We start from the raw sequence: 123,297 nt of genomic DNA on the forward strand, positions 1-123,297 counted from the left end.
GTATAAACCCAGAACATTTCAGTGTTTGCCAGGCTTTCATATCTTTTCCAAATGCAACAGCAGAAAATAATATATTTGATTTCACTCACTTCTCTGAATGGGAATTTCTATTTTTCAAAAGAAATGCTCGTCTATACCCTAGGAAATGATCATCAATGCCTTGAATATTCAAACCCACAGACGTTGCAGTAATCTCCACTTGCCTCTCAAACCAGTGATTTTTTTCCTAGATCCTTAAACAGACTAAGTTCAGAGGCATCAACCTTTGCTACTGATACTAAGATTTCTCTCTCAGCTGCCATGAACTGCCACTCCAACCACTTACCCTAGTGCTCAGACCTCACCTCTGTGCACTGTGCTGTTGGTTTCCAACCAGGCTCCGTGCATTGCAGCTAATTCAGCCTACTGTCAGCATCAGGCTTGCATAGTCTATCTTATGCCAGCATTTGGGATTCTCTGACTTCTGCTGAAGACTACAGAAACCAGAGATGCAGTAAAGCAGCTCCGATATCTCCCTCTAACAATGTCATAGCATGACAATGGCTAAATTTGAATATTCATTTCAAAGTGGGGTTGCCAGTAAAAGTTCAGCTTCCCAGCTACTGCCTTAACACCTAGCCTACAGACCAGTGAAGGCAGTACAAAACTGCTCGACATTCTCACTCCTCCGATTCAAAGTCACTTCCCATAACTACCACTTAGTCTGTCACTGTTCGTGCACTGACGATGCACTGATTACCATGAAAGGGACAAGTACACTGCAGCACATCTCCTCTGTATATTTAAATTCCATCTGTAAATTGTCTGTGAACAAACTTGCTTCCCCAAATTCATTCTTCAACATTCTTCATTGACTGTTTTCATGGTCATTGTCTTAACCTATAGGTAGCTGTTGTTTGTGCCTTTGTCTGGCAGTTCCCATTAAAATTTCAGACAGTTTTGGTTTAATAGATAGTCCATATTCACTTATGTAATAATAATAATAACAACAATAATAATAATAACAACCAATATACCATATCTAAGTGCAAATCATCGTGATTATGAATCTGAAATTTATTCCCTCTGAATGTTCTCAATAATCCCTTAATATTTAATGCTTTCGTGAGTATTTCTATGTATAAGTTTACTTGCTCGAACATTCATGGAAAGTAGATAGAAAAGGGATATAATGAAGCACACAGTAACAATTTGAAAGATTATCTATGAACATTTTTTGTCGTTGTTGCTTTATTGATTGAACTCTATGTATATTCAAATGTGTATTTGATCTAAATTTCCACCTAATCTACTCATGGAATAATGTCATCTTTTATTTTTTTAACAAGTCACTAATATAAATCATTAGTTGTGAATATCAAGGAAATATATCAATGACAATATATTTATTTCATTTCATGTGTGATTTCCTGTTCTCACAACATTTACCTTGTCCCATTCCCAGATCACAATTGACTTTTGAGCATATGGAGAGGCAGATGTGTCAGAAGTATTCCAGGGTACACTAAAAGAGAGGGAAAAAAATTATGCAGTCCTGTGAGGTTTAATAAGGTTGATGTGAACACGAATATCCACTGGCTTAATAGCTTTAACTAAAAGCTGAGCATCATAGTTTCTTTTGTCTCCTGTGCTGACTTGCCCTTTTGCATAGATTTACTGAAGTTGCACTAAGTTTTGTATTTCAGCACATTCCCACTGTGTATTAAATAAAGTGGAGATGTGCCATGTGAAGATATCTGATATACAGATAGATCTGGGCAAAACTTTTTGGCTAAAATGTTATTCCTGTATGACAGTGATTTAATTATGTTCATTTTCATGAGCTGCTTAAGGAGAAAATAAAGTCTTAACACTGGAAAAATGTCAACTTTATAGTGCTGAGATACTTTGATTTTTAGTTCAAAGCATTTGGAAATCAACTTTAGTTTTATGAAAGAATGAATAAGCAAACAAACAGCCCCTCCCAAACCTTGTTCTCAATTAAAAAAATATATATATACATATATTACTTTTCCTGCTCTTTATTTGGCTGAATACTTCATTCCAGCTTGATGCAAAATGAATTCTTATGATCTGCCAGTGAGCCCCCCAAACCAATTATTTACCCAGCTCTGGATACAAAAGTCCGCTTAGAAGCTATTCTTTGGCAAGAGTGCCAACAGTAATTTTTGTGTGAGTGTTGAACTCCTAGGTTATTTACAGATAAATGAATGGTATGCTTTCAAGTCACTATTCTTCCAAACATTCTCTGTTTGTTTGTACTTATTATGCATCAGTAGTTTTGCTTTCACATTGACAATGCACAAAGATACCACTTATGGTCATGAAGTTGTGCAAGAAAGATGCTAACATAGAGCCAGAAAAGACTTTGGATATCAGGTTTTGAATTGACAGCAATGCAAGTATGAAGGCCTTGGTGTCTTAAAGGGGATGACAGAACTTTCCACTTCTACTTTGTTGTTTTGGATTCTGGTTGTGGCTCCTCACAACAGAAGGGCGAATGGAGCATGTGTCATATGAGGAGAGGCTGAGAGAGCTGGGCCTGTTTAGCTTGGAGAAGAGAAGACCGAGGGGAGACCTCAACAATGTGTATAAATATCTGAGGGGAGGGTGTTGAGAGGATGGGGCCAGATTCTTTTCAGTGGTGCCCAGTGACAGGACAAGAGGCAACGGGCACAAACTGAAGCACAGGAGGTTCCGGCTGAATATGAGAGGGCACTTCTGTGCTGTGAGGGCGACAGAGCACTGGCACAGGGAGGCTGTGGAGTCTCCTTCTCTGGAGATACTCAAAACCCGCCTGGATGCGACCCTGTACAACGTGCTCTGGCTGACCCTGCCTGGCATGGAGGTTGGACCAGATGATCTCCAGAGGTCCCTTCCAACCTCAGCCATCCTGTGACTGAGTGATTCTGTGAACTGAAGAATTTGTAAATAAAAGTTGTGGAGACTACCATTATAATATCAGTTGAAATAAAAATCACAGACAGTTAGGTGCCTGAAGCAAGATATGTACTAACATCTCAGTTACATAAAATCCTTGTTCTCCTGACAGATGTCAGCAGCAGATATGAGTGCACTTCCCTCTGAAAATCAGGACCAATCCTTGTGCACCGATAGCGATCCAGCATGCCATGGCCCTACACAAAACCCTTCCAGTTTTCCAGGACAGTGCCTGTTGTTCATTAATAGTGAAGGGGGAAATGCCACCTATCTGTACAGCCAGAAAGTCAGTATGTGTGAGAGGTGAGTCACTTTGTGAAAGGTAAGTGTGAGCATTTGTGAGACATAACAAGGGCCTGGACAATTTCCAAAGATACCTTTTCATGGAAGAGCGTTGCCAATAATGTTTCGAGTATTACTCACTCTATGGAAGTGCAGTACTAATTCTCCTCCTCTCTGCCCAGCTGGAGAATGTGGCAGAACCCAGCGAGATTCTCGGGGTGGAAGAAAAGAGATGAAAAGAAGTTCAGATGCAGGTTCTGCTATTCATTGCAAAGGATGGCAAAAGTCCAGTCCCGCTGAATTCAAAGCCAAATGATTTCCCCATTGCAACAGAAAGTAAAGCACTGCACACAGACCTGGACTATAATGCAAAACTCTGGACAAAATTATCTTCGTGTTCCCAAAATACACTACTCTTTTGCCAAGCACAGAACAATCACTTAATCATTTGTAATGAAAGCTGTAGAAAATACTTCTTGCTGCATAGTTTCTCACCCATACAGAGTAAGTAAAGTGCAGCCAAATAGAATTAACGAACAACAGCGAGTATCATGCATGCCTTTCTGGGACCTCCCTGAGTCCTCTTTCAAAGGATGAAGAGAGTGCTGAAGTTATTTACAGAATAACTTTCCTGTGTCAATCTCAGGAGGAGAAAGATTAAATTGATTGTTTCTAGCAATGGGGCTGACTTTGTCAAAGCTATAAAGGTGCCAAGATTACCCATTAATTGTATTTGACCCATTGTTTGAAGCTACTAGTACAATTTTTTATTTATTTTTTAATTCTCCTAAGTCCAGACAACACCTGCCAGGTAATGAAATAAACTAGCTGCCCATTTTCATCTCTTCTTCAGAGGGAGATGAATTCTTCCCAATCCTTGCCCCCCAACCCTTAATAAATAAATAAATAAATAAATAAGTTTGTGAGAGTAATTATAACAAGATGTACAAAAAACATGAACCCCATTTTGTAAACAGCTGTAGCTTCAAAACCTCATAAAGGTAGCTCAAATGGCTATTGCCCCCATGGGATGCAATACAGTAGAAAATCCACTGCAAGATCTGAGCTCTGACATCATCTATCCACCTAAAGAAAAGAGCAGTTTTGCCACCAGGATATTTCATTTGAAGGGCACCTGCCTATCTTTCAGTGTCCTCAATGGGATATGCAAGTTTTCGTACAAGAATCTTAAAATTCTCCTGTGTTCATGTTGCCCACAGAAGCTGTGGACTCCCCATCCCTGGAATTGCTCAAGGCCAGGCTGGATGGGGCTTTGGGTAACCTCGTCTGGTGGGAGGTGTCCTTGCCCATGGCAGGGGGGTGGGAACTGGGTGATTTCAAAGGTCCCTTCCAACCCAAACCTTTCTGTGGTTCTGTGATTTTATGTCTGAGGGAGGAGAGGGGAAGACAGAAGCTTTGTAGTTTTAGCTTCACAATTCCGTATTTTTGGTGTGCATGAAATAAAATGAGCAGGATACCAAATAATACATGAAATGTCAATAAACTGAGACTGAAGTGCCAGGTGCCATTTACATGGTGTGCATGCTTGCTGTGTGCTCCCTTTTATAGGAAAAGTTCATGGCTACATGATGTATCCCTGTGCCAGAGAAGCACCAGCATAATGGCAGTAATTGAAAGAGAAGCACTTGTAGTAATTATTAGAGGGCTAAAAGCGATGACGTGTGAGGTGAGCTGAGAACAACTGGATGTGGATATGTCAAACAACTGACAGCTTAGTGCCTTAGGAGACTGCAGGCCAGAGCAGCCCATGCTTCATGGTGGGAAAAGGTTAAACGTGCTCTTCCCAGCCAGCCCAGCTTTGCTGCCCAGTGCTTGGATCTTTCCCCAAGCCCAGGAGGAGCACAGAGGCAGAGTCTGAGCTCGGATCTTGCCTTGCTCTTGTACCATGTAAACTCTGTGAATTTGTGCACATGGTGACCATTGAAAGGATCCTCATCTTTTGGACCTCATGCACAGGGCTGAGCAGAGCAATAAGTGTCCAATGCCTCATGTACCAGCCACAGGCACCCTACACTGCAATACATAATTCTGGTCCCTTTTCTGATTAATGACTTGGAGAAACTGCATGATGATTCTTTTTTCCCTTATCTTCCTACCATTTATGTCTGCTTTTCGTTTTGTGAATTAATGGTAGATTTATTGCCTTGGGTGAGATTTTCAAAGCATTCACAGTTGGCCTAATCCTGTTGCTGTTGAAGCCACTGGGACTTTTGCCAATGCATTTAATGAGAACAGAGTCAGGCCAGTGCTGTGAGCTTTGAAGCCCCCGCTTTGTGTGTACTCGTATGAAGGTGGGGAACAGTGTGCAGATAAAATGAGAACCAGTCTAAACTTGGATCCAGCAAGGGAAAATAATGCAAACAAAACCTTTCTTGTGGTTCGAAGGAATCTCTTCTGCCATTCCTTGTTCCATTCCCCAAAAGCATCAACCTGATCCTGTAATCAGCGCCCTGTTCTGTGGGGATGCTCCCTTCTGTGGGGCCATACCTTGGTTTAACACTGATTTCGTTCACTTTTCAAGGCTAGCTGTTTTTCACCAGGAGCAGAAACCACCTTTTTTCTTCAAGTGCACCAGTGAACAGTTTGCTAGCAATTAGTCAGGAATTTTAAAACCAGAATGGACCATCATAGTCATATAGCTAGATCTTCAGCATAATACAGTTTATAGAGTTACAGTCAGTAATTTCAATATTCACCCACAACTTCTGTTTGAGTTATAATAGCATATAGAATATTTTGCTCTGTGTGTGTGTTTTCAGTGCTATAAATAGGCAAATAAACATGTAATCTACCTGGGTTGGGTGTGCCACAAAGAGAGAAAGTATTACCTAGTTTGAAACAGGCAAGCGGTTATATTAAAAGACAAATTTAAACAAAACAGGGTGTGTTGTTTTTTTTTGTTGTTACTTCTGAATTGCAGCAATATTTTCTTGTTGATTTTGAATACACAAAATTTATTGATTTTGATTGGCATTACCTTCTAACATTGCTAGATAGAGCAAAGATTATACCCAGTAGCACAAAATGCTTCCATAAGTTATATTTCTTCATCTGTATATGAGATTAATACTAAAAACAACATTTATCCAGAATACGTTGCTATACTGTGCAAATTTAGGCATTGCCAAGAGAGATGATAAACAGGCTTCAACTTGCTTCAAATACTCTTACCAGTATTAGCATTGCACTCAAGAAAGCAATGACAGATTTCATAGATTATAGTATTTTTCATAAGCTATCAAAAGCAGTTAGTTATGAGATACTGTTTTAAAAATCCTCAAGCCCTAGAGAATCTTTGCTAAGAAAAAAAAAAAAAAATAGAAACTAGTGAAAAAAGTATGGTGCTGTAATAAGAAAACTCTGAATTCAAACCCTGTCCCTATGGTCAGATGCTCTGTGGCCTGCTCAGCATGTCCAATTTTCATGATAGCTCAGTTAACTTCCTACAGCCTTTGCTTCTAGAGCCAAGTGATTGCATGAGAAATACAGCTTTCAGGTCAAAAAAATAAAAAGCCCTGGCTGTCATGGCAGTACAGAATATCTTCAAAATAAAACCTTAAGGCTCAACGGTGTATGAGGAGTTAAATCTTCTCTCATTTTTTAAATTTCTTTTTCAAATTCCATTAACAGTGCAGAGTAGAACTGGAATGTCTTTTGCACGTTATTTAGGCAAATCACAGCTCACGCTCAGTTTCTCATATGTATAGACAAGTATTCATGCTGCAGAGGCTATTGAAGAGAAGAAAACAATCTCTGCCTCAGAAAATCCTTGGGCACAAAGTGTTAGGGTATAAGAAGGAAGATAGTGCTCTCTGTTTGATCAGTTTTCTTATTCTTATACTCCTGCTCCTATGCTCTCAGCCTAAGAAGTTGGGTATAGTGGTGCTGGTGGATAAATACTGGGCTGTGTGGAACTTCACCTGATGCAGCTGGTGTGTCTGTGCAACTAAACACGGGGAGCTCTGGGAACAATGACACAGTCTCTGGAAAGAGGGCCTGTGACTGATTAAAGTAATGCAAAGAAAATGCAGTGCCAGAGTGGATATTTATAGGCTGAAATTCGTGGTAATTGCTGCATGCCCTGGAGTGTACAAAGGAGGTATGAGAAAACATCAGAGGATACAAAGGCTGATGGGACTGCATTCGAGGACCATGTGCTGTGGAGGGAATGAGCTCTGATCTAATGCCTCTACACTGATGTTTTGGGGGAACAGTCCCTCAAGGCAGCTGACCCTAGAAACATGAGTAGCTTTGCCTTGGACAGTGCTAGTCAGAATAGCTCAAACAGAGCAGAGTGAACCAATTTGTGTGAGCAATCATGAGTACAACACTCTTGCTTACTTCCTTGGACCCTATTTATTTAGCAGAGCAAATGTAGCCAATGTGGTTCTTCTTACAAGTGTGGGGAAGAACACTTAACTAGGAATTATATTGTGCTTTAGCACTGTAAAGAATTACTTAGTGTTATGCAAAATTAGAAAAGAAAGAAAGAAAAAAAATTTCTAAAAATGGCTCTTAAAGATATTCTTACAATGTTTGATTGTATTATTTTCAAGACCACTCTCTGCTCTAACTTGCAGATATCTTCCCTAGCTTCATTCAAGAGCCTAGAAGGGTGTCTCTTTGGAATGTGTTTTCTAGTCTATTTTAAACCATGTTTTCATTTCTGCTTTAAATGTAATATTTGGCTGTGTTTCTTTAAAGATTTTTTTTTAATGTACTCTTACTGTAAGGGCTTTGAATGCGCCTCTGAAAACCACGAAACAACAAAGTTGTTGTTGCCATTGCTGCTTGATCTTTCTGGGAGGCCAGTCCCACACAAACCTCCTTCTCTCTCCAGAATACTGCATATTGTAAATACAACAACAACTTTCAGTTTAGTCAGAGGAGAAAAATGTAGTAGCTTTCTCCTCTTTCGTATTATGAATCATTTTTTTGTTTCATGAATATCAGTTTCAATAGCTGCACAGCCATTTACGTTAACCAAAAGACCCCAGATAACAAAAAGCATGAGTGGTGTTGTGAGATGCTTTTTCAAATTCACTGTTCAGGGCCTGAACAAAGCATTATATTTAGACATGCTCTCAGATTCTCATTTCTTTTGACACTTTCAGAGCTCTTCATGTGTTCTAAATGCAATGACAGGTATTGAAGAGAAATGTTCGAGAAATTACATAAATAGCTTATTCTCATCATATAGCCAGAATAGTTTTGCTTTCTGTCTGTGTGAGTCAGTGAACTCTGACACTTCATGCTGTGACAGCTCTAGCCATACTCATGTGACCAAAGAGAAACTAAGGGAAAGGCAAACTAAAATAAGAGTCAAGAATAATATTTTTTTTTTATATCTGATTTGGATAAATGCAGATAGAAAATTATTCTCCCATTCCATAAGAGTTTCTGACATTTTGCAGCTTTTCTCCAATGCTAAATGGAAGGAGGAATTGAAAAGTAGGAAAATGTCATAGACTAATACACTAATATATATATATATATATATATAAAAGGATCACATGAACTGTATCATTTTATTTTGTCATGTTAAAAATCTTTCATCTTGACTGTGGCCTTTCATATTCAATTATGTATTATTATAAACTAGTTCAAAGTTTTTAGGGAAAATGTAAAATGAAGGGGCAAGTAGAAAGTTGTGTGTGCTTGAAATGTCTGAGAAAGGTGTTAATCACTTCCAATAGATTTGGAAATTCAGGGTAGTTTTTGAATCAGAAAACTTGTTGAAACAGCTCCCTTCTCCCTCGCAGCTTCATTTTAACTAGTTGACATGAAAAGTCTTAGGAAGCTCTTCACCATCTCTACCAACATCTTCTTTCTGTCCACTTTTCTGCTATTTGCCACCTCTGGTCATTTTCCTTAAATAAAAGGTGATTAGTTTAAAAACTGTGCTAAGCCTTACAGCTATGCTGCCCCTTTTCACATCACTCTGCTTGTTGTTCCTCTGCTTTAGGCATATGCAACGCTTCCTGACAGCCAGGGAGAGGAAACACTGGCATGCAGCTGAGATCCGGACAAGCACAATTTTGAAAAAGGCCAGTAGCTGAACATGGAGAGAGTGCAAGGAGAGAGCTGCAGGAAACGTGTCTTCTGTTTCACTGATGGATGTTTAGATGTTGCATTCAAGTACTGATGAGGGAATTGAGAGCACAGGAGGAAACTAGAGAAGGTTCGAGATGGGTGGCAAGTCACCTGGCACCCCAAACAAAAGTTCAGGAAGCTGGATCAGAAGTTTGAAGCTTCAGAAGAAGACAGTTAAGAACTAATCCAGATCTGGAAATAAAAAGGGCAGACAACTCCAGTTGTATCTCGTCTCCCACATTTCTGCTCAGCTAACTGTTGCTGCATGTCCCAATGTAGGTTTAAGAGCTAACAATTTTTTTAGGATGGAAGATGGATAACAGAACTATTGGTGCTGTTATTTCAGGCTTTTTAGCTTCAGTTCAACTAGACAATTAAGCATGTTTTCATTATGTTAACGTTATCTGTACAAGCCAGAAGGGACTGCAAAACTCAGACCAGAACTACCCAATGGATTTGACTGAACAATGCAAGTAAAAATGCCTTGCTGTGACGGGAAGGAAGGAAGGAAGGGAGGAAGGGAGGAAGGGAGGAGAGAGAAGGGAAGGGAGGGAGGGAGGGAGGGAGGGAGGGAGGGAGGGAGGGAGGAAGGAAGGAAGGAAGGAAGGAAGGAAGGAAGGAAGGAAGGAAGGAAGGAAGGAAGGAAGGAAGGAAGGAAGGAAGGAAGGAAGGAAGGAAGGAAGGAAGGAAGGAAGGAAGGAAGGAAGGAAGGAAGGAAGGAAAATCTAGAAGAGTTCCCTGGTTTGTGTAATGCGCTGTTGCCTTTGGCTGCACTTGAGGGACTCTAATGTCCTTCCAGTCTCCAGTCAAGTGGAGAACTATCTTGAGAATTATATCATTGTCAGAAAAGGTCTCAAGATAAAAACTCCAAAAAGTCAGATTTTCTAAGAATCTCCTTCCAGCTCATTCAGTCAGATACTGAAGGCCTGTGCTGCTGTTGACAGTAGAGTGTACCGTGCCCATTGCAGTGTGCCTGCGGACAGAAGCTCCAGGGCAGACAGGCAGCCCTGCCGTGGAGCTGCCTTGGGATCAGCAACCTCAGGGCCTAGGGTTTCTGACACAGAGCCAAACATTTAGAAATTCAGGGCTTCTAGGGTCAGCAGCTGTAGGGCAGCTCAACTGTTTGGACTGTGCACATGTCCAGCACTTCTCGAGTCTGGATTGGATCCATCCTGAACACTGCCCCATTCATCACTGTTGGAAGGGTTCTTTGTTCTTTTGGACTACAATCGATTCAAATGGCTTTTAAAACAAGGAAAAGGAGTGAGATCACCTGAATTAAACCACATTTTTTACCTCCCAAAAATGGCCATTCGTGAGAACATTTTCAGTATCTTTTCCTTCATGAATGAGAGATAGTTTTTCCTTACTGTAGGAAAATCTCTATACATGTTGCCTTTCTTTCACTTTAAAGAAAGATTTCTAAACTTGTTAGGTTTGTCAGCTACTGTGCTTCCAATTTTAGCTATTTTCTGAAAGCTGAGTATTGAATACCCTATCAGCACTGATCAAATTCATGTAATATAAATATGTTTTGTCATCTGATTATTCCACTAGTTTTGACTTGGAGTAAGAACGAGGTGGAAAAGTGTATTTGCTATTACAGAGGATATACAAAACAGTTCTTGGCTTACTGGGAAGTAGAATATATTGTAGAGCAAAGGGAATCATGGTGCAAATCAGTACCTCCCAGTCCTGTCAGGCAATATGTAAATATGATTGCTAACAACTGCCCAAAGGAAATTTTACTTTCTCGCAAGAAAATGTTTATCCTCCAGTCTGGGCAAAGAATGAAATCTTAGGGGAAAAAATATCTTGAACGTTTCAGAGTAAGATGAAATTCCAATTCAGACTAGGAAAAATGTTAATTGATAAAGTAGAATTTCCCACAAGAAACAGATTACACTGGAGAAAAAAAAAAGAAAAAAAAAAAAGATCTTGATTCTCAGTTTGGTTTCCACAGCAGGGCATGCTGGATTTGACCTCCAAAGTGCTAAAGCTCAGACTTCCACTACTGCATGCACTGTGGCATACTGTTACTCCCAGAATTTAACAGATCACCAGTTTAAAGATTGCTTAGGTGTTTTGCTCCATTGCTTTTGTTGAAAGAATCTCTTAATTTAATGGCTAGGAACCATCTACTTCTGATTGTGCCGATGTCATACTTATTAGATATAACACCTCTTCGTCACTGGTACGTTTAGAAAATTATCATATTCCTTCATAGTCTGCATTTTACTACATGACACCAACTAGGCTCTTCCAGTGTCCTATAGCTTCCTTTAATATCCCCTCTCCCCTCCATCTCTCCCTCATTATAATTTGAACTAATCTTTCTCAAATATGGCAAACCAACTTTGAATGTTCTTGTATAGATGAGGCTTCACGAGTTCTTGGTACACTGATTGTAAGAGTATTCCATACCTGTTGGAAGTATTTCTCCTGATCTAGTATCATGTTTGCCTTTTTTTTCTGATTGCATTGCATTGGCAGTTTACAGATGTTATTTAATCAACTTCATACTAAACTCTTATTATTCAGAAGTCATTTCCAACTGCTGCTTTTGCTATGAGTCACTACAGGGTCAAATTCTGAGATGTCTTCATAATCCAACTTCAAATAATTTCCATAGGGAAAAAAATATTTTTTCTCCTAAAAATGTGGAGTGGTTTCATTGCAGTGTTCATGACAATATGATGTGCTAAGAAGTTATAGCTTGGATTGATTTACAGTGTTCCAAAAAGTGCTCTGAGACTTTGCCATGCACAAAAAATGCCTAACAGTTGTGTCAATAAAAGGTTGATAGCATATCAGATCTTTGCTATTACAAATTGTATATCATTCTTTAGATTTTTTCACATTTGAGTCAGCACCAAAAATACAAAAGATATTTTGAAAAACACCCAGCTTAAACTAACAATGAATTTAAGGAATTTCGTAAAACTCTCTTAAAGTTTAGTTCTCTAAATGTAATAACCTGAAGAAAGTATTGAAAATTAAAATCACCAAATCACTTCTTTGCCCTTATTGTTGGTCCTTCATCTTATCATGCTAGCACCTGCACTATGACCTTATCAATAAGTTTTGCAAATTTTTAACTGTAGTACAGAGAATGTATGGTGTATTACTTCTTCCACATTAAGGATCAACCTCGTAGAAGAAACCTGCTATTGTCTGTTTGGTACCATAGCACTGACACTCCATTTTGCCAAAGGAGAGTGACTGCAGTATTTGTATGGTTTTCAGAATTGCCCATGGTAAAAAACTTTACATTAAACTAAAAATCCTATGCCAGTGGAAATAACAGAACCTGATATCATACGTAAAAGAACATTTCAAACATCGATGTATTTTGTAAACAGAAATTGAAATTTGCATATTGTATTTTTTTGCATTCATCTTGGAAATAACAGATTGTTCCTAAGTATGTTTTATATCTTCTGTTGCAGGTATGTGCATCCTTATATATATATATAAAACAAAAATAACACTTGGTAAGCAGCAAAATGCTTACAGTTCTAGAAATACGCTTATGCAAGTTATATGGGCATCTAAATCTTAGTACTGGATGACATTTTTCACTGATAAATCTAGAGATCTGGAATGTCTTTAGAGTTCCTTGCCATGGAACAAGTGATGAGTTTGCCATCCTTTTCAAAAACAAAAACAAAAATAAGAAAAAAGAAGAAAAAGATGGGTGGTGCAGTTGATATGATAGAAGGAAGGGATGCCAAATAGACCTGGATGGGCTGGAGAAGTGGGCCCATGTGAACCTAATGAGGTTCAACAAGTCCAAGTGCAAGGTGCTGTACCTGGGCTGGGACAATCCCAGACATGGGCACAGACTGGGAGAAGAACTCATTGAGACCAGCCCTGCAGAGAAGGACTTGGGAGTTCTGGTGGAGAAACAGCTCAGCATGAGCCAGCAGTGCGTGCCTGCAGCCCAGAAGGCCAACTGCGTCCTGGGCTGCATCAACAGAGGGGTGGCCAGCAGGTGGATGGAGGGGATTGTGCCCTGCTGCTCTGCCCTTGTGATGTCCCACCTGGAGTGCTGCATCCAGGTCTGGGGCCCCCAGCACAAGGAGAATGTTGGGCTGTTAGAGTGGGTCCAGAGGAGGGCCTCAAAGATGATCAGAGGGCTGGAGCACCTCTCCTATGAAGAAAGGCTGAGAGAGCTGGGGCTGTTCATACTGGAGATGAGCAGGCTCCAGGGAGATCTCCTTCTGGCCTTTCAATACTTCAAGGTGTCTTATAAAAAAGGATGGAGGAGGACTCTACTCGGGCAGATAATGATAGGACATGGAGGAATAGTTTTAAACTAAAAGAGGGGAGATTTAGATTAGAAGTTAGAAGGAAATTCTCCACTCAGTGGGTGGTGAGACACTGGCACAGGTTGCCCAGAGAAGCTATGGATGCCCCATCCCTGGAGGTGTTCAAGGCCAGGTTGGACTAGGCACTGGGCAATCTGATCTATTGGGTGGCATCCCTGCCTATGGCAGGGGGGTTGGAGCTAGGTGATCATTGAGGTCCCTTCCAACTCAAGCCATTCTATGACTATGATTCTGATCTACTTCACAAAATGCTCAAGATAATGCTTTTAAAATAATAAGATTTTAAATAAAAATGCATGCTTCTTTACCGAAATACATTTGAACCTGCAATGTTCCTTTGTAAGGTTTTGTTCAAAAGGCCAGTTTTGTGGACTGTTACTTATATATTTATATATTTTGTTTGTTTGTTTGTTTGTTTAGCAAGAGCTGAGATTCTTATGTAGTTCTTAGCTCCTTAAAAGAGATGTTAAACTGAATGATGTCAGAATGGTGTGTAAGTCTCATTGATTTGAGAATATTTTATCCAGTCTTGGGACACTTGTGTTATTTAGAGAAGGTTTTTGAAAGTACAGTAACAACTGTCTGTGCTTCTTGTCATGTCAGAATTAGGACAGGTACACAAATATACCCACTAAGTAGCACACCGACATTGCTGTGGAATGCAAGGTTACTAGAGAATTATGCACATGGTGGCTTATATGATGCTGGGATTTTATTTGTGATAATAGTATGGGTCTATGGGTAACTGGCTTGGCATTAGAACAGATGATCTCAGCTACTGACACAGAAGAATTAGTTACGGAAAGCAGTAATCGGAAAGCATGCCCTTTAAGAAAGCAGAGTCTCTGAAACAGAGTAGTCCAAGACGATCCAAGGTTATGAATCTTGCTGACAGAAAAGCTCATCAGCAGAACTGTTACCAGCAGCAGCGATGGAATGCAAAAGGAAAATATTGAAGTTTGGCTGCTTCCTGATGTCCAGGTAGTTATTTGTCAAGAATGTCTTGCATTATTTGTGGTAGGCAATGAGTCTGCCTGTTTACCCCTGAAATGCTGGTCTTTTCACACCTTGGCATACATTTGTCACCTGGATTTGGATCCTGAATGCTGGCTAATGGGCTTGCAAGAGGCTCACAAGCACCAGGTCAAAGTCCTGGGAGACTCCAGGAAATCATACTAGGTGCTGGAAGCTACCAGAAGGTACTTTTGCTAATAATGCTGATTGTAACTCTACGGAGCATGAGCCATGTTAGCCCGCTAATTTTAAGCAGTTATTTAAGGTATTAATTTGGTGCATACAGCCGTAAATTATTTATATACTTGCTATACAAGAAGTTCCTCCTGTAGTTGAATTCATGTGATTTTATAGCCTGCTTGCCTGACAGTTTTGTTTAGTTTCATCTTCTACCCCTCTCTTTCCATATTGTAATTTGACAATTTTGAAATGCAAAACAGTTTTAAACCAAACCACTGGTTTTAAACCACTTTCTTTTAACCTTATTCTGAAAAGAGAGGATGTTTTGACCAATTTTTGAATTGGGAGATTTTTAAAAAACAGTTCTACTATCAGTTTTCCTTTGAATGAATGTGTATTTTGACATATGAGCACCAAGGATTTCTCAAATAGTTATTTTCTGAGATTTGTATTTTTATATCTGAAGCTACTGCTCTGCAATGTTGGCATAAAAGTAGATAAACTGTACTAAGTGACCAGTTATAACCAATCAGCACTAATCAGTCATGAAGTGATTTTAGAAGTAGCCTGCTTGTAAGACTCACAAAACTGCTCAAAGAGAGACATGGTTTGCATTTTTATTATACTGGACACTGATGCAATAAGGCGTACGCAAATCTCTGGGCATGTTTTATCAATACAAGGCAGTAAAGAGGAAGCCAGTGTTGAGCTTTTTTCTTCTACAGCAGCATGGTTTGGTAAAGCCAAAATGTATTTCAAGAGATTCAGAGGCACACCAAGAAATGAGAATGACTGCCTTCCTGAGTAATGGCAATTCATTCTGAAAATGCTAGGTAAATTACAGTCAGCTGGATCTACTCTGCTGCTTGGAACATGGGCATCTTAGATTCAAAACTTCATATTGTGCCGAGAACTACTTACATCAGCAGTTAGACTGCTCGCAGACAAGCCATTGCATACTGTTGATAGCCTGGGATCTCCAAACCACCCCGGGTACTGGTGCTTTGCCAACACAGTAATTATGTCAGCTGCACACACAAGTGCACATAAGTTGTGCGTGTTGTATACAGCCAATTTTATAGGTGGTTACATTAGTCCCACATGCAAAATACTCACAAATAAAAAAAGATTCACTGCCTGTGTTTCTCTGAACCCTGCCTTAGGGACAGAACAAGGAGTGGCACCCAGGCAAGCCACTTTCAGCCCCCACTCCCAAGCAAATTGACACTAATCAAGGAAGGGCACCAAGGAGGTAGATGATGAAAGCTGTTCCCAGGCTCTTTTGAGCTGATTTGGTTCAGCAGCCACTTCAAAGGATGTGGTCATGTGCATGCCTCTTGGTTTACATCTCGGGAGCTATACCTGCGAGGACTCCTCTCCTCCTCACGCTGTCCTAGGCTGCCAGGGCACGCTGTCACCTGGCTGCACAGCTTTTCACATGGAAAGACACAACTATACCCTACCTTTCTTCCAAGCATACCATTTTAGGAATATTTTAACCTGCATTACATACAACAGCCAAAATCCTGAGCCAGCCAACCAGAGCAAATCCTCTGAAACCTGCAGTGCTAGTCTTTTAAAAGGAAATTCCCAACTGTTGCAACTCGTGGATGGGAACTATGTTACAGTCTTTCGATAGCTCAGTGGGCTGTATCTGGCTCTACTTGACAAACTCCAAATTTCCGTAAACTTCTATTTGTTCACACTTATCTTCTGCACTTGGAATAAAATAAGAATTAAAAAAAAAAAAAAAGAGAAAAAAAAAACCACAAGTGTTAACCTGAACATGTTAGGCAAGCCTTCAGGATACATAAGAGAGACTAAGTCGCCTGTTGCAATTTCCCTCTGTCTACATGGTCTGTGTTGCACACACTTTGATTTTTCAAAGTCTCTGACAGACCTGGAGACTTCGGGGTTGCTACTATTTCCAATTCAACTGGAGCCTGATATAGCTCTGCAGTTAAATGCTAAGAATTTTTGTCAGTCTATGGGAAGGGTAAGTCTGAGAATATTGACAGAGACGAGAAAGGATAAAATGTGGGTTCATTTAAATAATTCTATTTAAATGGAAGGCTTTAAGGACCCCAGATTTCACCTTGTTCAGATTAGTTCATTTCCAGGACATGACAAATAAAAAATAAGGCCTGAGTACCTGGGATCATGCTCCACTTCCAGCTGCTGAGAGTTTTGCCTGAGTAACAGCACGGCATGGTTCACGGTAACAAGAGATGCGTCTGTGAGAATTGGCTATTTCACTGAACACATAGACATTAACCAAAATTATACACGCTTTTAACTGTTTTTAACTGTTGCTTTGCTGCATGCCAGCAGCTGATACCACTCAGACCTTCCCCTCTCCTTTTGGGAAATTTCCCTCGAGTGCACAGTGCCTAACGCAATAGCCAAATATGGTTTAACTGTGTCTAACTCTGGTGTTGGTTGGTGACAGTAATATTCAAGATATAAATATCCTAATTCTGGCTTAACCTTGGGCCACCAGACAGCATGACAAATATGCAGAGGACCAAATATGTCCTCAGAGGACTATAACTTATAGCTGCCACAGTTGACAGGCATTCCTGTTCAGATGGACCCTCAAGATTCACACAACGCTAACATGCTGCCCCCTGAAATATTTTTGGCAATGACTTGCTTGGTTTTAGAACCACTGATCTTTTTCAGGCCACTTGCATGTCTGTCTTTTTCTTCCCACCAGTAATTGTCTTTTTTATTGCATGGTCCTTAAAAGTGTCAGTATCGATAACCAGTTAAAACTCACGTATGATTTGTAGCTGAACAGAGGATTTTTGCACGGGATTAATGAATTGAAAACTGTTAATCAATCTCATTAATAATTATGTGGAAAGTAACCCTGATATCACTGATTACTTGCTGAAGAAAGGAGAAATGATGCTTTGCTTTTCAGGAAGCCAGTTAAAACTAGCAAGGAAATTACTTAACTCCTTAAATATGTATGTTTTCCTATAAAGGGAAATATTAGAAGCACCCAGTTATCTATGGGGGAACCTAAGGTGTTGGAGCAGTGATTTAGAAAATGGATTACTTCTTCTGGATTACTTGGAACTAACTAACTAACTCCCACTACATTTGCAGCTAAAAAGCAGCAAGTGGGACTAAAATCCTGTGAGTGCTGGAGAGCAGGAGCTGCTTTAGCACTAGGAAAAAAAGCTGCTGGGATGCACTGCACGAATATGCCTAAAATATGAAAACCAAACATTACAAATCAGACTAAATTTAAATGGTGCTTATGAAATGACACACACACAGAGACTCTTCACAAGTATTTCCCTAACACTGGAAACTCCTCAAGGACTTGCACAAAACACACACACTGAATGATTAATAAGAAAAACTCATCTGTCAATGGATTTATTTGCAAACATCATACTTCATTGTCTCTGTCTTACAAATCTACACATTACTTCATCCCACTAATATCATTATAAGGTTGCATGGTATTGACCAAGGTTAAACATCACTCATTTTATTTCAATCTATAAACTGAAGCCAATCAACGTGCCTTGATATCACTACTCAAAATTCTCAATAGGATTGAATAATAGAGAAGAGGTAAATCAAAGCTAACTACTTTAGCTCCAGCCAGTCTGTCTCCACTCAAAGCATCCATTCAGCTGGGAAGCACATCAAAATTTATAGCATAGACATTTACTGTGAAAGGCTTTAACACTATGAGGAATCCTACACTCGTGCCTTGAAAGCCAATAACATGACACAGAGCCTATATTTGCACTGTTCTACAGGAGTGCTCAGTGGATGACAGCAACAGCAAACAAAAGCATTTATTAGCCTGTGAATCGTATTTCATCTATGTACAGTGACACTGAATTTGAAGCTGAAAACAACAAAAGATTAGAAGTCATAACAACTCCCAACCTTTTTTCTTGTACTTCTAACTGAAAGTCCAGAATCACAGAAGATTGGTTCGATCCTCCATCACAAGCCTGGGCAACACAGCCCTGTTTTTCCAGCATCATAACTAAGCAGTAAAGAACATTAAAATTCTTCCACAGTGAATAGAGTAAATCTATTTTCCTAGAGTGCAAAATTAATCTTCTTTCAGGCTCATGAAAAAAACCAAGATTACAGAATCACAGAATCATTGACACAGAATGGCTGCAAATACTTCAGTTGCCAGCAACTTCATGCCTTCATTCTTGATATTACTAGTGATGGTAGAAAAGAGATGAGCATCTAAATTACCATCTCACTGTGGAACAGCATTCATCTTGTTTGGACAAAATCTCACATCTTTTAAGGAAGACTGCTAAATGGATCTGAGATAGCAGGGAGACACCCTTATTTTCTCTTTTGACCATAAGTTTAATTTTGTTGCATGTTCCTCATGAGAAACATATATGGCTAAAGAAATGCATAGGATATGTCTGTTCCACTGGGTTTCCCTTTATGTTTGGTCAAAATTGAATTAGGTGAATTAGTCCAACACAATTTTTCCAGACCAGGTCCTAATCAGATGTAAAAAGTAATTGCACATTGAAGTGAAGTGAATGCCCTTTGCAACATCTGTATTGCTTACAGTCTGTTTGACAAAGCCTGAATATTAGTAGAAGAGATTACTCTTTCCTTTGTGAATGTAACACAGTACAGTTTGGCAAACAGGAAGGACAGGAGACAGGCTGACTTTGAAAGTCTCTTGATTTAATTGCTGTCCTAGGTTTTCTTTTTACTTTGAAAAAGAAGAATTTATTTTAGAACCCATAACCTTCAGCCCATGCTTCTAACATTCTTTACAGCCAAAAACGATGAAAAGCCATCACAGCTGTGATCTACATTTTGTACAGCAGTGAAATGCATTGCTGCTTGTAGAACATCCATTGCTGAATATTGCATTACAATAGGAATTAAAATTGCAATATTGCAGAAGCAATAGAAGAAAGAAGAAGATCTTTGCTGTCACTCTTTTATTTATCACTAAGTAATAATTGTATCAGATTTGTCAAGTCAGAAGTCTAACCTACCAGAGAGTTGCTCAAAGAACAGGGATGTTCCCAGACCTTCAGTGGACATACAAACAGGAAAATAACCTTGCTTTAATGAAGGAGAAACCTCCATACATTCACAACTAATCAGCTCACAACGTGTTATGATATGGACTGTATGATTTTGCCATAAAGAACTACTAGAGTTTGCAAAAGTTTCTGCTTTTCTAACTAAAATAGGACCATGTAATTGGTTATGTAAACAATTCAGGGGGAAGCTGCCAACTGTAACTATGTTCACTTAGCATTTTACATTTCAATTGCTTTGTTTCCATATTTAAAGGGTCAGTATTTAAATCTGTGAGATTCTTCTGTTTGTTGTTGTTCTTGTAGTTATTATTTTTTTAATCTGATTTAGTACTATTAAGTTCTTTTCTCATCCTCACTTCCCATCCAGAAAAATTCAGTCATTGAACCCCCCCTTACCTTTTGTTCTCTAAATCTCCATAAACAAATCTAGGAAAAGAAGTTGTGCTTGAAACTTAAAAATACACTATCTGTTAATGGGTGAAAGATTTAAGTGGGTTAAACCATAAAAGCATACTTTCAAAAGCAACTTTTCTTCCTGGCCTAAGTTTATCCTGAAAATTCACATTTTTCCTATTCTGATGTCTTTGTCTTTTCTTGTGTTTACTAATTGCTTGCCAATGGCTGTGCGTTCACTTCTCAGGAAGGTTTTAAATCTGACTTTACCAATGCATATTAAGTAAAAAAAATAAAGTGAAAAGTGGAAACAAAGTGTTACAATACAATACAAGCAAGCTATGTGAAGTCAAGCATGGCCTGTAGTGCTAACCGTGCCATGCTGATTTTCTGATATAACTCCATTTTGTTGCTAAAGACAGTGAAAGAGCAGTGGCAGTTCTGTTACAGAAGTGCTAGAGCTGATGAAAGAATTTGCTTTCTATTGAATATCACAAAATTCAGAGCGAAAGATGTACTACCTTGCTCCAAAGTGTCTTCAGAAATTCCAAAGCTTTTTGAAAAGGGGAAATTTCCATGACATTTTATTTTGAAATCATGTCAAGCATTTCATTTCAGATATCTCTAATCCACCTAGCAAGTCTGAAACCCCTCGGCCTGCTGCTCATGAGGGCAGCACACAGGATGGGCACTTCCAGGGGTGCCAACCCCTTTATACTTAGGTCATGAAGCTAAGGCTGCATTACAGATGGGCGGCCAAGCATACAGTGAGGAAACTGTCAATCTTCTGAGAGAAATCAGGCAACTTTTACAGCCTACCTTGTAGGAAAAGTTCGCAGATTCCCAGACCAGTACTTTCCTCTGAGCTGATTTCATGCTCTTAATTTAATGTTTTTAAATTACATAAGAAGGTCATGTTGGAAATTTCTGAGAAGTTCTAGAAAAAAATGGTTACATAAAACCATACATTATTCTCATTTCTTTTTATCTCAGATTACCTTGTGCTTTTTTTGGGGTGATTTCATTTTCATTTCAGACAACCAATTAGATGCTATTACCTCTCACATGCCTTAGCTAGTATCTCTTATTGATCTTGAGTTCTGAGACCAGTTCTTCATTTCTTATCTGTTTGCTCAGTCTTTAATGACCAATACTCTTTTCCTCACTAATCTCTCAAATTAACTCTGCTGTTTCCTAAAAATACTAACCTCCTTTACTGTTGTGAGGTTGTTAATATTTTCTAGAAGAGAAACACCTACCTCACAGTCGTATGTTAGAACAGTTTGTTCTATACACATCTTGTTCAAGCAGTGCTGAAAAATATTCAGAGATATCAAACTGGGGAAGATCCAGCTCCTAGCTGACTACAGTGCACTGTGCTATGTAGGACCATGGTCTGAGCTGGCTAGCACTACTAAAAGACTGAGGTCCCTTTGAAGTCCTGATAAACCATTTCTGGTTATCAATAGATTGTCCATGAATGACGATGGTGTGTGCTGGTTTTCTGTGTTAATGCAGCTTTTCTGTTAATCCTCATCTTATATCAGCAATTTTACCACATGTGAGTGAAATTTTCTAGCTGTCTCTCAAAGCACCTGTGGTGGTTTTACCCTTCTGAGCAGCCACACTCCGCCACAACCACCCTCCCACTGCCCCTCCTCAGAAGAAGAGGGGGAGAAGAAAGTATGATGAAAAGAAAAAAAGAAAAAAAAAAAAAAGGCTCATGGGTTGAGATAAGGACACTGGTGTGATACCAGTGCTCTTCTAGCTACAGGTGCAGAGCACAGCACTGTATGGCCCGCTGCAGGGAAAGTTAACTCCATCCCAGCCAGAGCCAGTATAATATCTCATACTGCATAAATGTTAAACAGCAAACATATATTGCTGTCAGATACGTAGTTTGTCACATGATGAATATTTTGAGGTGAAAACTTTACCTCATGCTTGTTGAAACTCCTTTCTACTCTGAATATGTTTAGGGCCACATGTGCACAGCTCCTATCATTTGTCATGGATGACCTCTGAAAGGCAGTAAGATTTGCTCAGACATATGCTTCCCCAGAGGGTCCAACATTTACACCACTTCTGTTTTCTGAAAATATTAACTGGAAATACTTTTTTGATTGTGTTATTCTAGACATAGTACTTTCACTTAAGAAATGTGTTAGCCTTCACTCTGATTGAAGGAAGCTGGCTGGCCATATGTACTCTTAACATATACGCATCACAGGTCAAACACCTGTAACTCAGATACTTCAGGGTTTTGTATAATCCCTTAATGAATTTGATTTCATAGGAAAAACTCGAGCTACATGTAGTCTAACTTCCATATGCTGTCTGACTGCGTTACCTAAAGAGAAACTCTTCTCACATGTTTCAGATCAACATTTGATAAGCAGCTCCATGGGAATCCGTAAGATCAGAAGAATAATTTGGTGTCACCTTGAGAGCTGTCAAGCACAAAGGATGACCAAAATAGATACAGCTCTCTTCCAGCACATTATGGTTACCATATGTGTTATAGGAAGTATATCATAATATTCCATGACAATGTCTAGTGTAGCACAAACAACAGGAACCTTTATCATCAATGTATTATTATAACTCGTACACTAATTTCTCAGCTGCATTCGCAACCATTGCATGTTCTCACTCCGTGTGTAATCAAACTCTTGCCTTTAGGAACAAAGATATTAATTAAAAGTGAATCTGTGGCTCATTTGCTCCAAGTCTGTTGGTGGTGGTCTTTTTAATGCTGTTATCTAATAACAGGATTTCAAATATGGTGCAGGATGGATGAGCTAAGTTCTGTTGCCATGGCATGACCAGGGTGAAAGCTCTTAGGGCTACAGACTGAAGGGGCAAAGTTCAGCTAGGAAGGGTCACAATCACCTGGTGCTCATTAGCTTCCTAGGAAGCAGCCTGCGACATCAGAAAATGAGAGAAAGGGGAAAGCTGCTCCTTGTGAAATTCAGAGGTTATGGTTTGATCTTACACTATAATGACAGAGTCTCTATAGATTTTTGTGTTTCCTATTTTTTCCTGCAACAAAAATATCCATAAAGAGTGTTCCTATCTTGCTGTGACTTTCTGCTAACTCAGTAGGAAGGAACATGGACAACAGTTTTTTTCTGTATGGATGGAAAAAAATATGGGATGTTACAGTTTTTTTTGTCACTCAAGAATATTACTACTCTTACCAAAGTGGATGGAGGAGAATACAAGGATATTTAGTTTTATGATTGAGCAAATAGGGGAGGTAGCATATAGCAATCATCTGTTCAACACAAGATTGTTACAGAGAAGATCCCGTAAGAAAGTCAGAACAAACTATCAGTTTTTGTGATGAACTAGTCCTGCAGAAGCAGACTGCTAATTTCCCACAAAGACCAAAGATACTCGTGGTCTGTAACTAGACTGCTGTGTAGGATGTCTTCTGGGGGTGATTTCTTAAGAGGAGAATGGGTGAAGACATTTCCTAAGAACAGTAGAAGAATGTTCGCTCTTCTACTCACGCACTGGGTAAAATGCACAAGTAGGTTTCTTCTACTACTCATGGGTAAGATAAACAAAGATCAGAGATCACAGAGTCACAGAATGATTGAGGTTGGAAAGAATTTGACTTCTCAGCTGCAACTGGCTCTTAGTTGGTGTGCAGCACTGGTCCACAGCAAGTCACATCATGCTAGAGTTGCAAGCAACAGCCTGATAAACTCCTTAGGATGATGGTTCTGTTACATCCAGCAACTTGACAGCCTGCTTCAGCTAGCTTTGTACCCAGCTGTAGAAGAGGTATGTCATGTTTTTCACCCAACCGTGTCATGCCACAAAGCAGATTAGAAAGCAAATGCTAACATTGATAGATGCCACAGGCTGGCATCTACCAGGAGCATAGCATAACTCCTGCCAGAGGTATATTGTAAGAGCTGGAATGGGAAGGAGAGAAGTTGTGCTCATCACAGTCTGTGTTTGGCCTTGATATGGGGCTCATACAAGGCTCAGAGGCATGGAACAGGAGTTATTCACAGCAGAGTGGATGCAGTTGCAAAAAATATCTGTAATTATTCCTGCAAAATTTATCATAATACTGCTGGCATTTTGATTTTATTGCAGTTCTGCCTGGAATAATTACAGCAGGACTAGTGTGCAACCTCCCAATAAAAAAATAAAGTTCTGCATGTGTGGCCTGCTCCCACCTCCACAAATTAGGGTCCTTCTTATTCACCCCCTTTGGGACCTAGACTGTCTTTCTGGATTCAAATACACTGTGGCTGAACAAACACTTCAGCAAAAGCTTCAGTGGCCACCATGAGTCCTCAGCAAGTGCTTCTGCTGGCACGTGAAACAAGATCAGAGCCTACCCATTCAGCAAGCTGGGGAATGTAGGCAAAAGATGAAAAGTAAAAACCAAAACTTTTTTATTATCTCGCTAGGAGGCTAGGAAGGGTCATGAATTGCATGAGGCTGGGCTGCCAGCCCTCAGCCTATGGCGCAAACCATATGGGTATCTGCCTGCATACTGTGGTCCTGGACAGAAGGGTGGTACAGAAAGACTCCGGTGATTTATGTGAAAGGCAAATTTTACTCAAGTGAGAAATCTGATCTTCACAACTGCCTTTAAAGACATTAAAGGTTTCTTATTTAAAGACCAGATTGTTTGGGGAACTAATTACACTTCCTTATAGGACAGAGAGAAATACATCTAATCCTACAGAAAGCTTTCAAAGAACAAGCCCAGCAGAGGAAAAGGATCAAGCAACAATTCCTATTAGTGTGGAACAAGAGCAAAGAGCAGGAGAAGATGGATGATCCAGAAGGTGGGTGCCAGGATCCAGTGCGGATGCCTGGGGAAGCAGCAGAAAACATGGAAAGCAGGATGGAGCTCTAGGCTGGGGTTCACAACATTTCAGGAACAATTGCCTTGTCATGTGCCGCAGCTACCACAGGGATTAAAAAAAAAAAAAAAAAAAAAAGGCAGCATTTGCAGCATCTCCCAGCCATTAACTGCCATATTCACGATTATAATACCTGATCAACGACCTGTTTGATTGCAGCTGGATTGGGAAACCAGCTGCCGTTGCAGCCAGTTGAGATAAGCAGCAGTACTCGAGTGGAGCCGCGTGGCTGCCTGCTGCTGAGGTGTGCTCCGAGGCCAGTGGGCAGCTGCTGGTTCTCGATAGGAAACCCACAAAATGAGAAGTGTTACAGCTTGGATATCGTCACAGCTGGCACACGAGGAGAACAGAACATCAAAACGCCTTGGGGAGGAGGGCATTGCTTTTGGCTCTGCGCAGTATGCTGCCAAATAGCAAAATGAAATTTAGCAGAAATGATTAAATCCAGAATTGCCTTATCTTGATGCACGTGAGGCCAATTCCACTTGGGAGCTCTCTGTAGAAATTTTCATCCTCCGTGTCCAAGTACCTGATGAAGGAACTTTGTGTAATTTATCCACTCACGAGTTGTAGAGCAGGGAGGGACTGCCTGAAACCATTCAATGGAGACTGACTCCTAGGTTTTTAGGTCCCAGCTCAAGTTGTCTGCTAAACTACACTGTTTGTAATAAACACTATCACTTCCACAGCAGCAAGAAAAATTCCAGATAAAGTAAGGCACTGATCTAAACAAAACCAGTGACTTGAGCATGGAAGGAAGTTGCTAGTACATGGCAAAAGCACTCACTGTGCAATATCAGTTGGTTTTGATACCTTGTTTTGCAAGTACTGCTGGGCACACTGCTGGTATGAAAAGCCTCACCCTGCAGCAGGCTTCTGCTCAACCACGTGGACCTGTCACTTGGGTGGTGAAGGAATTGATAGCCTTACGAGGTTAGGACTGTTTTTTTTGTTTGTTTGTTTGTTTGTTTTTGGGGGGGAGGGGAAGGGCATGGGAGAGGAGAGAATAGAGTGTAAAGGGAAGAAAGAGAAGGGAAGGTTACTTTATTATTCAGCTGAAAGTTCAGGATTAGGGCATGTTTTGTACTTTCTGAATTGTGTTCTGAGTTGGGTGCTGGAGTCAACATTATGCAACACAGAATAGATCTGAGAACTTGGGTCATTCTACAAATGAGGGAAATTCACTGTACCTGCAATCAACTGCTGGCACAATCCCATTTTAACAGCTAAGACCCTTACTATAGACTGCATGAAAGGAAAGCATTAGAAAAATATAATATCATTCTTCTTGCATTAACAGGAGATGACTGAGAGAAAGAGAAATTTTTAGAAATGTTAATAATTTATGTGTGACATGAAGTGAGGAGGAACACTTTGTATTCCATCCATTTCTGCCTGAACAATTCTCACATCGTTATTCTGCTCCCTGCTAAAATGAATGCTAAGCACTTCTAATGGGTAATAAACCTCATTGCATTGTTCTGTGCATTTCCAAAATCCATTTTGCTCTTGTACCAAGAAGCAATGGATGAAATTCTTCACTCAGAGGGAGGTGAGGCACAGGCACAGGGTGCCCAGAGAAGCTGTGGATGTCCCATCCCTGGAAGTGTTCAAGGCCAGGCTGGATGGGGCTCTGGGCAACCTGGTCTGGTGGGAGGTGTCCACACCCATGGCAGGGGTTGGAACTGGGTGGTCTTTAAGGTCCTTTCCAACACAAACCATTCTGTGATATTATGATGAACCCTTTTACAGAAAATAACCCAATGATTTTCAAAGAGAAAACCCCAAATCCTGTGTAACTACTATTATTACAAAAACAAACAAACAAATAAATAAATAAATAAGAAACATATGATGCTGATAAACTATATTAATAAGTCACCAAGAAATTATATGACTGGCTGAGGCAATGCATTATTCATGCTGTTTTTGCAATTCTGCATTGAGAAGTACATTAAGCAGACAGGGAATGGTGAGAAGCTGACAATATTGGGTTACTAGAATTTTTTTAACATCTTCAAAATAAATAAAAATGAGTGAAATATTTGGAAGAAGGTAGGAAGAGCTATGTTGGTTTAGAAGTATGATAAGCAAATTGTATTTCGTTTTGGGGGTTATTTTGTAATCAAAGATCTACTTAAAAATGCCATCATATGAAAAATAAAGCCACTAAAAGTTTCAGGTATACTTTTATTAGTCAGCTTTCAGAAGTTTCTTGAACAAAAGATGGGTTAATGACATTTGCCCAAATATCATTTAAATTACAGATGGTAAGAAGAGCATGTGAAAGCAATATAGATAGAAAACTTTCAGTTAGGTCTTCTTTTGGTCAATATCTTTGGGCTTAAAAACCATAAAATATTCTTCTGGCAATAAGCAACTTGATTTGTTGTCTCTAGTGGAAGATCTGAAGTAGTTTCAAAGTACTGTGAAGAAGTAACATACTGGCTTAGAATATTAAACTAAAAATACTCACTTGATCTCAAGCCAATCACAGTTACAGTTAAATAATAATAATTAAAAAAAAAATAGAAACGCTAATGTCTGCTCTGGGGTAAAGGACAAAGGTCTAAAAGAAAACATGCTATGGATCTTATACCTGGATCTCAAAGTTATTCTGGTGCTCAACTGCCGTTGCTTCTAACCACTGACAAAGCAGTTAATGTGGATTTGACATGTGTTAACAAAGTAATTCATAAGTGATGCAGCTGGATGGATTCAGTTATCTCCATGCAGATTAAAAAGGGTGTCTCTTCTGGTTTTGGTCAGGGTAGAGAAGGTATGCAAATACTAAAGTCAGCCATACAAAGGATGCAAACTGAAATAACCTATTTGGCATAGGCTTTGTGCCTTACTCACATACAGGGATTTTGCTGCAACTCCCAGTTCAGTTGATTTAGGCCCAGAAACCCAGACCTGTAAGTAACTAAGTAATTTATGTAAGTATCTGTGATCTGGGATTTGTGTCAAGATGTATACATACATTCATCCACTTAGCCATGTAGGTCCTGTAGATTCAATCCTCAAAGTGTCATTCATGGAGACTGAATTTGATGTAGCGGTTCCTTAATTATCTATGGACTAGGTTGAGGAGCAAGCTAATTTGGGACATTACCTCAGAACTGACTAAGCTAGGGACTCAAGCCATTCATTGTTATTCATTCAGCTGGGAAAGTTAATAAGATACAAAGTGTACTGGATGATGTCTAGCTGTACTGCCTCCAACAGCAATGGGATGCTCACCAATGACTTCAGTGGGTGGGGACTGGACCCTGAACCTCCATTCTCCAGCTCCAACTTCTGTAGTTGCACTTAGGAGCTCTGCCTGCAAACAAACGAGTCAGGTTCTCATTGACTGCTTACACTTTCTGTCCACCATTCTGATTAATTGCAAAGGGAAGACACACGTCACACCTTGCAGATAATGGGCGTTCTCTTGCCATTACAAATAGGGTTTTAGGCACTGGAAACATCCACACTGCAGGGAGAGAGAGACTTATTTGTTGTAGAACATCTTAACCGTTCTGTAAGAAACTAATTCTGATAACTGGTGCTACTCAGGGCAAGTACACCATTACAAAAATCATTGCGGTTGGGAAGCCTGGTGTTTGGTATTGCTGAGGGAACGTCTCTCCTTCTGCACCAATTTGCTGTGGTGTCAGTGATACCCGTAACAGTGAAGTGATGGATGAGCTTCTAAATGCCTCTACAGTTTGACTTTAAAAAGTTACTCTGGCTAAGGTAGTAATCAATTTATAAAATGAAGTGAAGGAATTTCTGCTTTTGGAGCTTGTTATTTACAGATGCAAGCACTTGCAAGTACTCTGATCCAGACAAAAAAAAAAAAAAAAAAAAAAAGATGTTAAACAGCAGGCAAATTTATGCCTCTGGCTTTTAGGATGCATAAGACAAAAATGACTACCAGTACAGTGGTTATTACAGAAGATACGAAACCTCTTCATGGATTTATTTTCTACCAAAACATGCTAACTCAATAAAAGCAAAAGCAAAAGCATTTGGAATTCATTATGTTTCTATAGTTTTCTATTGTAACAACTGGATTTCTTATTAAAAAAATCCTATTTTACATTTAGGAAAAAAAAAATCCAAATTGCAATTAAGTATTTTGATAACACTGAAACTAACACAGTGATAAAAACAGCCCTTTGGGGTTTAAGAATTCATTCCACAAGAAATTCTGCATGTTTTGTCTCATTTCATTCTAAAGTCTGATTCCCACCCTTTTGATTAGCTGTGCTGCCGGCCTCTGGCCATTGTATTTATATTGGGAACGCTTTCAAACTCAATCGGAAAGTAAGCATATAAAAAGTCATCTTCTACTTGGTTGTTTAGTACATCTCACATTGCCATATGTGTCTCTAGTGGAGAAAACTCCATAAACTTACAGTTGCTCTGTTGCAAAAAGGAAGAAGCATTGGTCTGCTTCACTTTGAAATTCTAATTCTATACTAATTTTATTTTTTAGTGCCAATAAAGCATAGATATTTTTCAAATAAAATTTTAAAATCCGAGCAACTTTTTTTATAAGTAGTATTTCTAGCATCTGTATAAACCTATCAAAGCCCCATTCTTCCACCTGACAAGTTTGATGGATTCACACATTCTACGTGTCCTGAAAGCTGAACGTGTTTTGAGGCAGCCTTCTGCTACGGACTGAAAATGGAAACTCCTAAAGATGGGATCAAAGCCAAAGTAAAAAAATAAAAAAATCTTAACACAGAAGTGTCTGCTTATGAAACAGTAGCAAATCTGAGTCAGAAACACTGGCAGCAGTGGATTGAGCTGTAGGATGCCCTGCAGTGGGAGCTAAGATTCAGTTTCATTCCATTGTTTGAAAGTGCAATGAGGTGTACTGACCAATTCAGATTAGAGAAAAATCTATTTCTAGTAAAAATGAGTCCCTCTGTGCACAAAGGCTGGGTAAACAGGATTTACATCTTCCTGTACCCTGAAACCTGCCTGGCAGCACAGCTTGTACATGTGTCCAGCCCACCACACTCCCAGATCCAGTGGCTTACCTATGCCCTGCAACAGGATCTTGAAGACTTTATAAGGTAGAATCTATGATCATGCTCAGAAAAGCAAAGCAAATCAAGTAAATGGGTTGTTTGGCTTTTCTAGATGAAAATCGTTTGTCTGATTATTTTTAAAAGGCTTTGGTACAAATTTAGAACCAAAAAGTGGTCCTATAAGAAAGAGGCTTTCTCTTTATTCAACCTGTAGGACACTAAAAATCCTGCTTACCATTCAGTGATTATTACATATGCAACTTGGCCTCTTTTTTCTATTTCCAAAGCCATAAACTCTCTTACAATGCTGAAATAGTTGTGGAATGGCAATTCACAGCTAAGGAGTAGCAGACCTGTTCCACTATCTGAAAACATGTAGATTTAGGTGATAATGCTCAATAGGAATTGGATACGCGCATTTCTTTTATTTCTCTTTTACTGAAATACATTTAAAGCTCGACATAGGCAGTGAAAGTAACATGCACCAGAAAGCTCTGTGGGAAAAACTGAAGTCCACTGTAAGCATTTTCTCACCTGTGTGGCTCCAGGCAGCAACTACAAATTGGATAAATATTTACTAAAATGCAGAACAACGAGTGCTGTGAGCAGAGAAAGTTTTACAGCAGCAGCTTAGACTACAGGGGAGAAGAAGAAGAAGTGTTTAAAGAAGCCAGTGTCATAAAGAGATGGTAAGTGGTATATAACTGCATGCCTACAGTTAGTGTTGGCAAACATTAAGTCCTTCTAAGTATTTCAGATGAGAGTATTTTAATTTATTTATAAACCTCACATACTCTGAAATTTTATTAGTCTGCATTCCACTCCCAGGAACAAGTTCCAAAGAGCTGCAGGAGTACAGAAAAGGAGACTGATGTTTTTGGAGTGAACACAGTGACTATAAAGTAATGCCACTGAATGAGGGGTGGTATCTTCTTAAAGAGGAGATGGTATCAGATGCAGGACAGAACTGTTTGCCTTTCAGTTAGGGGCATAATGCAGCAAAATGTACATGAGAGGACACAGGCCTACACAAATGTTAAAACTAGGGTCTGAATATGAACAATGCACATCAGGGTAATCAGGTAATAAAAATCAATACTAAAAATATAAGAAGTGGCATTTGTGGTTGCTCTTAGTATAGGCTGAGGCTGATCCCAATTGAAACATAAATGTTCTCTTTTTTCCTCTCTCACCACTATGCTGAAATCCACCTAATACTTCAAGAACAAAATGTGATGTTTTTCCTGTACCTTCAAGTCACAGAGGAAATATTTTAAATTATTATCTACAGTCTCTCCCCTTCCACGTTTCTATGTGTGAGTTTCTCACAGGACTAACTATAAAATTTCCATACCTGTATTTATGCCCCAGTGTGCAGTGCAGGGAGTGGAGTGGTGAAACTCCTTACCCAACAAGGAAAAATTAACCAGTGCTCATTTTACTCAGCTCAAATTTTAGGCTGCAGCATTATTTTCTTCTTCATATTTAGAGAGTGGTGATAAGGAAGTTATAACTGTTGTGTATAACAGCCTATAGATCCTCACCTACCTTTCTTTGGGAGTTACATCACATTTACCTCAGAATGTCATTCTTCCACACCTTACTACAAACGATTCATCCTGATACCCTCCTGAAGCCTTTAATAGCTAACTGTGAGTCAAGGAACTTGAATTCAAGAAATCTGGATTTCAAGATGAATTCATGTTAGTTTGTTGTCCCTTCTGAATAGCTGTCAGTTCTTGCATACAGTTCCATTTTTCTGTAGAGACTTCACAAGAGGATGCCCAAATTCAGTAAGTGAAAGGTGGACTAAAAAAAAAAAAATGAAATTAATCTCTTATCTTGGAAATTAAATGCCCAGCACAGAATTAAGGCCTGCCACAGAGTTCCACGTAATAACAGAATCTGATTTTGAATTTACTTAGCTGCAAATATAAGTCAATTATTAATTCATCAGTCATTTATCACTGGCATGGTAGAGCAAAAGACACCTAAACTAGGATTTGCACTGGAGAAAGACAAAGCAACATATTCACATCATGCAATAATTTTAATTATTTTTTTTCCTCAAGGGTATTATATTGATCCAAGCAGAGACAGGGACCATTTTCTTTCCAACTGTGTTTTTCTTTCTTGCTAGTGAATTTCTGAATGACAATTAAATAGGACTTTAATTCTAATTAAGTGTAATTTTACTTTTCCATCATTCAAACTGTGATTACCACGACACTGCCTGCAATAATCCAACGAAAATGGGATAGGGAAGGGATATCAAGAGATTATCTAGTCCACTATTTTGTTTCAAAGCAGGAGAAACATGCCGTCACTGTTCATGTCAGATGCTTGTCTTCCATGGTCAGTAATAGGCACAGCGAGATAAGACTTTAGGGAGAACAGCAGAAAGAAATGTTACTCACAGGTGCTGCCTGAGAACTGAATTGCACCCCACAACAAATTCGACTTTCTGGAGAGGACGATACAGTAAAACATGAAGTTCATCTCTTAACACTAACTGTCCTGCAGTGCTTCTTTTGTCCATTTCTTAGCAAAATTATTAATTACTCAAGGTTAGGCCTAGTTTCTTCACTTCTTTTCTGAGGATTACGTGATATTCACTATACAGATGGCTACAGAAATTGAATGACAGGATAAACCAGCCTTGAGGATTTAAGTTCAAAGGGGAAGAATAATGTCCCAAGGCCCCTTTTTTTTTCTGAATCTTTTTGTGTGGGGAGTAGGACAGGGAGGAAAAGTTCGTTTTGTTCATTTCATTCCTTTCATTCAGAAGACAAACAGCTGTTTTAGCTGTCACTATGTCCAGCCTGATAACCGTACGCTTCGTTGGTTGTCATGTTACAACTAGGAAAACTTTGCTCACAATATGCTATTTCAGGCCTGCTGGTCTGTGACACTGTCTTTTGAAGTTAGCCATGCACACACAAAAAGCTAAATCGATTAAAAATCATTGCATTGCCTTTATTCAGAAAGCTAATGCTAATCTGAGTTGTGTTCCTACTACATCCGAATGAAAGTTACAGTCTTTATTTTTTTTCTTCATGGGTGGTTATATATGTTCCTAACTGTTTATATATATCTGATTAATATATATATATACACATACATATGGCTTACTAGCCAAACTGCAGTACTGTAACATTCAGCTCATCTCTTACTATAAGATTTACCTTTAACTAGAAAACCAAGTGTGTCATGCCAAGTCCCCCAAAGTAATATGACTGGACTGGCAGAGAACTTGCTAAGTTGTCTGTTTTTTGGAAATTCAATACTTTTCATGAACTTTATTTCACCTGTGTTAACATTATTGGTGTCAAACAGCCAGCAAATGAACTAAGGCATAGTTAACTGAGCACCTTAAAAAAGACCAAGAATACTGAAGCAAGGCTAACAATAAATACCTATAAATTAAAAAAAAAATACTAAAAATAGTGTTCTGTGCCTCCGTTTTCTCATCACATTCAGAAAGAAGCCACGGAAAGAGTTGTGCTTAGACAGAGAAAACATCTGTGACATTTTCCATTGAAATAAAAATACTGAGTAAAATCAGTCAGGCAAAAGGGAATTTCTTAAGTTACACATTTAAAGCGATACTATTTGAAGATCTGCAGCTACTCCCATAAGTAAGAGTGAAACCTTGCTACTTCTCTACTGCTCAGTGAAGCACTGATAAAACTTTCAATGTGATATCTGATGCATGTCCAGTTAACGCATATGTGGTTGCACATCTATGTATAGCAGCCTGTTAGCAGTTTAACACTATTCCAAATTACTCTGAGCCTCGATTAAGCTGTTTATTTTCAGTCTATGACTGAATATTCCGTATAGAAGTCAATGGAGCCAGTTTAGACTTGCTGAGAATCTGGCCTAAAATTTCTTAGCCTTAGCTGTTATGGTAGCTATTTTCAGCAACAAGTAGACTGAAAAAATAAGACTTGCGTCCCACAGTAACTATATTTAATCAGAAACACAAATAAGGTAACTTCCCAAAGATGCATCATTAGTGATAGATACAGAGTCTTTAAAGATTTTTTTTTTTTTTTTGGTGACCCAGGCTCCTAATACGGACCTAGCATATTTCCTTCCTGCCAAGCTTTTTGCAGAGGTAAGCAGGTAATTACTGACTGCCCTCTCCAATAATAATTTAAAAATTTGTCCAGCTTTCTGCAATGCAAAGCCTCACCAAAGTTTAGCAGATCTATGGAAAACAGAATAATAAGAGCATACCATGAGGAAGAAAAGGCTCTCTCCACAAAAATGTGTAGGAGTATCTCTGTTTACCTCAGCAGCGCAGAGTTGCTGGGAGTAGACAAACCCGGAGACCACCTTTTTAAAGGGATTTGTAGCTTTGAACAAATGCAATTTACACCTTATCTGTCCATCTGTAGGATAATGCCCGAAGCTGATCTGCACTTGATGTGCAAATGCTAGGTCTAGCATTTGCATGCACAAGTGATATGCAGGGACCCATTTGCACTTACATATGTAGAAGATGACATTTGAAAAACTGGCTCCTAGAATCATTCCTTCTGTGAATGTTATGCAGCCATCTGTACAAAAGTTAGCAACCAAATACTTTGCCATCAGCAGAGTGTTAGCCTTTCAGAAATGACTGGTTGAGAGAAGTTTTTTTGTTTTTGTTTTTTTGTCCAAACTTATTTTCAACAAAAAACTGTGTTTTTTTAATTCAACTAATAGAATTTTTCAACATAATGTAAATATGTTGTTGGTTTTCAGCTGAATCTTTCCTTTTCTCACCATCGCCAAATTTGATTGATCTGATAGATGTTAAGCATGTTCATGCCCTGGGACTTCAGTTTTCTCTATGGTACAGTGATCAAGGATTCTTGTGACAAATCCTAGCAGCTCAGCAAGAGAAGTGTGATCTCACAAGGGGCTGTAGCTTGTGAAAAGAAACATTACCTCAGACAGCAACAAAGCATTTTGCCAGGGTTGGGGATTCATGGGTGAGGGGGCAGAAATCAAGGTTCTTTTTCTTACTCCTCTTCCAAAAGCATAAAAATAATACAAGGAAAGAATTATTTCTACATTCATTTTCAGTGATTCTGAAAATACAAACTTGCCACAAAGCAATGCACCTTTCTTCCAGATGAGAACTATTCCAGGACAAAGATCTTTTCCAGAGAAAATTATTGTGACATATTGTCAAATAGATATCTTTACATTAAGATCTATGTAAAGGCAGCTGCTCAAACCAGTTATAAACTGGTCAGCACTCCGTTTTCAATGAAATATGCTGCCACTTGATCAACGACATGAATGGACTAAGGGTGAGATGAGAGAGGCATGAAGGCCAGGGCTATGGATGATGAGAACCACATGTGGAATTTATGGTCATGGTCTATGCAAAATGCTCTGTATGTTAAATGTATCAGGAGCCACATTGTTGAGACTCTACAGTACACCCAGTTACAGATATTAAACATGCATGTTGCATGTTAGATTACATCTGACTCAAATAACCTAAACACAGGTGATAACCAATGAGAGAACCCATCACAGAGTCATGAAAACAACAGTGTGGCAATTTTACAAAAACTGCTGAAATGGCACACATGTTAGGACAGGTGTTCTCTACCTCCACACTCCATGCCAGAGAAATAAATTAGAAAAGTGGAAGAGCGACTTTTATTTCTCTTTTATTAATCTGTGCAAATACTCATCCATTTTTATCGTTTCTCATTATTTATTTCATACGAGACCAAGGTCACGTGTGCATGCATATACACGGTTCAGAAAGATGCACTTCAGTGAAGCATAATCAGTTTTATAATTTCTTCTGGAAATACAAAAAATACAAAAATGAGAGAGGGAGGGAGGGGGATGAGAAGGCCTTTTATGCTTTGTCTATGTATTTAGGAACAGTTTTGATCTCATTTACACAAAAGCAAAACTTGTATCTGTTGAATCAAACAGAACTTCAACAACAAAACTGAAAGAAAAAAAAAAAAAAGAAATATTGCTGTAAGTCAATGTCCTTTCCTTACTTGTAAAGCCTCCCTGGAGAGCCAAGGTGCCCAACAAAGTCTATGCTACCTTTAGAAGGAGATATTTAAAATTTACCATTTTTCTTCCCCACCTTTCCTTCACATTCTGCCTTGTTCTTTACAAGAATACTTAATGCAGGAGTGAAGTCATCTTATCTCATTTTTGTAGTGCTTCTCCCATCCTCTTTTCACAGCATTTTATGCATACTTTTTTACGGAGTGAATTATTACACAGGATGCAAGACAATGACAAATCATGATCTAGAAGCCAGTGGACTTGGTATTTTGTTTTGCATTTGTTTGAAAAATGAGTTTTGTGCCCAGTCCTGCATGAACAGCTGAAACCAGTCAGCAGTGCTTTGTTGTTGCTACCAGAAACCTTTCTGAGTCAGATTTTAGGGAAAAAGGACATCAGGTACATGACAGCTTTTATGAAGTATACGTTTAAAATCATTTCCCCCTCACCAGACTGACATCCATTTCCATAGAAACAGAGGTGGAAATGGACCATTAATATCCACGAGTCAATTTAAGCTACTAGCGGTCAATTTCTATCACTGAAAGAGACGTTGAATTAGTGAAAATAGGAGCTCTAAAATGATACTTTAAACAATCTTTTCATGTGTTTTTCTGTGCTAGCCAGGTTCAGTCTCTACGGAGCAGAGTCACAAAGTCACTTGGAGCCAGCAGGGAAGCAGAGGATGAAGATGACTACTCCAGCTCACATAAAACAGCTGGAAGTAAAAAGCAAAACAAAAGGCAGATGAAACTTTGTGGTTCTAAAATCCCCAAATTAAAATGCTAATTTTAAATTGCACAGACTTCTTTTTTAAATACTGATTGTTTAATACCTTTGTTTAAAAAACAAATACTCAAGTCCCTTTAGCAACTGCAACTAGACTTCTCAGGATTTCACTGTCCTTAGAAAGGTGCTATTATAGGAGAGAAGCAGGCATCTAGGTCATGGGGATATTTATTTAATAATCATATATACTGTGACATGTTGTTTTACCAGTGCAATTTTCCTTGAATGGCTTAAAAGAAGCAATTCTGAAGTATCTTTTGCTATGTAATTGCAGAATGCTGAGCTATAAGAATGCTAGACTTAAGGTCTCCTGAGATTATGGCTTAGCAGCATGGTACAGATACCGAACCTCACATTTCTTTTATTGTGGTGTAGCTCCATTGCCATTAATGACATTACTCCTGCTTTCTAAGCATGAGAAGCTTCCTTTGTGGGAAATCAAGGCAATCAAAACCAGTTTTGCAGTGGCTGCTTTCAAGCCTAAGTGTGCATGTGTTGTGCTCTATTTGCACATTACATCAACCACAATATTCGACTACCATTTTTGCTCTTGTGTCTGTATGCAGTTAACAGTCTACATTTTCTTTCTGGAGTTTGCAACCACTGCACAAGCCTTTAAAAAGCATCAGAAAGGAGTTTGTGCCGCAAAATCATACTTCTACTTGAAGACAGAACAGCAACAGTCCTGCATAACAGTTTGGATGCCTGGGGCTCAGGAGCTTCCCCTCTCTTTGGATGAGTTTCACTCCCCCCACAGATGGTTAAAGGATGAAAATTACATGCTTAGTATTTTTTTTTTTCAGGAATTCTGCCTGATTTCTACAGTGCATTGATATAAAGGTCAAATTCCATCAGCTTCTGCCAGAAAATTCTCTGAATTTTGTTATTTTTTTCCAAGACACAGAATGAAGCAGAACACTTGCCTGTAAAATATTTCAACTTTGGGGGGTTTTGTTAGTTTCTTCCAAAAGAAGTGTTACCTTTGCATATTATTTGTTAATTTCAGTATTTAGCTCCATTATTTCAGCATTTAGTCTTCAGCATTGGGTTGAGTCCTTTTTTTTCTGTCTCCATAGCTCTCAGAAGTGAGAAAGAACATCGTGTTCCTGCGGACTGCCCAGGACACATGCTTCACAGCTGTGCCAAGTTTGCAGCTGACCAATTGGCCTACGTTGCAAGAAGACTCATTTTCGAAATTTACAATCGTTTTTTTTAATGTGTGCCAGATAGGCCGATTCACTGTGAGACTTCTTTGATTTTATTGACGTTTAGAGCCTCATCCAGTTCCCAGTGAAGTCAATGGGTATCTTTCCAGTCCTTATAGCAGGACTTGGATGAAACTCTAAGTGGGCAGAACTGTTTCCCGTCACCTTTTTGCCTACTGCAATTCAAAGGATCTCTGACCGCCTCATTTTGTAACATCAGACAAAAGCAACTATCCTGGAATTTAAAGGACTTGCATGATCTCCAAAGGTAGCTACCAAATTAAAGGTTGCACCTGACTGAAACTAGCAAATTCCCCACCATTAAGCCTTTCTTGGAAATGCCAGTACTGATGTTGTTATTTTGTTTGATCTGTCACAGAAATAATATGTACCTTCCATAATCCTAGGTCCTGCTCCCTGGAGATGGCAGGTTGTCCAGGTGAAGGAAATGCATGAAGAAGCAAACTTTAGGCATCTAGTCTAAAATATTAAAATGCAATTTCATTAGTAGAATTTTTATAACAGTGGAAGCAGGCATAATTCAACCATAAAATGTTTTGATTAGAGTTTAATATCTGAAACTATTTCAGACTGAACATTTCAGTTTACAGAGCATATAAACAGACTTCTGAAACTCAGCATTTGCAAAGATGAAATCATAAGCTGGAAGAATCCAAACCCAGATGACATTTGAGTCTGTAGCCAACAATAGCATCCACTCTGCAAAGGAAAACCGACAGGGGAGCAGCAATGTTAATACATGTGCTTTAAGCACAAAAACTTGTGGACTGTACATCCTGGGATGCCACTTTCCAGGTAAGTGCAAGAAGAAAAAGAAAAAGGAAAAGAAAAAAAAAAAAAAAGGCAGTTTAAGGCTTTTCATTCCAATCATTCACCAAGTGTTGTGAGGAAATGAAAGAAAATGAAGCTGAACAATTCCTTTCCCCATTTGCTAGGGAAATTCTCTTTAACAACTTGAAGCAGCTGCATATCACTATGGCATATGTAGGGAGGAAGGAGGGAGGCAAGATATCTCATTTGCTGTAAGAACTGGACTTTTTGTACCCTACTTTTCTCTCCCCATCTGGATCTCATCCTCCTTTGCCTCTACAGCCATTATAAGGAAAACCACGGGAGAGCTATATATTGAAACGATCAATTCTCACAAGAAAATAAAATAATATTTGTCCCGTAGAAGAGTCAGGATACACCACTCCTCCTCCTGTATTTCTGCTGAAAGATCACAGACATCTAAATAATTCCTGCACAGTTCAAGTTGTCACTCTCAGTACTTTGTGGTATCTGAATTCAGGGATGCTTAGGACCATATAAATTCCTTAAATTTATAGATCTTCATGCATGTCCATTTGGCACAGCAGAGGTTCTTAGAGTAGCACTCCTGAAAATAAAACCAAATCAGAGAGAAAGTTTTCTGTTGTAGTCACAAAGGGATGTACCTTGACTGAAACGGAGCTAAACTGGGTTGACATATCAAGAAACGATTTTAGTAATATCTACAGGAGCATGAAATGTTACCAGAAATATAAGCATGGAAGAACCACCTACTGTGCTGTTGTTGAAGGCACTGAGAACACTCTATATGGATACATTTTGGCATGAAGATCACGAACTAGAAGTATAATCCTTTTCATCCCCACTTTGTCTACAATCTACCATAACTGAAAGTGTATTAGAAAAACTGGCAAAAGGTACAGAAGTGTTTTTCTACATTTCTGCAAAGAAAATAGGAAATGCTATGAAATCAGTTAAGAGAAGAATTAAGTCTAAAGCCAAGTAATTATGGAACAAGAGATATTTGACCACAAGAAGAAAAGAACAGGTTTTCTCCCTCTTCCCTCCCCCCCTCCCCCAAAGAAAACACGTAAAGACAGGATAAAAATATATGTCACTGCAATTGTTAAAATCTTCTCTCTGAAACGGTTTTAATTTCCAGTTGTATCGTTTCCCAAAGAGAAACAAAAAAGTCAGTCACAGAAAGCTGACAAGATCATTCTGTCTTGAATAAGATGACAAGGCCAAAAACAGGAAAAGGAATAGCCTAAGACCCCTGAACATATTTCTTCCAAGACAGTTTATTTTCCGTTTACGTTACTTTGCCTTTGCGGTCCTTGCTCTTATCAATCTCCATTCCCATTCTTGCCCCCACCTAGACAAAAGAAGATGAATGGAAGGAGAAGGATCAAGAAATGACTTTTTATGAGCCATTACATCTGTGAATCTGCAAAGTCTACATTTTGTCACTATGTCCAAAGTACAAAATATGAAAATAAAGAAAATCTTCCTCAACTACTGGAGTTATTCCATTGGCTAGCTAAAGCAGTCATTGTTTATTTATAATACAATACCATTCAGAAGGCTTGTCCAGACTGAAGTTTTGTAATCTTAGGTACTGTGTAAGCAGAAAGAAAGGCATCCTGTCCTTGGGGCAGGAATTGTAAGGTGAAATTAGTGTCTTGAGATTTGGTAACCACTGAGGTAAGAGAAGAACAGGGAGGCAGCAGCTAAAACATATGCTAAAAATGGGGACAAAGACACACAAGTCATTATTTCTGCCTAAGACAATGACCACTTCACTTTGACAGCTGATACTGTCCATGGGTTCAACAGCACATTCAGTTGTTTTGTCTCCTTGTCTGAACAAAGGAATGACTTACACAGTGGGAGGGTGTGAGCATGAAAACTGCCAAGTGTTAAGGCAATGCAGCGCTGCACCTGGGGAATGAGGTAGGTGGCAGGGAGGTACATGTGTGTAGCGCGTGTGTGTGTGTGTGTGTACAAGCTTGCACAGTGGCGGGGAGGCCATGTCATACTTCTTGTTTTCTGTTAGGAAGGTTTCTTTGCTGTACCCTCTATTTCTTTACTGACCACTAGGTCATGAACAGTAGTAACGAAAGAGTGAGGCACAGTACAGACCTTTAAATTCATTAGCCTCTACATACTATGTTTCACTGAGTTAGTTGGGCAGTAGATACTACACCAACATGCTTTATTTATTTCTTGGAAATATGCATGTTGGAGAGGGGCCCTGGGCCACACACCTGAAAAAGAACCAAGACTACTGACGCTGACCAGGGCCTCCTACCTCTTTTCTTTGTCTCAGCTACACCTATGAAAAGGAAGAACACAGAAAAATATCCTCAGGACATTGCACCAGGGAGTGTTACTGGTGAGGACACAGCATCCATTTGACTCTGCAATCACCATTGTCTGCGCTTACATTCATGCTGCACATCTTTAAATGGAAGTATGAACTGAACTTCAGGACACAAGGAAATGCCCCTAAAAGGTGATAAGCACACGGCTCCTCTGAAATCCCAACTAGAAGAGCAGGGTTGCTTATTCTGATCATGAAATCCTGTTTTTAGGAATATTTATGAAAAGATGAGCCAAAATATCATAGAATCATAGAATGGCTTGGGTTGGAAGGACCTTAAAGATCATATAGTTCCAACACCCCTGCCATAGGCAGGGATGCCACCCACTAGACCAGGTTGGCCAAGGCACCATTCAACCTGGCTTTGAACATCTCCAAGGATAGGACATCCACAAGTTCTCTAGGCAAAAGATTTGGGCAAAAAAAATCCCTCTTAGCTTATTTGTACCAATGGAATCTGTGAATCCTGTAACAGTTCAGTCCTATAAATGTTCAAAGAATAAATGAGTGGTTATGTTTCTGAAATACTACTAGGTTCCATATGGGCTAACAATTTGCTTAGAAAGTGGCTGATAAAAATCCTAGACACAGAAGAGGAAATTGTAACTAGCTCCTTGCTCAATTATTTTTACTTTCAACACTGCCTCAGATAATATTCATACATTTCCCACTGAAGAATTCCAGCTCTCTTTCTCATAGATAAGCACACCCGCAGCCAAGATGTTCTCATAAAAGATTAAAATTTCTTCCCATATCAACAACAAATTAGTCATTCATTTTCACACTGTTGCACTCTGGAATCAGAAAAATATAAATTATTAAATATTCTTATACTCCATTTACAAAAGCAACTATTTTAGTTAATTGCTAATTTGAGCATGGCTTAAAAACAAATGAGAAAATGTACTGTAAATGTTAGCACTCAAATATATAAAGTGGATTCTACCAGGAGAATTATTAGAACTTAACAGGGAGATTTATTTGAGGGAATAATTCTTCTTAGAAATATCTCCTAATACAAAAAAAGGATTTGCTGAAGACTTCATTTTCCTATATGATAGTATAAAAATGGATCAAGGTAATATTTCTGTGTTATATATGGCTTATAACTAATACCACATTTTCTCTCCTCATATAGAGCAGAGTATTTTTATTGGCAGACAGGAATATGGCAATGTGCACTTGTGACTATTTAAGAAACCTGTCTGGTAGCCCAATGATAAACTCCAATGAAATCTTATCTATTGACAAGATGAATAATTATGACAAGTCATTTGTCAAAGTAACATTTTAAATTCATAACATTGCAGAAAGGGAATCCTTTAAACAGATCCATCTGCATCACACCCTGTTACTAGCAATGAACCCAGATAAATAAATAACCCCGTGGCATAAATAAAAGTTGTCCCCCTGTACTCTGCTCTGGTGAGGCCGCCCCTTGAGTACTGTGTTCTGCTTTGGGCCCATCACTACAAGAAGGACATCGAGGCCCTGGAGAGTGTCCAGAGAAGGGCTACGAAGCTGGTGAAGGGCCTGGAACACAAGTCCTATGGGGAGCGGCTGAGGGAACGGGGGTTGTTTAGTCTGGAGAAGAGGAGGCTCAGGGGAGACCTCATTGCTCTCTACAGCTACCTGAAAGGAAGGTGTGGGGAGCTGGGGGTTGGCCTCTTCTCACAGGAAACTAGTGATAGGACTAGAGGGAATGGCCTCAAGTTGTGCCAGGGGAGGTTTAGGTTGGGAATTAGGAGACATTTCTCCTCAGAAAGAGCAGTCAGGCACTGGGACAGGTTGCCCAGGACATCACCGTCCCTGGGGTTGTTTAAGGAAAGGTTGGATGGGGTGCTTAGACATGGTTTAGTGGGTGACATTGGTAGCAGGGGGATGGTTGGACCAGATGGTCGTTTCCAACCTTAATGAGTCTATGATAAATAAGTTCATGCTGGTTCACCTCAGGTGAGAATTTTCAAGTGGGTTTCATCAGGACTTGACACAAGGACATGGGACCATGGGATTTGGTTCTTTTGTGGGACTGGCTATTGCAGTGGTGTTCTAAGGAATAGTATGTCTTTTCACATGTAGGGTATGTCCTGAAATTTTAAGTAATGTTCACTGGAATGTATTCCACCCAAAGCTATCATCCAAAGTAGTGGACACATAAATAAAATACCAGTCAGCAACTTTGTGGCATGATGCAGAAGGCTGTATCTGCCTCCGAAAACAATCAGTTCTATGAATTAAAAATTATATTCAAACATTAAAGCTATCCCATATAAAGCTCTTTTTTTCTTATTATTCATGAATCAAACTCCTACTGGATTGAGTTGGTGATCCATCACTGTACCACGTCAGGATCTTGTCTGGCTCTTCCGTAGATGAGAGGGCTCCAGCACAAAGCTATGGCCAGGTGGGGTGGACAGAACAGATTGCATGCATGACCATTTATACTCAGATTACAGAATAACCAAAGGCAGGTGAGAATCCAAGACTGCTGAATTGGCAAAAACATTAGACCCACCACCCCAGGTCTATATTGCACTGGCAACTATGGGAAGAAAGAACTTGTATGCTTATTCTGCTGCTATAGATCAAGTGAAAGATGAAGTTAGTATGCCAAGGGTGAGCTCACCTGCTACAGACCAACTATGCAGACTCCTAGTGGGTCTCTCACCTTTGCTCTGCTCTTCTCCAGTGGACCTGTGTGTTGTTTAATGCAGCTTAATGCAGTTTATGGAGCAGAAATTACTCCCACTAGCTGGAGTCTAACTGCAGGGAAAGCACTGAGACTCGGGGCTCTTCATCGTGGAAATCTGCAGCTTGGTGTTAAAACTGACTGCCTACACTTAGCAACAACTCTGAGGGCTACCACACTTCCCTGCTCTGCCAAACAGCACCACTGATTCAAGGCCACTTTTGCTAGTCAAACCCTACATCATTTAACAGGGAAAACAAAGCCTCCAAAAGAAAGAGCGTGATAACAGTTTCCAGGACTGGGCATGGCACAGGCAGTTTCTGTGCTGGGCACAGAGGTGGGAACTGGTTTTCCACAACGCAATCACATTGATTATCAATATCATTGGAGTGGAATCTGATCCAAGTCCTTTGCCCACCTAAGATCCCACTGGTACATCTATCCACAGGGCACAAGACAATTTAAAATCATGGGGTCACATCTATTGCGCTGAAGACAACCCTACAGCAAAGCTACTGAAGGAATCTGTCTTTTTAGTTGGAAATGGTAATGGAGGAGAACTTTTCTCTTTTCCTAGAGTCACAGTGGCTTCATCACTCAGCATAAGCAGTCTTGTGTAGATCTCCTTTGACTTGAGACAGCCAGGGCAACACACTGAAAATCCTGCTGTCTTTATAGAGGGAGAGATGATTCTTGTATGAATACTGAAGCTTCAGAAAGAATACTGGCATAGGAAGTGAAATCTATTTCAGAATACCTCCAAAAATTATCTCTCTTCAGCTTTTTCTTGCCAAGACTCACTAAGATTCCATGCAGTGCTGATATTGTATGAAATATAGCACTGTGCAGGAAATAAGCTTACCGGGTTTACTGGAATTATTTAATTTCCATTTTAGCTGTTATATTATTATATGGGGCCCAGATACAGAGATCAGACATCTATCCAGCCTGTCCTTGTTCCCACTAGAAATGGTGGAATAAAATCAAGTTTGTATTATAGGGCTACTGTCCTTATATGGAAATGCCACGCTTTATTAAAAATCCAGAATATGTGATACTTTCCAATTCAAAATAAGGTAGGACTCCCAGCCCACAGTGTATCTGTAAACTCCTTGACTCTTCCTTTGAATGCTTTTTCTTTTTTTTTTTTTTTTCAGCTCACTATTCCATAGTACAAGAGCTGAAATGCTATTTCTAATAGCTGCCCAGGGAAGTGGTTGAGTCACCATCCCTGGAGGTCTTTAAAAGACGTTTAGATGTTGAGCTTAGTGATATGGTTTAGTGGAGGACTTGTTAGTGTTAGGTCAGAGGTTGGACTGGGTGATCTTGGAGGTCTCTTCCAACCTAGACGATTCTGTGATTCTGTGATTCTGTAATGTTCCCTGCATTATTTTGTAGACCAAGAGCATTCACAAAAACAAAACAAAACCCAAAAAATTTAGACATAGGGGAAACTTTCAGTGATTGAAAACTGAGATGGATACTGGGCTGTAAATTCAGCAGGCCCTGCCTTCCCCCAGCCATAGAGCACAGCACCATCCTGCAGCACGTACAACACAATACACTGCTCACCCAAGCCCCCTCTGCCTTTCTCTGCTGAAAGCAGAAACACTGGAAGAGCAGCTGCTTACAGCTTCTCTCAAAGGTGTATCTACCACACATGTTCCTATAACTCAGTTTCCATCTGGTTTGTATTAGCCACATTTTTGCGCTTCACCTTCTTCCATGTTGCTACTATTAAAAGCGACCAAGACCCAGTTGTGTCTGCACCAAGGAAACTAACTCAGGCAGGGCATATCACAGGACCACCCAACCTGGAGTTTGTCTGGGTAACAATGAATTTGTGAGTATCTAAATTACTGTGGCATGTAATGGTTTCTGTGCAAGTGTACAAACACCGGGAGACTCCACCCCCCCTGCAGGGATACTGGCCTCCCTGGACCACAACTTCCTGCCTTCTGGCCTCAAGTTGGAGGGGACGTAGTCCTCAGGTCCTGTGGGGCAATCTGAGATGGGGGATTTGCTTCCCGTAGTCTAGTCCCTGCGTTCAGTCCCCAGTTTTCAGTTGTCACAATCCAAGAACAGACAGAGTTTCAGAACATGTCATGCTGTCCTAACAGCACTTCCTCTCGTGATCTCCCGAGAAAAAGTTTGCTGTACCAGCAATTTTTCCATGCTGCATTTAACCATGATGGCTCTTGCAGTGCACCTCACCATATCAGTCTGTTCCCACAGCCAATACATTTTGTTTTTTATTTCCTATACCCAAGCCATCATCATCTTCTGCTTCTTCTAAATCTTTATCTCCAGAAGGATTTATGAAAGTCAAACATTTTTTGTGTGTCACATTCACAACTTTTTTATGTTGGCTGCTGTCTCAATCCATTTCTGTACTGACTTCAGGCTACTTCTTACATCTTCAAGGCTGTCACAAGATCCCTGTGAGATCTGACTTATGATATGACACAGCTGATGAAGTACAAGTTCCCCAAATTCCTTTGCTTTAAAAAGCAATGCTTCAGGAAACGGGCCAGAGGGCAGTCCCATCTCTTATGATGCTGGTGACCCTACCACAAGCCACAGTTGAATCATATCAAGGGATCTCTTTTCAGCAGCAAGCTGCACGAATAAACTGCGCTTCATAACATTGTTTCTGCTTCGGGGAACTGGCACAGACAAACAAGTACAGTGACAGAGCAAACCCTCCTCCGGGCCACTTAACTGACTTCTTCATCATGATCGGAGGGGATCCTGGTATCTCAGCACCAGCCACTGATTATTGTTTGCAGTCCAAACCCATTCCCATCCAAGAACAAACAAACAAAAACAACAAAACCCCAAGCCTCTACACTAGTTAACAAATACTGACAGGAATGACATGGCTCTGTTCTAAGTCCAGTTCACTTTCTTTTAAATGTTACTGGAAAGCTCTCCTTTTCCAAAATGCATTGCATTGCCAAAACTAGAAGTGAAATACTTGTTCTTATAAGAAATGTGCAGCAACAATGTACAAATTGGTGGGTAATGGGCAGAAACTACCACCCTTATCTTTGAATTTCCATTCTTCTCCTTAGACTCCAAAACCTTACTTTAAAACTGTGGTATTCCCCCCCTTTTCTTTGTGGTTTAACAGATAAAGTCAGAATGGGAGGAGGTTTCACCACTTTTGCTAAATGTAAAAACATTACATTATTCTGTTACTCTGAGGCTTGTAGATAGGATGAAGATGACAACTGAACACCAAGGATAGCATTTTCTTGTTCAGCTAGTAACAGAGGGCTTCTTTGGTTGGCTTTTCTTTTCCTTTTTTTTTTTTTCTTTTTTTTTTTTTTTTCGTTTAGCAAATACCTGATGGAATTGTTTTGATATGAGCTCTTCAAGTTTTTAGCTCCACTCTGTTCCCAGAATAAATTTCTTATTTTTTTCTATTATTTTTTTCAAATAAAGTAATTCCTAAACTATTAAGTTTATAATGAAATATACTAACTCAAATGTATTTGTCAAATACTACTTTTTATATTCTTAAAAAGGTGTCCTAATAGCATATAACAAATAATTGTCCTTATGGAAATATCACGTATAAATACATTGAGTTTACTACATTTCAGATGAAAATAAAACCAGTTCAATTTTCATAGAATCACAGACTCACAGAATCATTCACTTTGGAAGGGATCTCTGAGGGTCATCTAGTCTAGTCTCTCCAATTTGCTCCAAGCAGGGATAGCTTCAAAGTTAGGTCATGCAAACAAAAATGGGTTCCAAACACTAACTTATCATATAATTGCTTGTTTTACGTTAATATTTATTTAATAGTTTTGTAACATTTTTACAATAAGACATATTTTCTTGTTGTACAGAAACAATGTTGTTGCTACAAACAACACAGGCAGATGACAGGCACAGAAAAGGAACAATTGCATGTACGTGTGTGTTGGTATGCATGTGCACTGGGGAGACCCATGATGAATCATACTGCCCTGTAGCAGCAAGGTGGAACTGCCACTTTTAATATTGCTATGCTGATCCTACTGGAGAAGAGGTAGGAAGCAGGTAGAAATAGTAAAGCAGTTTTCTGCTATGTATTCTCACTTGAAAAAAAGTGAGAGGCAAATGTTCTCAGCCTTCTCAATTAATGGAGACTTAAGGGAGGCTCTCTTTCTGAGCTGCACTTCGCAGCACCTACATGATCATTTGGGGCTTGCTAGAATGACAGCTGTCATGCTGTGCAGGCAGAAGCCTTGTTGCTGTGCAATTAATTTGCTACAGAATACCATGATTTAGCTAATTAATCATATTGCAATTTCAAACCACAGTTTAGAAGAATGATAGCTCTGGCCCATCAGATTAAACAATAGATTCATTTGTTTAATGCTACAATAAAAAAGAAGTACCTTCCTAGCCCAACCAGCAAAACGAAACTGAATATGCTTTTCTGCTGGCCCTAAACTCCTACTAACTTCGCAGGATGAGCCCTAATTTTATATTTGCTTCCTAGTACTGTAATTGTTAAAGATGTCACTCAAGATGTATTTTATGTAGGAGCAACAGCACATGTTCCTGCCTGGCAGAATTTGGATTATTCATGCCCATATTGCAGTGAATTTTGCAGGCCCTACAACAACACGTTGAAATTGGCAAGCTTTCCAAGGCTTGGTCTTACATCTTAAGCTCTTTGGAAAAGAAAGGAAGGTGCCATCTATCAAGTACCCATACTGAGACTTACTGTGATCAGTGACTCTTATGAATAATTTATTTAAGGGTCCAGGATATCCCAGATGATTGGTAATAACATGTGATCTCTTCCACCTTGATGTTATTGGAAGAAACCAAGACAACTCTTACTCTGTAGAAGCTGATGCAACATGACTAGATGGTCCCTGCCTAATTTAGACTCCATCTACTTCTCAGAATGAGCTCAGTACTGCAGGATGCAAATTTCTGTGGGATATGATGTCAGTGCTGAAACCTACAAAAGGCATCTTTAGGGAAACAGTCTCAACAGAAAACACATCTACAAATAGCCAGGGAAATTTTGATATGCTATTACTCACGGGGGTCTTATTACTCCTCACGGTTGTATTTGGACAGTGCTGATCAACATCAGGTGCACAAATGATACAGCACACATGAAAACTTCCAAGATTTCTGTTCATGCTGCACCACTTGTCTACACAGAAGACATGAGTCTTGCACGGCTGTCAAGGCTGCACTTTTCTATCACTTAGCGTACAAGCACTGAAAGAGCAGAGGAGGAATTACTCATAGATTTCATAAAAAGCAGAATCTATGTTTACGTAATTTTATATGGCTGAAAGATAAACACAGATGTTGCATTTGCAGATATGATATTTATAACGCTATTTTATCAATTATGTTCTGCTTCAAAGATGGAAAAACATTGTCTATTTATTTGTCTTAATAGCCTGTAGATCTGAAAAAATAATTCTGTTAGATTTAAAAAGGCTTCTCGGCAAATGAAAATTTTCATACAATTCAAAATTATGAGACTAGAAAAAAAATACATTAAAAATCAACTTCCAGATGATTAATAATAGTGGCTATTTTAAGCAAAATATTTTGAAGACTTCTAATGAGCATAAAATACTTTCTGGCTGTGATTTGTGCACAGAAATCTTGTTTTCCACTAATTTTGTGTTTTAGAAATGTGTTCCAAAGCATACTGGAAGAACTGCTTGCTAAAAGATAAAATTGCAAAGGTATGGCCTTCTGCTTTCACAGCTACAGTATTCTGGTTTTCGAATATCAGGTGTGGCCAAAGGAGTGATTTTTGGGCCACACAGACTGCTGGTGGAAAAGTTTAGTTAAGAGAAACTATGATTTGTCAGGGTTTGTGTCCTCTTCAGAAAATTAATATGTGCATGCACTTTCAGAATGATAAAAGTACTCCAGTGGTCACCTATTCCATCTCTCTGGCCAAGGCAGGACAACCAGAATCTAAGCCAGGAAGCTGTTTGACCAGATTGCCCCTAAAAACCTTCAGTGATGGAGATCTCTCCACCTCCTCAGACACTCTGTATGTTAAGAATGAACAAAACCTGTAGATGCCCACCATAGCATTCACCTCATAAGTGAATCACAAACTGGAAATATCTGTAAATGGAGATTTGGCTGATTAGCTCAGATACGGACATTTATTGTTGATGTCAGGTTTTTGGCCAAGTAGAACCCATTTTAACCTTCCCACAGAAATGAAATAAAATGCAAATCAAATTGCTCTGCTACGTCCAACATGACTGGCACGCTGTTAATCTGCTTCCTTCCCATTTTAACATGAAGGCTGTCAGGCTTACTTCTCTGATTTTTAGTATTATAGTGAGCTTTGCCTCTCTCTTTCCTGGATTCCTCTATCTTATTTTTAGCTCATTCTTTCCCTTTATATGCTAAAATTCTCTTAAGCAGTGGAGTAACTTGTGTTTCATGCTACTGTTTCATCTTCTGAAACACATTTAAAACCAGTTTTGGGCAGCAATGTTTTCTTTGTGCTAGCTATGACAGAAAAATAGCACTGTTCTCAGGCATTGGTACTTGCCCTTCTTGTGATCCATTTTATTTATTTTATATTTAATTCATACCTACACTAACTATGGTCACTCCTTTGGGAATTTTACATGAGTCACTTAGCAGTGTGTGCTAATAGAACTGCACACTTACACTGTGTGAATTCATTTTCATCTTGAGGAGCATGAAAGAATATAAACATTGATTCCTTTTCAACTTCACCGTTCAAATCAGCTGGCTGAAACCCCACTGCTACAAGATGGTATGGTGTTATGTCAGGAGTCACAGGACTGCTCTAATTTAGTAAATGACATATGTCATCAGCATTTGTCACACCTAAGTTAGATTTCAATAAAAGTCCCCTGCACTATCTTGTCTACCCTTGCCCACACTATCCCAAGAGATCACATTCAGCACTGAGAAAATCCACTGAACTAGGTATCTTACCTTACAAATGGATTTGTCTTCGTATCTTAGAAGAAATAGAAGGAAATCTCCCTACTAAATCTCCCTACAGCAGAGAAGAAAAATGGAGTTTGCCAGTTATAGTGACACAGATCTGATGCCCTGGGAACTCTATTTTCCCCACAGATCCTCTTTGTTGACTGTTTGCATTTTTTCCTCTCTTCTCAATCTCCATACTTCAGTATTTTCTAAGATCAAGCTGAACTTTCTTTTCTGGTACAGGAAAGTGAACTTCCAGGGTAGATTCCCTCCAGTGCTGCCTGACCTTTAATACAGAAAGCTTGCCCAGAGGTAAGATGTAAAGACTCAAAACAACTGCAAAAAAACCGTTCATTTCTATATTGCATTCTCCAATGCAGCCTCTAGCAGAAATGCTCTCTAGGTGATCTCCTGATGGATGGAGACTAAAGTTGTCTTCCTTAGCAAGCACAAGACTTTATGGCTTGTACTTTCATAACCCTGCCCTCTACCCATATTTCACCTTTCTGTCATTTCTTCTTTCCACTGATTGACAAATAGTCCTGGTTACATTTAGCCAGTAACTTCCAGTCAAGAAATATTCTTCTCAAGAAATCTGTACCTAATCAAGCATGTCTAGGTGCATTACTCCCACTATAAGGTTTATATATAAAAGCTTTATGCAGTCCTCAAGACCTCCTGGAAAGCAGCTGACTGAAGAAGGACCCAGGTTTTGAACTTATGAATCCTCCTCCCATACATATCCAGCTTTACACCAAAGTACTGCTTTGTAATGTTTTCAGTGCAAACCTCATTGCACAGCCTTCAACTACCAAGATTACACTTCGGAAATGATCCCTGAAGACGCTGGCATGATGCTGGGGTCTGTGGGGAAGGGGGTGAAAGGGAGCTGAAGTGACCTTGGTAGAGGAGTCACACCAGGCCCAACAGTAAGCACTGCCTACTTTCTCCCTTCTGGGTTTCTTTCTCCCCTTGCTTAAGAGAGAAAAAGAAGCAAGCCAGGTGCCTCAGGTGAACTCAAGAGTCAAGTTCAGGGAGGAAATGTGGTAAGGAAAGCATGCTCCGCTGCTAGAGAAGGGAAGAAGGAAGGAGGCCCATTTGACCCTGCCCTGGAGGCTTTCCCTTGCAGTGAGGGATGCCATGCCAGCAGGGAGGGAGCGCAGCCACCAACTCCAGCTCTGCCTTTCACCTGTGGGACAAGTCTAGCTGCATCAGTTGGGAACCATTACTCGAGAGGTTTTTAGTTCCCTTAAATACCCATTGTCACGCCAGTGCCCGGGACTGGCATTCCAACCAGCCAGTCTGTCTAATCCCCTTCAAAATCAATGCTGTTTTTGCCCTCAGCAACAGCAAATGCCAGAGACAGTAGTCTGGACAGAAGAAACGGAACATTCTTTCTTAACTCTGCTTCTGCCTGCATTTTCAATCCCACGAAAAAATGTAAGAGATGAGAGCCGTCACTTCCCTCAACAACCTTCCACTTTACTGTTTAGTAATTAAATTACAGCAATGCTCTTGCTTACATACAAACACCAGTCCGTATTCCAAATGGACTGTTTAGTTTAAAATGCGTTCTGCATGCTTCGATTGCCAGATAGGCTAATGAGAGCATTTTTACTGTTTCCCAGGGACTGGATCCTGCAACCCCATGGCTGCAGCCTTCCAGTGCTGTCACACCCTTGTGTGGTCAGATCTGTGCTGCTATTCCGAGAGGGCTTAGGAGCTGTCATCTTCTCTCATCTGCAGATCTGAAGGGAACTGAGTCCTAATGAACCAACGCAGAAAGGATTAATAGGAGTCAGGAAATATTCCAGTGCCTCTTGGAAGCATGCAAAGTTAGGAACTCAATGGGGAAAAAAACATAAAAATAAAAAATCGACTCCAAAGCATAAAGAAGAGGCCACAGAGGAGTATGCTTTAAAGGAACTATTGCTGATAAGAGATTTCAATTTCTTCTCCACACTCAGTACAACCAAATTTCTTGGCTTAGAACATTTTCAGCAAAAATACCTCCAAAAGCATGAAGATTGCAGAAATGCACACTACCTCTACTGTACTTCACAAGAACTTGTCACAGTGTGTTGTAGTAAAGCTGTTCTCACTTCTTCTCTAAACTGCCTGTGATCAGACCATAAGCTAACTTGCCCAGCCGCTAAATGAAAGCCAGGCTCTCTTCCCTTCCCCTCCGGCCAGCTTGTACTTCTCTTTCCATCGTGAGACTTCAGGCTGGAGAAGACTTCACCAGTCTGTTTCCCACACAGAAGGCCTGATCCCTGTAATCTGTCCTAGCAGGTAAATCTCTTGCCTGTGTCTTCATGTCCTGCCTTCAGAATCATGACCATCTTTATATACACCTCTTTAACACACAGATTGTCTTCCTAAAACCCCTGGTGAGCACAGCTGCAAAAGCCATCTCTTCAGCAAGTTGGCTGGTTCGAGCTCCATCCTTTTTGAACCCTTGACCACAGCAGCGCCCATTTGCGCCACAGATGCCTTGTCCTTACTTTTGAAGGCCTACATATCTCTCGTGTAGCTTCTTTTGTTCGGGGCATGCTGGGCACTTGTGTTCACCATCCCACGGCACTGCCGTCGATGAGCCTTCAGCTTGCTTCTTGCACGGCCGCCCTTGCACTCACCTCCCTGCGTGTGTTGCACCTGGGCCTAAATCACTTTCTCCCCTTTCACAGCGACACCTACAAGGACTGACTCACGGTAACAAATGTACGCATATTTAGCATCTGGAGATAAATACAGGCCTGTCCGAACACAGTACGCACACCTCAACAGCACGATTCTGCTGCTGCAACCCCGCGGTGCTGTGTCACGCCCTCGTGCTGTCAGATCCACGTTAGATTGCGAACTCCTTGGGGCAGGGAATATGTCATTTCGCTCTGCTCCGCACGGAGCCCGGCAGACTTTGGCACCACAGGACGGTAATTAACGCTATCACCCCGAGATCTGGGCTGCTTCAGACAGCCACCACCCCCGCCCATTCGGCTCTGCTCTCGCTAGGCCGGGGCTGGCAGGCTCTTGGGACGGTCGCCGGGCTCCCGACGGCTCAGGGCGGCCAAAGGTTGGCGAGCGGAGGGCAGGGCAGGGCAGGAGGAGCCCCCCGAGGGGGACACCTCGCCCCCCCCCCCCCCCGCGAGCCCCAGGCCGGCGGCACCGGGTCCCGGGGGCCCGGCGGGCGGCGGCGAAGGAGCAGCACCGCCCCTAGGCGCCGTCAGGCAGGGGGCGGCCGCCGGGCGGCTCGGAGGCGGGGCGGAGGCAGCGGCGGCGGCGGGCACCGCGCAGCCCAGCACTGGGTCGGCGAGCGCGGCCGGGGGAAGAGGGGAAGGGCTCGGCACGGCTCGGCACGGCTCGGCACGGGACAGAACAGACGGGCTGCGGAGAGCGGAGCGACGCGGCGGCGGCTGCCCCGGAGAAGGCAGGGAGGCGCCGCCGCCGCCGCTGCTGCTGCTGAGGTAAAGCGGAGCCACTGTGCTCGCCTCACCTGGCGCTGCCCCGCCGGCAGCCCCGGCCGGGAGGGCGGCTCGGTGCGGAGCGGAGCGGGGTGCCGCCGCCTCGCCCGCCCGTGTGGCCGTGCGGGCGGCGCCGAGCCCCGGCGGCGGCGGAGCTTCTCCCGGCGGCGGGGCCCGGCCCGGCGCTTCCTGCTTGGGCTCCGCCGGCGGTGCCGGGGCGCGGGGTGAGGCCGGCAGGCGGCGGCGGGGCCGGGATGCCCCCCGGCGGAGCGCTGCCGGCTCTCTCCCGGGGCGGCTCCGTCCCCGCCGCAGCCCCGAGCCCCTGGGGGTCCGGTGTGGAGCCCGGCCCCGCGTACGGCCGTAGTTGGAGCCGGCTTTTCGGAAGCGGCCTCGGCGCCCCCCAGCCCGCCCGCGTGGCCGTGCAGCTCCTGTGAGGGCTGTGAGGGGTTGGGAGCGGGACGTGCTCTGTGGTGCTTCTTGGTTTGGACTTGTTCGGTTCAGAGATCCCACGGGCTTAAAAACTCCCTCTCTGAGGCTGGAAGTTGGTTAAAGGCTTAAATAACGAAGTATTAGGAATACTTATATCACGGACCTCGCTGTCCTGCGGAAAATCGCGCTCCGGGGTGGTGCTTGCCTCGGCCATCTCCTCTCGGAGAGCGGCAGCATCGCACTTCAGGGACAGCCGAGGCTGGAGTTAGAGAGTTACAGGTGTGCGGACACCTAGTGGGGAGAGCAGCCAGCCTCCCAGCCAGGTCCCCCGGTGGCAGGCAGGTTCCCGTTGCTTCAGTGCCGCCCGAAGTGCGGTACCTGAACTTCCATCGCCAAACCCCACAGTACCTGTGCAAGGGGAGTTACTGGAAGTCTTTGGAGTAAGCATTAGGGGGATCACAAGTGCGAGAGAGGTGACGTTACTAGGAGCTGTGGTTATTAAATTCACTAATTTTAAAGAAAGTCTTTGCTGTCTTATCCAGGGGTGCAGGATCAGTAACACCCACAAATGCCCCTCTGGTTGGGCTGGCAGTGGTGTGGGTTCACCGAGTAAAACCTTTTTTTCTTCTCAGTCCCCAAAGGAGTGCCAGTGTGAGGGGAAATGCTTGGGTACCAGTGGGGTTGGAGCCAGCCATCGTTTTTAACAGGGGCAGAAAGAGGGGTAGAGGGGACGCTTTCACGTCCCCTTCCTTTACTACTTAAATCTACGTGAACCTCTTGCAACTTTCTGGTGAATGTCAAAGTTCATAGCTGTTGATATGCACAACATAAACCATTCTGTTGAAAGACCAGAATTCTGCCTGAAGTCGGGAATCTTTCATTGGGATCAAGCTCTTAGACAGTAAATAAAAAACAAATGAGCATTTGATTCTCTTACAATACTTCTTCCTCCTTTTCCATTCCACCCGCCAACTGGAAATCCAGTAATGCATCATCTCAAATGCAACAATGTTTCTTGCCTAAAGTGTTTGGTTTGTTTTTTCCCCTGTACTTAAGATGTCTCCGAGCTATTTATTTTAAGAGTAATCAGCTTAAATCAGTTTGACTCAAAATGTCTGAGGGTAGAGACTGTGTAAGTCCACTTGGAGTAAAGGGAGTATGTTTATACAGAATCTTAACAGAGCAGAAAATGAAGAACTATCAAAGAGGGCTGTTTGGAGACACTGCAGTGTTACCAGGCTGCTATGGAGAAATACTACTTGCTCATCCATGTGCTTTAGGGCTGTCTGCAAGGTTCTTGGGGTCTGAGTCACACTCCGTTCTGGGACTTCACAGGTATTGAGCACATAAAAAGGTACACATGCCATAGGTCAGTCAGGAGACAGGATGTGGGGGACGCTGTACCAAGAGCGGTGCTGGGCGGTATGTGCAGACCAGTGCTGCAGCTCTGCATCCTGGGGAGGATGGGTTTAGGGAAGCTTTGCTGCCAGCACTGCATTGAGTTGTTCTAGCATGCAAGTAAATCACACCTTTTGTTCTCTCTGATCTAGGTTTTGAGTTATTTTTAAAGATATGCTTCAAAACTGTCACAGACATTTTCTTACAGCATGACAAATTCTGCATTGTCAGATCAAGTGCAAGATGTACAAGTATTCATTTTAAATATCTGGACATAAAGTTGCTGTGATACATTTGATAATAAAAGATCAGAGGAGTAGGTCAAGTCAGTTAAATTATGCAGTGTTTAGAAGACTTATTTGGTTAGCAGCCAAAATGCCTGTAGGCAGTAGGAGTAAAATGAGTAGTTGTAGCAGAGCACTTGTTGAACCTTTCTTAAAAAGAATAAATATTTCAGAATATTTAATATAGTAGAAGTAGTAATTTTCTAGCAGGTTTTGCTGTGCATTGTTGGTTTTGATGGGAAACATTTAGATTAGCCCCAACATTGAAATCCAAGTTGTGAAAGTGTCTTTTGTTTCCTTGCTCTATGAGAGGAACCCATGCTTTTGGAACGACTTCTGTACAATTTAATTGATACTTGTGCTGTAGATTTGTCATCGTTGTCCCCCCCTCCCTTTTTTTTTCCTTTCCAGTTAATGTCTGTACACTTCCTTCTGGTAGAAAAGGCAAAATAAATATCAGGGAAATTCTCTTCATGTTAATTTTGGAGTCTGTGGTGCTTGGTAGTATGTGTGTTAAGGCACATAGTTTGGGTGTTCAGAAGTGGCTATAGAAGTTTCTCATTAAAATTTTGGTGGGAGCTGGATGCGTAGTTCTTATGGATAGATTGGAAAATTTTTTGAATACATACATGTGTGTAGGCTTTTTTTTAAATGAGAAGTCTAATTCAGACTCAGAATATTCTTTCCTGCAGCAAAACTGGTTGCAGTGGATGATAAGGAAGTTCTTCAAGAACTTGCAAGACTTTCTTATGTGTTCTGTTACAAGAGTTGTTGCGTAACAACCTGTAGGGAATTATATTTAGACCTGATGGACTGAAGAGGAGCCCCATACAAATAGGGATCAGGCCATGTACTGAAAAGGGAAGCCCATATACGTTCTTACAAGCGCTTTTTAGCTTTTTGAGTAGCGCTTTTCCAATGGCTTGATGACTGAGACGTTAGAGAAAACAGTGTGGAAAATTGCTGTCAGAGGTTCCCTATTCCAGCCCTGTCTACTCTTGTCCCTTTACAGTGTGAGAGTGCTACTTAAAAAAAAAAAAATCAGCCTTCTGTGGCATTAAGTATACAGTATGCAGTTAATATTTTACCTACTGGTATTAGGTAGCCCCCTCAGGTCTTTTATTCAGCTGCAGTTTAGGAGTTTCAATGCACTTTTGAATAGCTAGCACTTTCTGGTTCCCAGGGTAGTGTTTCGAGTTATGATTGGGCTTGACTTTTTAAGTAGATGAAAATGAGTAACAGTTGAAGTAATGTTTAGAAAACTTTCACTGTTCTATATGTCTTTAAACTACTGTTTTCTAAATTTATTTTTTTTTTAATCATGTTTTCCCTTTATAGTCGGGCAACCTTGAGTCAAACGCTTAGGCCTGTAGTCTCTTGCCTGTAGTGTAATTTAAGCATACACCCTGATACCTTCCTCCTGCTAGTGCTGCTTAGGTGGTCTGGGTGTGCCCATTTCAGTTGCTGGTTGCTTTTTCAGTGTTTTACTGTAAACACATTAAATAGCATCTGGATGGTGCGGGAGTGGAGAAGGCCCTCTTTTTTAAGAAGTATGGTGCCCATCCAGTAAAAGCATTTCAGACATTCTGTTTCTCTCACATGTTACAGAAAGATCCCTCCCTCCGCTAGCTTTTGGGGATACAGTTTTTGGGTTGGAGGTTGTTGCATGGTTTCTGCATCGGCAGCAGGAGGTCGAGTACCCCGGCACTGGGTGCGTCAGCACTAATTGCAGTGAGCTCCACCTCTGTCCTGGCAGACCTTTTGTGGGCAGGGGTTGCGGCTGTGTGTCTTCGGGGAGATTACGAGTGAAACCTTCCTGCCAGGTTAGATACTGCCCTGGCAGGGATACCTCGAGGGCTTAGCCCTCTCGCTCTCAGAGAGTTCAGTAGCAATAAGCCACCAAGAAGGAAACAGGCAATATGTAGCAGCATGTCTTGTACTGCAGGGATGGAAATTTGGTTCGTCATTAGACATATCCTTTATGAAAGTGTGAGCATTAGCTGACAGATTTGTATGTGTGTATGTGTGAGGTTGCATTTTTTTGAGTGTTGTTCAGGGCTCTTTTGGGGGACACACAATCCCTGTCAGGGTTACAGAAAGCTTAAAGCGTGAGCAGAATCACAAGTTCACAAGCATCAAGAGAACTTGAAATGACTATACCAGTTTTCTCTTCTCTTTACAGGAAGAGCATGCATGCAGAGTTCCGTGGCAGAATATTTGAGGTACGTGTGCAGTCTATGGCAAGTTCATCAGAAGAAGGTGTGACTGGTTACAACAATCAGCTGAACTTGAGTATGGAGACCCAGAATTGCCAGCAAGCTCAGAAAAGGAACTAACTGGAAGAATTCTGCTAGACATAGAAGAAGTGGAACACATTCTTCTGCAACAGACATTGACTTAAAATAAATGCATGAATTAAAAACATCAGTAGTGAAATAGTAGATCCTGGTGCTTTTTGATTCTCTGGTGGATTTTATTACTTAGACATTGCTATTGACATTTTTATTATCACATTTAGTACATCTTGAATCTACCTGTACATAAAAATAACTGGACAATTGCATTTTGATACTGTTTAGTAACACTTGTGAATGTTAAACCATTTGCCAAGATGAGTGCTGAAGGATATCAATACAGAGCTCTATATGACTACAAGAAAGAGCGAGAAGAAGACATTGACTTGCACTTAGGAGATATATTAACTGTGAATAAAGGTACCTTACTAGCACTTGGATTCAGTGAAGGGGAAGAAGCCAAGCCTGAAGAGATTGGCTGGTTAAATGGCTTTAATGAAACCACAGGGGAGAGGGGGGATTTCCCAGGAACTTATGTAGAATACATTGGAAGAAAAAAAATATCTCCCCCAACTCCAAAGCCTCGTCCTCCTCGACCCCTTCCTGTCGCACCAAGTCCTGCAAAAGCTGAAGCGGAGAGTGAGCAACAAGGTTAGTACTGTTCTCAGAAGGTGTGTGTGTGTGCGCATTTGTCTTTCACATTTTTCAGATATTCTTGTTTCATTGCCTTATATGACTGTATATATGTGTGTACAGCACATGCTGGTCAGGCTTTTGTAGTGCCTGCCTCATTTCAGTCAATGAAGAATTATGCGTGCTTATAACATTTAGCTCATATACTTTGTGATCTCATGTGCTTTGCCTCAGTTACTGGTCGCTGCAGTGCCTTACTGTGAGCTACATCTTACAGGTGTAAAGGTATACTTAAAATCCACAGCTGCAAAGGCTTAAATGGAGAATGAGCAGATTACTGTTTATTTTATGTTTCCAAGAATCTGATGGACACATTTCCTTCAGCGGTTCATCAAACTCACTGCTAAGAAATTTCTTCGTGAATCTGGTGGTACAAATTGCACGTAACTCTCTTGCCAACAAGAGAAGATTTGATAGGAACATACTGTTTATGTACTTTGTCACGGAGGTTTTCATGTGGCGTTAAAAGTGAGAGTAGGTATTTAAAAATGAACAATAGAGTGATGATAAAGAGAAATTCATATTTAATTTTGTCTGTTTCAGGGTAGGGCATGCAGTATTAAAATAGCACTTATATAAACAAAGGAAGTATCTTCCTTTGTTTAAACATAAATCGCATTCTAACCTACGTTTGCAGCAGTATGTTGGACAGAGCACAGACAGAATTTGATTAGAATTCTCCTGTTAGCAGAAGAAAGACATAAGAATTGGAAAAGGTGTAGATTTAAAAACAAAATTTAAAAGCCCTCGTCAAAGTGATTTGTCTGCTTTGTTGATTGACACTGAGATATTAGAATTTTACGTATAAACAAGCCACGTGCAGCTTAGGATGGATTTTATGTTGGCCTTTCACTTCTCAAAAATCTAGAGTGATTCATACTGCTTCAACGTTTAATGCTTTAAATTCTCAGTATTTCGAGCCATAGAAAATACAAGTGACAGTATGTGGCTTATTCTCACAGTGACACCATGGTCCTGAATAGTATTGTCGCTCCCTGCCTCCGTAAAAATGTTTGCAACATCACCTGTTACAATCTCGTATTTGGCTGTGTTGATAATCAACAGAGATAAGAGCAGAAATATAGAAAACTGTATGTGGCAACGAAGTGGAAACCTGGAAGAAGTGTTTCCATATTGGTGGGGACTTAATAAGGAGTAGACCTGAACTGTTTAGGACAGCAATATCCTTAAACACTCAAGAATAGCTTGTAAGTGTATAATGCCTTCATCCTAACAATGGTGTATGTACACCCAGACAGGAGCCAGAAGGGTGTGTTTTGGCATTTTAGGTCATGCTGTCCTCGAACCTTCAGGCTCTGGTCACACAAGTCTCATGGTTCCTCATCTGATTGCTTCGGAAAATGGGATATTTGCATTTGAAAGAGAACTTCTTCTTTGATAATTCCCCAATTTAGATATTAGCATGTGCTGATCAGATAAAGTTTGCTTTCTCTCTTAACCCACCTGCTGAGGTGGTTGCCTCCATCGCATGTAGCTGCAGGATAACCATTGCTCTTTGGATAGACAGCTCAGCACTGGCAGGTCATTTGGAGAGGCAGAGGGTGGAAGGAAAATCTGATTTCTTCACATGTGCCTGCTGCAGTGAGGTAACCATCACCTGAGGCTTTGATGCATTTAATGCCTTGAACTTCCAGCAGTGCTTTGTAACTCGCCTGGGCTCTGTGCTCATGCTTGGTTGGTGCTCCCATTCTCAGCTCCATGCTGTGAGCTGGCCACAGCACTGCGATGAGAAGTCCTGGTGTTAATCTCCGTTTCCGAGCCTGCCTTGGGTTTGTGTTCATAACAGATGTTTCTGGAAGCTTTGGCTGCTGGGAGTTGCTCTCCTGTGAAACCCTGCTGCAGGTTTTGGGGAGCTCTGCTGAAATATGCCCTCTTCTGCTTCCATGGGATTAGACACTGCCCCAAGCCTCAGTGACTAGTTCTCTCCTAATCTGAATTTTATTGCCTTGAGAACAGAGTACTATTTACATGTGCTTATTCTTAATATTTTGGGACTGTGGGGATCTGAAACAAGAAAATGTGCTAATTTAACTGGGAATCTTAACCTCAGATGAAGTCTGCATGCATGATCCTGCCATGCTCCAACATTTTTAAGAATGAGCTTACAACCATGTATTTTTCTGATTAATATATATAAGTTCCCATACCTTTTTTGAATTTAAGATTCCGAACTCCATGTAAATGGCTAGGCACACTCGCTAATGCTTTAGCAGCAGGGATTAGACCCTCCTCAACGAGAAGTAGGGGAAGCATTGAAATTTGAACTCAAGATGGCTCAAGAGATAGGTATAATTATTTTTAAAATAATGTATTTAATTTTAAAATAATTTAAAAGAAACTGGTAACACTAATTTGAAGTGTCTTTTCACAGCTCTTTTTGTAGCAAAGAACTAAGGCAGAGAGTGCTTCAAATATTAGAACAAACATGAGAAGTGCATGGAGAGAATGTTATTAAAAATAAATAAAGAAGGTAGAATTTTTAATTGAGCAAAATAATACAAAAAATTATGTCTATGATGAAACCAGAGGTGCAGAAAAAAATATAGTTCAGTTAAAGACAAGAATAATATAGCAATGTACATCTGACTTTCAGGGTGCTGTGCTGTTTCTGCATATAAAATACGGTGCAGGGAATAGCGCAGTTAATATTGTCCAGCAGCCAATGTCACGGGCAGTGGGCCAAAAGATTCTTCCCAGGATGATACTTGTCTCTACACCCTGGGAGTGTATTTCAAATAAATTAATGCGTAGTATGAAACTTGCTTGACCAAATACAGTCAAGTTTATATTTTCAGTGCTTGATGATTTGAAACTGTTGTGTATCAAAATGACAAATTAATGGGGAACTGGAAACAGACTTCTTAAATGTATCTTAGTTATTTGTGATCTGTATACTTTTGTCAGTCTGTGAAGAGTCGATTCTGTACATACCTATGTGTGTATGTGGTGAATAAGAATATCAGAAACTGAACTGGAGATTTTAAGAATTTATATTTAATTGTGCAAGTTCTTTTAATTTTACCATATGCGTATATATTTTCAAAAGAAATTACTTTCTAATAATTTCATTAATCTCTAATACTTCGATATTTATTCTGAATGTTTTCTCCCAGTCTTTTCAAGTGTGGTCACCTGCTCACCAATGTTCAGATTCTTTTGTTTTAGATCAAACTTGCAATATTTAGGCAAAATGCTGCCAGTGTTCACAGTGCTGCAAGCACTCAGATGCAAGTAACTGCAGGCACCTAATCAAGCATGACATCAATGGGGCTGGTAACATGGGCAGAGCTGTTCGTCAGGCTTGTCTTATGCTATCAGTCTTAATTATAAATAGAAAGGTCTTTTAAATATTAGAAGCTAATTTGAAAGCAAATAAAACTACCAATGGTGTCAAATTCTGTTAAAACATTAACTTACTCATTCTAAAACCTAGGTCAAATCTTTCTCCAGATTTTTATTTTATCGATAACCCATTTAAATTGCTGGAACAAACTGATCAAACCAGAAGTGAGGATACTAGAAGGAAATTCTAGGACCATTGCATTTTTTGTCTGTCTTCCCCTTAAGTTTGTCAATGAACAGGTAGATTTAGTCTGAATTTGTTTTCGTTGGTGGGTTGTTTTTTTTTTTTTTTAATTGCATCTGAAAAGATGTGAAAATAAGGGGGCCCCAGGAAGTCTCTAGCGCCTTTCAGTTTTAGGCTTGGTGTGGGTCAGAGCTACCAAAAGGCAGACTTAATTTGTATAGTTGGTGTGAGGTTCTCGGTGCCCCAGCATTTTCTCCCATGTGCTGCATCTCCCACCAAGGCAGGGTGAATGGCTGCCACTGGAGGGGTCAAAGGCACTTCCAGCATGGAGACCCAGCAAAGGGTCATCTTCATGCTCCCCTCCAGAGCCCCTGAAGTTGATGTGACTGAGACTTGATATGACAAATTCTTCTTTTTATCTTGATTTTTTTTTTTTACATTGCAGCTACATAGGGCTGATTTTTCTTACTTAGCCCCATTTCACACGACTCCTTTTGAAAATGAAAAATGCATAATTTGTTCTGAGTCCAGCTGAGTTTTCTGAACTTTTATTCAGACTGATATGGCTGTGTACTTTGTTTCTTAGTGTTGTTTCTCTACCACATTTCTGAAAGCTGATTTTAAACAGGGTTTGGTGTATAAAGCCTTGATTAATTGACCGAAATACTTCCAGATTTCGCTTGGAATGCTCAATTCTCACTTTTAAATGAAGGTTGGTTTGCAGAAGGCAAAAGAGAGCTTCATGTGAAGTTTTTCTATTTTGATGTTTTGGAGCTTCCTGCAACTTCCTGTGTAACTTAAAAGGGTTGTGTCTGCTGACACTTCATACCATTTGAGCTGTTTTAGAGCCTAAAAATAATCAGAAGCTCTTCCTTCTTATGATGAAACTATACCATAAATTTAAAACAAACAAACAAAAAAAAACAGCAGCCTTCTTTACTTTTCTCCTTGAACAGATATAGATCAGTGACTTAGACAAAGATAATGACGGAACATTTGGAAACTCTTTCCTTTCAAAGACCGGGTTATGCAATGTCTGACAAGGATCCAAACTGACAGAGAGCAGAAAACCGTTTGTGCATGGTTGAACTGAATATGCTGTAGAATTTGCTTCTGCATTTAATTTTGCTATAAAGCCAGTAGAGAGATTGAATTTCTGAAAATTATTTACATTTGTGAAGTAGGGGGGACAATAGTAAGTGGAATGCAGCGAGCCTGGAGCCTCAGCTGGGAAGAGAAGAGTCATCTCTCCTGATTCAGGCACATGGAAAAAGGAAATTATGGGGTGAAGTGATGAGTCACTATCTCATTTGGTAAATGTATTTGCCACTCAATCCAGGGTCCTCGGACTTATTCTAAAAAGCCCAGTTAGAGAGCAAGCCTTTGTTTGGCTGGAGTCGTCAGAATGCCCCACGGTCACAAACTTTCAAAGCCGGTGGATTTTCACTTGCAGTGAGAAATGGGGCAAGTTCCTTCCAGAAAAACTCACCAGCTTTCTCATGGTCACGTTTCTCAGCGTATGAGGCAAATTTCAAACTGTGAGATCGGTGCGTCTCTGAAAACAGAGCTCTTACCATCTGGTTTTACCACTAATGAAAACAAATATTTTGCAAGCTGTATTGAAGTGAGACAAAGCATTTTTATTTTTTTATTTTTTTTTAGTGGTAAGAGCAGGGTGATAGTAACCAAAATAGTTTTTGTGAGCACCACAATGAGCCCAGAGCTGGAATTAAAAATGCTAGTTAGTGTTCACATTAACAGTGAGACCTGGGCAAGTTCATGGTTGATGCTTGGCCCCACCTGCTGGTAGAGGAGGAAAGAAGCAAGAGGAAGGAAGGAGCTTCACAACCACTGTCTTCCATGTTGTGTGGGAGAAAATGTTTTGTTTTACTTACCAGTCACTATTTCTGGAGAAAAATTATATCACTTGGGGCACACAGAAGCTCCTCATGTTCCTCGGGGATGACTTCAGATCTGAATAGGCTCGTGTGGCTGAAATGTCTTTTTTTTTTTTTTTTTCCCTTTTTCCCCATCTGTATCAATTACTTTAAAAAATACTGCCTTTCCTCACATATTTTAAGAAACTGGAAGCAATACACTACTATTTTGTTGCTATAAGAAATTTATCTGTTTTGTATTGCACTCATTTTGATACACCTTTCTATAGTTACAAAAGGGGCATCGGGTTGAGTGATTTTGCTGGAATTTCTTTAACCTTCTGTAATACAGATTCAGTATTTTAATACCTCTTGATGACACAAATCTTCCTGGGGCAAGATACAAAACAAGGCAAAGGTGAAGTAGCCTACTCCTCTCAACTGGAATTATCTCAATCTGTTCTTCTAGCTGTGATCCAGGAACATCTGAAAAAAAAACCCACTGCTTAGCAAATAGTTCTTACTCAGGTTTGCATATGATAACATCAGTTTGTTAGTTTCAGCAACACATGCTGCTATATATTTGCCAAGAATGGATCATTCTGCACCCCGAGCAAACAGCCATGCCCACTTAAATAGTTGTGTGATGCCATATACACATCCAGATTTTCTTGTGTGAAAGAACACAGGTGTTGTAACTACAGCTGGCTATGCGCTCTTTCACATCTGTGTCTTGCTCCAAAGCTACTTTCCATGATGAACATCCGTGAAATCGATCTGAAGGCTACAATACAAAGAACTGCTTTATTTTAATAGCTAAGAATGGTGAAGGGAATTACAGGATTTTAAAAAGGAATTCAACTGGAGAAGGATTTTAAGTCCTGAGAATAATTTGGTGAGACTCTAGGTACTTAAGAGAACTTAAAGAGAAAATTTGGGTTTTTTTTGAAGTAATAACTATGGTTAAAACTTACTAACTTCTGTTCTTACTTTTAGCAAAGTATATGTCTAAAAACAATCCTACTTTGTATTTTCATCAGTGACAGTACTTATTTTTGTTTTTATTTTGTTTTGCTTTCTTGTTAGGTATGTGTTTCTTTTTTGCACTTTGCTACAGAAATTTTCACATTCTTGAACATTGCCTGGAGTCTCTTGGTAAAGCGTTGGCAGGTATAAATTTCTGTACTAACTTCACTGCTTTTTGTTCAGTCTTATCTGAATGCTGTATGCAACGGTCTAGGAGAGCAGCACTTAGACAGTATTCTTTATTTATATTCCATTTTTTAAAAAGGGTGCATAGCTTACATACAAGACAAGATGTGAAAATGATACATAGACTGACACCTCATTAGGAGGTAATAAAGATCTAAAATCAAAAGTCCTCAGGACAGAGTTTCCAAAGCATGCTACTACCATGAGCTAGGGGAAGATGTGATTGCGTATGGTTTGTACTCTTCAAAATATCTCTTAGGACTATCTTGTACTTCAAAACTTCTGTGGCATGCTATGGCATGAAAGGTGGAAAAGGTCTTCAACAGTTCAGCTAGCAGTTGAACAATTTGCTTGTATAATTCACTGGATGCATTCATATGTGTTTGGCATCATTTGCTGCGTTAGAGCATTTCCCAGAGGCTAATGTCTGAGGTTGCTTTTTCAGTAGAGACCATGGATATCGAGGACAAGAAGGGAGATCTACCTTTTTTAGGTCTAAACATGCAGTTTTCCATCCATGCTGGCAGGTCACTCAGTAGTGTCCAGGATGGGAAGATGTTCCTGTAGCAGGCAGACCTGCTGAAAGAAGGCAGTTAGTTCTGTTCTGTGCCGTTCAGCTCTGGGCAACAGAGAAGCAAGGCTTAAACTAGACTGATTTTGTATTGTGTTACTCTATTTTGGAAGACCAGATGTGACGTTAACCCTTCCTACTATTCAATGCTTCCTTCTAAAAAAAGCATGCGCACTCAAAAATGTAAAGGTTCTGCCTGATACTCAGCTATTTCAGCTGAGCATATCAGGTTGATGTAGTTCACGAGTCTCTTCCTTGCTCCTCCTTTCCTGTAGGACTAGATATGTCTGATGCAGCATGTTCCAGCACTCCTGTGCTATAGCTAGATGGGAAAGGAGGGAGTGTAGTGCAAAGTGAGCTCTGTAGTCCAAGGAGGGAACCTACCTCCCAGGAGGCATGGCTGTATGAGTTTTACGTGTCTTGTTTACAAATATAACAGTGAAATTTATTTGCTGGGGTACAAGAGAAAACTTGAGTCATTGATTTCATCCTCGATGTCCTGATCCCACTTGGATAACATTTTGTAGAGGACTGATGAGCATGGAGGATTAGTCTTGGGGAAGGACTTCTAAACAGTACCAAACAGGGTAGACCCATGTTTCAAAGAGTATTATGCTTTCTTCTCAAATAGTCTGTGTCAAGGGCTGGGCTTTTAGTTTGTGAAGTTACTATTTCATCTCCAAGCCCTCTCTTCCTGAGCTGCTTTTGGCTGGAGGTAGACCAAAGCACTTTAATTAGGGAATTAATGAAAGAAACCACTAATTATACACAGTGATAGATAAGGTTGCACGGCTGTGTCTGTTTTCATTATCTTTCTACCCAGAAATATTCCAGAAATAAGCAGTTAAGGGCAAAGATTTGCAGTCCTTTTCCTACTTTCACATGGTGTGTAACACCATGATGATTCAAGTCCTCTGTTGCTAATTCTTAATTTTTAATGTGCTGCGTTTGAATGGAGAAGTGAAAATGTCTGTTGTGCTTGCAGGTGTAGCCACGAATTGTTACCTCACCGTGACACAGCTGCTTGGTGCAGGTGAGGACTGACAGAGGCAATTGCAAAGCCTTCTGTGATTTCCTGCTTTCCTCCTACTTGGTGGTGCACACCTGAGGGGTCTCTAACCTGCCTTGGTCTGCAAAGAGCTGTAAGCCATTAGGATACGGGTGGGATGCAGTGAGGTGTGCTCCGCTCCCGTGGTCTCCTGTGTCTGTGAAGCACAGGTCCCAGAGCTGTCTGTGTGTGGGTGATGTATAGGTCTTCTGTGATGGGTTGGTGCCATTTGGGAGCTCCACTGAAACATCAAGTTCTTGGCTTTGGATTTGGTTGCTCTGTGCCTCTTACTGTAACAGTCTTTCATTCTTTGTTTCATATTTATTGCATTATTTGCAATATACTCTTTCCCTTGAGAGAAACGTCAGAAAAAGTCATCCCTTGACATTTTGAAATGAGTTATCTTGGGTACTTTGGAGTTGAATCTGTACAGATGTTTGAGTATAATGTAGACTATATTCTTGCCAGTCCGAATCTATTCAGTTGTTCCAAAGCCAGAATAACATAGTTGCTCGTTAGCCTACATAAGCAATTTTCTTATGGAAAGAAAGATTTAGGGAGGTCTTTTGTTCCAGTGTAAGCCGGTTCTGAGAACAAAGGTCCCCACAGTCTGGCCTGTTCAATAGAGAAAGTGTTAAGGAACTCATATTCAAAACAGTCAGTAGCAAAACTTTCATATCAAATATCTGGGGATAAAGGACCTCTGTTCGCTTAGTTAGGGGTCCACAAGGGCACAGGGGTATGAATTCTCTTTGCTCTGCTGAATTTATAATTTATTACCATTGGTTGAAAGATCAATGTGCATTCCCCACCGCTTTCATGCTTTTCTAACTTCCTCTTGGGTTCAGACTTAGTGCTGACAACTCCAAGACCCTTTTGTTAGCCTGTGTAAGCTGCAGTCTTATATGTAAAATCAGGGATTTTCAAAATCCCATTAGTATCAGGACACTTTTTTGTTTGTTTGTTTTGCTTTGTTACAGTAAGTCATGACTTTAACAGTGTTTACTACAGGGCAACTAGCATGAAGTCCTGCTTCTTTAGACTGTGTTCTGGGTTTTGGGAGGATTCTGACTGTCCAATAGAGGAACATTTGGCACTCATCTGTTGCACATAACACTGATCACTGCTTGGGACTGTACTAGTCTCACAGAGCTAGTGAAAAGTCCCTTCTGACCCTGATACTAAAACTTGCACTGAAAAGGGTAGCGCGTTGGGGTGCTTCCCCCCGGTGACTTAAGACACAGGACTTGAGTTGCATGTGCAGTTCAGCAAAAAAGGGGAAGACAGTTACCAACTGTTGTGCTTTTTCTCCAGATGTTTCCTCTAAGACAAATATCTAGGGTTTTATTATGACACAGAAAGAACACACCAATAAGATGAGAATGGTTTCATTTTTTTTCCTGTTCATTGTCTGTTTGATCTAAACAGCCAGTCAATCAAATGCTGTGGTAGATTGTCTGGTAGTTTAGATGTAACATGCCCATGCTTGTTAATGAGAGCTGTTCTCTTCTAAGCAGAGTATTAAAGAGTTTTATTCAAAATCCCTTTGGATGCAAATAAAAGTAAGATTATTTTAAAGAACTGCTATTCTTGTAAATATAGTACTTTTTATTTACTTAAAAGACTTATTCTTACAAGAAGCAGCAGGCTGCTACTCTACTTTCCCTTAAATTGGTGGCAAAACCAATTCTGACTTCAGAAAGCACAAGGTCAGACCTACAGTCAGGGTTTAGTAGCAGTGGGACAAATCCCACAGTTCTTTCTCTCATTTCTCTTGGACAAAATTCCCATTGCCTTTAGGGTTTGGAGCACAAATGCTATAATTATGCTAGCTCTGTTCTGCAGAAATTCTCTTTTTTCAGTATACCAAATTGCATATAATATGAATGTGCATGGAATACTACACACTAAGCACTGCTGTAAAGAAGGACGTTCTCTGACTGTACTTTCACGGATTGTGAAGAGATGGAACAGAAACACTACTATGATCATCTTGTCTGAACTCCTCCACTAACACAGGGCATGGAATTTCACTCGGTAGTTCCTGTATCAAGCTCATAACTTTTAGATGATTTTAAGCATGTTTCTAACTTGTCCAGACTCCTCTCTTTAGTACATACTTAATGGCGGTGATATTACTTTTTAGCCATTTGTATGTCCATTATAGAAAGAGTTGCAAATTCAGTAGTAAAAATGTCTCAATTTGGGGGGAGGAGAGGGGATGGACACTTCATAGTATTTGGTGATGACAGCGTAGAGATTTTTTTCACCAGGCTATCTTCTTCCATTATATTCAGTCATCTTCCCTAACACAAGTGAAAAACTTGTTCCTTGCTGCTTTGGCAAGGCTATTTTTTTCTCAGGGTTGCTTGTTTGGGTAGCTAGTGTGACAGTAATGCAGGTTTCTTAAAAGTGACAAAATGGTATGGTGACATTTTTAATTCGATATCCTGTTATTGTAACAAATTATTACATTTAAGATAAATATGGAGGTTTATTACCATGGTGCATGTGCATGTATACAGTGAATTGCACACTGTATGAGGAGATCGTTAAGATTGCAAAACTATGCATTTAAAACTTGCATTTGTACCTGTAATTACAGCTTCTTACAGTGTGTGAAGTCTGATACTGTGTGAAATTTTTAATTGCGTAGGTCCTTGACCCCTTTTCCCTCTCGTGCTTGCTTTGCTCATTTTAGAGGTCTTCACTGGAAGAGAATTGCTTCATTCTGGTTGTTAGTTTGTGGTCTTAAGCCCCCTTTTCTTCACGGTATTCTCCTCTCTAGAAACAGATTTCTTCATTGCCTCGTGTGCTTGTCCCAGCAGTATTGCTGATAATACTTTCACAGAGCTTCACAAGTACTAAGTCACCTTCAAGACTCTGTTGTGAGTAAAAGTAGCATCATAATTCCTGTGAGGAATAAGGCAGCCCAAAAATAAGGAGGAAAAAGTAACTACCATTTTAAGATTTTATTAAGCTTTTAAGTTTAGTCCTCTCATAATAGGGAGGTCATGTAGAAAAGCATTGCAAAAAGCTGATTCTGGGGACAGAACTCAAATAAAATTTTGGTTAAATGTTCATTAAGATAACCAAAACCAAGAACCAGAACTGTTTTAGGCTTGATAGCGTAAGGTTTCATTTGTCAAAACGAACAAGTACTGTCTACTCGCTCCACCGCTGGCTTCAGCTGCCGAGTACTGGGAGTCTGAGAGGATTTCTTGCAGAGCAATCAAATTTTACTGGCGTACCTCTCCCTGCATCATCCAGCTCCACCAGCTGGAATCCAAGTATAAGCATCAAAAGCAAAAAAAAATGACTAGAATGTGAGTGCTCACATTGAACAGATGTGGTGACATTTAGTGGTGTCTCAATTTTTTCCTGATTCTGAGAATTTGAAGTTTCAAATTCTCAACACTTCAATGTAAATGTAGAGCACGTCTTGTAATTGAAATATGTGCATTAGAGCCATACACATTTTAAATACCTTTTGCTCTACATTTTTACGATGTATGTCCAGTAGTTTTGCTTTTTTTCATTGTATTGTAGTTGTGATTAATGGAAACAATGTAGGAATTTTTCCAAATTATGCCAAGTTGTGTGGGAAATTATAGTACTTGAAACCTAATACTACTTTTCTAATACCAGTCAATAACTTGAATACTTGAAAGATATTTTTTCAACCTTCATTATTCTGCCATGCTGTAAACTGCAGCCTTATTTAATCAAGAAGTATGGCAATGCAACTTCATCCCGGTGTGACAAAGTTTTTTTCCTGGATAACTCTATTACTAGCAACATACATTAGATTTCTCTTTAGGGAAATACTAGTTTAGAAGGTGGAAATTAAGAGAGTGTCAATGCAGATGATAAATGAGTAATGCAGGAGGTAGGAAACGTATTCTTGACTGGTTGTTCATTAATTTACCAGACACACAAAAGACATGGAAAGAGTGTTCTGCTGTGGAGGAATCTGTGATGTGTTGTACAAGACCTCTACACCAAGATGGAAAAATTGAAAATATTCTTATTTCATAGGAAGTTGCCTGCACATCCTTTGTATTCTTATTTTTTCATATCTCATGTGCCTTCTAAATAGTGATATGTAATCTGCAGGCCATTACATCTGTATATACAAACAAAACACAGGACTGTGAAGAACCACTCCATTTGATCTTTGAAAACCAAGGGTGTATGAAAGCATGCTCCTATGAAAACCCTGTATTGCAAAAATCGTTTGTAGTGGGCTATAGAGGTATTTGACAGATTACGTGCAAGTACATACATGTGTGTTTCATTATTTGATTGCCTTAGGAGACTGGTGTTTAAGTTGGCAGATCTATTTATTAAAAGCAAAGCTCATCGGTTGGCAGGATTACAGAATGCCAGAAGGAAAAAGAGACCAAATGCTGAGAGAGAAAGAGAGAACATGTAATGTGCATAAAGCATGGTGAAGCGATAAAGCAAGCAGGAAAAGTAGACTTCAATGTGGTTCCAATTTGTTCTATTGGGCTCAGGTTGATAGCCATTCAGAAGTAAAAGCATGAAGTTTTCTCATTTTAGGACAAACAATATTTCAGAAAATCTAGAGTTTTCTGTCACGTTAAATGTGATTTGGTCACCTGTTTGTGGCCTGTCAGAAATCTTTAGCCCACGCTTATTATCTTGTTTCAAATTAAAGAAGTAAAAAAAAAAATAAGGAAAAAGGCAGCTTCCTATACAAAGCACTGTCAGATGATGGCATAAGTGGACACATCAGCACCCAGGAAATTTGCTCTTAGTCTTGATTGGTTTTTTGTATGAATACAGTATTGACTCTCAGTATATGTAAATTTCTGCCTGCAATTTTATGATATGTAACTTGCAGCTGTTTTGCAGGGGGAAAAAAACCAACACCACCACCACCAAAAACCAATCTATACATAGCTGTTTGGAATCCTCCAAGGTTTTGGAAACAGAAACCCAGCAAGTTGAGTATATGTGCATCCAGAGGAGTCTACACCTATGGCTTCACACTTTCTCCCTCCAGTCAGGTCCCTTTGCAACCTCTGGCAGCACAGATCAGCGTATTCACCTAGTGCTTTGCATTATTTTTTCCCGACTGAATGCCATGAGAATACCCAGTCGCTTCGCTTTGTCTCCTAAGACTTCCCAGTTTGAGAACATTGTTTGAGATGTGGGAAGCTGACTGGTGGAAGGCTGACTGATGTACTGAAATGCAAGAAAAAGAGAAGCAGCAGGGCTAGCTCCCCTGAGAAATCAAGAAATATGCTGTCTAGAAAAAAAAAAGCAAAAAAAAAAAGTGTTTCCCTTTAAACAAGACCTAGATTTAGACGATTGCTCAAACTGATCTCTCTTAAAGAGGCTATTAATGGCACATTCATGGCACGTTTAGCATGAAATATTAGAACCCTTTGGGAGGTGATGGGCTCCTGTGAAGGGTTTCTTAGTCCTGCAGGAATTACATACTTGGTGGTAGTAAGGCTTAGGTGAGTTATACCAGCTGTCTGCTGTATTTACTATTTTTGAGGAACTTTATCTTGTAGGTGCCTCAGTAAAGAAGATACCATGGCTGAGCTAATTATGATGCAAGTTTTTAGGGTTGTATACCCAAGTTTGGAAGGGTAAAACTAGAAGGAGGGATGGGTAGAGAGATGCTTGTTCTGATGTAGCAGGCAAGTACCCTCAAAAACAGGGAGTCATAAGTCTGTTAGAAAAATCAGGTCAGTTTAAAATGTATGCATTCCTCTTCCTTCTGTTCTCGACAGGGAACTAGTTTTCTGGAAGGATTCTCCATCTGGGAATCAAGTGAGCCATCGTTTTGCTTCTTGGCATGGCCCACATTTTAAAAAAAAAAAAAAAGAAAAAAATCATTGATATTCTTTCCTTTAAAATGTAAAATAAAAAGGGGAAGAGGTGTGTTTTTCTGTTTAGGGTCAAATAAAGGTAACTCTGGTTCTTTCTTTGGCAAGATGATGACGAAGGAATTCCTCTGGAGCACAGTAACAGAAACAGACATGTAAGAGTTCCTTTTTATTTTTGTTACTTTTTTTTTTTTTTTGAACTTAGGAGGATAACAGGAAAAAACCTGTGTATGCCTGGCCTTTTGGCAAAATAGTTCCCAGTGTTTGCTGGCCAGTGTGGAAGAAGGCATATTCCATCCAGCCAAAAGTCTTTCAGCCTCACATACCTCCATTGGTTTCTTGCTGAGTCATAGCTGGAGGACCTTTTCACATGTTTGATCACAGCTTGTGCAATTTAGGAATATATTTTTACTTTTTTATTGTACCCTACAATCAACATTCTGAAACAACTGAGTGTCTGTAGCTTTAAGTGCTCTCTGTGCCTATGTGAAAATGCAGATAGAGGTATTGATAGTGCCATTATATTTTCAGATGTGGATGTGTTAGAAGAGCAGCTAACTTCATGGCCAGGATCAGGATGGTGGACAAACTTTTGTGTCTGTGTGTGACCCTTAGAAACATGGTATACTTGCAGCACTTAACTATACAGCATATTAGTGTAATGCTCATTTATATACTCAGTACTCCCCTAAGTTCAGAGACAGCATTAAGGCCTGATTCTGCTCCCCATGAAGTTTCACTAGAGAAGATGGAGAACGTCCAGTGGCAGCAGCGAAGAAGGGAAGGGAAGCAGGGAGGTCAGAGTGCTGCTTTCTCACCTATGAGTCTTTGCAGAGGACATAAAGTGAGCTTCTGCCTCCCTGGTGTCTTCTCTGGAACAGCAGCTTTCATTTAAGCAGGAGTTAAAAATCACAGGAGACATGTCAGCTTGTAACCAGATGCATTTATTTATTTATTTTTCTCTGCTCAGCTCTTCTCCATTTTAGGCTTTCCAAGACCACGTAGAGATTGTTTTTGCAGTTATTTCAGCCTGTTCTACTCCTACTTCATCCTCACTTCTTCCCATGATACTACTTATTTTCAAAAGGGACACATTTCTTTGATTTAGACCTTAAGAAATGCTTTAATACTGTAGGCTTTCATGGAGGTTGCGCAAGGCTTTATCAGAGTTCAATGCTTAGTTCATTCTAAGGGTTTTCTTAAAGACAGGCTTTGCCTATTGCTTCTACATTTTTGCAAATGAATACTACCAATGCAAACTGAAATCCTTTTCCATACCTTCTTACCCTTGACTTCAGTCTTTGCAGATAATGTAAAATAACATGGCCAATTTTTCATGCTAGCTTTTCATTTATATTATCTTTGTTGTTCTTATCGATTTTTTTAACACTTCCCATAAATAAATTTTACACTGCATGAATTTCTGCAACATCATGTGCTAGACAGTACACAAATAAAGTTCTTTGTCCTGTTGCAGTTAACCAGCCAGTTGAGACCCTGATTGCTTTGTAAAGATCCGTGAAATTAGTTCACAGCTTTAACTGCTAAGATCTAAATTAAAGTTAGCAGTGCAGTGGGAACAAACAGTGATTTATGGAAAAGAGGTCTTTAAGTTCATTCAGTAAGTGCTTGTACTTCATATTCCATGATATCCTTTTTGTATAGCATCTCAACAGTGTAACATATAGTGGTGATGAGAAATCAACATTAATATTGCTATGGAGAGAAACCTAGACAGGTGTATGATATGGGTCAGAGAATCTATTATTATAAAGGCTGAGAATTTTCTTCTTCATCTGAAATTAAAGACGAATGTGGGATTAACTCTCCGTAGATACAGTGCAGGAATAAATTTGTTGTTTCTGTATTTGTGTCAGATGAGCGAATGGTTTAATGGCTGTAAGGATTAACCCAGTTTTACTTTCTTAAAAGATTGCCTTTCAGATAGAGCCCTAAACTTTTTTTTTTAAAGGAGGAAAAAGACTTGATTTGAAATATGTTAGTTTCCAGAATTTAAAAAAAAAAAAAATCCTTCTGATGCTGGATTACTGTTACCATTGTTTGCTTTTTCTTCTGTGTGACTGCTGTACACTCATTATTTTTAACTTTCTGTGTACTTATGTTTCCCATAATTCCCAAGATGAAGGAACTGTTTTGGCTTTTATCTGTCAGCAGTTTCTGCCAGTACTTTTATGTAAATCTTCCAGATCTAAACAACTTGACTTCTCAAGCACAGTAATACACATTATCTTTTTCTTGCAGTAATGAAGAGCTTATTCTTTTCCTCTAGATTGCTTGCCTATAGAAAGTGATTTATTGTGTCCTCCTACCTTAGTTTCTTCACAGAAAAAAAGGTAGCAAAATAAAGTATTCTTTCAGAGCAAAATAAAATGCTGTCCTGAAGTTTAACGTATTCTGATTACTGAATAGAAAGAGTGTTTTAAAATATGCTTCTCAGGTAGAGTCATTATCACAAACCAGTGATAGCCTTGCATAAAAAAAGTAAAAATAAAAAAATCATGGTAGTAAAACCAAAAAAATACGAAAGAAACAGCAGTAAGGAACAAGGATCCATTACAGGTGAGACAGATCATTCCGGAGAGAGTTCCAGTTTCCCTAGTATCTCATACTGAATGTCTATCCTGCAGTCCTGTTTCTGTTACAAAGACAAGATGCTGCTGGAGCTCCACTACTAACCGTCATCATAGTTATGTGGGAAGAGAACTGAGTTAGTAATCTTAGTAGGTTACTGCCCAGCCATTTTGAAGGAAACATATCAGTGCTTTTTTAGGTGAAAAGGGCCAAATGTCTGAGAAGACCAGCAAGGGAACTTGGCATTATCTGTAAAGCTTTTCATCATGGAGGTCATTGAAGTCATCTTGCCATCACACTCTCCACAGCCTTGTCCAGAAAAGGTAGAAGATGGTGGTGGCTGGCCAGAACCAAAATTTTCAAGTGCTTCTTGACATGGACCTCAGCATTCCTTCCCTTAAAAGACAGGCAGCTGTCTCTCTCTTGTGAGTGACAAAATTTCCAGGAACCGAGTATGTATTTCCTTCCTCACTTGTTCTGAAGAGTTAGAGAACAAGTTGTGGAACAAAGTACTCTTTCATGGCAAACTGAGTTGGACATGAAATGATAGAGAACTTGCATTTGGAGAGGGAAGTAAACGGGAAAATAAGAGCCTACTAGAAGACCAAGTGTCCATTCACAATCTGGATAATGCTCAAGGTAATAAGTACCTCAACTATTCAGCTGGGTTCTATCCCTTGCAAGCTAAACGTTGTGTGCTGAAACAAGCAGAGTAATTTCATGGGAAAAAGGTTATGGTGTCAAAAGACAAAAAAAAATTGAAAGTTTTGAGTGCTTGACATTGTGATCTTGGTGCTCTTTAAATGTAGTTTTGTTTCTGTCTGTGAAGTATAACAGGCAGCAGACAGAACCTTTTTGTAGAGTAAAATATTGTGTAAATGTATTAACTTACATGTAGTCTATTTAAAATACACTTTTTGCAAGGATTTCACTGGTTATTTAAAAAAAAAAAAAAGACCAAAATGCAGAAGTTAGTAGAACTCTAGGGCTTTAATATCTTTGGGAAAGAGGAGGTAGAGTTTGCAGAAAGGTTAGTAGAGCAACTGGTATGAATTCTAAGAGATTGCTTGGCTAATCATAAGGGAGGCTTTGTTTGAACAGAACTATCACAGGTTTGTTCCGATTCCGATAAGGACTTCTAGGTATTACTGCTGCAATCTGGATGTTTAATGACAATAATAACCCTGCAAGTTGCACAGGGAACCAGTTAAGTAGGTCACGAGATGCAGATGTTAGTGGAACACGCTTTGTCCTCACGCCCACGCTTAGACACAGTATGCTTGCATATTCGGTGTCGTAGCTTTTCCTTCGTGGTGTTGTGTATGGTTTCAAACAAAAGCACTGCCAGAAGCTGGAATGCTAAGTTTTTCATTGGCAGTGGGTATCTCTGAGGAGAATTGGGCAGAATTGCTGATTTTTTAATTTTTTTTTTCTGGATCTCAGCTCTGTTCTAGCCATGGAACTGCCATCCTGAAGGAGGAGGGAATGTACAGGACCCTCTCTTGATGAAAAAGGCAGTGTTTTGCACTTCGCTGGTCCTCCCTGTACCTTCTTGGTCCCCCCTGTACCTTCCACTCCTTACTGTCACCTCTGTGATCTTAAACCTTGTTTTTCGGGATGTGGTAACTGGGTACCCACGCCATGTTTTAACTGTAATCTGCCAGTATCTCTCTAACTGCAAACTACCAGCGGGGAACCTGCAGATATCAACAGGACATGAACAGTAGGTGTTAACTCCTTAAAATGTTTTCATTCTCTGTCTTCAGAATCATGCTCAGAGGACTACTGGCTTGCTCGGTTTAGAGGTGTTAACCTGCTCCTCTGCTTAAACAGGTGATAGTTAGGGGCTGTGAGAACCCTGCTACCTGTGAGTCACTCAGGGTGATCTGTGAGAAATATGGGTAAGGTGGAAATAGCCATCAGCCTGCGAACCCTGAGAGAGGTGTGGGAAGCCTTTAGCCATGCCCTGTGCTCCATAGTACTGGAAGGAGGTGAGATGCACCTTTCCCAGACCAGCAGTGAGGGACCCCACTCCCTGCCCGCTTGGTGTGTAGCTCCAGCGGTGCTTGGCATGAGCATCTCAGCTCACTGGATGCCCTCCTTTACTTAGAAGCAGAAAGGCATGTTCTTTTACTACATTCTTGCTTATTTCTTATTTTACTGTTTCTGCTTGCCTGGCAACACTTTGAAAGACAGTTGAATAAACAAGTACTTTTCCCATTTCCTTCAGTTTGTAGGGAGGTTTCTTCTGCAAAGCAGTTCAAGCATTGTGTATGGCATTGCAGTGCAGTGAACTGCAAGACAGAATGTGTTCTACTTAATACTTTTTTCATAACTTGTGTAGTTTTTCCCTAGAACAGGGCTTCCTGTTTCTCCAATTTTGCTAAAACTATTTGGACATAGTTGCAGCCATTTCAAATCCGAACCTCAGTTATAGTTTAAAAGTGAGTACTGCAAAAACTCACCCATAGAGGGAAGCAAAATACTGTCTTTACAGGTCCTAACTACGGTCTGCTTTTTAAAAATTATCCGTGCTTCAGTTGAAGCCAACAAAGAACATCTGTTGTCTTATTTATAGCTCCTATTTCTAAGAAGTATATTCTGCCGCAGATGAGAAAAGTGCCTGACAGCTCATAATTCATAAAGTTACTGAGGTTTAATCTGATGGAATATTATGTACAGAATTCCTGCCCAGTACAGACAGTATCACTTCCCTTTCAACAGATAATACAAATAGGGCTTTATGAAACATTAAATTAATAGGTGTGAAACATGATTAGCAGTCACTATTAGAAGTATTAAACTATTATGAAGGAATATAGTATTCTACACTGCTGTTGCTTGGTGGTTTTATATTTTCTGCACATTTGTGCAGCTGAGTTTTCCTGAAGCCAGACACAGCCTGTCTTTTCTTTCTTTCTGTCTGAACTTTCATTCTGTTCTGTCTTAGATGATTTTTTAATGATTAATGCAACAGCTCTCTGACAAGTATTGATTTTCTTGTGTCAGAAGGGTAAGGAGACCCCAGATTTCTTTCTGCAGAATTGGTAAATTATAAAATATGACTTCCTATGTCAAATCAAAGTTTTATTCTGTCTAGTTCTGCCATCTACTGTTTATAGATTAGTTTCTTGTACTAATCTGTATGTGCCCTGGGTTGTTTCTTCTTCCAACAGTTGCCCCTTATTCTCTTCAGTGCAGCTGCTGTGACATTATAAAAGGGGATGAAGAGAGGAGTTTGTTCTCCCAGCTCCCCAAACTTCCTGCGTAATCATCATACACACGACTTTTTATCAATCAGATCATTGCTTGCATATATGCACTGATAACCTTGGAAAGTATCTAAGCAAAGTATGTGACTTGTCTCAGTTATAGCGTTGATTTATACAGGTAACTATGTCTTTTTCCACGTATTATGTGTAGCCAGGAAAAAATGAAGTAACATTCAGTTTTTATTCTAACCCTTGTAGATTCAGTGGGTTGGACTATAAATGGCCCGGTCATGATATACATATAATTGTCTTCCTGAAGAAGTGACTGGATGGCCTTATTCTGTTAAGTACCACATATAACAACTTACACACATTTTTTCTACAAGTATCAGTCTGAAATGCTCTTTTTCAAGCTTATAAGGGGTGTTTGTCGGTACCTACCTCACACTTGGGTTTCTGTAAATTCTGGCTTTGTGATTGATCAGTGTGTAGGGATCGATTGAAGTTCAGAAGGTCATGTTGGTAAGAATTCTAGCAGTTATCTTTTGGAATAAACCCCTTCAAAAAATTCTTGTCCCCCTACATGTCTGATGTAGAATCACAGAAGAAATATGAATGCTTTAAAAAGTGACTGAAATCCAAAAGCATATTAACAGAGTATCGTTTATCCAGGAGTTAATTGTTACCATTGAGATGCCCTAGAAAAGGCTTTCTGCTTTATTTGAGTGTTTATCCATTGCAGGTGAAGGAAAAAGAGGACTGACCACTGACATGGTAAACTGTTTTTCCTGTACAGCTCTGTATTTTCACTGAGGCTAATATCTTCAACATACCATTAGCAGAGAACGTCTGAATTAAGTTGTCACTGTCTTCTAGCATGTAGTCAACACCTGCTGACAAATGAAGAAGTAAACTGGGCTGGCTGCGTATTATAGAAGAATTTTCTGACGGGGTTTTAGAATCAGCAGTATTTCCATCAAGCTTCCCAGTTGTAATTCAGTCACATAAGGTCACCAGCAGACACTATTTCTCCATTCCTTTTCAGAGCTTTGAGATCATTCGTACAGTAATAAATTTTGACTCGCAGACATTTTTCAGCCTACATTAAGATGGGCTTCTTGTGAGGCTGAAGGCTGATAGCATTAGTGGGACAGACCTTTTCTTTTTCTAGTACTGAGATAATCTTCGCCTCTCTTCATTTCTCTTGGATCTAGTCTCCTCTATCAGCCACGGCTTCTGTGGTATTCTGAGTTCACAGAGTCTGCCTGACTGACGACATCTGATAAAAATAAAAGACAAGTAATAGTAGACAGACTTACTAAACCACTCATAATGATGTGTCAAATTCACTGAAGTTTAAAATTCTTTCATATTTTCCCATTAATATTTTTGAAATATTTCTAATTAAATGAGTACTGGAAAAGGTGGTTGAGCACTCCTGCCATTTTCAGTGGTGTTTTCAGCCCCTAGGGGAATTTAACTGCAGTCAAACCTGAATCATCCTGGGTCAGAAGGGGCATGAGGGGAGGTCTTTTATTCTTCCAACAGTTGCAGCAGAATTTACTGTCTATTGCCGTGCTTGATTTATCTATGACACACAATGACATAAACTTCTTTGTCTTCACTCTCACCTTCTTGCCTTTCATCCCTGTCCAGTCAAAACCTTTTGCTAATAACAGGTGGGCAGTTCTAAATACTGTATTTGTTTCTTCTTTTGGTAAATGTTATTAAGCTCTCTAAAATTACAGGTGCCAAGGCAAGGTTACTGTCCTCAGAGTGAATTTCTCTGTGTTATTTATTTGTAATGCCAGACTAGTCTTTTTCTGTCTTGCTTGAACTGAAAGCACAGATCCCTTATACTTGTTCTACCAAGCGTTTCTACAAAAACTGCTGCTTCGTAAGACTATAACAAAACATACAAGGGGCCATGAAATGCCCCCACACTAAAAGTTATGGGTTTTGTGTCAGTCAGGCTGATTTCGTTCCCTGATGGGCTGTGAGGTTCACGAAACCTTTCGTCCCGTGTTGCTGGAGGTGGGTGCTGAGGGGCAGAGAAGGCCAAGTGAGGCCCTGTCTGGAGCAGCCACTACCAAAGTCTGTGAGAAGCACCAGCCCACTCGACCAACCCTGCAGAGGCACCCTTGGTGCTTCCCAGTGTTACAGGACCTGCACTCTGGTTTCCACAGACGGGGCTTTTGATGAGAGCCCTTAACACACTGCTGTCTCTCCGCCCTGGGGACTGCTAGGAGGAAGGACACACGGTACACCAAGTACACCAGGCTGCCTTAATGCATTTCACTGCCTGAACTGTTCTGCAGCAATGCCAGGTTGCCAGGATCCTCACTGAAATTCAGGTTCTCTTTCAGGGAAGATGGCTGATGGCAGGAAAAGTGGAGTACTTTTCCTATACATGGTACTCAGTGCTGGTTAAAGCATTCATGTTTGGACATATTGAATGACTTTCAGACATGAATATGTGAAAATCTTATGACTGCATGCTTCACTATGTAGGTGGATACACACATAAAGAATGTATCTGCACACACATAAGCCAGTTATGATCATCTTAAGACCTGTGCTGTCAAATATTATGCTTTTATGTACAGCTGCGTTGTCATCAAATGCAGTATGTATAAACAATTTTAAATGCCATTTCTGGAAAGAGAAGGCAGTGCACGGAGTAATCTTGATTCAAAGTTAAATTCAAGTAATGTTAGTATATAGTTCCTGTAAAATATCCAGAAATTGAACTACCTTCCATGGTTTGTGTTGTTATATTTTAAGTTACATTCTTTTTTTTTTTTTTTAATGTATTCATTTTCATTCCTCTTCCAACAGTAACGAAAGATTTGGCTCAGAAACTCCTGAAGCCAAATTCCAGCTTTAAATTTCCACTTGTCGTTGCCAGGTACTAACTCTAAAATATCTCTTTTTACTGAGAACCCTTCCAAAAGGTGCAGCTGTGGGCTGGTTTCATCTTGCACTTTGTAGCTGTGTTGGCAACCCTTGAACGTAAGGTATGCTCTCATCTCCCACACGTTGCGGCTGCCTTAGTGCTGTTCAGGCCTGTCTGTATCAGGGAGAGTGAAGAGTTCACAGATTGGAGAGAACCCTGGCTTGTGGTTCCTCTCATTGGTTCTCACTGTGGCAAGGTAAAAATAGAGCTAGTGGAAAATCCAGCTTTTATCATGTGTCATCAGAAGCTTCCTTACTATCTGGAGACCTACTACCAGGCTTGTGACTAGAAAGAAGACACGAAAACTGTATGACAGCTTTTTAGAATCTTATTATTTTGGAGACAGTGGGATTTAAAAAAAAATAAAGCACAGGATTTTGGGGGAAAAAATGATTGCTCTAAGTGAAAAACTGATACTGGATTGTAGTAAAGGGATCTACAAAGTTGCTCAGATTCTTAAGACTGGATTTGGTTCTCCAAACCTCTGTGCTGCGCTACAGCATGCTTCAAAGCAAAAGATACTTTTGAAATCAGGTACTAAATGAAGGTTGCATGACGGATTTTATCATCTTTCCTCTTTTACTAAAAGTGACCTATCTGAAAAGTTTTCCTCTGGAAATATCTTAATATGCATGCTATATTTTCTTCTAGAACATCTAACCTAGAATTAGGACTTCTTTAAGGATGCCTTGTATTCTGGCTACAGGATTCAAACTGTTTTTCCAAAACTAGCTGTAGTTTTCTTCAGGTTAGCCTCTGCCATTTCTTATCATCATTTTGAAAATGAAGAGCACTTCCCAAATTTGGCTCTCTTTTGTGTAGATGTTGCAAACTGGCTTCAGTTCTGCAAATACTGCTATGTCCTTTTTTCTAACAGATTTGTGTTTTGTGAGATCTTCAGCTTAAAATGGACATAATTGTCTGTTCTATGCAAAAGTTGTGGAATTTAAAGTACAAGACAATATGATGCTGTAATGTAATTGTATGGGAAATGACAGCAATGAGTAGGAAATACTAGAATATGTGGGGGGTTAAGTAATATTAATTTCTTAATATCTCCTCCATGCTTATAAAGTGAGAATTTATTCAATGTTGTTGAGCACTATAACTGTATTGTTTAGATGTATTGTTCTGTCATTACTGTGCTGAAGGTAACTTTTTTTTTTTTACTCCTACTCTGTGTGTATGTTCATGTGTCTTTTTGCTATTGAGCTTGTACTCACTGATGTATTCTTAGCATTAACAGAGAGGTGAATATCCTGGATTTTTAGTCAAATTCATAAGTATTCTATAGCTTATGTATTTATGGAGTAGATTTTCATTATTATTTTAAAGGCTCTCTTCATACCTAAAAGTTCAGCAATGTCTCTGATGGATAAAAATTTCCACTTTTGGAGAATTGGCATGGGATACAGGGAAGAAGAGAAGAAATCAGAAATCATGATTTCTATTTTTATATTTTATTACTATTTTTAATATTTTTCCAGTGTAGGAAATACTTAATTTTGACCAATGCAATGTTTGCTCTATGTGCACATGTTCTGTAGACTTATTGTAGATTTTACATAATGGTAAAGGTAAGTACTTCTGAAAGCTTTTCATTATCATCATCTAAGAATATTATTGATCTAAGGATACTGTAAAACAAAGAGATTCAGTAACAGATTAGGAAAGAAATTTAGTTAAGCTAAGACCCTCTTTAAAGTGTAGATGAAAAGCATGGAGATGCAGAGGTATTCTCTGTTTAAGTAATCTGGTTAAGGTCTACATCCACCTCATTCTTTATGTCCCATGGGGACAAACTGTGTTCTGTAGTCTTTCTTCACTCTGCAGTGTCTTCCCATGAACTGAAATCTTCCCTTGACATTAGATTCTCCCTTTTTGTTTTCTTGGATTTTACTTCAGTGTTTAAGCTTTGTTTATCAGTCATAACTCATCCATCCTGTACAAAAATCTAAATCTAGTGGGAAATAGAATTATTTTTCTAAATACACCTTGTTTATAGCCATTTGCTGTGTATCCCCTGCCATCTTTTCAAGGCACATTTTGGTTAGTGTGAGAAAGCATAGTCTTCTCTGCTGCCTGAAACGATGGATAACACCTGAATAGTGTCTGTCAGACTGACTTCGCTCTATCTCTTTCTCCCTGTTCATCTCTCCTTTTCTTGCTCAATTTCAGTTTAGACAGAACTGCTGCCTCCAGCTGGAGTTATGTTATCTTTGTTCAGAGATGATGCAATTTCTCTGATGTTACTTAAGAAGGAGTAAGGTAACTGGCTATCTAAGGGAGCAGAAAATTATTTTCATAATTAAAAATACATAAACTCTGTTCATAAAATCCGCACTTGGTTTGATACCATGTAAGGGATACATTTTATGTCCTTAGCTTTCTGTGACGCTATTAGTATGTCATACTTGGAGTGTTTTTGTAGAATACCCATTGATACAATTCTGATCTAGTAATTCATTTATTGTTTCAGTAGATTTGCCCTTGCTATAAGATAGATTCATAGTTTGGGGTTGAAAAGAATTACTTGATCTCGGTTTTACAAATCATATGGCCTTTATTTCAGCATGACTCAGCAGAGGCTGCTTGGACTGTAAAGTCTTGCATTTGAACCCAACTTGGGTTTGATGAAGCAGACATGATGTTAAGCTAAACGATGTGTTCCAAAAGGCACCTGGAAGTGGTTTAACGATGTGAAGAGATAAAGAAATCCATGCCTCCATGAGTAGTCTGTTCTACATTAATAACTACACTTGGAGATCTGCTGGTCAGCTTCACCTATAGAATACACACTTCATTTTTATGTGGGTTTTAATTGCAGGGTTATTCTAAGTCCACCATCTGACAAAACTTTAGAGTTTATGTCAACTCATTTGCATTTTTCTTCTATGATGCCATCAAGGAAGGAAGTAATGTGTTTTTTTTTTTTAATAAAACCTATCCACTAAAAGGTATGCAGACAGCTGTTAGTTACAGTGCAGCCTTTTATTGTTTTATCATAAGAATCTCATATCAAGTTTTTCTCTACTTTGCCCAAGATTTGTCCAATTTAACTAGTGTGTAGTCATCAGGGTCATCTTACTTGTCTTTTCAGGGTACAGGTAGAGCATTAGAACTCCTTTGATCCCCAGGAATTGTTCTAATGTTCCAGGAGTCGTGAAAAAGTAACATCAGCAGGCCAGAAATCTGCTGAGGTGGGACTCCTGAATGCTCATTTTCTGGGCATCCTAAGTTAAGCTGTTTAAACTAGCAGATATTTTTCTGATGTCCTTTTAAGTTATGAATGGACTGGAAAGTATTTCATCATTATACTATCATAATTCTGATTCCTTTTGGAAGTAGCATGTCTCAGTGTACCAGTACGCTCTACTTCTACTTCTAGTTTGTAAATATTATGTAAATTGTCTTTCATTCTTCTATTTTCTTCACTTCCAGACTACTTCTGTAACTTACTTCCTGTCTTTTGCATTTCTAAATTGTTCGCATGTTTAAAAAAGATGTGTCTTTGATGCTTCCAAACTAGGGTAAGATCTCAGCCAGAATTGCCTGCTGTCTCAGTTGTGGTGTATTTAATTTTTTGCTTATCTAAAAAAATTTCAGTAAAAACTCTGTATTCATATTCTCCTATTGTTTCTTCTTTTTTTTTTCCTCCTATTTAATTATTATAACAATTCAGTTCAGTTTCAGGCTTCTAGAAATATGTTGTGTTCGTGTGCATACACACATAGGTGTATGTGTGTTTAAATATCGTTCTCAGTCTGTCCATGATGAGTTTAATTGTCCAGAGATCACCATCACGTAGGCAATTGGCAACTTTTACTTCAGTGATTAAGCTTTGTTTATTAATCATAACCCATCGAAGAATGCCAGATGTTTCTGGCAGCTGTTTAATGATATCTTTATGTAAATGTTTTTGCTTTCCAGGAATTCACCGGGGCGTCTCTAAAAGTTGAAAATATTCTTTTGGTTAAAATTATGCATTTAGAGATAGATCATCCCTTACTTCATAGAGCCAGAACATTCATTTGTATGTTGTCTTAGTGAAGAAACCGCGTTGCATGAAAACTGACTTTATGCAGAATCAGTATGCAGGTTTATTTGAATCGGCAAAATGTTTCTTTCTGATTAGACTACTACTTATTCTTAACTGGTCATTATAGAAAAGAAAATTCCTGCTTCAATAAAACTATGCTGTTAATACCATTAAGCTTGAAAAATGAAATATATATATATATATATGTATGTATATATATATATACACACATATACAGGTATCATTTAGCTTTTGTACGAATATGAACTATTCGTTTCTACTGCTATTTCATGCTTTTGCATGTTTACCTAGTGGATCAGCAGCTCCCAAATGGTGATGTTTTTAGCTCCCTCATCTGGTGCACAGTGGATGTAAATGCTTCAGGAACAAAATGTTTTTCTTTTATTTCCTGCATTGTATTTCTGTCCTTCCATAGGTGGCAAACTTTTATTATATTTTCTTTTCCTGTGTAATATTGAGGGTGATTCTAGCACTGATTGAAATCTCTAAAAGAAAATGCTGTAAAAATACAGTCGTCATCATTTTTTACAGCTTTCTGGTAAATTGTGGAGTGTTCTCATTTAGGCCTGACAAGTGGGATGTTTGCACAGTCTTTTACAGCTGATAAGACGAATGTGTTCCGTGCTTAAAAATTAACAGGTTTCATTATGCGTCATTATTTTCATAAATAGAAGTTGAATTCAGCTGTACCTTGGCTTATTTTTCTTTTTTTTTTTCTTTTACAGCTTTTTCGCTTCCAGATCTCACAGAGCAGTTTTCACCTCCTGATGTTGCTCCACCAATCCTCATCAAGATAGTGGAGACAATTGAAAAGAAAGGTAGGCTGAAGAGTGATCTACTAAGGCTTTTTGTTACTTGCGTGAGCCAGACACATTATGGGGCATATACAGACATTTTCTCTCACCAGTGACGTACCTCTTTATACACGGTGAGGTTTCAGGCTCTACAAATAGTCAACAGCAGCCTAAGACTTGCCTGTTCCATACTGTCTGTCTCGGCTAACTACATAGGGTGGCAAAAGTTGAGCATGCTTTTAAGTCTCAGTTAAGTCTTTGGTATTAATTTGGATATGTCAGAACTTTTATCATGTCCATGTCCCATTCCTGCAGTGGCATGACTCAGGCTTCTTACTTCTACCTACCTAAAAGACCTAGTGTTTTGAGGAGTATATTATACATTCATGTAGAGTGTAAAGGAAGATCTGGCTCCCATGCTGCTCCTGCAGGCTATTTTCTTCCCTTGGGATATGTGCCTCTGTTTCCTAGTCCTGGCCTTCTGTGGTCATCTTGTGGAGCATTATACCGAGAATGGCGGGCTGTTGGGATCTCTGAGCTTCAGCGTCCAGCTCTGTCTGCAGATCCAGCAGTTAGCATGTATAAAGAACTGTTTTAGAGCCTTGAAAAGCAATCATATTCAGTAGGAGGGTGGTGGTGGGAGAATGTTGCTAATTTATACTGTCAGCACTTATTTGAAGAAAACAGAAGTATGTTGTCTCATGGCAACAGTCACTGGAATATTTATGTATCCCATCGATTTTGTTTTGAAGGTCTGGAGTGCTCAACTTTGTATGTAACACAAGGCTCAAGCAGCTCAGCAGAATTAAGACAAATTCTTGAATGTGGTAAGTACAGCTCTCTTCCTTAAAGCACTAGATGGATTTTGTGGTCACACTGATACCATTTTCTTTGGTCCCCTACTCAGCTTATGTATGACCTGATTCTGGATAATATAATACTAAACAGACAAATATCAGTTAAAAAAAAAAGGCTTAGTAAAGTTTACACTTTCTATGAAAAGTATTTTTTTGCTTTTGCGGGTTGTCTTTTTTTCATTGTATGGTTCTTTTCCCAAGAATAGTTATTTTAATCATTTCTTGACCACTTGGTTATTCAAGGACTAAAAGTCTAGCTGTGCAGAAAAAAAAGCGGGGGGGTATTGGGGTTGTTTGTTTGTTTTAAGAGGCAAGGGAAAGATACACTATTCCTGTAAGGCTAGAGGTTAATATTTTGTAAACAAATGGCCAATTGTTTACATGCAGTTCTGTGCATGCTTTTTTTTTTTTTTTTGGTGCAGTGAGAGGCAATAGCTGAATGTTTCTTGACTGGTACGGAGATGATGCTGGAAGGGAAATCGAGAGAATTGATCTGATGTTGCTGCAGTAGTCTGGGTTCTCAGGCTTTGGACAGTAAAATGCAGTTACACCACTAACACCACATACCCATTCAACTTCTCTGAAATACACTTACTTCTCTTTTGGTATTATTTTTTTTTTATGCCAGAATATACTGGCATGACACAAGTCAGTTGCACTGTGAGAGATGAGGAGCTATTGTAGCAGGAGTGCTTGACCATGCCTTTGCAAGCTGGGGTGCAATGTGTGTTGTGAGCTTCCTCTTGCATGAAAGAGCACAAAAATACAAGAGCTAGGAAATGAAACTGGCTACATGCCGTATTGCCAAACGGACTAAGCAAGCAACTCATGCTGTAAATTAGCTCTCGTCAGTTTTAGTAATTACAACTATTAGTAAAATGAACAAGAGATGATACTATGAGTTGACCATTCCTTCAAATCAAAAGAGCATCTAGTCTTCTACTGATTGTGGTGGGAGAGAAGAAGTACATGCATGAAAGCAGAGACAGGAGATATGCATGCGGTGCTAGCTGCCTAAGCCTTATTTTTACCATTCTAATTATATTATTTACAGCAACAAAATGAGTACATTTCTTAATTTATCTGGATCCCTTATTAAGCATTGAAACTAATGTGTACCTTTTATGAAAGGTTTGTCTATCTCCTAAGATCAAAAACTTGTGGTTTACATGTATTCTTTAAAATGTAATTAGGTTTGAGGAAGGGAAATCAGGACTTTACCCTTCAGTAACACAGTCTCTTTCTCTGTTCTCTTTAACATACTATCAAAGCCTTCCAGGACAGAGCCAGTGTAGTAGGTGTCCAGATACATAGATACAAGCAGACCTGATCTCCTCTGCCTGCTCTCTTGATCTAGCAGTGTGTAGTTCAGCTTTGTTTCCAAACCGTGAACAGAATTAATGTGCTGTTCTGCTTATGGTTAAAATGCTCTGCATATTAATTTGGATAACTGCCTGGTAGCTTCAACACAATGCTACTTAGCTCCAAAATCAAAACTGATTTGCATCTGGCCAGCTCAGCAGACAGAATAGTTAAGATCTGTTTATGACTTTACACCCAAAGAGTTGCAGAGTACCACAAGTTTATTTTTACTCATGTATTCATTATAATAATTTGGGATGTACTTCAGAGAATGGGTCAACACTGAGAGAATCAGGACTTAACTTGAATTATGAAATAAACATCCTGTGAGCAACAGAACTATTGAAAACTGTTTTGTAGAAATTTGTGGTTGGATTCTCTGATGCTTCATTGCTTTTGTGGAATTTGTAGCCACGCTACAAGTTTTTCCATCATAATTTTCTCAAGTGGATTCTTTGGTGTCTGACAAAGATTGAGCTCCTACTGCAAGCTTTCCTTTGGGGAAAACAAGAAGGGTAAGGAGGAGCACTAAGCATTTCACTACTCTCTCTCGGATGTCTTTTTTTACAGTATGTGTAGACACACAGTGTAACTGTGTCCTCTACCTTCCTGTTCAGTTTGGTTTAAGCTGGCCAAATAGGCTCAAGAGTTATTTTACAGGGGACTTGGCTACTCTGGAAAGTCAATCAGCACTGGTATATTTAAATTCTTGTACCAAACATGCATCTTTTTGTAAACATTTGGGACTTTACTGCACCAGATTTTCATGTTTTAGGAGGAAAGCCAATCTTGCTCACATTAAGCATTTCTGTGTTTTCCTGTTTTTATTTTTGCTGCTGATATTCCTTGTTTCAGTGCTAAGAATTAGTGGTACTCTCAGACCTTAGCTCAAGTCATAACTATGCTGGAAGGATACCAGGTTTTACAAGATAAATCCCAACTTATGGTGCACCAAGTTTTGCACGTGTATATTTGTTTCCACTTACTCACATAAATATTTACAGACATGGGGCCCCAAGTTGTTAATCAAGCTTCCAGTCATAATAGAAGGAGCTGCCAGCAGAGAACTTGCATTTGAGCAAAGCCTTGATTAATACTTACTTCTTACACAAAATATTTACAGGTAAAACAGAGACCTGTTAAAAATATTCTGATGATTCCACAACATTGCCAACATCCAGCAAGTCACTGCCATTATTATGAGTTCAGCCCTGCACTGTATATGACAGAAGGCTACACAAGCTGTGATAGTCATTCAGTTCATCGGATGCCAAAGGCCTGGACACAGTGTTGAGCACTGTATATTCTTTATGTCAAAGATGCATATTGGTGTCTTCCATTATATCTTTTGAGTTGTTCACCATAAACCAGATATTAATTAGCAGTTTTGGCTTGGTATAAAGAGTTCATATCACAAGCCTGTACATTTCTTCCAATTTCTAATGTATAAAAAGTATGTTGCTCTTTCCCTTTAGATGCCTCTTCATTGGATTTAGAGACTTTTGATGTACACACTTTATCAGATGCTCTCAAGAGATATCTTCTGGACCTGCCAAATCCCATCATTCCAGCAGCTGTTTACAGTGACATGATTTCTGTAGCTCAAGGTATGAACACCAAATTATTTCAAATGTCAAACAAAGGAGCTTTTGTTAGGATTGAGAGCACCCAGTGATCCAGCTGTCCCCCATAGAACATGGAAGATTCTGAACAACCTGGCAGAATCTCAGAAAAAAATAGATACCTTCATTGCTTTTGGTGGAAGCTGTTTCAGTTCAGATCTAGACATGCATTATTTACTTATCCATTTAAGTTAACATAATGCAAAGTATAGGGATAGCCCTGTTCTCTGCATTTTGGGAGGTAGAATGACTATAGAAAAACTGGGGGGGGGAAATCAAGGACTTATCTGTGTGCAGAAAGCTAATTTTTAACTTTTTATCAGTGCTGACAAAGTAAACGTATTAGAGGTCATGGTATTCTGCAGTGTGTTGGGAGTTAACAGATTATGAAGTGACAAATGCAGGCGTGTAAGATTCATCATCCATAGTGGTCGTTTCAAACAAGCACAACTTACAGGCTTTCCGCTCATGGGCCTTGTATTCTGTTATATGTCCCAGGACAGGATATTGCTACTGGTAACCTTCAAAGTTAGAGCAGCACCTGTGAGACTTATCTTGTGCATCTCAGAATTACCCAATCATGTGTGACGCTAAACACAAGACAGACTTCTACCAGCACACTCTGAACACATTGTGGTTTTTACCAAAATGCATATCTGTTTCCATTTGACTTTTAAATACTTGTTCTTTACTTTTCCCTGAGCATTTCACTTTTTTCAAAAGAAGAAACAAGTCTTGCAGCACTCATGAAGGACAAAATTTTTATTATTTTTCTGTAAAATTGACGCTTGCAAGGGTCATATATAGTTACATTTTACTTGTTAAATATTCTTGTTCTGATATCAAGAGCCTTTTATCTGTTTGCTTGCAGAAGTCCAGAGCTCAGAGGAATATGCTCAGTTGCTGAAGAAACTCATCAGATCTCCAAATATACCTCCCCAGTATTGGCTCACACTCCAATATTTGCTCAAACATTTCCTCAGACTTTGTCAAGCCTCCAGCAAAAACCTCCTGAATGCAAGGTCTCTAGCTGAAATTTTCAGCCCTCTGCTTTTCAAATTCCAGATAGCAAGGTACGTGGGACATCTTTATTATATTCTGTATTGTAAACTTGGGTTAACTACATACGAAAACAAGTTTAATGAATTAATTTTCTGGCCTGACTTCCCATGTGGAGGGCATTATTGTATTTTTTTTCCAATTCTTTTGAATAACACTAATGTAAACTTCTGTATTTTTCCTGTTTCTTACTGTCTAATCCATCTCTTGCAGCTCTGATAATACTGAACACCACGTAAAGATCCTAGAGGTTTTAATCACAAGTGAATGGAATGAGAGACAACCTGTACCAGGTAAAAATTCCTAATTTTAAAAGTTTTATGGTGTTATTTTCTTTAATATTTAAGTTTGTATTTAAGGACAGGAAATGTTCATTGTTTTTCTTTTTAATGAAACAATGCAAAAGTAGATAATTACAGAACCAAGTTATTTATATTTTCCATAGTGAGGTGCAACATTTGTTTTATAAGAAACTGTCTTTTTTATTAAAATCAGTTTAGTATCCATGGTTTCTACAGCCTCATGGTATTCCTTTCTTTTTCGTTAAAAAATAGGAATTTTTGTAAACCAGTAAAATGTGTATCATACAGTGGTAGGGGTGGGAGGAGTATATTCTGAAGATTTTAGTTAACTGCCACTCTACTCCCAGACAAATTTTCTTGAACTACAATACCCCATAGAGATCATCTGAAAAAATCGAGATTTTCCCCTTTACTTACATATATTTATTATTTTAATCCAGAGACTCAAAAGATTTATTAATCAGTATCAATAAACTGTGCAGAAAATATTAAAACCCCATTCAAGAAAATTAGTTTACACTTATTTTGATTCCGTGAGTTAGCATCTAATTTAGTTAACGAACAGTAAAACACACCTCTAACTTATGCAAAAATCCCTGTTTTTAAATCAAATATTTGGTAGGAGGAAGGCAGAGTTGCTTTCTGTGTGAAAAGGAAATTATTAATGCAGGGGGACTTTGTATGTTAGCTTGAGGTAATTCATTTTACAGCTTATTAACAAAGAATATCTAAGCAAAGGATGGGGCCATAGTGAATAGAACCCTGGGCATGTTATAGCTCTCCCACCTCTATTGACAGTACAAGGTAAAGTTCATGGCAGTAAGATTTGTAGGGCTGCTTATGTTTTGAAGAGCTAGAACACAGCAGCAGAAAAACAGCAACAGAACAACAAAAAAAAGCATTATCACTGGTATTTCTGGTAGGTTCATTATATAAGCCCCTTCATCAACTAATGAAGGTTAATTTTAAGTGGCTAAAACAAAGACTTCTGTTCCTACTGCTGTGATTGAAAGGTTTTTCCAACCTTCCTAGCTCTGTTAGGAACCTTTGCCTAACAGTTAGTGTACATGTATTTTCAGCTAATTTATAGTTCCTTGGTTTTCTTCAATTTTCTCAAAATAGTTAAGGAGGCATTTCTAGAAACACAGTGTATTTCCCTTCCTAATGTTTCATAACAACCAGCAGAGTCCAAACTTTTAACAACTACTTGTCTTACCTTATTAAGCAGCAAATAACTGCTTATTGTTAAAGAATGAGTGTATCTTTGCCATGTGTTTCAAGCCTTAAAAAGCAAAATACACTGTTGAAACCTCTATATTCTACAGAGTTTGATAACAGCATTTTTTGAAATGATGTGTTTGCAAATGCTTCAGGATATGTAAATTTACATGGCTTGAGGCACCGGTTGGGTGGGGCATTACAAAGATGGGGTCAATAGTGAGAGTTTCTTAAGTTGCACTTAAGAGATCACTTAGTTGCATATAGCTCTGAGTTGCTTCCTATGAGGAAAATATAAAAGTGAAAGGTGTTGATGTTAGAACTACTAATGAGGACACGAAGTGTAGTCATCCTGAGAGTATCGTTAGAGTACTTGAAGAAATGTGGCTGTATCAATCAGATTTATAGGGTTTGACATTTCATTAACCATTAAAATCATGACACTGCATTAATCATTAAAAGCAAATATTTGTTTTTAATATTTCATCTGAATTAATAAATGTTTTGTAATACAATTGTCTATTTTGAGGATCCTTCTGGGATTTTTTATATAATCTGTTACAAAAATAGATCTTATGCGTGAGTTTCACAGTCCATCCCCGGCAATGAAATGTTTTTAGTAGAACATTTGCATATCTATAAATACACTGAAAAAAAATTACAAATTTTCAAACTTTGTGGTTAGCTAGTCTCTGCTCTTAGACCTCTAAAGTGCTCAAATACTTGTCAAAATTTGAATCTTTATAGAATGCTACATGAATCTACAGTATTGGGACACGAGCCTATGTTCAACACCTTAATTGTTCAGTGACCTGAACATCTGAAATGCTCTGTTTTTTATAGTTCTTATAGAGGATTATAAGATGTATTTTTCAAAATTATCAGCTTCAAGATTATTGACTGCAGCGTCTTGAATTTCCATTGTAATAAACGAAGATGCTTAGGAAAGAGATTTTTTTTTCATGTAAGTGTTCTGAGAATGATGATCTGTAATAGAATTTGAGAAATACAGAAGTTAAGAGGTTTTAAACAGAAACAATCTTGTTGAAAATGGTGTAATGATGATTGGGCAATTACAGGTAAACCGATGTAGCCAGGTTTCTTTTATTTTTCACAGACTGAAGTGATAGCATCCTCCTTTATTTTTTTCTTTTTCTTTTTTCTTTTCTTTCTTTTTTCTTTTTCTTCCTGTTATTCTTAGGCCTGCATGAAAACATTCAGTCTAAAATGAATTGTGCGTGAAGTTCTAGTGGTGTCTTAAGCAGTGAATAGGTACATTATATGCAAGGCTGGAGATGTCTGAATAGGGAAGAGACTTTTGCACAGCTGCGGGCCTTTTTCTTATCACATCACTCACTTATTATCCTTCTTGCCTCAACACAATAGAAAGTATGTAGATTGGACCAGCATCTTAAATTGGACATGTTATAGTTACTAACGTGGTGCTATGCACGCCATAGCACAAAAGCAGGAGTTAATGTTAGGCCATTACTTGATTTTTATTTTTTTTTTCTATTGGACAAACCTGGACTGATATTTTTTTTTTGTTCCCTGTCACAATGTTCATCACAAACTCTGTATTTTTTTTGTGAATTACAATAACATTAAGCACTCTGCAAAAGTTAAAACACCAAAGTTAAAATACATGCCATTATTATGTGTGCAGTATATGAAGACATGGTAGGGTTGCAGGCATGGCATGCTGACCAGCCAGTGCCCGGATGGTCAGCTAGCCAGCCAGCTACCCTCTGGTTGGCAGAGACAGGTAGGTTGATGGGAGATGAGCTGGGGGTTCTGGGGGAGAGCATGGGGTGATCAGGGTCCTGCTGGGGTGGAGGGATGCTGAGGAATCTGCAGTGGCTGTTAGGAGCTGCTTGCTGTCTGGTACACATGAATTGGAGCCGGTAATGGCCTGCATGCCTACTGACCTCGAGCTGCTTTGTCCAGACTGCCTGTCCCCTTTTATTGCTGTAAAATACTGCAGGTTTTAAGCGTGAAGAAGTAGGTTTTACTACTTGCTTTGTCACAGGTAAGAGGTGAGGTAATGAGACCACCTAACGGCTCACTTGCTGGGGACTGAGATGCAATCCTGGCAGCACTGCCAAAAAGCTGGCACTTTGCTTTCAGATAAACAAAATACCAGCAAGCTTGGCAGCACAATAACCAGAGCAGGGGAGTATCAAGGCTGGTCCTGCTCCTCTGGAATTTTGTCTCAAAGCTGCCCTGGCCTGTGGTGGTCAGGCTTAGCCCATAGTCTTGTCTGTAGCATCTCGGGGCTCAGTGGAGGAGGATGTGCAAATGCTATCTATTGCCAGAACCTTTCTTCATCGTGTCAGGACTTTTCTGCATCATACCACAGGCTTGGCTGAGCTGTTGGCAGTGCGGAGTGTGTTTTGGAGTGTGTGCAAGGCAGCCCATCCGTGGGAGAACTGATTTCACACTGGCTATTGCGCATTGGCTCCTCACCCGGCAGAGGGCTCCCCTTCTAAGCTAATAAAAGTCAGGCTTCATACTTGGTCTAGCGGACAGCAAAATGTATCGTTAATTGTCAGCCCTAGCTGTTCTGAATTCTTGCTTTAGACTTTGACAGTGGAGCATACGCTAATTTTCTCACTACCAAGTTGAAAGTATTTGGTTAAATGTGTGGGATAATCAGAATTGTTTACATATTAATACGTGTGCACATGTATATTTGTATGTAAGTACATATAGAGTTGTGGAATCTGATCAGTTCTCCTTCTGCTTCATACATTTTGTAGAAACAAATTTCTTTACTGATAGAAGAACACTGTGCTTAAGAGTGCAAAAAGTAGTACGCTGCTGCCTTTCTGTAAATGCAAATCTATACATTCAATGGGTACAGTTCAAGTTGCTGAAATTTAAATGTAGATAAAAGTTAAAGTGGTGCAGTTATGTGAAAATGCAGGTGTGTGGATGTCGGGATCTAATTTTTTTTGACAAAACACATGATTCTTTCTGCAGGATGATTAGGCACTCATTTTTGCACAAGGCACTGGGATAAAAAAAAGAAATGGACTTAGGAACAAAGTCTTATCTTTCATCTCTGCCTGTGTAACTGTGTGTTTTGAAATGATAACCAATTAAGTGACCCCGGCTTTGGGATGTCTTATCTTCTTTGAGAATATGCATCTGTGCTGCGGTCCTATAAACCAAAAAAAAAAAATGTTATTAAGCCCATTAGTAGCTTTTAACAGTAAATAGGAGGTGTATCAGTTACTGTCAGAAGTTAGATTTTACCTCTTCTCTTGCTGCGTGCTGTCATGAGTTCAGAAACACAGGGTTACTGTCTCTATTTGAAGTAGGCTATACGTTTATGATTGTGCTACTTTAAATTATATATAGACCTGACAATTGTTCAGGTAGGCAAAGGCTAAGACTAGGAAAGTGAGGGATTTCTATTAGGTGAAGCTAATCCATCAATTGCAAAACATCAAAATTGTACTGAAGATATTTGGGATTTCATTGTGAACTACAAGTGGCTTTCGGTAGGTGTGGTATTTTGTAGCATGTGGGGATTTTGCTAGGTGGAGTGTTTGGGGGTGAAACTTCAGTGCTGTTTGACTGCCATAAGGAGCATGAGCTGAGCTCAAGGACCCCTGGTACCAGCAGTGCTCACTGTTACCAACAAGTGGGAAGAAAATATTAATCCCCTTCACTCCTTTCTCTGAATTTGTGGTCTTGTAGTCTGCTTGTCCTTTCACTTTGGATTTATTTCCTTGTAAAACTATAGCTGGCAAAGAAATTAACTTCTGTAGGCAAAGGGAAGCAGTCTTTTGCTGTTCCATTCCTTTAGCAAGTCAGATTTAAGGCAAGGAAAATATATTTCACCTAGGCTGCTTCCTCCCTGGACAGTCACTTTTCCCACCTGCCTGTGGGAAATGAACAAACCTGGCATACTGGCAAACACTGTGAATATGGACAGGTATTTTCTCTACTGTTTTCAGGATATGGGTAAAATGCTTCATGGCCTCATTCTAGGGGTCTTCAAGCAACACATGTATTTGTAATCCAGTGTAGGAGGTGATGCTGTATTTGCAAGCAGGCTATTTTGCTTGCACAGGGCTGATCTGAGAGATGCAGCTCTTTTCAAGGAAGATTTTGAATCTCTCTTTTTTTTTTTTCTGCAGAAAGTTAGCCACTTCCTGTATTTAGCTGTTCTTGGTGCTTTTCTTGACTTTAAAACTGTATTCACCAGCCAGTTACACTGAATATTTTAAGGCCGCTTACAATGGTCTTCTCATTTACTTAGCTAAAATGAGAAAGTTAGCCTTGCATTGGCCATTTGTTGGCTGTTGACAACTTTTACTTTGAATCTGCCTCCCCCTCCCCCACTAGAAATCCCTGGCTCAGCAAATATTTGAACCTGCCCAAGTTAATCATGAAACTGAGATCTTTATCTCTGAGAGACGTGCAAGCTACCGAGGGTGGTGTTTTTTTTTTTTTTTTTACAGTACTAAAGTCAGGTTCACTTTTTAATGATGAACCAGAGTAAGTGGATACCTTCTGCACAGCACAGAGCTGTAAGCAGTTAAGAAGAGAGAGAAGGCTGGGGTTTTCTCATTACACATTGCAGCTTTTTAGAGATTTTTGTGGAACGTTGGTTGGAAAGCAGAGTCTTCTTTTTTCAGAATTATCTTTTGCTTAGTTGTTTCAGAGAAGCTTCCTAGTAAAAGAAGGTTTTTTTTGTTTGTTTGTTTTTTGTTTTTGTTTCTTAAAGATTTTTATAAGAGAAAGCCAATTAATTTTTCAGGTTATTGGATTGTGTTTTCAGGCTGTATTACAAGGGCGAGCGTTTGCGATGCATAATGTACAAAGTAAGTGATTTTGAATTTCTCTTGAGTTTTTGGGTTTTCTTCGTCACCTTGTGGAGGTATTTCGCTATAACCGATTACCAGGTAGAGGTTTCACGGTCTTAAAATAGGTGAGTGAAGGTCAAGTGCCTGCAGATTACTCAGGGAGTGGGGAATTGCCTATCTGCCGCCTGTCTTTTCCTGCCCGCAAGCTAGGCTAGTCCGTACTGAGCACTAACCTGGTTATACGAGCACGGGCAGCCCAGAACTCAGCCACCACTGAAACCCAGGAGAAGTAATTTCTCCTGAAAGACCTTATTCAACAGAATAAAAAAATCTTACTGATCCCACATTAGACCTAAATGCAGTGATATAGTCTTGGTAGGAAATCTTTATAACCTAATTTAAATAATTACCTTGGCAACTCAACTGTTTAGGTAGCAGGTGGGCTAAACCTCCAAGCTCAGTGTTTGGACTTGTGTCTGGGATGAGTTCAAGTATCCTGTTACATTTTGGAAATGGAAGGAATCTTTGGAGCATGTCTACCTAAACAGGGAGGGGAGTCTATTTCAAAATGAATTTCAGCTTGTTAATATAGAGAGCAAACTGGCGTGTATTTTTTTGTTAACTGTTGGTTCTCCAGACATGTTCGTATATGTTAGTGCTCGTCTGATGGGATGAGCTGGTGAGTAGCACGGGGAGGGTAGATACGTGTGAAATATTTGGGATGGGTATAAACTGTGTTAATTTTTTAATGGGTGTTTGTGAGATAGAGCACACTTCAGCTGCACCAGGATTCCTCCTGATGTAGGCACAGATAGTTGCTACAGTTACTCTTTGTTGTGGTTATTTTTGGTATCTGGTTTTCTGCCCCCATAGATTATAGTGAGTATAAAGCGTTTAGATTGCTTTACATAGCATTCTGCTCTGGAATCAATAGTCTGTTCTGTGCATGCTTCTTCCAAGAGGTCTGAGAGCGGTGCAGCCAGTGATGGGGGGGCTTAGAGAGACGGTTTCCGAATAGTACAAGTATGCTGGTGGCATAAAGTCAAGTTCAGAAGAAGACACTGACAAGGACTCTTGTTTTTAAAAACAATTAACTTGATAAATATCTTGATGAGAGCAGGGTAGAGAAACTGTGAAAAGGCAGACTAAATCTCATGTCCTGACAGACTGGCTTTTTATGTTCAGCAAAATCATTTTTCAAGATCTTGCTCAGTTTTGACTTTCTTGCATGGTACAGGAAAGTCTGATGAATGTAAGACTACAATATTTGATTTTTAGATTTCAAAATGAGTTAATCCAGATCAATTGGAATTGTATTTTATTACAGAATGAAAGAGGGGGGTGGCATCTCTGCAGTAAGCACAATTTATATAATAATATTATGTATATCAGATCTGTGTGCGTATTAAAATACAGAAATCTGTACCGTTTAAAAACCTAATCCATATTTCATTATGTGGATAAATAATGTATGTATGTAATGTATGTAGCCTAAGTATGTATGTGTGTAATGGGTATATAATGGCTATGCTCTTTTTCTCTTCTGCGTCTTTAACATGCACACAAGCCTTTTAAAGCTTTTTTGGTGGTAAACTACAGGCATCTGAGTAGGAATCTGAGAAGTGACCTACCTCTCTGCAAAGGGAGCTGCACTGTGTGTGAGCATGCATGTGTTGTGTGTGCGTGTGTGTAAGAGCTACGTGCTGCAGCATATCAGCCTTTTGTCATCCTGCCAGGATTGGACTGTACCATGCTGCAAAGTCAGGAAAATGAAATGGAAATAAGGGTGCACAAGGAGAGCCTGCTCAGGCTTTTTGCTTGTAAAACCAGGTTTATATTGCTATTCTGCTAAATGCAGGCTCTTTCTGAAACTGAAATTGTTCTAAGATTAATGTAGAACAAAATGATGAAACAGGAGTGGTCTGGTGACATTATTTTGACATGATTGGCTGAGGATTATGATGTAATAGGTTACAGTGCAGCCCCTTATAGGTTTTAAAATGAATTCCAAGACACCATTACAAAGAGAGCCTGACTCTTTTCTTGTATCTGAGCTTACTCAGTGAAACTCATACAAATGTACAATACTGTTTGGAATATGGAAGAACTGGATATAGAATATCCTAAGACAGATATAAATTGTGGCACAGACTTGATGTTTTACATAGAAATGGATCCACCAGGTAAAACTGCAGTCTTATTATGGAAGACTTAATTCCTCTTGGTCTTTACGATAGCTGATGAAAAATACTTAATGGATATATAGGATTTATTTACTTTGTCATTGATACGAATTAGAATTAAATTGTGTTTTTGTGCATGGTTATAGCAATTAGAATCATAACCTGTAGAAATACCTGTCTGCTTACTTAAATGTTTTTTTTACTGAATTGACCTGTTTCTCTTTTTTTTGTCATATGTAGTTCTAGCTCTGCTATTATATCGTTAAAAAATATCATTTCTTTTATTTTGCTATTTTGCTGTCATCCACACTGTAGCTAAAAAGAGATGCTGTAATAACACTTATGTTTCCTGAATCAGTGGTTACTATTCAATGGTTTGGATTGCTTTAGGAAAAACAGATTTTAAAATCTAACAGTATTAACTGCATACCGGATATCACATCATTTTTTTCATAGTATATAAAAATATTATGCTATCTTTATATTCACTGCAGCTTTAAAAATATTGTATTTTGTAGCTGGTCATAATATACATACAGGGATGTTCATAAGGAATGTTGTACTTACTAGAGAACTAAAGAGCTGGGTTGATTTTCAATCCAGATCTCAATGTAGTCCCCCTTTCTAGTAAGTCAGGAGTGCTGCAGTATCTTCCTCTGGCACCCACTGGCATACGTATGCAGCTTTGACATTGAGAAAAGGGGATGTGTTTTTTATCAGTCCTTGCATTTGGAAGACAATTTATTCTGTAGAATACTAAGATTAACACAAAGGATATTTGGGTCACAGATGGGTTTCTTGAAGTGTTTTTTTTTTTTTTTTAAATGATTGCACAGAATGCAGAGCATCATGGAAAGCTAATTCTTGTATTAAAACGTACAGTATTGCTGTGGGTTTGCATCTTTTATTACTCAGCTAATAGGTGAGAAAACAGCAATATTAGTGTAAGATCATCACATGGGAGAAAACAAAATGAAATCTTACATGTTTTATTATTTATAGTTACCTGAAGATAGTTGAAGAAGGTAAAAGCAAACTTTAGATTTCTTTTTTCCAAATGCTTTCCTCACAGGGAGAGGAGATGAGTAAAGTGTTATATTTTGCTTAAAATATACTATTGCAAGACTAACGTACTTTTTTGAAGCAGTACATCCTTCTTGTTGAATTGTATTTTTTTCAGTAAAATTCTTGATTCCTTATTTAAATACTGTCAGAGGTGGAAAACACTGTTTTGTAACTATTCCTTTTTTTTCTCATTCATGTAGTAATGTGTGATTTCAAGGAATATATGGTCATGTTTTCAATGAGTTATAATCAACTTTTTCTCCCTTTATCTGCAGCACTGCCTCCTAAGCCACCGAAACCTAATACTGTAACTAACAACGGCATGAATAACAACATGTCATTACAAGATGCTGAATGGTACTGGGGAGATATCTCAAGGTAAAACATCTCAAGACATGTATTTCTCATGTTTGACTTTATATTCTTGCTCTGTTTTTCTCTGTATGTATTCTGCTTAAGTATAGAAAAATTATGGCTCTAAGAGCCATTTTTAGGATATTTTCCAACAGAAACATATCACAGTTGGTTTTATTCCATACATGACTAAAAAGTTAGTTGCAGTCCATTAGAATGTAATATGTGAAATGATTTGGTGATTGTTCTGTTGTTTTAAGGCAGCTGTATGAAATGCTAGCATGAAATACTAGTATGAAAAGACAACACCAAGAAATAGGTTTTTTTTTTTCTTGTCTTTCATCCAGATCCTCAACTGTAGGCACAACAGTTAACAAGCCAGACTAACAAGTGCTATGTATTAGCAACATTTTAAATGTACTATATATAGGTACATTAGACCAGGACTGGCTGCTCCAATTGTGCAGGCTTGTATGAACAAGCAGAAGACCTCTGCATGAATATAATTTTGTTCCAGCAGTGAGGGGACATAGAATATACCATTTTTGTATCCCAGTTGTTCTCTAGTAATTCTAAATAAGCTATTAAATAACTGTGTTTATTTATGTGGAGATCAAGAAGGCTTACAAAAAAAAGTTATTTTAAAACAAGAATTTAGAGCACGGTGAAAGGATAAATGAGTGAGAAGAAGCTGAAATGATTAGTTACTTTTGCTTTCATTTTAGAGAAGAAGTGAATGAGAAGCTTCGAGACACTGCAGATGGTACCTTTTTGGTACGAGATGCTTCAACCAAAATGCATGGGGACTACACGCTTACACTAAGGTAAGACAGTTACAGCAGGTCTGTAATACCTTAAGTAAAATGCAATACTGCCTTTAAAATACCACGTTCTTTCGGAAATAGTAGTAGAAGTACGCCTAACTTTTCAACAAACTTTACTTGCAGGAAAGGAGGAAATAACAAATTAATCAAAATATTTCACCGAGATGGGAAATACGGCTTTTCTGACCCGTTAACTTTCAACTCTGTGGTTGAGCTAATAAACCACTACAGGAATGAATCTCTAGCCCAGTACAATCCTAAACTGGATGTAAAATTACTGTATCCAGTGTCTAAGTACCAGCAGGTAATTCAGTCTATCTTCTTTGTGTTCCACTTAATTACAAAGAAATTATCGCAGACTGGGGAGACATTTATTACAAAGAATTTCAGCTCTGTTAATATTTGAAAAAATAAAGTGGGTATAAAAGTGGATATTTTTGTTTAAAACCAACAGCATAAATTGCATATAAATAATTAAAACTTTAAATACTGCAGAAGCATTATTAGGAAATAAATTTAAGTTACTAAATACCCCACTCAGTGCTGATGAAATATATCATTTTTATTATAAAGCTGCACACTTGCAATGGAAAATTGCTTTTTATTATTTAGTTTTATTTTGACTTGCATATTGTGCATATAATATATCATACCTCTGTATTGATAAAAGAGATGTCACTTTTACCATATAAATATCTGGGCATTTTTAAGCAGTCTGGAAATCTGTGCAATGTATTGTTGTTTTTTTTTTTTTTTACCAAATATCTTTTCTTCTGTTCACCATCCCAGGATCAAGTGGTAAAAGAGGACAGCATTGAAGCAGTGGGGAAGAAATTACATGAATATAATACCCAGTTCCAAGAAAAAAGCCGAGAATATGACCGACTCTATGAAGACTACACAAGAACATCTCAGGTAAAATAGATTTGAAACCAAAAGGGGAATGGAAGTCTAATGTGGATTTAGAAGACTGTTATTTAAATTCATGTTGCTATTTTCTTCCTTCCTCCTCCTTCCTTCCACCATGACTACAATTGCCCAAAAGAGGAAAACGTACCTTATGTGCTTGCTCAGTATAGTGGAATTGCTTACTCATGTTTTAACAGTCACCACCTACAACCTAACTCTGTGCTCAAGACCGACACGCACATCCAAAGCAAGCACCTTGATTTACAAACACATCTGCATACTGGCCTCATCAGGGCTAGTAATACTAGTAATACTTTAATACTAGTTTTGGAAAGGTCTGGTTTCACTGATGCAGAGTGGAGTGATGACATGTAGATACCCTGCAGGGATGAAAAGCTCCCACTGTCCTTCTTTCATCTTATCCAATTATTAGCCAAGTCTTGAGGTTTTGGTGAATTTGTGCCGTTTTACACCCCTAGAATCAAGACTGCTCCTTAAAGTAAACAGAAAATATGCCTGAAAGTAATTGAAGAAAGGTGGAGGTGTGCAGGCAATTCGAACTTAATTGTTTCAAAGACTTAGCCCTGGACTAGCCATGCAGGGGCAGGAAGATGGACTAAATGACCTCTGGAGACCAGTCCACCCCAGTAACTTAAAATTTTATTTCAGAGAGCCAACTATACTTCTAAGGACATTAGATGGTACAAAGGGCAAAGTGCATTGCCATAAGGCTAATCTTCAAAAAATTATTTATAAAAAACTTATTTATACAAAAGAGAGCTTGTAGCTAACTCTTTGTCTAGCAGTTTTTCTTTCCTGGAAAGCCTCATCATGGTTGTCTTTTGCAGAGGCCTGTTTCCTCTGTTTTGTAAAGCTCTGCAGACAGGATGCATTCTGGTAATGGGGTATTGAAGTCATTCTGTTAGAATATACTGAAATGTCTCCATGATACAAGCCAATAAATCATCCGCTCTGTTTGATAACAACTGTAATTTAAACAACTATTTTATTTTCAGGAAATTCAAATGAAAAGAACAGCTATTGAAGCATTTAATGAAACAATAAAAATATTTGAAGAGCAGTGCCAGACGCAGGAGAGATACAGTAAGGAATACATTGAAAAATTTAAACGTGAAGGAAACGAAAAAGAAATACAAAGGTCAGTATGTGTATTTCAAATTGTATGATTCTGAAGAAAGAAATAATGCCAAGTATAAATCTGCCTAAAATTAAAGCAAGATGTCAAGGTTAAAGTTGTTCAGTTGTAAGCAAAGCAAACTTCAAATGGGGTTGATGTGAACTTGTGAAGCATGAAGCTACATTTAGAGAAATAATCTGTTCTCTTAAAAGTCTACATGAGAAAATAGCAGACATAAAGTTATGAATAAGACGTTATCAGAGTATAACATACCACATTGTTCCATTCAGAATTATGCACAACTATGAAAAACTGAAGTCTCGAATAAGTGAAATTGTGGACAGCAGGCGTAGATTAGAAGAGGACTTAAAGAAGCAAGCCGCTGAATATAGAGAGATAGACAAGCGTATGAACAGCATTAAGCCAGACCTCATACAGCTGAGGAAGACAAGAGACCAGTACTTGATGTAAGTATCATTATGAATTCACAAATGTATACATATATATAAACATATATATAATAATGTGATATAATAACAGTATAATATGATAATAATATAATACAAATATATTTATTTATTGGCATCAAACTTCTGAAACTAATAATTAATTTTATTTGGTATTATTGTCCAGGTGGCTGACTCAGAAAGGTGTTCGGCAAAAGAAGCTAAATGAATGGCTTGGAAATGAAAATACAGAAGAGTGAGTATTAAGAGATTTAAATATTCCTGTTTTTTCCTATCAGCTTGCACAGAAGTGAGATTGAGCATATTTAATTCTAGATCCATCCAGAGGGAATCTCTTCTAGGTCTCTTGTAACAATGTTCACTGTTAACGCAGGGCAGCCTACATAACCCAAGTATCAGAAAGGATTCCCTCTCACCCCCCTACTCCGCCTTACACACTCAAGGAAGTGTGTAATCAGGTTACTATAGCAAAGCACTGGAACTTAACCTGTGTCTTTATTCTTACTAACAAAATGAAGATTATAAGGTGTTGTTATCTTGGAGGCATGTCATAAATTGTTCAGAAGGTCTCTTAGGCACAGGCAGGCTGTTTCCCAATTACAGATGTTGATACTATGGTGCTATCTAGTATAGTGGTGCCCACATCAGTGTATCACATTGCTATTGAAGGTGATAAAATTGTGCTGAAGAGTGGTCCTTCTCCATTTTTATGGTCTAGTCAGTCTTTCTGGGAAACGGCAGGATAGTATTCTGTCATTTCAGCAATTCAGTTTTAGTATAGGTTCTGGCTGGGGTCTGACAACTAACTGAATATGTTTCACTTCATTCCTGGAGAAAAAAAAAAGGAAAATAAAAGAAAAAAAAAGGCAGCAAAAAGAAAATATAAACCAAATTTTAAACAGAAGCAAACTGCAAAATAGTATCGAAGTGCCTTAAATTCACAGTTAAAAATAGTAAACAGTGAAGAGTGAACAAGTAGAAAAACCAAGTGGTCTGAGTAATATTTGTATCAACATTTTCTGCTTGTGTAGTCTCCTGTGCATGCCTTCTACACTGCCTGGCTGAACATATAGCAAAAGCAGCAGATTGACAATGACTGTTTTCTGGTTTTACATTCTAGTTTTGTCCACATTAGTGGTCTATTTTAATTTGGCCTCATTTACTGAATTTCCTGCTGTTATTCTGGAAATTGTGCGACTGCTGTGGCTGCATTGTTAGAAGAAGGGAATAAAAATGGCATACACATTTTAAAGCCATGTTGTTCACTCAGTCTTAGCACTGCTCAGAGAAGATACAATGGAGAATATGTAGACACTTGTTTCCGCTGGTACTCTCATCAGTTAGACAGAAAGAGCAATGCCAGGCTGTGGTTATAACATAGCATCAAAATAGTAAGTGAAACTGTTTAAAGAAAATCTTCCTTTTCTCTGTCTCTGTGACTCTCCAATCTGTTAAGTGCTCAGGTTTCTGCTGGCAAATTAAACTTTGAGAATTTGACTTTTTCTCTAAAGTACAGCAGAAAAAAATGAGTTTAATAAGCAGCAGTAAAAATAGGAATCTCTTTCTCTAGATGCTGAAAATAGAGCCAAAACTGAATGCATTAGAATTTCTTGCAGGGCAAAGAAATACGATGGGATAAGGGAGCTGGATAGCAGGTCATCGGAAACAAAAGAACCCTTTTTTCCTGAAAAATTAAAATATGTGAAATCGCTGATCTTGGTAGACCACTTTGAGACTCTTCAGAACAACTGATTGTAAGCAGAGAGGCAGAGGCAAAGCTGACAGTGCAGGCTGCTGGGCAAATAGGGAGCTTTGGAACTGTAGAGTATCAAAGTGGTGTCCCCATAGCTGAACCAAAGACATCTTCTTTCACAGTGCATTTAACTCAGATGGTTCTATGAAACTCTGAATTAGCTTTGTAGTTGGTGGCTGTTTTGGTAAAGAAGGTCCTATACTACATGCTTTTTTCATAATCTCGTCAGGAAAGAGAACACTACTATTCCAACCTTTCCACAAAGCCATCTCCACTATGAATAATTTATCTATCTACCTGTACAACTGCTCATAGCTCTCCCAAGCAGCAGATGTAATCAATACATTGCATGATTTTTCACTGCTGACCAAGTGTTCTGATCTTTAGAAATGAAGCTGTCTCAAAATATATTGATTTTGGTGGGCTTGCTGTATACCAAAACAGGGAGCAATGGTAGAAGTGCTGAAATGCTCACAGCAGATTCTGATAGATAAAACAGCATCCTTTTATGTCCATCTTCACATCTACATGAGTATTTTTAAAAGAAACAGGGACCAGAACTTTTATTTCAGTTCAGCAGGTGAAATGTTGTAGTATTACATGGTTTACACCCGTAGTCCTACCAGGGAGACAATCTACTAACCAAATTTTTCCAAGTGATATGAAAGGAGGACTAGCATATTCATGGTTTTTGCTCTGCAACATGTTTTACAAACATCTTTTGTCTTATTTTGACAGCCAATACTCTATGGTAGATGATGATGAAGACTTGCCCCACCATGACGAGAGAACATGGAATGTGGGAAATATCAACAGAAGCCAAGCTGAAAATCTGCTGCGGGGAAAGCGAGATGGAACATTCCTGGTTCGAGAGAGCAGCAAGCAAGGCTGCTATGCCTGCTCAGTTGTGTATGTACCCTAGATGTGAACGATGTAAACATTTGAGGCACCCACCTTGAGCAAGCGGCACATGCACACTTGCACGTGTGTGGATCCCATTAGATCTTTCTGCTTAGAAGCAGACAACAAGTACTGAGGCCATTCTTATTGCCGCTCCATTTTCTACACAGCTCAAACCTGTGCTGCCCCCGCCGATGAGGCTCATTGAAAACAAGGGAAAGTAGAGCATGGAGTAACTCATTTATCTACAGCTACTAAGTCTTGCCTAACTCCTGCATCCTTAAGCTCACACAACACCTGGGAATTTGGGTTAAACCTAGGCTGTTACCATTTTCCCACCACAGAAGACTATAGAAGGAATCCTATGTAGTGACTAGCATTTTAATATTTATTGCCAGTACCTTATTTTCTAGCTTAATTTTACTCTACTGACAAACTAAAAACTGTGGTTTTGTTTGTTTGTTTTTTTCTTCTTTAGGGTGGATGGAGAAGTTAAGCACTGTGTGATAAACAAAACACCTACTGGGTATGGATTTGCAGAGCCATATAACTTGTACAACTCTCTCAAAGAACTGGTGCTACATTATCAACACACATCACTTGTGCAGCACAATGACTCTCTCAATGTCACACTAGCCTACCCAGTATATGCACAGCAGAGGCGATGAAGATCTTAATACTCTGGGTGTTTGGTTTTTTTCTAAAGAAAAGATTTGACAACATTGAGGCCTCTGGAGAGAGCAGGCTCCTTTCAGCCTTACTCAAGAATTTGAGCTGCAGTGTCAAAGCTATCTGTCTTCAGATGGGACTAGAGCTTTCCTTCACAACTGCAGTCGGAAAGATCACAGTATTAAGCTGTGAACGTATGTTTCTAATCTGAAGTGCTTTTTTTAAATTGAGAAAAGAAAAACACAAGAGAGAGAAATCCTAACCTGATCTCCCTGCAGGGACATAGAGGCCTTTAACCATGGTGCTTGTTTACGACCACTTCTGAAGCTTTACCAGCTAGAACGTTGGATTCTGCAGACACAAGGTGTAAGAGGTCTTTGTCATTTGGTTATTGGAATTTCTTGGTCACAACCTGGCTTGGATTTGGTGTTGCTGCACTCAGTGGATCCAGACACACAGCATTGTGGATTTTTTGGTTTCTGGTGAATGATATGTAGCAGAATGGCACTTTCATTTATAAGGGACACTTTAAAAGGACTTCAGTTACAGTATGTTGTTTGGAGGAATTGTAATAGTGAAGTGCCAGGAAGTGTTTTGCTTAGACATTTAAAAATCCTGTTTTAAGAATTTATTTAAGACTGAAGAAAACAGGACTTTCAATGGCATACAGTCTTTAATAATGTACATATTGGATGACTAACTATCATTGATGGAAACTATCAATACCAAACTGCTTCTCTTTTCCCCTTTGTGTTTGCTGAAAGCTGAATTCTTAGACCATGCTATGCAATACTGAATTTTCTTTAGGCTGTAGTCTTCTCTTGAGCATGTCTACAGGTTAAGCTTGTTTTTCTTTCTTCTTTACTTGCCTTCTTTTTTCTTTCTTTCTTTTGCCTGAAAATACTTTTCTTGATGATTATTTTTTGTTATTCTTTTGACGTTTTCTGGTGTTGTTTTTTTTTTTGATGTACAGGAAGCCAGCAAGAGTTGGCTTCAGAATTAAAACTATGAAATATTTTACAATTTTCTTTGTATAGAATATTGAGCTACTAGCTCAAAGTTTAAAAAGTTCATCCTTTTTTTTTTGACTAAATATTTTGTTGGGCAGTGCCTGATAAGCTTCAAAGCTGCTTTATTCAATAAAAATATATGAACATTACAAAATATCATTGAGTCCAACAATATTGTTTCAGAGATACCTTTAGAGTACGGTACCTTGCTATGTTTGCTTTTGAAGCATTTTGAACTTCTGTCATGATTGTCTTTGTATTTGAAAGATGAAAAATTGTGTATCCTTCTCTGATAATGACTGCAGAAAAACAGGAAAATTTAGCTACTGGAGTAGATAGGTTGGATTTCAGAATGAATCCACACTTCACAGTAAATAAATGACATCTTGACCTACTGTGGCAGAATTTTTGTCAGCATGTCAAGGTATTTTCATTTCATATGAAGGAAGTTTCTCTAAACTGTTGCCTGGATTTGTTTATCATACTAGTATTTTTAAAGAAATCTCCCACCTGTACTCAGAACAATTGGATACAACGTAGGGCTAAATAAGACTGGAAAACCTCTGTTCTGAAAAATGATTAGGCTTTCATAGTTAACAGTTTGGGTTTATTTTCATAAGTTTGTAGACTGAGGGAGTATCAAAGTGAACATTTTCATAGTTTCAGGCACTAGAGACTTACAGAATTATGGTTTGTTTAAAGGAAACAAATACATGAATCCCACTAAAGCAAACTTACTAGTAATTCTGGGACAATTCACTGTGGGTGGCTTGCAGTGGTTATTGTTATTATATATTTTTTGCCATGACCATTGCGGAAATTCGTGCATTGCAAATTGATAAAGTAATGAAGTTCACATAAATATTGGACAAGTTTTGACTAAGTTAAGATGAATTTATTCTTCCCCAAAGATGCACAGGGAAAACCCATTACTATTTAACGGACTTACACATGATCAAAAGAGTAGGTCCCATGGAGCTGTCTCATAACAACTCTGCTTTAGAGATACATGTATTTTGATTCCAAGCATTCAGTACTTACTAAGCTTTTGAAAATAATGAGGAATTTGCCAGTCTCCAGTAGTTTTTATATTATCTTTTAATTTTTACATTATCCCTTCATTTCTGAGACTGTAAAGCTTTTTTTTTCTTTAATTATGTGGATTTTGTGCTTTTTTGGTGGGTTGTCTTTGCTTTCCTATAGATGTATTTTCTCTCTAGAATCTATATCAGGAAACAAGATACAACCAACAAAAATGTTTCAGGATAGTCATCATTTTCAAAATTATTCTGATTTTTTTATTTTCTAAATAGAAGTTTAGCCTTCATCCCTTCCATTCCTCATTCCACCCTCCTTTCAGGCCTCTCAGAATAGGACCATTTAAATTTGGTTTTCTAATAACTGGTTTTTACTATGAAAAGCAACAATTACTCTAGCATGACAGTCATACTACTGGGCTTGACATTACAAATTAGCTCAATATACAACAATTTAACACTTGTAGCAATCCAAGGTATTCTTCAGACATATATTAATTTTTGAATGTTAAATACTTTAAGAGTAAAATCGTATTTTTTTCTCTATAAGCAAAATATATGTAATCTGAATGGATGTTTCACTTAGTATTTCTCAAGAAATTTCATCGTAGTTAAGGCATTTGGATCTAATTTTCCTCATATTAAGAAAACCTCTGCTATGTCAGTGGGCCATATCCTTAGCATGCCCAGCCCAGTACGGGATATCATTTGTTCCTGTTGTGCTGTACTACTTCACTTCATCTGTGGTTGTAGCAGAGAAAAAATAGTGTGCGTGCAAATTTGGCACTTGCTTTTATTGCACAAGCAACAATGAGAAATAAGCACTATGTTATGGGGATAAATGCTTTTAGGGCTTCGTTAGGGGAAGTTCTGCCTACACAGGGTCTGTGCAATTCACAAGGATCACTTACGCCCCCAAAGTGGGCATGAGTGGGGTTTCTTTGGTACCTGGGTATTGTGTGGCCTCTGCATTTCCCTCCCTCCTTAATGCACAGAGCTGCATCCTGCCAAAGGCCCTATTCACTGCAGAGTTGTTTGTCCTTAATGTACCATATTGTTCACTCCAGTTTTGATTTGATCTCAGACTAATATATACAGAAAAAAAGCATGTGGATATAACTGAAGAAACGCAATGCTTTTCTGTGTTTCTATTGACGTATACTTTTTCCACCTAATATGATTCAAGGGTGGGAATTGTTTTGGTATTTTTTTTGGTTTGGGGAATTTTTTTATTTTAAATCCCTGAGTTATGCTGCACTGCAGCAGCACTTTTGCAAGGCTTTTGTAAAGTATGAGGCATAACACAGAGAACCAACACCCGCAGGGAAAATTAGGAGCTTCTGATTTCCGTAAGTTGAAATTGGGATTTCCAGTTTTGGGGATATTCATGTGTGCATCAGTGCATATGCGCACACACTTGCTGTGTTTATGTATGAATAGATCTCAGTATAGGTGCATTTTCACCAAACGTGATCATTTTGCTGAATTCAGTAAGTGATATTATTAATTTTGTGTAAAGACACACACATGCACTAGACCTTTGTGGGTGCAGCATGTTTCCAAATACAGTTAGAAGACTGAGTTTCTGTGTTGTTGTTGTTTTTTTCTAAAAAAAGCTTGTCTGTATGGTTCATTTATCTAAAAAAATCTTATCAAACTGTAAAACCAAATCTTAAAATTTTCTATTTGGTGTCAACTGTTCTGTAGTAAAGAAATGGCTTTGTCTTGTAATTGGCAATGAAATAATAATGCTTGGGAAAACATGCAAATGCTTCTAATGGGGAAAACTTCTGCCGATTTTCACACAGTGCTTTTGCTATGCATGGTATTAAGTTGGGAAAGTGAATCCTGATAGTATTTTTTTCAGGGTCACTTTAGAAATGGGCAGCACAAAGCACAATGCCTCCCATAGGACAAGGTTCCAAAATACAACATTTTATGTAGAATCATGTTGTATTTACTGCAGTGGAAAACTAAACTGGACTGGAGGAGTGGGTAACGTTACATTGCACTTGTCCTAATGAGACTGCATTAGCTGCCCAAGATGCTGCTATTTTTTTTTATTATTATTATTGTTTTTAAAAATAAAGCTCTGTTCTGTTAAATGTCTTTAAAACATTAAGATTACTTTGTTTTAAAATGGTCTTTGAGGAGGTGAAGGGTAAAGTGGGTTGTAAATTGCCTTCACAAGGCAACAGTGAAAACATGCCTCCTTGAAATTTTGTTCAAGCTATAGAGTTGATGGAGCTGTGTCTTGTTTTTAAGTTGCTTTAAAAATTGTAATAAGTCTTCAAGCAGAATAAAGGTTGTTTTGAAACTGCATTTCAGTTTCTGAGGCTTCAGTGAGGACTGAGAAGTCCATTTACCAGAATCCTTTGCTGATGCTTCCTGTCTCTATATGTGAACTACTTCGAAAATGAGACCCAAGTGTTCGTATTATTAGAGGGAACTAGGGAGAAAATGATTTCAGCTTACTCTCAGCCACCCTATGGACTGAACTGAATGAAGTAGCTGACTAGCTCCAAAATAGTCTTGTACCAAATTGTGCCAAAATGACAGTTCTGCTAATCTTAGATGCATTGCTTTTGCAAGAGTATGTTTTATACTGCAGATGAAGTGCTGTTTCATCTGAAATTAGAATGAGTTTTATCATTGATTTTCATGAAGCCAGCCTGTCAACCTTTGTAGCCAGAGGTAATTTACCAGCTTCACGACTACCCCTGACAGTGAAAACCAAGGTACCAATGAAGAAGAGGGAGAATGGAGAGGCTGATCGGGCAAGGCTGATTCCGAGCATTGTCTTCTTTCACACATTGGTGGCATACAGTATTTTAACATTTCAGGCGCATCCATATCTTGCCCCAGGAGAGGTCCTCCAAGGAAGCCAGCCAGTCCCTCTAAAAGCAGAAAGAGATTCCTGTTCACAAGGTTTCCATTCCAAAATCTGCCCACGTGTTGCTCACTGTAGTCACATAATACACCCAGATTGAGGTACCTAGGTACCACAGGCTTGAAGTAATTACTAAAAATTACGTCATCACTGGCCTTACAGTTTCTCACAAGAAGCACAGACTGAAGGCTATTACAATATTTTTAGTTCACTTGATAGAAAGTGGGGTTAGATCTCTGATTAACATATGCATTGCAGTTCTTCTCAATTAGTAAGCTGATTCTTTTAAATAGACACTACGTTTATCTTGTTCCTGCTCTCAGAGCATATGCTAAGCAACACAAGGTCCTGTAGCCAGAGAGGTCTACATCTAAAAATACAGTTATGGTCATGAATCACACATCTTCCATCATCAGCTACTGAGAGAAATTATGATTGATTGATCATAATCTGCAGAAATCCACGGACCAGCGGCTTTCTGGCCTGTATCATACATTGTATAGAAATCACACTTGGCAGACTGGAAAAAAATAGTTTGCAAAAATGTCATTCTATTTTTGTTGTCTGCAGACAAATACACTCCTACTTTTTCTCTCTGCTTTCTTCCTGAGGCTTGATGGCCATTTTTCATAAGGAATGTGAAAAACTGCTTGAATCTATCTGTGCAGCTACACGTGGGTGATTTTTTTTTAAAGGCTTAGGAATACTTTTCATCCTCTTTTTCTCATGGAGCTGCTTGACTCACGTGAAGTCCTGTGCATGAGTAACTTCTCATGGGCCCCTTTGAGTAAAAATGGAAGAGGATATTTTAGACTTCTTGCTGTGGGCTATTACAAGCCCTACTGAAGGGACAGGCAATGCCCCCTCCCCACACTGGTGGAACACAGGACAAGTGCTGGCACCCCTCTGCTGCCTGTGGGGAGCCAGGCACAAAATGGCTGGCAAGGCCTTGCTATGCCTTGAGGGCTACCCAGAATGGCGGCCCTCCTTTACACTCCTGCAGGGAAGGCCCCTCTGGTTTTCAGGAGTCCTCTGAGGGACCCTGACAGCCATGGGGTGTATTAGCATGTTCCTGGAGAAGATTACATTTCAGAGACACCCAACACATAGCACAACAGCCCACCATGTCCCACCAAGCCCAAAGAGCCCACCTCTGCCTCCACCTGCGAGATGTGGCAGCCACCTTCCTCTTCCTCCCCTCCATGTTCTGTACATCCAAAGCTGAGACTGGCCCCAGCCAGCATGGCGGCAAGGCCAGCACCTATGCAGGGGCCCTTGTTTAGAGGGTGGAAACTAAGGAAATTGTAAATGGTGGGGTCCTGCCCACACCACAGGCTGGAAATGAGGCAAAAAACAACTCATTCTGCTTTGCCTTCAGGGACATGGAGTCAGACACACTTTCCAGTCAGACCTGGGTTGTACAAAAGGCACAGAGCTTTTCCTTAATGCATTTGAAAAAAAAAGCATTAACTGTGGGAGCTGTGCTGAGAACATGGTTCTGGTGTGTCTTTCTTTTTCTTTTTCTTTTTCTTTTTCTTTTTCTTTTTCTTTTTCTTTTTCTTTTTCTTTTTCTTTTTCTTTTTCTTTTTCTTTTTCTTTTTCTTTTTCTTTTAAGTCTCACTGAGGACCTATGTCCTCAAATACACAGACTGCCAAAAATAGAAGCTCTGTAGGGACTTCTTGGGTAAACAGGTATCAATCAATCAGCAGCTATTCAAACTTTGGATAATCTTTGTGGGGACCAGTACTTTAACCTCTGAACAGCAATCAGATGACCAGAAACGTCCTGATAATTCTTTGAAAAAGCAGCATTTTTATCCACGGCTGTGCCAGGCTCTATTCCCTCCCCGAACACTATTACATGAATATATCTTGTCACTCCATTCTTTCTAGCACGAAGAAATCACCCTTGCATACTAAGAAAGGAGTTTAAGCCACCAATTTAAACATGTGCAAATATTGATAGAAGAAAAATTTAACAGGTAACACACAAAAGGATCTAAAATCTGCTCTCCTCAGGTCCTTGAACAAACAATATTGACAAAACCAGGCATGAATATAGTTTTCAGATGATGATTTCACTTTCATATGTCTGATATTCCTAAATCCTTAGAAAACTCTAGCCTGAGAAGAAACATAGTGAGTTCACTCCTGAGAACATTTCTTCTTCCATAAATGTTTATTTCCTTACCCAGTTTACTTTTTTTTTTTCTTCCCCACTAATCTTGTTCTTGGTGTAAAACAAATGTTCTATGAAAGGTGCTAGCTAGATTAATCTTTCTTCCCTCTTTTCTACATCTGGCAGCCACCCTACATACTTCAGCAGATTTCTCCACAGGGTATTGGGTAGAAGAGCCATGCAGAGTCCATATTTCGTGACCTGTCTGAAGGGAAATGTGTGGCTGGTTTGTGTGGCAGGGTGGTACACCACACTTACCTGTCCAGTGCTTCATACTGATGATGGTTTTCATTGTGCCCTCTGGCCTATTACTTTACCAATCTAAAAGACAGGTAAAGCAGCTCTTAGCAGCTTGTACATTGTGAAGCTGGATGGGAGTAAAGACCTGAGAGAGCATGATATGAAAATATGATAGGAATGCAAGTCTAGCAGCTGTAGCCAGCCACACCATATTAGAAGGCAGATGCGAAGGAACCAGCCTTGTGCCTCTCACCATGTCCTCTGGGCAGGATGCCAACGGCACTGTGCTGGGGCACAGATGCTTTTCACCTTCCCTTTCAAATCCATGCAGGATTATTTTTCTGTGGGCTGAAGGCTGCCACTTAAAAACAGTGGCAAATTTGCATGCTCATGCAACTTGCAGCTCTCCCTCTGGCTCTTCTCTGTTTCAGGAAGGCATGGAGGTTGAACATTTTGAGGTGGGATTCATCTCTAATTTTAAGCACCTAAAAGAAAGACTTGTCATCAAAGCCATCTGGCAAAGCTCTCTTCATAGAGAGAGACAGGCAATTCCCAAGGGTGATTCACCCCACCTACCTCAGGCTCTATTCTTAGGCTGTGGTGAATCATGCTCTGGAGTCACTCCATTGACTGGAGGGGGAGCCCAGGCAAATGGGTGACGTGAGAGATGCAGCTTGGAGGCGGCTAAAGTTAGATGAACTCAATCTCTTCTCTGCTGGTAGGCAGCTCAGTTTCAATCTTTCCAGTACCAGCTGTGGTATCTTCTGCTCTTAGGCGTAATGATAAGGAACAATTAATTTGGGATGAGAAGTTCAGTTGGTTTTCAGAATTAGGGTCTTTCATAATAATTGTGAAGGTAACAGGGTCAAAACCATGCTGGGCAGCGTCCTCCTTAATGCTGGGTTCCACACAGAGGAAGGTGGATGAGCAGTAATGCCAGGATACTGTCAGCTTCTCTGCCAGATCCAGAGCAAGCCCTGACACTGCCTCAGCCCTGGCTTACTGAGGCCTGCCCTTGGCACCCTCAGGCCCAACTGACCGCCAGTCTGCCTGAAAGCCGGAGACCTATCTTCTGCAGAATCATTTGATCTCTTGCCAGCCATGTGATCAGCTGAAAAGGCATGGATGGAGATGCTGCTGGTTTTTCCAAGTGAGATCAGTTTGTTAGTCACCATATTTGCATTTCCTTTCTTATCCAGGGGAAACTTATGGAACTTGATGATCTTTCCTTCCATTTGATCCACAGCCAGGATCACAGGGTGGGATATTTTGACAAGAAAACTAAGATAGGAATGACTTCAGGCAAGTTACTTCCCAGGCATGCTGAGCTCTGCAGCAAGGCAGGAGAGCTGGTGGGATTCCCCATTCATCTACTATATAGAAAAATTGAGAAGACAGCAGGCTCTATGGTATTTTTTTGGGCTGTAGCACTACAGGCATGCATGCCCCAGTTGAGTTAAACCAAACCTTTCATCAGCAAATGATCTGCCAAGGAAGTTCTGGCATAGAGAGTGTCCCTGTCCAGTGAAATGGGAGACATGGCCTTGCAGAGCCCCATGGGTTTAAGCAGGTGAAGTGACATGTGGGATTATGTTCTGAGGCAGGAACAACATTTGGGAAAGAAGCTTCAGGAGACTTGAGATGAAAGAGGAGAAGCTGTTATGCAAACTGCTGTTGTTCTACTGATAACAGGCAATGTAAACAAGAAAGTCCTGGATTGTCAGGCAACCCATGAGCACCAGGAGTCCTCAGGGCATTTGAACAAGACCCTCAGAATGGGTTCACAGCATTGCACCTGTTTATGGTAAGCACTTAAGGTTTCTGGACAAGAGAACCATCCTGCATGAGGACAGACTGAGCTGGCAGGTGAATACGTCTACACAGCCACCTTCCTGCAGGGCTGTGAGTATTTCAGAGGGAGAGAGAGAATAAAGTGATTTAAAAAATGCCAACTGGTACACAAAGACACACAACTAAATGACGTTGCTGTTTTAAAATGTCTTGATGTGTCTCACTACTAACACCATTACTGAAACCGAAATCTTGTCATGGTCAATTTCCTGCAGTATTCCTGGCAGGCACAGCCATGCAAGACCTCGCCTTGGAGAAAATGCCTCTTATCTGGCTGGGCCACATGGGCTTCCAGCAGGGTGCGGCCAGGGGCTGGGCTCACGCTGTCGTCTGTTAGAGCAAGGCACTCACAAAGGCGCTTGTGCACACTCTTGGCTTGCTCTGTGTAACAGCTCCTCGGTAATGCTGGTTCAAAATAGCTGATTTCAGAAGAGGGGAGGGAATTGCCATTAATGTCCTGGTAAGAACTTGTTTTCACAAGAATCTTCCTTTGCTGTCACATGCAGAAGAGCACACCCTCTAACAGGACGCTTCACGAGAGCTCCTGTTATTGATTATAACTGGGGAATGCGGTGTCTGTGGCAACTCAAAAACGTGGTTTTTTCCCCCCTTGCTTTTTAGAACATCTATACCAATGTGAATGTGCATGCTCCCTCCGCATGTCTACGCTGCAGACACTGCGACCGCAGGACCTGTGGGCACACCTGGGCGTGCTTGGCATTACGTGGCTAAACACAACCAATACCATGGCCTTGGCTCTGAAGACAAGCTGACTACTTGAGTACATAATCAGCTTCTTAGCCAGGCTGCACCAATGAACGGTCCTCATTTCAAAACGCTACCCTCCCCACGTTTTCAAATTTCGTTTGTCCATTGAAAATGGTGTAAAATTAGTGAAAAACTGTAAAAAAAAAAAAAAAAAAAAAAAAGTGTAAAATTGGTGTAAAATTAGTGAAAAGCGGCAACTGCCCCAGGCTTTGTAAGAAGCCTAGGAAATCCATGCTTCTGTAAAGTAACCATGCTGTGCAAGTGAAACTGACTGCTGTAGGAGTTTCCCAGAAAAGATGTTCTGGATCTTGGAAAGTGAACCTACTACAACTCTATCACTGTGTCCCATCCTTCTTGCAAGTATCTGGAATTTCTTGATCAGGTTTTCGTGCTTCATCTCCAACCAAAAGCAAAGAGTAGTGTCTTTTTGACTGTATTCAAATCTTAATATTCCAGACACTCACAGGGGAACTAGCCAAAGCAGACCAAAGCTGTTCCCCGCATGCACATGCACAGACACCTAGGTTGTGTTCTGTGGCAGTGAGGCTGCAAGGGAACATAGTAGTTAACTTTTGCCCTCGTTCACAATCAGAACACACCTGAAGAACATTCTCAAACTCAGAAACTCAAAATAGTACTGCCGTATTTGGTGATATGTATATAGCCCTTGCTTTATGTATACCCACGTCTATGAAAAAAATAAAAATAAAAATGTATGGTTTCTTCTTTGTGCTGCTACCTTCAAAACTTTTTAGATTAAAAAAAATAATCAAAAGAAGCTAGGCAGATGGCTTCTTCTGATTTTTTTCTTAATGTCAGCTCTATCTCTACAGTCATGAAGCTGAACTAGCTGACTGTAGGCTCCCCACCAAAAAATAGTGGGTACATGTGGCTATCAGTCCCAGCAGATACTTTATATCTGATGTCTCTCTGCAAGCTTTCACCTCTGTAGCAGCTTCTGAAGCAAACCTGGCTCTGGAGTTTTGAGAACTGGCTCCCACTGAGAGAGAGGGACTGTGAGATATGTTGGGGAAAAAAAAAAAAAAAAAAAAAGAGAAAAAAAAAAGAAGAAAAAGCTTTTCTTCCAACATTTTCCTGAGCTGCCAGTTTTCAGAGGATCAAATTCCTAGACCTATGTGAATGCAAGGGGAAGGAGACAAGGTGCACAAATATGACAACATTGTTACTGATTAGCTTTTCTATTCAAACAGTCATCTAAAACCTTGGGTTTATTTATCTTTTTAATTTTGCTCTACAGATCATTAAGAGCCTAATTTTCCAGCCCAGCATCTTTATCAGTACAAAGTTATTGGTGTATTTGTTAGTACTGACACATTTGATAATACATAGCTACATTCTTGTGTCAGATAAATGGCCCACTCTGCAATGGGATGCTGTCATTCTCCATCCCTTCCTAACAAATAATCTAATCTTGGCCCTTGAAAGAGGCCAGGAATGTAAGGCTCAGCATGCACATACTATGGTTGATCAAGGATAGTTCAGCAAGGACAGTTCTCCTTAAAAACACTGACTTGTTTGATATGAAACCCTGACAAGAATTATCATTTCAGCAGACCTTCTCCAGCGTTCAAAATGAAAGGCAGGACTCCATTTTCCATCTAATACAGCATGTTGGCCAACAGCGATCATGCTTGCTGTTGCTTAGCATATGTGAGCTTTAGGAGACTCTCCATTGAGCACTGGCTAAAGTCGGACATCAGGCATCCTAGGTGAATGCTTCCTCCACCGGACTAAAGAATTAGCTTCAATCCACTGGTGGTTTGACTCTGCATGAACAAAAATATTCACTGAGATTAAAAATAAATAAATAAATAAATAAATAAATAAAATTTAATAAGCCCAGTCATTATGGTACTCACCAGAAGCGAGTGAAGACTGAGTTCACGTCCTTACTTCAATGGTTAACCCATGTACGCAGCATCAAGCTTCTTGAAAACTGAACAGACTCAAGCTGAGATAGGTAATTGTGTAGCAGTAAAGATAGTGTTGTTTTTCCTCTAAGCAGTTTGATTTCATGGTCCTTTACTGAGTATTACAGCTCAGGAAGTGACATCTAGATCAGAACTACTTTTAGGTCAACATTCACCTTTCAAGGCCTAATTGGTCTGTGATGTGAGTCTGGCTTGGGATTCTAAAAGACCAAAGTCTGGGAGGATTTTCAGCCATGAAAAACCATCTCATGCATTTACAGAAATCACAGACTCTGCTTTGAACAGATACAACTTAAAAACAGAGCAGGAAACCAAACCCATCCAGATCTGACTGTAACACAGAAACCAGACTGGACTGGTGTTTTCATAACTGTACTTTATCCACCCAGATCTCAAAGGTATGTTAGATCTTCATTTTTATTTTGGCTCATTTTTACTGAAAAGTTCAATATTGCCTAGCTTTTTGGATCAGAAAAAAAGGAGCATTTGAACACAGCAGCAATGAAAACACCAATAAATGTCTTAGAAGCTTTTATGTCTCTAAAAACATGCCACAACTTAACTAACTTTTAACTAATTGGAAGTTGCAAAACAGAAAAGAAAGACCCTTGGGTCTTCTGTTTCAAATCCCCTCCTTCCAGCATACTCTAACCCCAGTACAAATTTATGTGAACTAGAAATGGACTAATATACATGATGGGGCAGCATGTGCCTAAAATCTCTTTAGGTTCACTGACTCATCTAATCCCAGCACAAGAATCTCACCAGAATTATCTCCAGTTCCTATGGATGGATTTGGCTGGCATTCAGGTTTGTCGCTCACTGATTAGCCCACCCCTACTTGCTAAGCTAAAATATTTTAAAATTGTTTCTGCTTTCTTTACCAATCTTGCTAAATGCAAAAGAAATCATTGTTCTGGCCTCCTAGTCTTGAAGGCATACGTAGCCCAGAATAGGAGAGTTTTCTCCTATCATTTACATGGGAGCAGAAGCATAAAAATCCTGAGGGGGTAATAGAATTATACCAAGGGTATACATTAAAGAAAGTTAAGTGAAAGAAGAGTCACATTAAAACTTCTCTCAAATAATCCCTTTTGGAGGGCACTGAAGGAACAGCTGTTTAAATGCTGTTCAACCAGCAAAATGGTGATCATATCCATGAGGCAATTTATTTGACAACTTTTTCAATAATTTATCTAGTACTGATGATATTGCATTTGTAAGTGAGGAAGTGTAAATTATCAGCCTCATTTAGTTGTGCTGCCACAAGCTCCCATGGAGAGTTTTTGTACTGGTGTTATAGAAATCTGTTCCCTTTGTGTGCCTAACTGCATGCACCCAGTGCATCTGAGTGGTACTTCCAGTGGAAAATCACAGAATCACGGAATCACAGAATCCTCTAGGTTGGAAGAGACCTCCAAGATCATCTAGTCCAATCTCTGTCCTAACACTAACAAGTCCTCCACTAAACCATACCACTAAGGGCTACATCTAAACGTCTTTTAAAGACCTCCAGGGATGGCGACTCAACCACCTCCCTGGGCAGCCCATTCCAATGCCTAAAAATAGAACTTGCATCTCCCAGTTAGAGAGCCTGATAATTCTTACAGATGCCTGAGTTTCTTGATCTCTTTGTCCATTGTATTGGAGCTATAAACTTTGATTAAATATTGTTCTCACAGTGATGTCCTTAGCTTTTGGGTTTGGGGACTTTTTAATTTTTTTTTTAACATTCTTCTGCATGTTCATTTTTCTGTCTGAAAAATCAGCTCGGGGCATGGAGGCACAGTGCAAACTGGCAGTCTGATCGGATGCTTGGTTTGCCTTGTCATCAGCAGTCACTTTCAGGGTAGGACAAACAGTTGATATGAAAGCACATTCAGTGAGTCTGGAGAAAAGAAGAAAAGATATGCTTGTGGTTGTCACCTGATTGTCAATCAGGAAGGTTCATCTCTTTCTGTTGCTGTTTCATTGTTCAGACAACTGGGAGTCGGCAGGGAGGAAGCAGTTTCTTCGTTAGTGGTAAGGGCAAAGGGAGGTGTACATTTCCTCTTCTAAAACTGCAATGTATAAAGGGTTGGGTTTTTTTCTTACTTTCTTTCTTTTTTAATTGTAGACAGGTATATAGGACAAGTCAATAACTGCGACTGCCGTAGCGCAGAAGTCCTGTACCTACCTATTTTTCTCATGTTGGCAATGGAGATTCACACCTCAGCCTGTTGCTTTATCACACAATAATCTGTGAGAAGCCTTTATATAAGGCCCAGCCCAAAGAAGAGTGATTCAGAATTTGGTAAGCAACTTGGCTGTTTCAGCATAGTGGAAATCTTAGATTACACGTGGTTGTGGTCTCCCTCATCTTGAAAAGCAGATAATAAAACTAGCAAAGCTACCAAAATAGGATGACAAAGGTGGCTGAAGGTGTGTACTGGCTTCACAGAGTGGGGAGATTATCTGGACTGCTATAC

General features: G+C 39.5%; 1 protein-coding gene and 1 long non-coding RNA gene across 5 annotated transcripts; one reads left to right on the top strand and one right to left on the bottom strand.

The window, feature by feature from the left end:
• The first annotated feature begins 54,381 nt into the window (after window positions 1-54,381).
• Window positions 54,382-113,271, top strand: PIK3R1 (phosphoinositide-3-kinase regulatory subunit 1). Of its 4 annotated transcripts, XM_066987706.1 has the most exons (16): window positions 54,382-54,575; window positions 58,866-59,628; window positions 87,335-87,427; window positions 88,156-88,230; window positions 91,098-91,229; window positions 92,116-92,317; window positions 92,517-92,596; window positions 102,164-102,266; window positions 102,968-103,066; window positions 103,190-103,370; window positions 103,856-103,981; window positions 104,992-105,134; window positions 105,404-105,580; window positions 105,747-105,815; window positions 108,072-108,242; window positions 108,712-113,271. In XM_066987706.1, the coding sequence occupies exons 2-16, from the start codon at window positions 59,295-59,297 to the stop codon at window positions 108,899-108,901; spliced, it is 2,175 nt and encodes a 724-aa protein (XP_066843807.1). In that variant the 5' UTR covers window positions 54,382-54,575; window positions 58,866-59,294; the 3' UTR covers window positions 108,902-113,271. The 4 variants fall into 4 exon arrangements, with proteins under 4 accessions (XP_066843807.1, XP_066843808.1, XP_013046315.1 ...); XM_066987707.1 differs by lacking the exons at window positions 54,382-54,575; window positions 58,866-59,628 and adding an exon at window positions 82,881-83,083; XM_013190861.3 differs by lacking the exons at window positions 54,382-54,575; window positions 58,866-59,628; window positions 87,335-87,427; ... (2 more) ...; window positions 92,116-92,317; window positions 92,517-92,596 and adding an exon at window positions 98,446-98,658.
• LOC136788901 (uncharacterized) lies at window positions 106,203-116,718 on the bottom strand. The gene is made up of 3 exons (XR_010827455.1): window positions 114,991-116,718; window positions 113,692-113,846; window positions 106,203-106,408 (listed from the first exon to the last, which is right to left on the bottom strand). It is a non-coding gene; the product is annotated as an uncharacterized lncRNA (long non-coding RNA).
• Between the last annotated feature and the right edge of the window lie 6,579 nt (window positions 116,719-123,297).

The sequence above is a fragment of the Anser cygnoides genome, chromosome Z (assembly GCF_040182565.1).
Source record: "Anser cygnoides isolate HZ-2024a breed goose chromosome Z, Taihu_goose_T2T_genome, whole genome shotgun sequence".
In the NCBI taxonomy this organism is placed as follows: domain Eukaryota; kingdom Metazoa; phylum Chordata; class Aves; order Anseriformes; family Anatidae; genus Anser; species Anser cygnoides.

What these genes read in the sequence shown, in the direction of transcription:
- PIK3R1 (XM_066987706.1), top strand. Translation starts at nt 59,295, where the DNA reads ATGAGTGCTGAAGGATATCAATACAGAGCTCTATATGACTACAAGAAA. An exon ending in GGAGACAATTGAAAAGAAAG is followed by an intron (nt 87,428 to 88,155) that starts GTAGGCTGAAGA and finishes TTTGTTTTGAAG; the next exon opens with GTCTGGAGTGCTCAACTTTG. An exon ending in AACGAAAAAGAAATACAAAG is followed by an intron (nt 105,135 to 105,403) that starts GTCAGTATGTGT and finishes TGTTCCATTCAG; the next exon opens with AATTATGCACAACTATGAAA.